This window comes from Phaenicophaeus curvirostris, chromosome Z (assembly GCF_032191515.1).
Source record: "Phaenicophaeus curvirostris isolate KB17595 chromosome Z, BPBGC_Pcur_1.0, whole genome shotgun sequence".
In the NCBI taxonomy this organism is placed as follows: Eukaryota; Metazoa; Chordata; class Aves; order Cuculiformes; family Cuculidae; genus Phaenicophaeus; species Phaenicophaeus curvirostris.
Window position 1 is genome coordinate 60,486,405 of NC_091431.1, and position 144,179 is coordinate 60,630,583.

At 39.5% G+C, this 144,179-nt stretch overlaps 5 protein-coding genes across 8 annotated transcripts; 4 read left to right on the forward strand and 1 right to left on the reverse strand.

Moving 5' to 3' along the window:
• Positions 1 to 6,928: 6,928 nt before the first annotated feature.
• On the reverse strand, positions 6,929 to 51,567 carry NNT (nicotinamide nucleotide transhydrogenase). Of its 2 annotated transcripts, none has more exons than XM_069881216.1 (22): positions 51,450 to 51,567; positions 50,445 to 50,642; positions 44,742 to 44,971; positions 43,406 to 43,623; positions 41,963 to 42,050; positions 41,171 to 41,259; positions 40,007 to 40,194; positions 39,153 to 39,286; positions 37,535 to 37,726; positions 36,241 to 36,394; positions 34,715 to 34,876; positions 33,820 to 33,930; positions 32,953 to 33,098; positions 30,826 to 31,021; positions 30,024 to 30,257; positions 27,796 to 27,956; positions 26,887 to 27,066; positions 22,650 to 22,809; positions 21,220 to 21,301; positions 11,879 to 11,997; positions 10,767 to 10,882; positions 6,929 to 9,265 (listed from the first exon to the last, which is right to left on the reverse strand). In XM_069881216.1, exons 2-22 carry the CDS (start codon positions 50,593 to 50,595, stop codon positions 9,116 to 9,118), a joined length of 3,261 nt encoding a protein of 1,086 aa, XP_069737317.1. In that variant the 5' UTR covers positions 50,596 to 50,642; positions 51,450 to 51,567; the 3' UTR covers positions 6,929 to 9,115. The 2 variants fall into 2 exon arrangements, with proteins under 2 accessions (XP_069737317.1, XP_069737318.1); XM_069881217.1 differs by having other exon boundaries at positions 50,445 to 50,639; positions 51,489 to 51,508.
• A 2,163-nt stretch (positions 51,568 to 53,730) lies between these two features.
• On the forward strand, positions 53,731 to 80,230 carry PAIP1 (poly(A) binding protein interacting protein 1). Of its 2 annotated transcripts, none has more exons than XM_069880119.1 (11): positions 53,731 to 53,842; positions 57,826 to 58,007; positions 63,849 to 64,028; positions 67,601 to 67,713; positions 70,193 to 70,304; positions 71,642 to 71,767; positions 74,266 to 74,372; positions 75,664 to 75,781; positions 75,916 to 75,970; positions 76,632 to 76,725; positions 78,864 to 80,230. In XM_069880119.1, exons 1-11 carry the CDS (start codon positions 53,812 to 53,814, stop codon positions 78,955 to 78,957), a joined length of 1,212 nt encoding a protein of 403 aa, XP_069736220.1. In that variant the 5' UTR covers positions 53,731 to 53,811; the 3' UTR covers positions 78,958 to 80,230. The 2 variants fall into 2 exon arrangements, with proteins under 2 accessions (XP_069736220.1, XP_069736219.1); XM_069880118.1 differs by lacking the exon at positions 53,731 to 53,842 and adding an exon at positions 56,745 to 56,979.
• A 4,899-nt stretch (positions 80,231 to 85,129) lies between these two features.
• On the forward strand, positions 85,130 to 99,903 carry CZH5orf34 (chromosome Z C5orf34 homolog). Its single transcript, XM_069880105.1, has 12 exons — positions 85,130 to 85,302; positions 87,461 to 87,550; positions 90,973 to 91,619; positions 92,210 to 92,305; positions 93,531 to 93,654; positions 94,438 to 94,529; positions 94,742 to 94,811; positions 95,116 to 95,286; positions 96,278 to 96,366; positions 97,114 to 97,206; positions 98,006 to 98,046; positions 99,276 to 99,903. The coding sequence occupies exons 1-12, from the start codon at positions 85,159 to 85,161 to the stop codon at positions 99,467 to 99,469; spliced, it is 1,851 nt and encodes a 616-aa protein (XP_069736206.1). The 5' UTR covers positions 85,130 to 85,158; the 3' UTR covers positions 99,470 to 99,903.
• Positions 99,904 to 102,811: 2,908 nt separating this feature from the next.
• Positions 102,812 to 116,471, forward strand: TMEM267 (transmembrane protein 267). 2 transcript variants are annotated; one of them, XM_069880133.1, is made up of 4 exons: positions 102,812 to 102,832; positions 105,392 to 105,595; positions 107,498 to 107,885; positions 115,201 to 116,471. In XM_069880133.1, the coding sequence occupies exons 3-4, from the start codon at positions 107,574 to 107,576 to the stop codon at positions 115,534 to 115,536; spliced, it is 648 nt and encodes a 215-aa protein (XP_069736234.1). In that variant the 5' UTR covers positions 102,812 to 102,832; positions 105,392 to 105,595; positions 107,498 to 107,573; the 3' UTR covers positions 115,537 to 116,471. The 2 variants fall into 2 exon arrangements, with proteins under 2 accessions (XP_069736234.1, XP_069736235.1); XM_069880134.1 differs by lacking the exon at positions 102,812 to 102,832 and adding an exon at positions 103,348 to 103,366 and having other exon boundaries at positions 105,388 to 105,595.
• A 14,247-nt stretch (positions 116,472 to 130,718) lies between these two features.
• Positions 130,719 to 140,387, forward strand: CCL28 (C-C motif chemokine ligand 28). The gene is made up of 3 exons (XM_069880139.1): positions 130,719 to 130,830; positions 139,310 to 139,436; positions 140,231 to 140,387. Exons 1-3 carry the CDS (start codon positions 130,767 to 130,769, stop codon positions 140,385 to 140,387), a joined length of 348 nt encoding a protein of 115 aa, XP_069736240.1. The 5' UTR covers positions 130,719 to 130,766.
• Positions 140,388 to 144,179: the final 3,792 nt, after the last annotated feature.

A 144,179-nucleotide genomic window follows, 5' to 3' on the forward strand; every position in this document is an offset into this window, starting at 1 on the left:
CTTCTCAGAGTATCAAACCTTGTCCCAGATGCAAAGGTCTGAATCGTACTGTTCTTTAAGGTTCTTTAAGGGGTTTTTTTTCAACCATCTCTTATTTTGGTAAAAAAAATATTTTCTACACAAGAAATACAATACAGTAAGGGGATAATGGTGTGGTTTATCGATACTTTAATCAGAAAGCATTACTTTCATATTTCAAAGATAAAAATCTTAACATTAAAATTCCTTAAACGCTTCTATTTTGACAGCTCGTGAATACTGACACAGATCACAAGTAATTCCTTTTAGGAGCATCAAAAGTTACGGATACAGTATCAGATACAGGCTGGACAAAAGATCTCCTTGACTCTTTATTTTGATGAAACTTCGATATACAAACCCTAGACTTTTCAACTCAAAAAAATAAAAGAGGTTTTGTAGATGCCTAGCTCCTCTTTGTCTCTGTTCTGTTCCTGTTGTATTGGTGTTCAACACAATTTAATGCTTGCACACCACGGTAATTCTTTTCCTTGTTTCCATTCCTATTGACTATGGCCACCTCATCCAACACAAAATTCAGAAAATTAAGAAAATAACCACAACTAATTTTCATTCACAAAATAAACCCAATAAAATTTATACTGCAATTTCATCAGAGTAATTCCCAAATCAATTACAACTATTCTTAAAAGAAAAAGTCATGAGGGAAGTAATTTTTTGAGCTAAATAGACAAAAGGGAGTTGATATTACCTCTGCTTGGAAATGGAAAAAATATTAATGAATTTAAACCCCGGCAGAATGCTTTGGTATTTCCTGCAAAGAACATAAGTCTTCAGGTATGGTAAACTCGACGTCAAACTGATCAAAACCTGAGCTACTCTGTTCTGACTTAATATATTATTGGGTAACTCTGGCTGCGAGTCAAATCAGTATATTTTGAAGATAAAATAAAAAATATACTAGTTGAAAACTAAGGCTCAAATACTGACTTTTGCACCTCACCAATATACTTCTTTGAGGGGACAAAAAAACCCATTGCCTGTGGGAACAATTCTACTGTAACTTATTTCTGAATTAAAGAGACAAGTAGGAAAACATGCTATTTGCAGCAAGAAGTTATCTTATTCATGAAAGACCTTGCTATGGGATTACTGAAAAACTAGTGGTAGAATACCACCTAAAAACCATGAAACCAACACAGAAGAAGTCTGGAAACTATACATGCACTGGTTTCCAGCTGGTTAAAGATCCAGTTTGCTTCTTTGTCTTTTTAAGAGCTGACACTTTTAAAGACAATTACTTTGAGAAGAATGCATACACAGAAACACTGTGTTGCTAAGGCTATTACTTATTTTATTTTAGAAATGATTGCTGTTTGTTAGCTGTGGTACATTTTCTGACATGGAAGGATATCACATCTGTTCAAACACCGAGATTTAACTACTCAGCCCAAAGCTCTGAATAGAATAGAGGAGAATTGATTGTTAACAAAAGTCATGCTTACTCCCTTTTGAAAATTCTCTCATTTGTCATTTCATAAAAAAAGGATATAAAACTTCAGACGGCTCTTTCTTCTCCAGAGGCATATACTGCAGTTCATGACGATGACTAACCGAGCACACATCTGCAGGACAATCAGCGCAAGTCTTTCTACCTTCAATGTTACACCATTTGCAAAAGGGTTCTTCAAACTGCATATTAGTCTTCACTGTTACCTCTGCTTTGTTCCATCATTGTTTTGCTCAATATTTTAATACAAAACATTTCAATAAATCTGAGGAATTGCAACGTGCATCTGATGTCAACATGATGGTAATCTCATATGTTTCTGAAGTAAAAGTGGAGTTTTTCATACATACTATCCCCTATTCAGGCCATATTCACTCTCTTCAGATCTTTAATGAACCTAAGGAATTTACTACTACCTTTAAAAGCAAATAATTGATAGAATGGTTTAGGTTGGGAGAGACCTTAAAGATCATCCAGTTCCAACCCCCCTGGACATCTCCCACTAAATCAGGTTCCTCAAAGGCTCATCCAACCTGACCTTGAACGTTCCAGGGACTGGGCATCCACAGGTTCTCCAGGCAACCTGTTCCAGTGCCTCACCGCCATCACAGTAAAGAAAAAGGAACAGAATCACAGAATCACAAAATCACAGAATCACTAGGTTGGAAAAGACCCACAGGATCGAGTCCAACCATTCCTAGTAATCACTAAACCATGCCCCTCAGCACCTAATCCACCTCCCTGGGCAGCCTGTTCCAGTGCCCAATCTCCCTTTCCCTGAAAAATTTTTTTCTGATGTCCAGCCTGAACCTCCCCTGGCGGAGCTTGAGGCCATCAACATTACATTTGAAATTACATTTGAAAATAAATGTTAAAGGAGTAGAGTAACATTTTAGGGCCAGTTGCAACGGTCAATCTGCAGCAGCAATGAGAAGCTACCTCACCTTTCTAGCCTGGCAACAGAGTCAAAGATACAAGAAAGTATGATAAGGCTCCTGTAGGGTTTCCTAGGATCAACTTCACAAAAATTGCAAAAGTGTCTGCCTCCTTCAGAGCACAACAGAAATTAGATCCCTCAGTAAGAGTCAGTGTTTAAATACAAAATGCCATAATGATTTCACACAAACCAAAAAAGAAACAAGTAGGTAAAAAGGCAGACACCTCTTGTTCCATCACCCTGCAGAAAAAAATGGTTCTGAGGTCTACAGACAAAATTTAACAGCCCCATGGCTAACGTTGCCACTGTTCATAGTCAGATATATTAGAAAGTGTGGTTTATGATATCTCTGAAAATTTAAGAAAAGAAGTCAATCTTACTTGAAAATGGAAGGTAACATGAAAATTATGCCAACACTTAGCACATTGCACTACACTGATCACACTTCCCTGTTATTAAAATCCAAAATAATTAGATGACTTCATATTCTATGGTTCACTACACTAACATTCAACGGATATGGGGGCAGAATGCTGACGAAAAATAAGGACTGCTGATCTGCCTGTAAATGAGAGAAGAGCTACTTTCCTGTGTTGTGTCCACACATAAACAAATCCACCATGAAACACTTGAAAATTTCAGTTCATTGTACCATGGCCTATGACAACAACGAAGTTCTGAGAATGTAAAATCAGGAAACCAAATGGGTTTCCCTATCCGCATCTGCAATATTTTAATAGGCAGAATGGGTAACTGCTAGTTATTACTGCATGAGACAGCTTTAACATCTGCTTGAGCTTTTTATGTTCACTAGCTGCTAGCTTCCATTCTGCTAGGGATTTTTTAAATTATGGGTTAGACTGACCATGTAATAGAATAACTTAATTTCACGCTGTGCTAGAGTTCAACGTCAAAGTTCTTTCAGACAACACTTCTTCCTGAGTGTGAAGGCCCCTCAGCCCTTTTGTCCTCTAGTTCCTTTGTTATTTCCTTCCTTTAATAGTTTCGTTAATAACCAGCTTTATGGGTTTTGTCAACAAGGGATGGGAAGAGAAGGTCGGGAGACACACAGGATCTTTTCCTGGTCTCACACCTAATTGCAAAACATCTCACTGTTCGTAAACACAGCAGATCTAACAGAACTGCATCATGCATTGCTTCATTTTCAAAACTATATTTACATGTAAAGTAAAGATCTGATCTTTGTAGCATGGTTTCTTTAGTTCTCTGACACACAATTTCTTCCCCATCTTGTTTGGCTCATTTTAACCCTATTTTCAAAACGTGCAACAGACATATTTTGTAACTCTTCTTCACACAATATTCCAAGGACAGCTGTAGTTGGTAAATAAGATTTAATAGTTATTTTCCACATCCTTGTCTAACTGAAACTGTTTTGCAGAGGTACAGAGTTCAAAAAAGCATCAAGGTATGAGTTTAAAAATCAGCAACATAGCATTCAGAGGGCCATTTCTCTAAAACAAACTTAAGTAAAACCAGGTATTAACTTATCATTTACATACGCTGTGCAGAAAACTGGCTGCCAAGTACCAGGTTTCAGAGTGATGCAAGGGCTACATTCAGTCTCGGAGTACATGGGGAAAAATAGAATTGATCAACTGTCATTAATGGAAGAACACAAACTACACTATGTATGTATATGCTCAGTTGAAAACCATGAGCCAGCGCTCAGCAAACACGAGCAGGACAACCACAGAATCAGGCCCAGCCAGCATGGGTTCATGAAAGGCAGGTCCTAGCTGACCAACATGATCTCCCTCTGTGAACAGGTCGATGAGTGAAAAGCTGTGGAATTTGTCTACCTGGACCCTTGCAAAGCCTTTGATGTAGTTTTTCACAGCATTCTCCTGGAGAAAATGGCTGATCAGGGCTTGGACAGGCATACTGTGAAAAACACTGGCTGGATGGATGGGCCCAAAGACTTGTAATGAATGGAGTTAAATCCGGTTGGCAGCTGGTCACATGCAGTGTTCCCCAGGGCTCAGTATTGGGGTCAGCTCCGTTTAATATCTTTATCAGTGATAAAGGGATGAGGGGACTTTGTGCACCCTTGGTAAGTCTGCAGACGACAGCAGGTCGGGTAGAGTGCTGATCTGTGTTGAGGGAGGAAGTCTCTACAGAGGGGTCTGGACAAGCTGGATCAATGGGCTGAGGCCAATTACATGAGGTTCAGCAAGGCTCAGTGTCCGATCCTGCACTTGAGTTCACAACAACCCCATGCAACGTCACAAGCTTTGGGAAGAGTGGCTAGAAAGCTGCCAGGGTTAAAGGAACTGGGGGTGTTGATCAAGAGGCGTCTGAACATGAGCCAACAGTGCAGACAGGCAGCAAAGAAGGCCAACAGCATCCTGGTTTGTAACAGAAATAGCGTGGCCAGCAGAAGTAGAGAAGGGATTGTCCCCCTGCACTCAGCACTGGTGAGGCCACACCTTGAATACTGTGCAGTTTCGGACCCCTCAGTACAAGGAGGACATTAAGATGATGGAACATGTAAAGAGAAGGGCAATGAAGCTGGTGAAGGACCTGGATCAGATGTCTTGTGAGGAACAGCTGAGAAAATTGGAGTCTGGAGAAAAGGAGGTTGAGGGGACACTTTATCACTCTCTACAGCCACTTGAAAAGAGTGGTGGATGTTGGTCTGTTCTCCTAAGTAACAAGTAAGGAGAGGAAATGTCCTCAAGTTACACCAGAGAAGGTGTTAATTGCATATTAGGCAAAATTCTTTACTGAAAGCGTGGTCAAGCATTGGAAGAGGATGACCAGGGAAGTGGTGGAATCACCGTCTCTGGAGAAGTTTAAAAAAAAAAGTGTTGACATAGTCCTTTGGAACATGTTTTGGTAGGCAGAGTGGTGTTGGGATGCCAGCTGGATATGGTGATCTTGAAGGTCTTTTCCAACCTTAACGATTCTATGGTTCCATTCCACTCATTCTCAGGAAAAATCTGCCTCCAGGCAAAACCAAACCACAAAGTAAAACAGGTAAATTACATTTACTCTAACACTTTTTCCATTCACTCTCTTACTAGCTAACAATTCTCATTTTCTTCAGTTCTGAAGATAAAGTTCTTTCTTTAGAAGCCATTACGATGTTCACACTGGAATAAGGACTATAAATTTGTCCCATAATTTCTCAAGTAGCACCTTAAGCTAATGTTGAAGTCTTTGCTACTTCAAAACATCACGTTTTGGGAACCTGGAGTTTCAAATATTAGTAAGCCCATTTATGAATATCACAGAATCACAGAATCACAGAATAACCAGGTTGGAAGAGACCCACCGGATCACCGAGTCCAACCGTTCCTACCAAACACTAAACCATATCCCTCAGCACCTCGTCCACCCGTGCCTTAAACACCTCCAGGGAAGGTGACTCAACCACCTCCCTGGGGTATGTGTAAGTACATGTCTTCTCCTCAGAAGGAACCATGTGTCACATTAATAGAGTTAACATAATATATCCTCTGGGCAGCTACAAAGCAGTTGCATTATGCAAGTCATTACCTTTTTTATACGCCATTCCACACTGTTGGAGAAATACTCAGCAAGTCTTATGACAACATGAACTCCACTGCTTAGCAACAGAACAGAATGCCCACATCTCCCAGTACTCAAATCCCTTCCCGTTACATTTTCCTGCAGGTTTTGAAACAGCAGCACAACCCCGCAGCCAAGACCTACTGCATAATAGGCTGCACCAGTAAGCATACAGCCAGCAAGTAAGGCAAGTGATAACTCCCAGCACCTGGTATCTGGGAGACTGTGTCTGGATTAGGGTGTCCAGTACAAGAAACCACTGACAAAGTGAGCAGATTCTTCCCATTTTCCATGAGATAGTGATGAAAACAGACTCTCCTCAGGGGGGCAGAGTAACAGGATTAGGCTAGCTAACGCTCAAGTTGCAGCAAAGGAAAATGCAATTAGATATTAAAAAAAAAAAAAAAAAGTTGTTCACAAGGGGAAGAATTAAACACTGGAATAAAGTAAGAACATGTAATCTCTGACCAGGAGATGTTTAAATCAAAGCCTGAAGGAATCTGATCAAACTCTCACAGTCAAAGGGACAGGACTTGTCTTGCACCCCAGCCAATGGAAATGAAGTGCTCAGTCAAGTAAGTTCTTACAGTTTTGGTGTTTTTTCATTTCCTTTTTCTTCTTTTTTTTTTTTTTTGAAGTAAAAAAAAGGCAGCACATAAGGGTATCAACTATGCTCATTAGTTGTCTAACCCTCTTCATTTAATAGAATAGCTCATAGTGAAGTTGCTACAGTCAGATGACATCAGTCATACCTAGAATTAATATTTTAATGAACCATTCAAATTAAAAATAGAAAAATGGTTATTTCACTACAATTCTTTTTCACTACATACTTCAACCTCAACTTCCCTTGACCTTCGCATCTTGTTCTAGCTTCCAGAAAAAATCTCAGACTGCTTACCTCCTCAGGAAACACAACAGGAGAGAAAAGAAACAGTAACAGGAAAGAAAAATAATTGACGTTTTATTAGCACTTCAACAATTACCTGGTGTTCCATGCTAAAGCACAGTCTTAAAGATTACACTGGTAACCTCTGACTCAACATAACAGTATTACATTTTTTCCAAATACAAAGGGAAAATAAAGTGTTCCCTCTCCACTTTGTGGTTTTTTTATTTTTTTTTTTTTTTTAAGAAAAGCCTTACATTTGCTACTTATAAGCAGAGACACATTGCATACCGCAGTCAGATACTTCAAGTTCAACAAGACAAATATCAATAGTTCGGGATGTTAAATCCCTTCAAATCCCCTTTATGCTTAGTTGCGACGTAATAGAGAGATAGAGGATTATTTCCTTGTCTTTCCTCTTCTCTTTCCTCTTCAAGACAAAATTTAATAGTTTGGGATGTTAAATCCCTTCAAATCCCCTTTATGCTTAGTTGGGAAATAGAGAGGATTATTTCCTTGCTTTTCCTCTTGTCCCATTTCCCTCCTAGTTTTTTGCAGGCCTAAAAGGAAAGTTGAATACAATGAAATCAAAACCGTATATGTTATGTTCATATATAGCTGCCACAATGTTTTAAATGAAAATTTCATTACAATTCTCTTCCTGCAGCATATAACACATCAATGCTTACATGATAATTTTTATTTCAAAAGAGATCCAAGCAATTTGAAGAAAAGGGTAGTTTCTTTCATACCTTGCTACATTTCTTAATGTATTAACTCTTCGATGTCTAGGGTTTAGGTGATCTTCATGTAAAAACAGAGGTAGCTAAGTAGAAATACTATATTTTATGAGGTCTCTATACATGGTGTAATTGTAATAAATGTTTGTTCTATCAATCTAGATAGACTACTTTCAAGACTTGTTTCATAAGAGTTTGTTTTCCTTTGATACGATTACTTTCTAACACAAGTACAGCTATTTCTGTTTAGCCTTTGTCACCATGGGCAGTTGCTACATCCTTATGGAAACAGGATAAATTCATTTTATTAGGCGAATACTTGAGTTCCACTCAAGTACACTTAACATAATTAAAAAACCCCAGAGATCTATGTCATAATTTAATTATTTGCTGAACTTATTATGGGAATTTAACAGTGCTTTTAATTTGATTAGGCAGAAAAATAATGAAAACACTGGATTTTAAGTCTGGTATGTTTCTGTCCAAACAATAGCTTGTTTATTTAGAAAAATTCTAATAAACTCCAGCATCTTAAAAATGTTTAAAAGTGCCTTTTCCAGCATCATAAAAACACTAATTAAGAACGCATCACTAAATTTGAAATTAGCAAATACAGTTCAAAGTCTAAGTGAACATCAACTGAAACAGTGTGGTCCAAATTCTGTGAATAGATCTGGTATGCAAGATGTTCTGTCTATGCAGAACTGGACCATATTTTTTCCTCACTTAAAAGGCAACGGCTGAAAAAGATGGATAATTGAGCAACTGCTTAAAACTGTTAAGCAGTGCCAGTATGCATACATTCCCTTATCAGGCTTGAAGATCACTTGGTAGGTGTCCGAAATCCTGTGTTGCATTTTACAAAACATAAGTGGACACTACAAAGAAGGGGAATTATATTTTGAAGAAAACTAACTTCCCTAAAATACTCCTGATCAGAGTATTTATACAATCCACGAAAAAAAAATTCAATTTTTCTGTAGAGATTTAACAGTATACTACGTTTAGACTCTCAAATCATGTAAGCATTTCTTTGCATTAGCTTGCATCCATTTGTAATTTTGATTACTATTTTGATGAAACAAATAGTTGTTTTTCCCATAATGGTCAAAGAATATATTTGATGATAGAAAATTATTTTTGGTATAGTATTTTTTAGCGAATTTCCATGACAGAAGTACAGATAGTTAGGAGAAGGAAGCCAATAATTACTTAAAATGACCAGGAGTTACTGGTTCCTGCGTATAACAGCTCAACCCTAACCTTAAAACACACATTTTCATTCTTTAACGCATTGCCTCATGGAAGATTTAGTTTGGAGGTTTAATGTGCCCATTCTTTCATAATAGTCCACATTGTGTGACTGAACTACATCTCCTAGGAGTCAATGCAGTCTTCTCCAAATGCCGGTTGCATTATGACAGTAAGTGATTCTTAACTCTTGTTTTCCACAAGTTCTGTGACAAAACCATAGTCACAATCATGAAAGGAATATAAATCAGTATTTAGCTTTGATACGATTCCCTGACTTTAGCCTGCAGAGCGTCACAAGTCTTCTTAGCATCTCCTAACAACATAGCAGTATTGGGTTTGTAGAAGATTGGATTGTCCACCGCTGCATAACCAACTCCCAAAGATCTCTTCATTACAATGACCTGCACATAAAGAGTACACATATGAAACAGCAAATACCAACCATCATTCCCTCTCAAAGAGGTGACACAAAATTAACTCCAAAAGTTAAGGGAGAGGAGATTCCTGTCCAAAACAGGGTGCCCACTGCCATAAAACTGTATTTTAAGTGTTAGTGTAGCAGACAAATTGATATCCTGACCAGTTTCAGAAACATTTTACTGATTAACACAATGTTATATGTCAGATAAATAGACCATGGACACTACACATGCATATGCTTTTACTTTATTCCATGTAATAAAGTCAAAGCAAGATAGGTACTTATGATTGTAACACATAAGGTTTGAAGTTCTCTTATTTCTGAACTATTTTAAGAACCCAGTTCCCTGACAGGAACACAATTCAGATGAGAATTCATAGCAATACTTGGTGCAACCCTTACTTCATACATGTGATTTAAAAAAAAATAAGTTAGAAGTTAAAACTAAAAATTAAAACTAAAAATAAGACACTAAAAATTAAAATAATGAAATAAATATATCAATACAAACTAAAATTACAAACAAAATTACAAATAAAATTAAAATAATAAATACTAAAAATAATAAAAATGGACATTAAAATAATAAAATTTAGCATTCAAGACTAAATATACAGTTCAGATTTTTTTACTTTAAATATCTAAATACAAATAAAATAAATTACAAGGTATACAGTACCACTAGTAATAAAAAATAAAAATCCTAAACTAAATTTCAGCCAGTTTTAGCTATTAAATTATTAAATGTCAAATTAGTTACCCACAGCACCTTCAGCACAGAAACTGCAAAGCTTTACTGACTCCATGTACATGTTTATTCCTCAAACTGCAATATACAGCTACACAGTCATAAATGCATGTAGGTATGACTGTGTACTTGAATGGCTAACCCACAGAAGAACTGAGGCTACAGTTGGGTTCCAAATAAGAGATCAAAGATTCCATAGCAAGGAAACTCAACTATATGTACTTTGGATCAGACAAAGTTGCTTTCAAAAAGCAAAAACTGGTGAAGTAACTGAACTATCAGTTCAATCCGGACATACTGAGCACTCTGTTCAGTCTAGTCACTCATAGTTTGGGGTCTTTTTGTTTAAGTCAATTATTCATTTTTGTATTTTCACCTCAATATTACAGTTGTCAATCAAATTTCCTATAAACGCAAAAAACATTTGTACAGAAATGTTTCAGGGTGCAAATCCGAATTGAACATAATTTATTCTGATTGTATTTTTTAGTAGAAGCACTTTCATTGGACTTTTCCACAGCAGTCACCATTAGTCTCACTAAAGCAATTCCTGATGACTATAAAATCACAGACGGCATCACACTTGCAAAGTACTGGCTGCTTTGTTGGACACTGCAGAAAAGTTTCTCATGGAAACCAGAGGAGTAGGGAACCTCCTTAGCTTATGCTATAAATCAGTTTTAAAAACATGCTATCAAAGATAGGTGCTAATGTTAAGTCTGTTACTTCTCACCTGTTTGGACTTCCAGACCTCAAGAACTGGCATTCCAGCTATAATAGAGTTTGGATCTTCCTGAGCTGCTGAATTAACTGTATCATTTGCACCAATCACAAGGACCAAGTCAGTATCTGCAGCAAGACAAAGAAAACAAAACTCAGCACTGAGGCTGATATACAAAGTCATCTGAGGCTGACGTGTAAAATCTGATTTTTAGAGGCAGAACCCCTCCTTATGGTAAGCACTCTTCAAATACTTACGGGCACTTTATTCACAAATAGTTCACAAGCTTATCAGGCAAGTTACATATAAGAGTCCAAGCGTGCTACCAACAACCTCCAGCAAATTGCAAGCATCCAATAACCCCATTCCAAGAGACTCCTTAGACCACTGCCACACAAAAGATAATCTTTTGAAATTCACATGCGGTTCCAAACACACGTAGTATCACCTTTGAGTTTCTTTGTGTCTGGCTCTTCCTTTGAATATTATTTCACAAACAATTTCTCAGCAACTTTGATTTTTAAATAAAGATGTAAGAAAGCAAGAAATTTTCTGTATCATGCTACACTGGTTTGCAAGACGTTACACGGTCAGGTCACTCACAACACCTGACCTAAAGAAGTAAACAGTAGTTTTCCCATACAGAGTAGGAACAGTGACAAGAGACAGCATTTGCCATTTATCTCACAGCTACAAGCACAAAACCAAACAAGCGCATAACCAAAGACCAAATAAAAACCCCCAAACAAAAACAATGAACTATTCTCTGGAGGAAAAAAGTTTCACAAGGCTATTTAACCACCCTTCAATATCTGCTCTCTTCTGTACTTCTGTATTCAATGCTTCTCTTTGCTTTACCTGTCTCTACTTTCTGTTTCTCCGTTTTCTGCTCAAGTCAGGCAATTTCTTACATTCAACTGTGCTCACTTGTCACCAGCTGGGACAGCACTCTGAGTACAAGAGAAAGATCTATACAGTAGTATCACAACAGGCACAAAGAAAAACATAATGGCCTGACTGAGATTTCCTATTTTTAAAATCCTTATGCAATGTGAAAACAGACCCAAATAAAAATTGACAAGACCAAATCCAACCTACTGGAAAGTTAAAATTTGTAAGCTAACCTGGAAAGTCTTCATTGATCTCATCCATTTCCAGTACAATATCATACGGAACACCAGCTTCTGCTAGGAGCACATTCAGCTGACCAGGCATACGGCCAGCCACAGGGTGAATACCAAACCTAACAGGAAAGAAAGTCCAAGTCCATTAATGAGCAGTGACCACCTTGATTTATACAGTAAAATTGCCACCTGTGACGTTAAAGGCTGAGAAGTTCTTAACTACAAGCACACACGAATTAATGAAAATATATGGTTTAACAGTATCATAATTACTCTGCCAGTGTTGCAGGGAACTGAGTGGGTAGGAAAAGGAACAAGATCCATAGATTTGACTCTTCACCTGGAGAGCAGCTGTTTCTTTTCTGTAAAGTTAAAAGTATGACTGACATAACAGGCATGCAAAAGAATATGCTCTTTTCCCAGTAAAACAAAAGCAGCAATTTTCAATCCTTCCATCACAAGAAGACTTTTTCAGAAAGTTGTTGCACCTGCGAACTGGCTTTGTAGAGCCTAGTGGAGACTTCCAGCAACAACACAGAAGGAATTTGTGGCCAGAAATGCCTAGGAAAACATCATTGCAAGACAGACCAACCAGAATTTTTCCACTCAGCCATCGCTTACATCAACAAACTTTTCTTCAATTACTTTTGAAAGTAATTGGACTATTTTACCATTTTGTCTGGATACAATCATCAGCCTGAGCCACTTCACACACAGCAAGCATTTGCCTCCACCTTCGAAGCAGGGCCATATTTAAAATCTTGTGACAGGTACCTTTGTTTTTCTATGAATAAGCCTTTTTACTGCAAAACCATCACCCACATTAATATGCTTTACGAGTCTCTCACATCATTGAAAAGTGAGAGTGCCACAAAGTAAATGAATGGGCCACAACAGAACACTCTTCATGAAAAGACAAAAAAAAAAACTATGTAGACTTCCTGACACAAAACAACTCTTAGACCTAGAAATGCCCTTGGCAAATGACCGTATTGACTCAGGAATCTCTAGAGTATGCGTGATCATCATAGTCTAACACTCCAAGGGAAAAATTAGCAGGGACTGTGGTCTAAAGCATAAGGCACTGCTTTGCTGGATTAGGTTAACATACCATTTTCTTCTCATGACTGGTCTTAGGAGGGAAAAAACGAAAAACCAATTAAAAATGGAAGTGCAAAGGTAGAGAGCTAAGAAGCCATACCAGTTTAAGCATAACAATTTTAAAAACGTTTTAGGAACAGCTCAAAACCAACTCGGAGGAAACACACTGCTTCTGAGTTACTAAAAATCCAAATAGACAGGGTGACAGTGGGGGGTTTTAAGGCATGCACGTAAGAGTAAAAATCAGACAACTTTCAGAATGGAGATGTTGAACTGGTTTAGCTGGGGTTCCCAAAGCCATATTTTTGTTAGAAACAAACCTATTCCTTGTGGGCAGATTGTACTCATTGCTCACCTACCAGCCCTCAATAAACTAGGCTGATCAATGTCTACTACTTTGTGCGTTTGTCTTTCTAGCTCTGGAGCTATAACCAACCGTAATGCTTGCTCAGGCACACCAGAAATGCCTCAGATGCACGTGGTATATAGCTAAAGTGTTTAATAAGGAAGCCTATATGTCCTTTGGAAGAGACAGAAAATACCCAAGAGAAACTGCAAATTCTTGGATTTCTGAATAGAAATTTTTTTAATCAGAAATTCAAGTCACTCACAAATTCAGACTTCTTCAAAAGAAGGGCAAGACTAATAAATCAACTTGCTGTGACAAAGGGATTGTCACATAATCCTATTTTCAGCTCCACTGTAATCGAAGTGGATAACACACTACTGACAGTCCACAAGTCACAGTCCAAGTAACATAGATCACTTGCGAATTTAACACTATACAAATACATCCTTAAAAGGGCAACTGAACTCTCTATCAGCACGACAACATTAACACAATCAGAACTCCAGAAACAAAATTAAGGACATAAGATTAATGCACATAATACTAGATACACCACAATTCTAAGCTCTAGGTCAAACAGCAGGATAAAAGCTGGCTTTAAAAGGAATGCTTTTAAAGAAACAAAGACAATAGACTGTATTCAGCTAGTAAACACTCCAGATCCTGTTGCAAGGGATAATACCTAGAGTCAGAAGGAGGACAGCAAATACACAGGATGAAACATTAACACCTTACTTTTCACACCACTCTAATATAAGCCAGTTGTAGTACTGCAGGAGTCCTGAAGTGTACCACATTCAAATCATTTACAGAACAGTAGGAGAACTCTTATTCTGAAGTACACTTGAGAAAATCCATCACTCCTCTGGCAGTGAAAATAAATTTTCCAACAAAATTTACTTTTGTTTCTAATAAAATTATTTGAGCGTCTTTGTAACCAAGCTGTTTGGCAATACACAAAACAAAATATTCGTGAGGTTTCTATTAAATAATATATACACATACAATCATATTTCAAGGGCTGGACAGCCAAAATTTAAGCTTCCAAGAGAATGAATTTCACCTTTGACTTCACTATTCCTGGCAAGAGGCAAAGAAAGGGACAAATTATCTTTGTTCAGGAAAAGCTACGGCATCAGCCATCAGTATTCAGAAATTTCTGACAGACTCTGCTTGAAACCACATACTGCGTATTAGCAAAGTTTGAGAAAGCTGTTCATACAAAAGCTTTTTGGACAAATATTAAAGTGACTCCCAGAAGTCTGCTTCTAAGAGCCTGTTAACCAAGCACAACAGTAGCCTGCCAATGCCTCTTGAAAATGGATGTGCAAGCGTGTCAAAAAGAATCATTAAAAATACATGCCTCTCAAAGGCTTTCATTATTTCACAAGATAAGATCTACATACATCTGGAGTGAAATCAGCCTGTTCAATTGAAAGCAGAATTCAGGTAAGCATGGAAAAGAGAGCACTAAAATCCTTGATAGTTCACATCTAACAAAAGCTGTGTATCTTGCTCCTGATTCACAACAGCAGTTCTTCAAAGATATGTGCATTACAGCAGAAACATTTTGTCACATATGCTCTCACAGATGTTACAAATATGAACCTCATTCGTTTTCAAAAATTCAAAACAAATTATTCTGAGAGACATGTTTTATGGTAAAAGTGTTTCAAATTGAAAAAATGTGAAGTTTCTTTGATACACTTTTAATATCAGTTATGCAAAAGGTCCCTTAGGATAGTTTGGTTTTAAATTGAGCAGAAATCTCACACTTTTCTGACTTTCTGTTCACATGATTAAGTTTTCCGTTTACATACACTTTACCCATAACAAAGATTCACAATCATGCTGTGACTGACTTGCGCATTATCCTTGTAGCTCACTGAAACAGACTTCGCCAGGAATATTTTTCTCTCAACCCTGCCCCTGACTGCGTAACACGGGGCTTGCTTATCATCATCTCCAACTGTCAGAAACACTGAAGCAAGTACACACCTCCTCGCTACTAAGATTCGCACCTACACAGTGAGTACCAGGCAAGGCTATTGAGTCTTCTTAATCAGCCCCTTTCAGATACTTTTTAGCTTTAGAAACACAGCACACGGATATGAGTTCATAAATTGAACATTTTCTCATAATAGAGTGCAACATTTTTGTTTAAATTTAGACTAAAAATCTGTAACTCCTGACATACGCCTTATACCTAGGTCAGCACTTTCAGCACTGAAACTTTTTAAACTTAAGGGGGAAAAAGCATTACCTGAAGTAGAAAGAAGTTAATTATAGTAGGGTGTACAAGATAACTACTGCATGAACAATTACTGAGAAGCCTCAGAATGGAAATTACTTTTTATATAGTTCATAAATTCTTAGCATCTATTCTTATTACAGCTGGCTAGATAACTGAAAGAACTAGCACCCAACCTGATTCAATGCACAAGTGTTCAAGATCACATCATCAATGTAAAGACAGGATTCCTGTCATTATGCCAAAGCTGGACAGTGATGTAAGTAAGTAACATCTGGCTGGTACCTAATTTAGCTTACCCAACACTTCAGAAGCTGTACATACACAGAATAATTCGTCCAATGATTTTACCTGACCTCCTCTTGACCCTGCCTCATTCACTTCATTTGTGCTTTGACACCTCTCCACCTCTGTTTCCAGGGCAGACAATCTGTTACTCAAGGTAATGGGAGGGTGAGGGAGTGCAGGGAGGAACTCTCAATAAACTGACAAGTGCATTATTCAGATACTCCGCAGCTTTAAACTTGCCATACAACAACAGTAGATGTAGATTATTAGCATTAAAGCACATAGATGAGGCAACAATATTCCCCTACAAACAGTGCTTCAGCACCAGCTAAGCTCAGTGACTCTGCTGGGGTCAGTCAGTTTAATTTGAACTGAATTAAATTAGCTAAATAAAGCATACTCAAGTGAGGGTTTGTACTGGCTCCCTACTTCCAGCCACTATGGCTTAGAACAGCACAGGCAAAATCCAAATACAAGGCATGGACCTCAGGCCAATGCAATAGCACTCCCAAGAACCCTGCTGCACGGAAGAAAGAAGAGCCTGCCTCCACAAAGCACCATGTATGGAACTAGTAAGGTCATCTGGAGCTGAGACAACATGTTATGGAACCAATTACATACCTACAATCCACCCCTAGGTGCACACAGCAGCAGTAGCTGCATCATTGCAGAAGCAGATCAGATACAGCAAGGTTTTCTCCCCAGTTACACCAATACAGCACCTGAGCTAAGAGATCAGTTGGACTCCATTTGTACCTTCATCTGCAGTAATTCAGAACCCAATCAGTTAATTTGACTGCAAGAAAAACTGAGAACCGACACGCTTGTACACTTCAGTGTCTTCCTAGTAAGCACACTCCGGCTTCCCAGAAACTTGCATCAATGCACTTTGTTTATATGCATCCATTTATCAGTGAGGGTAACGTTTACCTTACACACACCTGAGCTATGTAGTATGTTAAGACTGGTGGAGACAGCACCTTAACAGTTCACCCTTTAAAATTCTTCTGGATTTTCTTGTAAAGCAACAAACAATAATGACTGTAAATTTTTATAACTAAGCAATCAAAGTTAACTAGTTTCATTTATTAAGATGTAGATAAATGTGTAAGCAGTACCCCATCCACATGTTCTATTACTGACAAGTGATTACAACAATGGAGAAAAAAACACCAAACTCCTAAAAGCATTTGATTAGAGCTCAGCCACAGAGGTAACAATAAAAATCAAAAAAATGCAGGTCCAACACTAAATTCATGCTATTACATTTGTATTTCCAAGTGCTCAGAAGTAATTATATTCTCCAGCATCAGAAGACAGAAATCCAAGTCCTTCAAGGCAGGTTAAAATTAAGTTAAAAAACCCACACCAAAACACTAACATACCAGCAACTCATTTGAAAGGCTCTTTAAAAGTTAATCTGCATTTCTCTCAACTATGAGAGTTATCAGAAAACGATATTTAATTATGAGTTAGATTTAGGAAGTCTATACAAAGAACAGTTCTAGGAGTTCTTTAACCCTGCAATACACTTTTCTTATCAGAAATTTCTTACTATTCCAGAAAACAAAACATGTTAACAAGAGTCTTGGGAAAATCAAATGTGGCAAAAGCCAAAATAGTAAACTTGATGTGGACATAGACAGTATCACTTACCCATGCACACAGAAGAATGTATACTGTTTTGAACAGTATTATAATACTATGTAATTATTATAGAGACTTACTATAGAATATAATTTAATTGTACAGAAAAAAAAACCCCAGAATTTCCCAAACAAGGGCCTACAAACAACACATCAGGTGGCTGAAGAACTTTGGTAAGGCAAGAACTTCCAACAATTTAATCAATTTTAACTTTGCAGAAATTCAACACCAGTTGTAGATCAAGCATTTCCTCTCCAAGGCCAATGGATTCTAGGGACTATAGGATTTAGCCTGTGAAAACTTTTGTTGTTTTACCCATCCATAAGAAAGGAAGGCCATAATGAAGGCTCAGCAAGCTTCCTATGCAATCCTACTAATGCATTAAAGATGTCATCTGCTGCAAGACCATCTCAAGCAAGTGATGATGTTAGCTATGCAATTTAATAACCAAAACAGTCTGAAATTTCCAAACTCTCCCATATTTCTGAATTTAAAGCCTAGTCAAAGGTTATGCATCATGTTATATAACCTGCATTCTTCACCGACAATGTTATGGCTATAGGCAAAGTAAATGAAAACAACTACTCCTCTGGATTAGTGGTGAGCCATGAAGTAAAAAAGACCATATGACAGACACAATTTTTCTTGGCACGGTATGGGCATTACAAATTGATGACAATCGTATGTCCATGCTGGCACCCCTCCATGGTGGATGTGCGAGAGCGTCACTACAGCTGGATAGTGAGCATACAAGGGTCCTGAGGCACTGCAGGCCTACTGAAACCAGAGGGACAGCAGCTGCACTCAATGAACACCATGGGAGCTCCGCAAAGTGATGAAAGGCCTGAATTACCACAAATTGTAAATACAGATTTATTTCATTAAAACACTAGGTAACCACTGCAGTGATCCCTTCCTAAAATTATTTCAAGGATTCATTCATGTTTCTCCCCTGCAAAGCCAACATAATAGGCAAAACCTATAATCTTTTACATCACCAAGGTTGATAAAGCTCATCCCCACAGAAGCACTGCAAGAAAAGCCAAAAGCACACAACCCTGTCATCACATTAGCCAAGAAAGGTTCTTTTGTTGGACAACTAATGGGTCTTCAAAATTTTTAATCCAATTTGGACACACACAAAGCTTTTGCTAAAAACGAAGAAATAAGGTGTGAAGAGAACTGCTCCAGGAAGCACAAACATCAGCACACACTCGCATTCATGCATGAACAAATGCATCTATAAAGCAATTTTACATGCAAAATTGCAACATTCTGTGTAAACACCAATAAGCTGCTAAACACTAATAATTGTTGCTAAATCCTACAACAACCTTGCTGTTACCCATCACAATACGTGCTGTAAAACACTGCAAAATCTTATATGCAACTTTTCAATAAGCTTGGAAAAACAGTGGGAAAAGCAAATGGAAAACAAAACCAAAAAAAAAAACTAATTGCTAGAGTGCTGACATCAAATGAAGTCACCATTTAATCGAAATGAAAACATGGAAATCAGAGAATAAGTCTGACTAACCGGCATCTGTCCAAATATCTTGTTTCAAACGAAAGCAAAGCCTTGACTATTCTCAAAATACTTAGTTACCTTTCTGAGACCATCAGCAAGGGAGGCATGATGTTCTTTCCAGTACTTTTAATATCTATAATGTCTATGATATATTGAAGAAAAAAAAGACTTAGGGCCAATACGGGCCCCAATACACAAGTCTTACTGGCAGTAACAAAACCCTAAGTGAAGCCAGTAAGAGTAGGCCACGGTGCTTAATGGACTAGAGAGTCTATCACATGAGGAGGGTGTCAGAGCAGTGATTATTCAGCCTGCAGAAGAAAAGCCCCAAGGGAACGTAACCGCTGCATGTAAATACTGACGGAGGGGAATAAAGACAACAGAATGGAATTCTTCTCAGTTGTATCCAGTAAACAGGCAAGAAACAATGATCAGAAATTGAAATAAAAGAAAAACCTGTTTTACTCTAAGGGTGACTGAACAGAATGCCCAGAAAGGCAGTCAAATCTCTGTCTCTGGAGACTGCATATTCAAATCCAACCAGACACACCCCTAAGCAACCCGCTCCAGTTGACGCTGCTTTGAGCAAGGGGGCTGGCTGAACATCAACAATCTCCAGGGATCTCTTTAACTTCTGTGATCCTGTGAAGATTCAGGTTACATTAAAATAGTGACAGAAGCATACATCTTCAGACCTTCTCACGTTCACTGGCAGCCTTCTGAAAAAGTTAGACTGCAGAAACTTTCAAAGCATGGTGCAAGAAAAGATACCAAAGCCCTAATGCCTGGAAGAGGCAAAGAGAAATCAGGCAGTATATCCTGTGGAAGCTAAGTCCTGCTGCTAACATAAGAACACATGGATTAACCTATGAGTATTCTGAAGAACCTAACTTTTAACAGAAGTACTGTGGGCAGGCACATCACTCCAAAAACAGGAGTTTTCATGCATCTATAAGATGCTTTTCATCAATACACACTGTCTAACTATTCCAAAGAGCAGAATGGGTTAAAAGAGAAAAACAGCAAGGCAGACTATGGATTTTTAACCTAAGAAGGGCATCTAACATTATAAGGTGGCTAATTCTTTTCAGCACTGTTTCAAACATGTCAATCAGAATTGGATATTACTATCTTATTTTTTTTAAAATATACAAATTTTGCTGTGTAGTATTAAGTATTACTTCTATTAATGCAAGTCAGTTATCTCAGAAGTAAGTCCCATGTTCATGGTACAGAGGCTGCTACCTAAAGTACTCTTCTCACTCCATACCAGACTGACCCCAACAAACATTTCTCCATTCTGCAGGAGGATCTCATTTCCTGCCTAGAAGCCTCAGCTATTCCCACTGCACTCTTTTAACTACTCTCAGAGTAGAAGGACCCATTTCCTTAGGAAATCAGGACTTAGAAAAAAAATGTTAAAGCTATTTTAGCCCAGTAAATAACCACCCTTAATGGAGGTTTCTTTAGAAGGCAATTCAAGCCACTTATGTTAGACCTGTGCTCTCTCCCTGTTGCCTACATGTACAAAGAAAAGCTGTTCTTTCCACAATTAAATCAGCTGCTATGATTACTCCTCACAGTAACATAGTTCCACAAAGTGGTTGCTTTTACAGAGCTCTCCAATCTCCACCTTTAGAAAAGCCTGCCAACTCTTCCCTTGAACACAATACAAGATCTACCTTGAAGTTCTATTTTACAAAAAGCTTCACTGCTTGTTTTGTAGAGAAATACAACTATATCCAAAGGCAGAGCATTTGTATCCAAAGGATTTAACTTACCTTTCAAAAAAGTAAGGTTTTGTTGCTATAATGAAGAAGTGTTACATTTTAAAGCCATTCTTTTTAACTGAGTTTCAGTATGACACCAAACCAAAACAAAAAAAAAAACCCCAACCAAAAATTATCCAACTGCTGGGGCTACTTTCCAAAACTAAATTTAGGAAGAATGTAAGGGAGTAAGAGATCTTTTACACTAAAGCCTGAAAATGTCTAGATATTCTGCTGGAAGTTAATTACCCTAGAGCATTCTTCCAGCTAGGATTCCTGACAGAGATCAGCGTAACAATGACTGCTGAAAGAAAAATTAAAACAAAGCAAAGACTTGTAGTGGACCTTAAGGGAATAGGAAGCAAAATCAACCCAATTATAGTATTTTTCATCAAGGAAAGTACTCACCTGACATTTTTCCCTTGTTCTCGCAACATTTTCACCAGATCAGCTATTGGGTACTGAGCTTTTGCTGCACACAAACCATAACCTGAAAAAATTTCCAAGTTTTAAGCTATTTTTGTGTTTCAGTGCAGACAGAATAGTTACAGACAATAAGCACACCTTCTACACAAACAGAAGCTCTCATAATTAATTAAACAAAAAATTAAATACACACACACACACAGATACTCATACATTCCTAGACTGACCACTATAATTTCTCTTCTTGGTCTCCTGACCACTAATGGTATACTGTTTGATCAGTCAGTTAACACAAGTTACTTATATCAGCTTCATAAAGATACATGTTCCTTTTCGTATCAGAAAAGGATATTTCAGACAAGTACACTGAAAATTTGGTTAGAAGGTTATTATCAGGTTACTTCACTACCACTATCCTCAACAAAATTTTGCATTGGCATAATGTAAACCTAGTAGCTCAATGTGGATTTTAGCAGCAAATAATCTTTTCAGCCTTTCTGCATGAACTAATTCATCAGTGCCCAGAAGAAAAATGTAGAGTGTATGTTGTTAGTGGTACCCTCAAGGTCTGACCACAGGAGTAAGAAGCAAATTCCTTGAAGATGCCTGCAAGCTTTGTTGACCACCAAGATAACCTCACAAATTAGAGCCCTACCTGACTTTCCTTCAACTGAATGACATGACTATTGTGTTGAAATTATTTTAATAGTGGAATGAGAAGAATGCTAAAATCCAAAGCCTTGTTAATTTTCGTTCAGTTTAAATGAAAACACGTCTTGAGTTATGCCTTACCCGACTTCTCCTAACATGTAATGTGCTATTGAACCACACGAGCCTACAGCTAAACATAAAGCTTTCACATAACTCAGGGTTTTGGTTTTCATGGGGTTTTCTACTATAATTGCAGTATTTACTGTATACTAACTAAGTTTTAGATGGTTTTCTGCCCTTTTTTTTTTTTAACAACACAATCAAGAATTAAGCAAGTAGATGAGAAGCATAAACAAAACCCTTTCAGTACCTCAACAGACATTTCATTACTGGTACCAGTGGTATCATGGTAGTGCTTGGAAACTCACAAAACAGCTGCACACAGAATTAACTGTAAACACAATTTACAAAAGACAGTGTTTGTCCTGAAGAATTTAAAATCTAAATAAATAGGACTAAGTCTGAAGAGACACAAAAAAAAAAAAAAGTGGTATGCAGATGTCTACAGAGAGGAATAATGACTAACCTGGGAACAAAAACAGAACCCACAGACCCAGTCAACGCTTAAAAGGCTGCTGTTATGTTGCAACTGCAAAATAGCTGACCATTTTTTGTCTTCTTTCAGGTTTTTGTTTGTTTGGGGTCTTTTGTTAATAGTACATCCTCTAAACATCTTGCTGTATGAGTCAAGTGCATCTCACCTGGAGTAATAATAATACTATTGGCTTCTTTTATCATTTCAATTGCATTGTCCACATTGATTTCTGTGTGGGTTCCAGTAATTTCCATGGGCTTCCCACCAGCTGTTGACGTGGTGCCATAACCCCCTAGAATCACATTTGCAAGGGAACGGTTCATAGCCTGAAACACAAGAGGGGTTTAGGTCAGCTAAAGATGAAAGCCAAGAATAAGGAGAGAATTCCACAAACAAAACTTCTCAGAATACTGAAGCCTTCCCAACAACAGTCTTTAGCTGCTTATACCTCAAAACTTCTTAAAACAAAGACCCAGATTAACACACCAACAGCCAAACATCAGCTTCCAACACATTACATTACACATGGAATGAGAGAGCACCAGCATCTCCCCAAGACAAAGAACAAAACAAGACAAAGAACAAAACAACACAAACAGCAAATATTGGTTTCTTTTTTGTTCTTAAAAGGAAGAAAGAAAAGAAGTATATTTGATGACAGGATTTTTTTTTTTTACACACACATAAATGCACACAATTTTTGCAAGATATTCTCTCAAGTTCTTGAGCAATTCAACACAGAAGCACAAAACTGCTCTATGACAGCACAGAAACAACATAACTCTTACAGGTAGTACAGAAGCCAAGCTCCTGCAACATCAAGACAGTAAAAAACACAACAAAGCTAAGTAGCCACATAAAACTAACCAAATGCTAAATCAAAACAAATCGTAGTGAACTGAAGGGGGCCATTAACTTACTGGCTGAGCACCAAAAGGGAACAACAAATCTTAAACTAGGAGCTTTAAGAGGAGAACACATCCTAAGAATTCGGCTCTGTAGATAAACAGCCAGGAAAAGCCACTGGCTAAATGCTTTCACTGGCATGTCTCCTTGTGAGTGTTGTCCCAAAGCAATATCTGGAAGTAGGCAAAACTTCTAATTGCAGTAAGCAAAACTTTAGAAGCAGAAGAAGAACAGGATAGCTTCTTTAATTAAACATGTGTGTCATAAATCTGCTGTGCTAGCTCAGAAACCACTCTAAAATTTCAGAATGGATCTGGAGAGGCAGACATACAAGCAAGAGTAAACAGCCACACAAAAGTACACTTCCAAGTGTCCGATTCCCACTGACACTTCAAATCATGCAACTCCACAGGTTTGTTGGTACAGCCTGGAAAGATATGCCATTCTGTGAGATTCATCATCTAGCAAATAGGCACAACCAAGATGTTAGAAGAACTTCTGTTTACTCTGACAAATCATTACTGTTTGAGATACTGTGAAGAAGGAGCACAAATGCAGTGAAATCAGCATGTTTCTACAGTCTGCACTAGGCAGTAGTTCATATCCTGCAAGAATACAGTGTTTGACATGTCGCACAATATTAAACCATGAAACAGCAAAGTACTTCTTTCTAAGCAAAAGTGTTCTTTTCATCCTTTAGATGCCGCACACACTAAAATTACAAGAAGCAAAGCACTTTCTACGCATATCTAAACCAAAAGACCACAGTAAAACCAACCTAAAGGAAAAAGAACTTCAAATACTATTAGAAATGTTAGAATCCACACAGAGCATGCATGAGAGAGAAGCACCCTTGCCTGGCTCCACACCAGAAAGCCCAGGAAGGAAGGAATTCTGACAAAAAAAAGGGGATGATACAAATGCCTTCAAAATGCCTCAAGACCTCATCAAGAAAAAAATTAACCAATGTAGCTAAGACCTACTCACCCCAGGGGCAGTGTGGAAACTCCTCTAAAGCCTCTTTCGCCTTCTTTACCATCACAGACCACAAACATATATGAACAAAGTGCAGGCTTCACCATTCACAGACAATCCAACCACCAGCAAAAAGCCCCCTGTGCTGTGCCTACACAGGTGATACCGGCCAGGATCTTCCATCCAGAGAAAACCAAGCCCTTGATCCCTCAGATTTCTAAGTCCTGTCACCGTGCCCTCATGAACTGCATAACTACTACATGTGATGGATCAGCATACAATTTGCAAGGCTAACACAATTTGTCCCTTCTCTTGCTGTTTCATCATCCCAATTAATGGCTCCTCTTCCATCGGAAGCATTTTCCCAATACCCAAGTTTACCAATTCTAATGCTACACTTGCAATCATCAAGTAATCACTCTGAAGAACAAAAGTTAAAAAAAAACAAGGACACGCTAATTAAATCAAATGTTCTGGAGAAGACACATTGGCTTGGCATTTTGAAAGGAGTCACAATTCACAGGATGAGTGAACAGTACAGGCCCTTCTTTGCTCTGAGGTTAAATTCTTTGTCCTTAAGTAACCCTTCTAACAGACACAAATAGGGCATAGGTGGAAAATCAAGCAGATAGCAGTGCAAAAACTAAGGGGATATGAGAATACTTGTTGGCTAACTCAAGAGCTAAGAGATTATCTGGACAGGTTTTGGATTATTAGGCTGCAGCTTTATCACAAAAAGTAACTGCAAATACAAAAAGAGTTCAATCGTTAGGATGCTTCCACATTCTTATCTACACTAGATAAGCTTTCAATATGCTTTCTGTGGAAGAAGAGAGGCAGGGATAAAGGAAGGAGGGGAAAACTGCTGCTTCCTTAGCACAGGTTACAACAGCCTAAAGCAGAGTTTATTGAAACTCTTGCCAATTTTTCTCCTGAAATGCAGCTTCCAGACAATGACACTGAATCCCCTTGATAATTACTTAAAAAGCTTTGTTATAATTTCCACTGAAGTAAGGCAGAAAAGAAAAATGCTGAGGGAGAAATAAGTTATTCTACTTATTGTGCAGAAATTGAACAAAATATTTTTAAATTTTAGTAGCTGATTAACTCTAACCATCTCAGCTTACATGAAGCAGCACAAGATTTCTAGCTCAAAAAGTGAAAACTTCTTGAAATTTGAGAAATACATAGAGGAATGCCACTCTGTCACTGCATATTTGCTACTTAAATCTCCAGGATTCCTCTTTACCTATATTCCCCCAACCAACAGATCTCAATAGCTTAGAACTCTCAAAGTGCCTAGAGGAGCCACCAATATAACACAAAAAAAGGAAAGGAAGAGTAAAATATACTGGTAAACATGTACCCAAAAGATCATATTTTCATCAAGTCATACAAGAATTTTAAAGAATATATTTCTCATACTGGTGCTGCAGCAGAAATATTAACTTTCTACTGATATGGACTAAATTGCTGATTTTACACAAATGTATATGCATAACCGTATATAAAGATGCCCCATGTGCCACAATCTGACTTCCTTTTGATAAGGAGATACAAAATGCTCAAGAAAATGACTCTTTAAAATTCATACTTGGGTTTTTTCATTTGAACTCACCTCCACAATGCTGAACAAAAACAATTCTTTAAGCTTTTCTGAAATTATTCCTCAAGAGAGAGATGAAAATGAATGATACTGAACATTCCTAACATGGCAACATTATTTATCAGCAGAAGTGAAGTAAAAGACAGCAAGGGCTGACCAAAGGACAGAAGAGCAACACTGATCATACGAGAACACAAGAACAGAAATTAAACAGAATTACACAACAGACGAGGTTGGCAGCTGTTGCACTGCAAACAGTTTTCTTTAAGTCATCACCTTCCCATCTTCAAAAACAAAAAGGAGAGAGACAGAGACACAAAGGAAAACAAGAGACCTCTGCACAAACATTCCAGAAAAGGAGACTATTACTAACAATACAACGTGGTTACACGGAGTCAAAGCTCAAGTTTGCTCTGACACAGACATTAATACCAGCAATGCACTAATGCAAGCCTGCTGCCACCCCGTGGTAGTTCAAAGTAGCTCTGAGGAGAGTAGCATACTTTCCTACAAATGGACGAAAACAAACTAAACGATTCTCTCATCAAACCAAACATTTTCTTTTTAAAGGAACTCATTACTCTCCCGCTGATAAATTTTAAATTTAGCTAAAATTTAACAACACTGTAGAGTGATATGACTGAAAGCAGCAGTGGAGCACAAGTGACCAAACCTATGTGAGCCCAGACTCAAGCCCTCAATGCACAAGACAATGCAAAGGCTTTCCTCAGTTTTGGAGGTTGTGCCACCCCAAACCAAAGGAGAAAAGTAACACCTAGCCCAACAGTTTCAATCAAGAATTTTTTAGTCCGTAAAACTGCAGTTTGGTCTTCTGATTGCTTATCTTCCTAGTAAACATGTTGAGTAAGGTATTTCATGACTTGGAAAACAAGCACAATTTCTGCTGACTTCTTACCACACACATGATGTACGAGAGGATGGCCCCAGAGGAGCCAATGAGTGCACCAACAATGGTCAGCAAGTTGTTGTTCAGTAGGAAGCCCTCAGCACACAAAGCCCAGCCAGAATAACTGTTCAGGACAGTAATAACTACAGGCATGTCAGCACCTCCAATAGCTGCTGTTAAAGTGACACCCTGCAAAAGGAAAGAAAATATTTTAGTATAAGGTATGACTAAGGAGAACATGCAGAGAAGACGTTGTCTGCAGCGCTGAAAAATAACTATCAAGTTACTTAATAACGTATTCAACTATTTTCAATGTAAAAGACACCAAACTCTGGCCTGAAGACTGGATTTATCAATTCTGCATTCCAAGAGAGGACAGGAAGGCACCCCACTATCCTCATCCTGTGCTTAGTCACATATTTTCATTCACAGAAGTATCCTATCAGCTCCATGGAACTGTTCATAGCATTAAAGGATTCACACTTCGCAGTTTTTGCAAGACTCAGTTGACAGAATTGTAATTGTTTTGCAACAGGTGATGTGAGCGAATGAGATAAGTCACACGTGGTGATAATCTTTTTAAGTTATGATAACCTGTAAATCCAGCGCTCTTTTAAAGTATTTTAAGGATAAACTTCTTGAAAAGTCTTCTAAAATATCAGTTGGTCATGTAAAAGGCTCCACTAAGTCACAGCTCCAAAACTAAATATGAACATAAACATCTTTTCTCTGGAACATACCGGTTCCTAGTTTACAGCTAGATTTAGGAAAGTCAGTTACTACCTGCCTCTGCAGGTCAGCATACAGGCACTATGACGACTGTGGCTCAAAATGGTAAAAGACAATCATTAAGAAGTTTGCGGAGCTGAAGAACAAACTGCACATTTAATTTGTCTCACATACAATTCTCTAACTTACCATTATGGCTGAGAGAGCTGACACGGAACCTAGGCAAGTAATTCCTGTAGTGTAACTAGGGTCAATCATGTACGGAATCATTCCACCAGCGCTGGCAGCCAGCAATCCTGCATTCAACGCATGTCGACCAGGCAATAGCAGTGGTGCAGAATTCAGGATACCTGCAATCAAATGCATATTCAGATATTGACACATAGATGCAGGACAGTGTCTCTTTCCTCCAGAGAAGACTGAATACCTCAGCAAAAGAAAAATTTAAAAAATAAATAAATAAAAAAGGAGAGGGGCAGAAGATAAAACAAGTTAGCTGAAGCTGAGACCTTGTGTTGACTCAGCATTGCAACACATTCGGTCTTCTCTACATTTTCAAATACTCCTGTTCAAATTCTTATTTTACTTCCCAATCTCACTGAAGTGCTTCAGAATAATCCTAAATACCTCTTCCCCTCTAAAAGGCCCCAAGTCTCTACATGTTGTGTATGATGCTCTGTAACAGGAAGCTTTTAGCTGGAACTTCTTAGTAAAGGTATCTCAGTCTCTGAAAAGCTGGGTGCTCAGAAAAATATAACCACAAAGAAACCCAAGTATAAAACACTCCTGCTTTCTAATGCTTTAATTTCACCAGCACCCTAAGTCACACAGAATTCCCACACCTTGCCACACTGACAGAGACTTGAGGGGGAAAAGAAAGTTTGATTTCACAGAATCACTACACTGGAAAAGACCTCCAGCATCATCAAGTCCAACCATTCCTATCAACCACTAAACCATGTCCCTGAGCACCTCATCCACCCATCTTTTAAACACCTCCAGGGATGAGGACTCAAACACCTCCCTGGGCAGCCCGGTCCAGTGCCCAATGACCCTGTCTGTGAAAAATTTTTTTCTGATGTCCAGCCTGAACCTCCCTTGGTGGAGCTTGAAGCTATTTGAGTCTGTTGACTGAATCTGTTTGATCCAGTTTAGAAAGACATTTACATATTTATTTTCACCCTAGGTTTCTTTTTTAACCAAAAAACACAGCAAGAGTAAACAGTAACGCAAGTTTATCTATTACTTTTGGTGTTAGTAATTACTTATCAAGAACCTCATTTAAATTTAGCTAAATTCAAGGAAAGAACGAACTGATGGTCTCAGAACTAGGAGTCAAAGTTTGGTAATACAAACAAGCTTATGCTTTGATATGAAAAGTTTTGATATGAAAATGCAAAGGAGGCAGTATAAACAAACAGGAGAGTGAAACAGGCAGTGAATTTCACCAGGGACATGCGCACAAATCACTGAGGGGATGGAGAAGGGAAGATGAAGAAGAGAAAGGAAAATAAGAGAAATAAATAAGTAACAGCAGAAATACATCAGAAATACATACTACTGACAAATCCTTCAAAAGATTATAAGAGAAGACAGCTTTCCATCCATGTCATGCTTCCTCCTTCAATGACTGGTCTCAAACACTGAAGAAAGCAAACAGATGTTTCCCAAGGGAACTATTGCAAAGCTAGTAACAGGATTAGTAATAGGAAGTTCTGAGATGGAACTTCTTATTAGTACAGGTATTATCTCAGTCTCTCAAAAGCTGTGTGCTTACAAAAAATCAAAAATAAATGCAGTAAAGAAAACTTCAGGTGCATTAAGAACTAGGAATTAGTAAGTACTTAATTTAGAAGGCAAATTTACTAAAACAGTAAGTGGTATGGAGCATGGAATTCACAGAGTATGTAAATGGATAGTGAGCTGAATGATTTAAAGCGAGGCAGTCTCAACTAGTACTGCAAGCTACCCACCTAAACTATGCCTGCACTGTTAAGAACAAAACCCCATAAACAGTGGTGGCCACCAAGTCCAGCAACACCAAAGTTTCAACTAAAACATTTGCTCAGGCAAAGTTGCGATCATAAAGTTTCATTAAAATTGGAGAAACGGTGTCAGGTAGTGTCTTTGCATTACTAAGGCAACACATATTTCTACACAAGATGAACAGAGGGAAGCTTACAATACTTGGTAAATAATAGCAGTAGTTCTGTCCAAGCACTGAAGACAAAGCTTTCATAACTGAAGCTGTACAAAAATTACATAGAATTAGAAAAAAAATACACTCTGAAGAATTAAACATATAAACTTTTACCAAAATACAAGGCTTCTTTCCAAGAAGTCTAAAGGCAGCACTAAATCCTGGGGCTAAAAAAAAAGCCTTTAACAAATACTTAATTCTGAAAGGAAGGTCTCACCTTGTAGTTTTCCATACGCAACAAGAGAGCCACTGAAAGTCACTCCACCAATGTACGTGCCAAGGTATGCAACAACCTTGGTGAGGTTTGCAGCTGGATCACTGGCGAAGTGAGGATATTCAATCATGTATTCTGCTACACAGGTCAGCACAGCAGCCAAACCAACCAAACTATGGAAAGCAGCCACTAGCTGAGGCAGATCTGTAATCTGGATGCGTTTAGCAATTGTCAAACCTATTGAGAGTTAGAAGAGAGAAGGGAAGTCTTACAAAACAGAACCAACATGCACAGCTAGTAACTGAAGTACCATGGTTTAGCGCACAATAAATACACATACATACATGTCTGTTCCACCGGAAAAATTTATTCTGTGCTAGAAATTACTATGGCATTTAACTGAATGCTGCATGTATGCGTTTTCTGCAATGAGGATAAAATGAAAATTCAAGAGAAGATTCAAGTACATCATGATCTTAAAAGCTTCACTAAATATTGAGAAATTCAACATTTTCTGTTATGAAAGCACCGTAAAAAGGCAATTTGGCAGCATTCAGACAGAAACTGAACAGATACAAAATGGGGCAAATTCATTCAACGACAGCTGATGTGCCCCCATCTAGATGCATAATAAAAGCCCTGGGACTTAAAATTGTTTGTTCATGTATTTGCAAAGTGAAGTACCCAAGATATAAATGCAAGTTAGTCAACTCACCTTTGAGCTACACAATATTTTTTGTATATACAGCTTTCAAAAATGCATGTATAAAGCCTAGATTATTAGTTCACAGTATCATACACATACCTATGGTACCACCAAGTGCCATTGCACCTGACATCTGCGACAACAATTCAGGAGAGGGTTTAAGGGCTCCAAGAGTTGCTGCTAAGCCTCCTGCAACACCAATCATACCCAAAGCATTTCCAAGACGAGCTGTTCCTTGTGTGGATAGACCAGCCAGGGCACCAACACAGCATAAGCCTGACCCCAGATACATCATCTTTAAAGTAAAGAAAAACATTAATATACATACATGAAGACAAAGTGCACAGTAATCATAAAAAAAATTGTCGCTATTACTGACATATCCTCCCCACGCCAGACCCTCCCCCCCAAAGCTGCTGAAGAGGGCTGCTGCTCTGCTGAGCCACCAGGTGGAGAGGGGCCAGGCAGAGGTCTGGTGGCCACTCCATGTCAGTGACCATAACAGAGTCCATCCGTGCAGCAAGGATAAGTAGGGGAGAATGGGTGATTATGTCTCTGCCACTTGTTTGCCTGCCAGGATGACTAAACTGGCCCATGGTCACCCCCCCAATACCAACACAGGTATGTGGAGGTACATCATAACTCCGGAACAAACCCAAAGACTCAGAGGTGACCCTCAAAACAGAAGTATTAATAAGATTTGTGAATATAAATACTATGAGTTTCTTGTGATGGAAACATCCTGATCTGCAACCCTGCAGTTCTCTGGATTCCACTGTCCCCCCTACCATCGGCAGCATCGACAAAAGGTAAAGGAGATTGGGCCGACTAGCACCCCAGATGCTATCACTCCAGAAGGGACTGTAAGAGCATGAGAGGAGCAAGCACTAATCGGAGCTCCCTCTTAGCTGGCCTGAGACCCCCAACCGATGTCATCAAAATCCACGAGCACCATGCCGGAGCGTTTGCAGAAACTTCACTTGCAGCAGCTTCAAGGAAATATTTAAAGAATCTACCACTGAATTCAGTACAGGTCGTACAGTCCTTTTCAAACCCCTATAGGATGCTAATATTGGTCTAGACTTAAGCTTATATTATTGACTTAGAATTGTAACATTATAGGTAATAAACTAAATGTTTAAATACAATTCTGGGTTCTACTCTGTCTACCTTGGGGCGTGACAATTACACAAAAGGGCCGATTTCTCCAGAAAGTCTGTAAGTCAGTTATTAACTGATGTCAAAACTCCTGATGGTGAAAAACTGTTCTATAGGACATGATTTTGGCCAATTAAAATAGGGTATCTATTAAAACTTTTCCCCACCTTCTGACCTTGGTTTATCAGCAGTGTGAATACTATACTTGAGTAAATCTAATTTGCCTCATGAGTTCAGAAACAAGTTTTTCTTTACTACAAAACCCAAGACTTAACTGTCCCATTCATTATAGGAATTTTCAGAATTTGCTTATGGCACATCTAGAACTGGGGTTGTTTAGCCTGGAGAAGAGAAGGCTGAGGGGAGACCTTCTTGCTCTCTACAACTACCTGAACGGAGGTTGTAGAGAGCAGGAAGCTGGCCTCTTCTCCCAAGTGACAGGGGACAGGACAAGAGGGAAGGGTCTCAAGCTCCACCAGGGGAGATTTAGGCTTGACATCAGGAAAAATTATTTCACAGAAAGGGTCATTGGGCACTGGAACAGGCTGCCAGGGAGGTGGTTGAACGCCTTCCTTGGAGGCATTTAAAGACGGGTGGATGAGGTGCTCAGGGACATGGTTTAGTGATTGACAGGAATGGTTGGACTCAATGATCCAGTGGGTCCTTTCCAACCTAGTGATTCTATGAACCCCTGTTTTCAAAAAGTATAAACTTAAATGAACTGATCTGTACATTTCAAGATAACTGAAAAAACTCAAATCTATTAGAAGTTGCCGGCATAAAGGTATGTTTGGATTCACTTTTTTCCAAACACAGAGGCAATACACATTGATTTTTCTTACTCATACAACAAATGCAACCAAAAGTTTACCATTACAGGGGTTATAGGTACAGTTTTTGTACATCCCTCTGTGCTGAATTCTGATCCCATTCAGATCTCATACCTACTTCAACTGTCATGCCAACCTGAATGTCCAAAAACTTTTAAACCAAATACTCATTTTTTTTAGTCAATCTAATATTAAAGCTGTCAAAAGCGCACTAATAGCCACAAAGTTATCTTCCTACCTGTTCAATATTATAGCCACCATTGAGAGCAGCTGCATAACCTCCTACAAACACACCACCAGGAAGCAGGTACAAGTAGTTGTACTCAGGAGGATCCGTGGGACGTTTGAACATATCCAGCATTCTCTGTGTAACTAGAAACCCACCTGGCCAAAGTAAAAGAATACAGAAATAAAATCTGAAACTAACCATGTGTCAAGCTAAAAGAAAAATACTTCGTTTAAACCACATAACACAAAGTTAGCAACTGACACCAATAAAGCCTCTGATATGCTAGTAATCTGGAAAACCACCAAGTAAGAGAAGAGTAAATCATGGTGAGATCCTGTTGTCTTTTAACCTTTGGAGGAAGTTCATGAAAGGAGAAGATGGAAAGACTGGGAGACTTGCTCTCCATACTCTATACTGATTACAGCATACAGCTCAGCTTATGACTCTGTCCTTTTCCCTATCTACTCAAGCAGTATTCAAAACAGTCACGTTGCTCACTATCATATCTTTTTTTAATTCATGAAGCCAGGACTTCTGAAGCTTGAGCAAACAGAATTTTGTTCCATGTCTCTAGTAAAATTTTCAAGTAGGAAAAAGCATATGAGAACAAAGGTAGTCCCACCTTGGGATATACAGGAAAAGACATATAATCATCACCCAAATGATGCTGTAAAAGGAAAACGCACAAATGTGCAAAACCAGATACACCTACAATGGAAATTTCACCCGGGGGAGGTTTTCTTTATTGATGGATGCTCTCGGGTCCTACTCCCAGAACAGGATTTCTGGAATCTACACAATTAACAAGCTAGAACAAATAAAAGAATTACACAGGTGCTTTAAAGTCACCCTCAGGAGAAAACCTAACATTCATACCTGCAATATTGACTGAAGAGATAAAGGTCGAAAGCACTGCTAGACTCTGAGGAGTATTTTCAGGGAGATAGTGTCCTCCCATCAATACCAGCCCGCCAACTGCAGTTAGTCCTATTTAAAAGAGTTAAGAGTTACTTAACCTTAAAAGGCTCTATATGAAGTTTCTTTTCAGCTGTCAAACAGATACCATCAACTCAAATTCTGACCCTACTCTACACATTACTGTTTAATCAATGACTACTGTGGTCTTTTAGCAATATAAGCATGTTTCAAAAGCAGCAAAAAAGTATACGAATATAGTTTTGAACTACAGTTCTCTGAGCACAGAGGCAGCCTCCAATAAAAGAAACCTGTCTTCAACAGTTTAAAGCAGATAAGACTTCTGACCTGTCATATACATACACACATACATATATATATAAAGTCTTACATAGGGTTAAGAATTTTATGGGTGAATCAGGAATTCCAACCCCTGTCTTTCCCCAAAACACACAGATTGAGAAGAAAAAAAGAATGCAGGAAATGTGTAAGACAAGTTATATTCAGAGCAACATTTTCAAGAGATGCAAGGGAAAAGGTGTTCTATGAAAGGAGAGAATGCAGTACTTCAAGTAGAACAAGCTAAAAGCAAATATGTTAAGAGTGAAAAATTACTTACAAAAATTGAAAACACACAGCATCACATTTGCCCTTCTTTTGAAAAAGCATACTTTCTAGAAAGTGCATGTTTCAGCTGACCTTGCTACTTATGAAAGTAAACTCAGATATGCAAAGTAGTACTAGGCTCTTCAGCATTTCAAAAGGCATATCAGAAGGCACCTGTCTATAAAGTTTGAATAAAAGGAGCTGTGCTTGCTTCAAACAGAAAATAAACATTTGTTTGACAGCTGCTTACCTGAGATAGCATTAGTCACTGACATGAGCGGAGAGTGAAGAGCAGGAGTTACACCCCATACTGTATGGTACCCCACTATTCCAGCAAGGCCAAATGTTGTCACCATTTGCGTGAAAGCAGCATTAGGAGCTATAATACCCAGTCCTAACATGCTGGATAAACCTAGAAGAAAAGCACAGCAAAACTCTGCTATGAGTTTTCAATGGTTTCTTACATCTAAATTCTGTACGACAGGAATCAAGTATTAAACAAAAAGCAAAACGAAGTTTTGTGTGTGTGCTTGTTTCAGTACCTGTTGGATCATCTTCATCAACTACAAGGCTCTTTTGATGCTAGTGTTTATTTTAAAAACAGAAAATAAAAACATAAATAACACGCACATGTTCGTTATGTATGCAAAGCAGCAAAGAGCAGTTTGTACATCAATAATGACTCGCATCGCTCTCCTGTTCTACAGAAAAGGTGTAGAATAGTCACAATCATGCTGAGACTCAAAAGCGTGCACATGAGGAGCAGAGGCTAAAATTAAGACTGTTCAATTTATTATCATAGAATCATAGAATAACCAGGTTGGAAGAGACCCACCGGATCATTGAGTCCAACCATTCCTATCAAACACTAAACCATGCCCCACAGCATCTCGTCCACCCGTGCCTTAAACACCTCCAGGGAAGGTGACTCAACCACCTCCCTGGGTAGCCTGTTCCAGTGCCCAATGAACCTTTCCGTGAAAAATTTTTTCCTAATATCCAGCCTAAATCTCCCCTGGCGGAGCTTGAGGCCATTCCCTCTTGTCCTGTCCCCATCACTTGGGAGAAGAGGCCAGCACCCTGCTCTCTACAACCTCCTTTCAGGTACTTGTAGAGAGCAATGAGGTCTCCCCTCAGCCTTATCTTCTCAAGGCTAAACAACCCCAGCTCTCTCAGCCGTTCCTCATAAGGCCTGTTCTCCAGCCCCTTCACCAGCTTCGCTGCTCTTCTCTGGACTCGCTCCAGAGCCTCAACATCCTTCTTGTGGCGAGGGGCCCAGAACTGAATGCAGTATTCTGTGTTCGCAGAAGTTCTGATGCATACAGAATACCAAATTACAAGACTCAATATTTTTTTGTCAAGATAAACATCTTTTTCTCAGTCCTTCAGTAGACTGTGGCCATTTAAGATTCAAACAATGAAGTCTGAAAAAAAGCAATAGCATTGAATTGATTCTGCTGCGAAGTCAGGGCATTGTCTTTAGCAGGAGTCCTTCTGAACTTTAAGTACTTCACTGAATTTAATAGATTCATACATGCATGCAGCATGAGTCAGCATTGTTTTAAATGTTAACACTTTTGGTTAAATTTCTAAAATGTTATTTTCTCTCTTAAAAGCAATTATTACACTACACTGATATTGCACTAGAATACATCAGCCAATCAACTGCTCTTCCAACTAGTTATTAAATTGAATGAATAAGATGAGAAGTCACTTAAAAATTATTAGCCAAATGAAGAGCTCTACATTGATACTCCAGCTCTGGAAGTTGCCTACCTGCTGTGTATACAGATGCACTAGTCATAGTTTTCCTAAAAGGCGTAATAGTAGCTGCTTTTTCCGCTTCCAGCTCTGCTACAGTCTTCTGTTTCACAGGGGCTCCTTGAGGAATATTGTTTGGTGGAGGTGCTGGGAAAATCACCTTGCCGTCCTGACAAAAAGATATTTACAGTTAGTCCTAACATGGCAGATGCTTTACAGTTAGAGGAGCCTACTCTTCTTAATCCTGCAACTCTGATAAGCCTTAACATCCTACAGCCATGCCACAGGAATACCTTCCTTTTCTTCATCAGCAGAAGTTTGCAAGGCTGGATGATCAGTACAGCCCAATCAAATTAACCACACTGGTTCACACATTTTTCAGACAAGACTTAATATCCAAGTCCAAGACCACATGGCAGAAACAGCATAATGCTTGAAAGCAAGGAAGAACCAAAGCAAAGAGGTAAAGTTCCTTAAACGCATTTATGCAAAATAAAACAAGAGTCTTAGAAACAGCAAAACCTGCTACAGATGTGAACTGTTATCAGAGCCTACTCAGAAGTCAGCTAAGTACCAAGCATGAAGTCTCATATTTCTTGCTGTTCTCCAGGCCTCTTGAGCAACAAAAGTTGGAGCTGCTAGACCCAAGCTGTACACACCACTTCAGTGTCTGGCAGAGCTGGTCAGTGTAACACTCCTCCAGAATAGACATCACAAGCGTTGCAAAATGTTGGCAACATGATGCAGTAAAACTCTACAGAAATTAATACCTCTTACCTAAACCGCAAATTATTATTTCCTAATACTGCAGGAGGAGGGCTCACACTGGTCCGTGCCGTAAGTTCGTACTTTAGTATCTCCTAATAGGGTTTTAAGTACCTGCATACTCTAGTTCTACTAGTTTTTTCTGAAGTTACTCTTACAAGAACAGAAACATGCTTGAGTTTTTGTTTTTTTGTTTGTTTGTTTAAAAACAAAAAAGCAAGAAAGTTTTTCTGGTCCTGTAGTGTTTTTTTCAAACATGTTTTAAATAACTATGACTATCACACAAATGCGACACGCAAATTTGATTTTTTTTTCTTATTTTTCAATAGTAGGCATCAGGTATTTGTTTAACCACAACAAGATGACAAAAGCGAAGAGGTTTCTCTATGAAAAAATGGCACCAAGGAGTATTCTCCTGAATACAAACACACAATTGCCCACATTGTTTATCAAGCCACACACATTATCTTTGAATGCATTTAAAGAGACAACACTGACAAGTGTATGTTCTCACACATTAAGACAAGGATATTTACTGACTTACCTTCATTACAACAGTTCCTCTAATAACATGATCCAGAGTCCCATAATCAAATTCATCTTTTGGCTCAAAGTAGAAGTTCTCTTTGTCAGGACTGATAGCCTTTAGGAGCTTGATAATATTATTGGAATACAGAGAACTGGCCTGAGTAGCCATTCTGCTAGGTAGGTCTGTATAGCCAATGTGTGTAACACCCTGAAAAAAATTTCAAGTAAAATATTATGGATTAGTTCAATCTCTAAAGAAGCAGCACCTCTCATAGTATATCCTTCTGGAAATATACATCCAAACTGCTTCACTTATTTCTGCTTCACTCCCTAGTTAAAAGTCTTACCTGGAGCTCTAACCTTATTAAGTCGGGGGAGGATTACTCACAACTGTTACAGAATTCAATGTGATCAAGCCCAATACCTTAAAAGCTATTAGCAACAAGCCTACATAGAGGAAGATGTATTGGTGCAAGAGCTTGCCCTCTCCAAATCCTACTACTCTCTCCAAAGTTAGTTTCTTAAAGCAACTAGGTAACAGATTATCCTGCCTAATGCCTGGCACCTTCACTGTCCTCCTGGAGGGCACGCACTGGAGGTAACTTTCTGTATGAGAGGAGTGAAGTGAGCTTCACTCTAGCTAGCTGTGCAAGTAGTATGCCAGGATCACATTTAAGTAAAGACATAATGCAATATATCCACACTGTTTAAATAACAAATGTGAGTCTACCTGACTATCAGGCTTTTGAGGTTTTGGAAGGTATGGGAAGCTGAGGTCGGCATACTTTCTTCAAGTCCAAGCAGGCTTGTATTAAAACACTGCTCCTACAACTTCTATCTAAAATCTATGCAGGCTTCCAAGGACTCTAGCTGAATGCAGTGCTCCAGCACACTGCTAATGGTTCTGGCACTGCTGCTCTTTTCCACAGCTGAGTGCCAAGAGCTACATCTAGGGGTAATATTTCTTTGACCAAAAATGCTCCAGATAAATTCTTCATACAAGATTCTGCTCATTTATGTTCTACATACTCCAATTCCAGTTTTTCAGCAAGGACATCAAAAGCCTTAGAAAACCACAGAGCCAAATACAATGCACGACTCACAACCCTGCTTATATTAATGACAACCATGGCAGCAATATACCCTACAGGCTTCCCTAGTAACAGCGTTATGTCCTTACATTACCAATAATGGCTAGTAGATTTCTTACAAGTACCAAGAATAAAACCCGAAAAAGCAGAAAATGAAGCTCTCAACTGAGCCAATGAACTCTCGAACAAAACCAAAACAGTTATTTCAGTGCAGAGCAAAATTGCTTACTTTAATGAACCAATTCACACCACTACTAGTTTGAGTTAGGGCCTCAAGATGCACCAGGGAGGCTCAGGCTGGACAGGCTGCCCAAGGAAGTGGTGGCAACACCATCAGTGGAGTTGTTCAAGAAGCTTGTAGATGGGACACTTTGGGACATGGTTTAGTAGGCATGGTGGTGTTGGGGTGACTGTTGATCTTAAAAGGTCTTTTTCAACCTTAATCATTCTACAATTCCATTCTATTCTTGCTGTATGCATACAGTTTACAAAACACAATGTGAATTCACACAGACTTCAAAAGATCTGCAGATTAACGCTCACCTTATGAACATAGAGCTCTCCAGGCTTTGTAGTCTCAATGTTTCCCCCTGCTTCTGCAGCTAAATCCACAACAACTGAACCTTCCTTCATCGATTCAATCATATCTTTCTTAAACAAGACCGGAGCTTTTTTGCCTGACAAGACAAGGCATAGTGAGTTAAACACAGAATACAGCTTTGTATCTGTAGAGCTCAGGAGATAAATTCTTCCCTTTTTCCTTTCTCTAACATTTTTTTAACAAAAATTTTCACGTAATCAGTACCTAGAATGAAATGTCACTATGGTTTGTTTATACAGGCAGAAAGAAGAGACATTAGAACATCTTGTTCCCAAGCATTTAAAAACATGTATGCATAGGCAGTGTAATGATGCTAGCAAGCAATTTTGTACTCGGTAAACACACAACATCCAATCTTACAATACAATTCACAACAAAAAAAAGAAAACCAACAACCACCACAAAAACAATGCCACATCATAAGTTATCAAAAGACAGATGTCGTGCAATATAAAGCACTAAAACCTAAGGTCTACCTCACTATGTTTCAAACAACAGTACTACTTCAATTGGCCTTGTTGCAATACACAAGTTGGATAGCAGGAGTAGCAGTGATGCAATAAATACGCGAGAGTATTATGTGTTCTTACTTTACTACTACCTACTTCTATAAGAAAACATGATAATATTCAGTCAAAAACAGCTAGCTTCTGGAAAAAATGAAAAAAGCTACAATAGACTTTTGTCAGGGAAGGAGAAAGGTACATGCTTACACAGGCACACTGCACACACAGCTCCAAAACATGCCAGCCTACAGAAAATAAATGAAAATTAGCATCTTGTACATAAAACCTACCTGGAATAAGTGCTGTAGTGATGATAATATCAACATCTTGGCACTGCTTGGCAAAAAGTTTCATTTCAGCTTCAATAAATTCTTTGGACATTTCTTTAGCATAACCACCTTGTCCCTCTCCAGATTCCTTTACTTCTACTTCCAAAGGCTCAGCACCAAGAGACTTGAACTGCTCCAGAGCTGCAGCTCTAGGAAAGGAAAATTGCAGTGGAAGGAACAACCACTACTTAATAAATTGATTGCAACTTTTCTGGTCTTTTTGGTAGCAGCCTTCAGACAATAAATCTAAAACTTATTCTAAGATTAAGGAGACCATAACTGAAGTTCCCAGCTTTCTGTATTTAGTCAAAAAAAAAGTAATTCCATCACTAATTTTAGGTCTCTAATGAAGATATCTGGATAAGCAACGAAGGCTGCCTACAGTTTCTTGTATAGTTAGCAGAGATGCTCCAAGAAAAACCTCAAAGCTGTGAGCGTAACTGTTGACTAACTCTGCTCACCCATTCCTTTTGTCATGACCTGGTAGCTTTACAGACCGAACTTAGATGCGTAAGACAGGAGATAAATACACACCCCATGACTCTGTCTTTAATCTGTAAAATGGGAATACTACTAAGTCTGATTTTCACAGGGAAAATCAAGTTTGAGGAGGTTTGGAGGTTGGGGGTGATGGGTTTGCGTTTTGGTTTCTGCTGGATTTTTTTAGTTACACTGTTAATGTGTAATTATTTTGCACCATGTGATATCACAGCAAATAGTGACACTAAATTTCAGTTAGGTGAATATCCACAACATGTAAAGAAGTCAACACATTCTTGCACACCAAGATAAAAGTATACAGGATGCTCAAAAAAGGAATTTCAAAAATATGAAAAGCTTTAGGCAGATTTTGACCATGGTTTTAAGAAAAATAAACTCTTTCCAGCTTGTTTTAAGGCACATGCAGATTTTCTAAGAAACCAATTTTCCATATTACACATCATAAATCTGTTGATATCTTCATTTTCATTCTTTCAAAAATGAAGGGATAATTATGATGTGATAAAAATGGTTGGAAAAGAATCGTGATTCCATGTAGTACAAGTGCTTTGACTGTAATGCAGCTACAAGCTATTTAAATCTTACTATAATTTCAGATTACTACTACCGTTTTCACATGCCTACCTAGTATCAAATCCACGAACCACTGCACCCATTGATTTAGCTGCTCCTGCAGAAGCTAGGCCAGCAACTCCTCCTCCAATGATCAAGACCTAGAACAAAAACTTCATCATGCATGAAGCATAGACTAAAACTAGTTAGAAAAGCAGCAGCATTTTAATGCTTTCACAACTGTAGATACACCTCATTGACCAGTCATCATTTAACCAGGTACTTTAGGACACAGAACCTAAAATGACTTTGGTAAAGTTACCTCATAAATGTAAAAGCTTTAAAAACTGTAATCCATAACTTCACTTATCTGAAATCCAGCTCATCTGTAGCTAACAGTTTATGTAAGTACAGTTTTTCTCCTTAACTTCTTCTTTTTCCTTCCTTCCCTCATTCTACTTTCATATCTCTTCAATCCACCCAGAATTCCAAACAAGCAATCCTTTCAACACAGCCTTCAACACAGCAAAAATCCCAACATACCTGACTTTTCCTAAATGCTTCCTTGCCTCTCTGCACTTGGAAATAAAAAAAAAAAGGAAATACACCCACAAATAACTAGTCTGATGTTCAAACTAAACAAATTTAAATAAGGCTAGAAGTATGCTATTATTCCCCTCCAAAAAGTGACACTACTACACATAATGAACCAAAATTGCTATGGGAATAACTACAGGGATTCCTGAAGCCTCTAGAACTAGCCCCCAAGGCAGGAAAAAAGCCTTTTAACAGTTTCAGCAGTGGCTAGCTGTGCTCAGGAACTCACATATTCTTCAGCCATAACAATGGCTTAACTGCACATACCTTTGCTGGAGGAACTTTACCAGCAGCTGTGATCTGACCTGTGAAAAATCGACCAAAGTGATTTGCTGCCAGTACCACAGCCTTGTAACTGTCAATTAAAGACAAAAACACATCAGCATTTTTGCAGCCTCAGTACAATTCCATTCACAACAGTAATCAAAAGGATGAATGTCTGACCTTAGCATGTGTACAATAAAGCAAGTTCAACTATTTTACTATTGATCACAAGTTTGGTAATCTTTATTCATATGTCTTGGATATTTTTTAAATCATGGAACACATTTTCAGACAGAATTTTTGGACTGCAATATACTGGATGTCCACAACTATCCACCCTCTCAAATAAAATTTTATCTTAATAATAAATGCATAACTTGCCAAAAGTTAACTTTGTGATCTTTGGAGCTACCTTCAAAGGCTGTAATCTGAGGCTTGTTAGGGAAGGAAAAATGAACAAGTAATTTCAAAACAGAGGGGTTTTGCAATAAGTTCACCTAAACAAGCAAGCACATATTCAAAAAAGATACTCTGACCCTAACTCTGAAGAGCTGAATGGCTTAGGGCAAACAGCTTAACCTCACTACTACTTTTGCCCCATCGGCTTTGTAGCCACCCAACAATGGGTGGCTGGACACCAAGATAACATCAGTAAAGCTATCTGAAAACGTAGATTAACTTATAATTACATCTTTTCTTAATGACAGTGCACTTTTTTCCATTTTTCCTAACACTGCCGTGGTTCAACAGTCTCTTTTCACTCTTTCCTATCTCTAGCAGGGACACATGGCAGTCTATTCGCCATAAAATCTGTTCTGATTTGGAACCCTGCTTGTAGATTTTATATTTTTAAACTAATTGCCTATTTCTATACTTTAGTAAAATTACACAGAATTAAAACACAAAGAAACAATCAAACATCTATACTGCAGTGTTCACAAAAGAACCTAATAATAGTTAGCTTCACAATATTTTAATTGACTTCAATATCAGTTACAGAGGATGAAGATATCCGAGTATTCAGTCTTCTGCTTACATCTGCCACGGCAATTGCATTCATACTGAGTGCTGTTTGGGTTTGTTAGCTCCCAGCAACATCAAATCCCAATGACAGCTCATCTGGGTTCAGGCTGTCTTATGGATGCCTTTGAGCCTCCTATGCTCAGACCAAAAAGGTACAAGACAAAGTAGTCCAGGAAACAGAAGAACTGCCTTCAATTTGATTTATTTGTTTAGTTAAAGTCTTGCTCTGATTAGCTGCAAAGCCAGCCATAAAAAAACACTTAAGTAGTTGTCTGGCACCTCTGACAGCTTCATCCTGCTTCAAACATGAAAACAGAGATGCACAACTGTTTTGAACATACCTAATATCAAAGTACTCAGCTTTTAATCCATCTATACTTACTCAAGTTGAAGGAGTAAATAATAAAGTAGTAAGATTCATACCCAGCAATGTTGGCCATGGAGCTAAGTGCATCATATCCCTGAGCAATGGTGACCCGTGGAACCTGATCCATAGCCAAGACAGTAGTTTTTTTTTCTGCAAGTTTTTTCAGGAGGTCTGGATTTTGTGCTGGGTAGATAAAACTAACGAGGGTAGCCGCTGTCTTAAAAAGATCTGCCTCATGTACACCTAGAGCCGTGTTAAATATAGGAGCCCTCACCTGAAGAAAGAGAGAAGTTTCCAAATTAATTGGAGGAAATAAATCAGAATACACTCCACTTCCTTTCTCCCAGCTTGCAGTCTGTCCATATTCCCACCAATAAAGTACACAAGGAAGAGAGTATATCAAAGGCTGTTTACAAAACCGAACTGAGTAACCATACTTCTTAACTGCAGTCCACATATGGTGACTGGGCAGTAATAGTCAGCACACACCTTCAGAAAGATCCAGTGGCTTCTAACTAGCAGTTACTGGCTTTTATGACAGGCAGATGCCCCAAAACTGGCGATTTTTAAGTAAAATGATTACTGAACAAATGTGCCAATTAAGCTCCACAGGCTAAAAATCACTAATGAGGTAAAAATGCATAACTACATACAGGAATTTCAAGCATAAAGTCCAGCAGATACTCATTTTGACCTGTATTCACTTCTTTTGAGTTTCTCACTTTTCTTGGCAGTGAAACCTACTTAAAAGGGTTGTTCACAAACCAGCTCACAGAAATTCTATGTTCAATCCTGACAGGATAACTTCCAAGACAGCAGTTAAAGGAAGCCTCAACATCAAGCTTAAGGCCTTTTTCTTTCAGGACTGTAACACAACCTAACAGCTCTCAAGCAACTTCACTTCTAGCAGCCTTACTAGAACAGCTGCACCTTATCTAGTTACATACACTGTTCACACACACTGTTGCTGTGGAATTGTTGGATGTCTGATTGAGAAAAACTAGAAACGTGCATCTTCAACATTTCAGGTTTCCAAGAGTTGCATTGTATGTCATTAATTTTGTAGCAAAAATTTCTTAGAGCAGGAATCTCATCTGACTGAAGTCCAAAACTAGTCTACCTTGCTCTACAAAACAACTTCTCCAAGGTAGTTGAAAACCGCATAAGAAATTACCCTAATTTTTTTCAGTTCCAGTATTTACTGGTTTATTACTGCAGGTGCACATCTGAGTTAAAAAAAAAAGACAGACTAAAACTGAATCAGAACTTAGAATGGAAAACAGTAATTTAAAGCAGCTTACTTACTGAACTGCCAGTAGACTATTAGAAAAAAATGACCCCAATGTATCTCCAAAAGGAATACAATAGGAAATATATTAATAAAGCAATTACTTTGACAATCAAATCAGAAGCCAAAACTTCCTTGGTCCCCTGGATCTTTGCTCCAACTTCTCTGTAATGGTCATCAGAAAACTTGGAAGCTTCTCCAGCACCAGATTCCACCACAACATTGAAGCCTTGTTTAACCAAGGCTTGAACTCCAGCCGGTGATAGAGCCACTCTCTTCTCATTCTCAAATATCTCCTTGGGGACACCTACAGTCAGCTGTTTATAAGGAATTCCTATAACAGTGGCAGATAAGACAGCGTTAGTTGCACTCAAGATTAATTACATTAAAGGCAGCCTTCAGTTTTGTACAGATACATGCAGACATATCACACTTAGCAACCCTCCTTTCTAGGAGAAGAGGAAGCAGACTGGTATTTTCTAGCACTGCAGTTTAGTTTTCCTTATATTACACCATCTTGCTAGAGATCCCTGTTCTCTCAGCAGGTCAGCACCATCAGCCACACAAGCATTAACAAGTGTTTGAGGTAATTCACATCCATCTAAATTTACAGTTACGATTGTGTAATTGACGTTCTGATTATACAATACATGGTGTTCCAGAAATAAAACATTCTACCTGGGGTAAGAAAAACTTAAATTCCTCTCTATTCATTTTAATGTTACTGTGAGGGAATAAATGAACACGTGAACTGCCTTTAACAGAACATATTTATAATGTCTATCAAATTATAGTTGCCTCTGATCACTATTAATGAACGTAATTTACACACCACAAAGTACTCTGAAAGGCACAACTACATCAATAAGGTGCTCTAAGATTTGCTACAGAAATGAAAAATGTGAATTCAGGAGTAGTTGAATAATAGTAGAATATCCCTCTACTAGTTTGTTCAATTATAATTCTCTTCAATGTTACCTTCTTGCCTTAACTTGTTCAAAGCTTTACTAAATAACACCAGGAAATTGGTAAGGCTGCAATTTATCTGGTTTAGCTTAAGGTTTCAAATTACAAACATCTAACTTTGTTCATGTACAATCTGTGGGCTTCCAGTTTAATATCTGATTTAAAACTTCTCTGATACAATCGAGTGCTGAAACACACTATTTACAAATACACAGACTCAAGAGGAATAACTGCATGTTGAACTACCATACTCCTTCAATTACACTAGATAGCACGCTGTCCAGCATGCAGGCCCAGTTTTGCACCAGCTTTCCCTGTAAAGCTGAATTATGACATTTACACACAAGATACTTAAATCACATGTATATTAAAGAACTACAACTCAAGTAGCCTATGGAGTCACTCAAAGATCAAATAACAACAAAAAAAAAAAAAGAAAAACAGAACAAAAACAAGGAGGGGGAGGGCAGTGAAAGGTTTGAGAAAGGTTTGATTCAAATTGCAAATCTGCTTTTAATTTGGCCACCAAGACTATGTATTGTGCTACAAAAATTGTACCAGACTAGAAATGTGTTGTACATTTTAGAGAGACCTCCTGTTCACTTTCTTTCCCTTTGTTTTTCAAGATAGAAACAAGTAAAAAATAAACACATCCGACAAGACATAATAAAAAATTTCCAAAGTGCATTACTTCTAACTACTCTTACCTTTTTAATTTTAGCTTTCTCTTTGAAATTAAACTAATAAAATGATAACAAATAATTTGATGACACAAGTGTGTTGGTATTTTTCATGTTGGAGGACATTTAAAATTCTTTAGATCACAAGACAAAAAACAAATGCAGAAGTAACATGCTTTAAAGGAATGCAAGAATGCGCATCTAAAACAACAGACCCACAAAAGTAACAGTGCTTTGCAAAGATTTGCTTCATCAGCATACACCACATTTAAACATCACCATACAACTGGAGGCATCCCTATCACAGCAGGCCTAACTATCTGAAAGCTACTCATACAAATTACCCTTGTAATTTGAAGAGAACTTTCTCCCCATCTCTTCTCTTAATTACTACACAATAAAGTCCTGCTCCTGATTTTCACTAAATCAACTCAGTAGAAATGAGCTCTCTTGTCCTTTAGAAGCCGAAATGAAACCTAGAAGATTGAAATTTATTAGAATAACAGAGACCAATCATAATTTCAGAAAGGATTTAGCTCCAAGATAGGAGGAAACAAATGTCAGCTTGCTAGCCGTTCGCCAGAACAGGCATAGGACGTTTCTCAAGCAAACTACCCTGAACTATTCATTCAGCACCAAAAAGACGCTGATGTCTACAACTGCAAAGCAAAGATCTATGTTCAAACTTTAGGATAGCACACGAAAAATATAGTGTTCAAAGGAAGTTACAAGTATACTATGAACACGGATTTGGTTTGTTGAACTCGGCAATTTCATAGAAGGCATTAGCTTTGTAAAGTAAAAAGCTGGGATTATAAACTCAGGATCTTGACTTGGGTTTTATTTTGAGAAAGCGTATCTGCTATCCTCGCCATGGGTTTAAAACCCTACCTAAGTGTGAAGCTTCCAAGTTGCCTTTTTAAGTCTCCACATCAGACCATCTCCTCAAGTATGTTTTAGTAACTAACCTACCATTTTATGACATCAAGAAGTTTCCAAAACCAGACGAATAAACACGTACCTTGATCATCTTTTGAGTCACATGAGCATTTTGAATGCATTGTTCCTTGAGTAGGAGATGCTTAGTACTTTACTTTATACAAAGAATCAACACCAAAAGGATTTTGCCACTACCAAAAGCAGAGTCATTAATTTTACAGGCCTTAGAACCTTAGTATGGAATAGGAGAAGCCACTCTCTCATCCCTTAAAATCTGTACTGTTTAACAAGGACATATCCAAAGCACAGACTCAAACTTCAAGTAAGCAATGTTAGCAGGTAATCTACACTCAGAAGCTTCAAGAATCAAGGAACGAAAACTAACTATGAAAACAATTTTCTCCATTTAACTTTTGTCTATGAACTGAGTGTTTAAAGAAGATCCTAAGTTATAACTATCAAGAAAACTCAGAAAACACTACGTAGACAAATAGAGAAAAATACAGGGTTTTATCTCCTTAATCTGATTTCAGGAAGTAGTCTGTACCAAGGTGTCTATAAGTACTAGAGACTGACTAAGAAAGAAAAGAAAAGAAAGGAGAAGTTTTAACTGTAAATCAAATGTCCTGGGGTGGGAAAACATGATACGTAACCTGCCTAATTTCAAAGTTACTATCAGCTATAAACAAACAATCTCACCTGTTCTGAAGATGAGGACATATTCCGAAGAACAGCAATATGATGTTGGCAAAAAGGAAAAGGAAGAACAGAAAAAAAAACAATGGTACAAAAGATTAAACAAATACCTCATCTCTCTTCTCACACAAGCAAGGACATACAAAAAACCCAAGGGCACTAAAAGAAAACGTCTGCAGTTTATAAATAACATACAACTTATGTAGGTTACAAGTTTAAAAGTTCTGCAAGATTGAGAAAGAAAACCAGAAAATTTTAAGAAAGAAGTATCAAAATAAAGAAGACATTAATAACTCCATAATGCAGAGGGATAAAAGTCACAGAACTGTAGGACAAACCAATCTGGAAGTAGATCGGAAACCTCAGAGTCAGACGCTCTTCCCAAGGACTTGGGAAAGTTTTGCATCTGTTTCTGAAGCATCTGGTGCTAAGAACTGTTTGAGACAGGTTTCAGAAATACTTGTTTATTCCTGTACAAAAATTCTTCAGTTTCTAAGAAACAAAGAAATTAGCAGCAAAAAAGAATCAACAAGAAAGGTATCCATCTTCCAAGATTATTTTTTAACTGACTCTAATTCTCTTCAGTCCTCAAGCAGCTGTTGCTTTTGTACATAACACATCCTAGACTAAATGAAAGTTAGTCTGAAAACCATAATAACTACGGGCTTAAGAATTGCTTTGACACTGATCTTTTCTGAAAACGTAACTCTACTTAGAATAGCAGTGATTTTACCAGGCATCGCTATAATCAGATAATTTCTAGAAGTGAGGATAAAATTTATTTACTTCACATGCTGTTAAATTTTGTTTCAAGAGCACCTAAGTACTGCTGGCAATAGTCCTGCGACCAATTTGTTATTCAATGGCTGTTTCACCCTTGATTCGTCCTCTACTGAAGGACAATTCTCATGTTACTAAACCAAACTATAAGGACAGCTTAATTATCAACCAAAAGACTTATCAAACTCATAATTCTTAGTATTAAATAACTGTACTGCATGAATACCACTCGCCCTTAAACAAAAGCTTCCACGCAACACAGCTGAAGGGACAGCACTGAATGCTTAAACACATGACATTAAGCAGAGTCCTCTGTCCTTGTGGAAAAATTTCTGAAGAGTGATTCATAAAAACAAGGAAACACACATACAGAGACAAGATTACTGGTATCAGTAAAACTAAAGAGATTTTTCAGTTTCATGATCGAATTTGTGGTCAAAGTCAAATAAAAAGATTGATTCCAAGCTCAAACGGCAAGGACACATACCTGGGACATTTGAGAAAGAACTTTGAACCTAGTTTCCTACGTCCTAGGTTAATTCTCTCAACCAAGCGACAATTTGCCATATTAAGACAGACAGATATCTCCTTAATTCATTTCTTCAATATGGAAAAAATATTTGGATGCACAGGACAGCAAAACTATAACCCTATCAGTTCTGACAGACCCCAGGTCCCTGAGCTGCCAGTCAAAGCAAAAAAACTCAGGTTTCACCATGCAACTTCGGTAAAAAAACACACAGATTATCAGGAATCCTCAGAGTAAAGAAACTCGTCTCATCACATTTCCTCAGAAATTCCAAAACACTGTGTCACCAGTTTGCAAGAACCCAAAAAAGTACCAGGCTCTGTCAGTACTGCCAGAAATCCCATGCAATGAAGGCTTTTCACAAACAGCACTACTTTTCTAATACTGTAGAGTATCTAATGCAGTTATTGTCTATTTTTGGAAGAACCAAACATTATGTGCACTATTGATCTGTCGCAGATGCTAAATCTGCACTGAAGCAGAGTCTCTCTAAATTCTTTCAGGGAAACGTGACCCACACAGGATAATGGGCAAAAAAAAGTTATTAATCAAGTTTTATGTTTTCTCCAGTCTTCCAGCTGTCAGAATATGCACAGTACAACATAAAAAAAAAAAAAAATGCCAGTTCCAATTTTCACACATCAAGCTCAGATCATAAGCTGGAACCAAGGATTTTGCTCCTCCTTTTTTCCCCTGAAACAAGCATGTAATTAGCACAATGTATCAATAAACGTTACAAATGAAGATGCCAGCAAAAGTTCTTCAAGGAGGTAGGACACAAGAGTTTCCTAATCAAAGTTAAGAGATTTTTACATAGGGTAACCATATCTCCACGTAGCCATGCTTGCAGATGCTCTCTTTGTGAGGGCTGTATCTTCCCCTGCGTACAAAGAGTTGCACTTTCAAAACTCAGGAGGATCTTAGGCTTCTAAGTAACAAAAAGATTCATTTAAATACTTCTCTCATGTATCAGCAGAAGCTCAGACCTCCTTACCCATAAAAACTATGTGGATCCAAAGTATTCACAATAAAGGCAAAGAGTTTCTGTACAAGCCCTGTAAAAGCAGCACAAGAATTGTACAACTGACTGACTCAAGTATGCTGCTGGTATGATTTCAGTGTTCTTTTTTTAAGTACTTTCTGTATTAACATATATCAAAAAAAAAAATTAAGTGATCTTTGTATTTTAAAGTAAAACAAGAGTTTAATCAATTTACCTGGCTTTGGAGCTGCCTGAGATGTGAGCAGCCGGTGGGTTATAAACATTCGCAAACACGGCATCTTTGCAGAACACACCTTAGGTGAGAGCACATTGCCAAAAACAGGAGTGGAGCACCCACTAACAGCCACGCGCAGGAGGCTTGCCATTCTGCCCAGACCTCACGGCAGACTCCTTGCCACGTATGGAATCCCTGCTGCGTATGTAAAAACAAAGCCAGAATTATTAATGATATTAGACAGAAGGTATGTAAACTAAACAGTTTAAATCCGTTCAGTTGCTACTAGCCACGAGACAATCCCTTTTCCTCATCTCGTCTTTCTCACTAGAAAATAAAACTGACCTTTTTTTCAAACCGATTCAGACACAAACTGAAGCAACAAGGCCACAGGAGGAGTGACACTGCCAGCTGACCTAGAGATCGTATTTCTGTGACTCGAGACCATATTATCTTTACACCCTTGCCCTAAACAAACATCGCTGACAGGTGGAAGCGCCCTGCACCGCAAGGAACCGGGCAAACAATGCACACGCAGCTCCCAGCGCTCGGGATAACCCCGGGGGCGAGAATGGGAGCTGCTGCCAGAAGGGAGGGCTCTTCGCCCCAAATCTCAGCGCAACGACGCGCCGTCCCGTCTCCTGTCCCGTTCCCTCACGTCCCGTCCTCTCCCGTCCCGTCCCGGTCTCCCTCGCCCCGTCTCGGTCTCCCCCGCCCCGTCTCGGTCTCCCCCGTCGCGTCCCGGTCTCTCTCGCCGCGTCTCGGTCTCCCCCCTTCCGTCCCGTCCCGCTCTCTCCCGTCCCGTCCCGCTCCCCGCCGCTATTTACAGCCCGCGGTCGCCGCCTGACCTTGCGCGGGCGCCTCGCGCACCCCGCGAGCGCTCCCGCAGCCCTTCCCGCCCTTCTCTCCCTCCCCGCCGCTCCCGGGCGCCACCAAGGCGCGGGACGAGCGTCACCCCCCCCACACCCCCCCCCATCGGCGAGCGCGGCCGCCGCCCGCACCCACCGGCCGTGCCGCCGGCGCCGGCCCCGCCGCGGCACTGACCGACCTTGGGGCTCGCGGCTCGGCGGTGCCAGCGGGGGCGGGTCCGCCCGCCGACCCGGAAGGAGAGCGGGGGAGCGCGCGCCCGCGGGCGGGGGGTAGGGGGGGTGGCGGGGGCGGCGCGTCACGTGGTGCCCGCGGGCTCGTGACCGCGCCCGGGGGATGGTGGGGGGGGACGGGGTGGGGGGGACACGGGGACCTGGGGGCTCGGAGGAGGGAACACGGGGGTGAGAACCAATCGATAAGGTTCAGCGCAGCTGGTTTGTATGTTTTATTACCTTCTAATATAAATCCGTGTTGTATCGAGAGATAATATGCGGTCTCCAGGCGTGGATAAAGAACCCAAAGGAATTAAACGCTCTCTTAAGAGCCGCAAGAATTTATTGATGTGCTTAATGGCCTTGTAAGACGTAGTTGCCTTAGGTCGAGGGATAAGCTGTCTTAGGGCTGCGAGAATTTGTTGTTGTGCTGAATTGACTGGTGAGATGCAGTTGCCTTGTGTCAGGAGATAACCTGAAGGGACTCCGCAGACATGGCTGGATAACCTAAAAAAATAAAACACTCTTAGGGACTGACACGGTTCTTTGTCTAAAACTAGTATATATACCCTCTGCTTTTGTAAGATGGGATGCCTTATTTAGAAGGGCATCCGATTTAGTGCTGAATTGTAAAATAAAATATTATTGCCTTTCCTTCGAAGACTTTTGTCCTTTTCAATATTTTAACAGCGAATAAGCAGCGCTCACACAAGGACAGAACAGGGGACATAGGGACATCAGGACACAGGGATATGGAGGTGGGACACAGGGCAGGGTCACTGCCCCTTGCTGACAGTGCACGGAGCCCAGGCAGCTCAAACGCCTCCCAGTGCTCCCCCTGTCACAGCCTCCCTGTGCAGTGTCACCAGGTTTTGTCACCAGTTCACGTGGATGCAATACTGTCACTTCCCTGCGATGAAAATAATTGTGTATGTGTCTTTGAAAATAGCCCACGAAGATGATATTCCAGTGCTAGGACCTAAGGGGTCTAAGCACTCCTTCCCCTGCTCACCAGCCGCCTGCTCAGACTCGGCTGTGTGACCGGGACACGGCAGAGAAGGTTGAAGCAGCCCATCTGGAAGAGATGTTCCCGGAACGTGGTGTTCCATGTGGACAAATGCCAGGGCATACGGGTGGTATCGCCCTTGTTATTGTCATTCCGTCTTGCAGGGTGCAATAAAGCAGTGGTGTGGTGTGTGTTGGACACAGAGAAGTAGGGGCAGTGTGGGAGGATACAAGGAAAGAGGAAATCTGTCTGTAAATAAGACCTGGATAGACAAAGAGAATGTGCTGTTAAGAGTTTGCAGAGGACAGCTTGCTAAGTTGCCCACTGCCTGTACATGCTGTATTACATCACACTATCTGCAGCCTCTACATGTGAGTTAGGCTTCTTTTTGCTTATTTATTGCATCTCTGTAGCTGTTTATGCAGAGCAGGTGTTGCCAGATGCATCACATGGCTTCCAGATGAATGGCCACTGGAAGTGAAGTTAAGCCCTGAAAGCAGGAGTCCCAGAGAGTGATCAATAGGATACCCTGCCAGTGGATGCTCAGGACAGCACCATGCTTTTAAATAAATCCATGGGAAATATCCGCTAGGGCTCATGTGCTAATAAATCTGCTTTGTGTTTTGGACTTTGTAACCATTGGCTAACATGCCTCATGGGTGTGCTACCAATCAACGTAATTTCAATTACTAATAACATGCCATTTTAAAAGCTAGAACCAGCTTCCTCCATTTTTCTAATATGAAATATGCTGTCATCTTAAAAAAACCCTGACCTGCTAAACATGTAAAAATGTGTGCATTCTGAGCAGTGACAAAGTTGCAGTTTGTGGTTTCTCAGACAATGCAAGTGTATGCAGCATCGCTGCTGAATTGAGTTTTAGAGTCTTGGGTAACAGGCTTAGGACAAAACAGGTAACTCCTCTAGTGGATATTTATAAGTGGTCAGGACTGCATTTATTGAAAGTTGTAATCCAGTCACTGGGCGCATGGTCTGTGCTTTGCTGGTGTGGCTATCTCATATTTCCCACTTTCAGAGGACTTTAGTAATTGACAGACTTCAGCAACATGGGCTGGAACATTCTAATCGGAATGTTAGGCATTTTCTAAAGGAGTTGACTATTGTAGGTAGAATTTGGGGAATGTAATTTTGTATTTAACTGTCTGAAAGATTGGTTTTCTTCATTTTTGTTTTAGGTGTGTACATTTGGAAGGAAAATTGGGTTTCCAACCAGACACAACTGCTCTAATGCTAACTTCAGTAGTGCGTATGTAACGAAAAGATGGATCTGGGATCACAATCCAGTCTAAACAGTAAGTGGTTGCCAAACAGTTATTAAATTAAGATAACAGAGAACATCTGCTAAGTGAAAATAATTCACATTTATGACCAAAGCTGAAAAGCTGTCTGGTTCAGTAATGATAAGCTGAGGCATTGAATTCCTCATAGGCGTATATCTTAAAGGATGAGATTTGCTTTCTTGAAAGACTGACATATTAAAAAGTGATGCCAGTATATAATGATGATTTTCTTGAAGTCTCAGGATCCTGAGACTAGTGTTTGAGGATCTCGCATTCCTTTTTCATGTTAATGTAAGCTTTTCATTCTCCTCCTGGTAGATAAAGTCTACAGATGTGACTAGAGATCACAATATATAGCCTTTGAAACTGGAGCTTAAACCACACAAGAACATTTTCAATATGGCCATTTTAGTAGCTAATTTGTCATCTTTGAAGAATTGGCAATACTGCATAAATGCAGTTTTGACAATTGTTTACACAAGGCCACTTTTCCAATTTTTTTTGAATACTCATCAGAACCTACATTTGCTCTCATTTCAGTCGCAGAGTATAGTTAGTGAGTTTACCACTCTTCACATTCCGCAAGGGTTGCCTAGGAACAGTTTTCCCATGAGCCTAACTTATTTATTTTAACTGTGTCACCTCTGCTGTCTAGCCAACTTTTTCTCTCACCAAAAATAAATCTAATTAATGGCTTGGAGAAATAACTATTTTACACCCTACTTGTCCTCCCTTAATAATTAAAAATGGTAAAATGTAATAATAGAACAAAAAAAAGGAATGTAACTTCTAAAGTCACCATTTTGCAATACAATCAGATGTTCTTCTAAATGCAATACATCACTGTTCTCATTTTTTTTATAACATTTCATACAAACTTCCCTGTTTTTCATCCCCTCATGAGTGATGAACCAAGTTTGACCCAACATCACACCAGAAGTAACCATTGGCGAGGCCACTGTAGGCCATGCTGCTCAGGGAGAAAAAAATGCAAATATACCTGTCTGGGTCTGCTGAAGTGCCTGCAGGATGCCCCATACCTCAGTTACCTTCCTCATCCTGAGAGCAGTTTGTGATCCTGAGTTTGCAAAGCAAGTGGAGCAAGATGGGCTGAGGTGGAACTGAATGTAGGCAAAATAAATAGTGAATGGACATGTGAATGGAACCATTTGCAGTTAATGCGGCAATATTAGCAAAGTGCATTGCATGGAGAGACTCCATAGTTCCTGTTGGCATGCAGGTGTTATAAATGACGACCCTGCCAGGCCAATTCAGCAGCGAAGTATTTTATTATCTGGGGATGGGGAGCTGGGTAATACAGTGCTGGGTGCATGGGGAACTGCTGCTCTACCAACACGCCCCCTAAACCATGCTTGTCACACTTTTTAATATATTTGCATATTCATTTAGCCTCATTAATATTACAATCACCTTCAAGAATGTTCTTCCATGCATGTTCATTTAATTTCGAGAATGTTCCATCATGCATATTCATTTAGTCTCATGAATATTACAACCATTTTCAAGAATGTTTCTTCCCCTTAGTGCACCCCGGCCCCCCCCGGACCGCCCAGGGCCTCTCAAGAGCTGCTCCCCGAGGCTCTGCGAACACAGACACCCCACGCCATCCCAACACACCAGTCTGCACAATCCAATACAGATAAACCCCGCAAAAATGTTAAACCGTGAATTTTGTCAAATGCTTAAACCTGAATCCTGTGTTCAGTTCTGGGCCCCTCACCACAAGAAGAATGTTGAGCGAGTCCAGAGAAGAGCAACAAAGCTGGTGAGGGGGCTGGAGAACAGGCCTTATGAGGAATGGCTGAGAGAGCTGGGGTTGTTTAGCCTGGAGGAGGCTGAGGGGAGACCTCATTGCTCTCTATAACTACCTGAAAGGAGGTTGTAGAGAGGAGGGTGCTGGCCTCTTCTCACAGAATCACAGAACAACCAGGTTGGAAGAGACCCACCGGATCATCGAGTCCAACCGTTCCCATCAAACACTAAACCATATCCCTCAGCACCTCATCCACCCGTGCCTTAAACACCTCCAGGGAAGGTGACTCAACCACCTCCCTGGGCAGCCTGTTCCAGTGCCCAATGACCCTTTCTGTAAAGAATTTTTTCCTAACGTCTAGCCTAAACCTCCCCTGGCGGAGCTTGAGGCCATTCCCTCGTGTCCTGTCCCCTGTCACTTGGAAGAAGAGGCCAGCACCCTCCTCTCTACAACGTCCTTTCAGGTAGTTGTAGAGAGCAATGAGGTCTCCCCTCAGAAGTGACAGGGGACAGGACAAGAGGAAATGGCCTCAAGCTCCGCCAGGGGAGGTTTAGGCTAGACGTTAGGAAAAAAAATTTCATGGAAAGGGTCATTGGGCACTGGAACAGGCTGCCCAGGGAGGTGGTTGAGTCACCTTCCCTGGAGGTGTTTAAGGCACGGGTGGACGAGGTGCTGTGGGGCATGGTTTAGTGTTTGATAGGAATGGTTGGACTCGATCCAGTGGGTCTCTTCCAACCTGGTTATTCTATGATTCTATGATTCACAACTTCACAATTGCTGCCATTTCCCATCATGCTGACACGAATCTCCTTAATATCCATTCCCGCACAGGGGTTTAAAAATTAAATCATAAGAGCAGGTCATAGGTCATACAATCATTGAATGGTTTGAGTTGGACCTTAAAGTTCTTCCAGCTCTCGCTCCCCTGCCGTGGGCAGGGACGCTGGATGCCACGGCGACGGGCGCGCCCAATCCGCGAGGGGGCGCTGCGGGCCGGCACCATCGCGGCGGCGCGCGCGGGGGTGAAACTGAAAGTGAAGCGCTCCGGCCGCGGCGAGGCGGGACCCAGCGCCGCGCCGGCCCCCGGGGCCCGCCCCGCCCCGCCCCCGCCGCGGCCGCGCCGGCGCCGCCTCCCATCAGCGCTTGAGCCTCAGCATGTCGGAGAGCTTGGAGCGAGCTCTCGGCGCCGGCCGGGGCCGGGGCTGGGGCCGGGGCTGGGGCCGGGGCCGCGGCGGCGCTGGCGAGGGCGGCGGGGCCCGGCCCGGGCGCGGCGCGGGCGCGGCCGAGGAGCAGCGGCAGCGGTCGGGCGGCCTCATCCCGCAGCAGGAGCCGCTGCGGCCTCCCAAGACCGCGCCGCTGGGCGCCAGAATCGCAGGTACGGCCCGTCCCCCCCGCCTCGCCGCCTTCTCCCCTTTCTGCGCCCTCTGAGCGCGCGGGGGGGGGGTCTCGGCCTTCCCCTCCCCCTTGGGAGGGCTCCGGCCTTAAGCTTCGCCAGAAAGTAAACCCAGCCCCACAAAGCGTTTGTTATTGTTCGGCCTCTTCACGTAGTTACCGGGCTGGGTTTTCAAGCTGTGAAGGTGCGTTTGGAAAAGGTGGAAAATACGGTTTCAAAAGCTCTTTTTCGTTGGGATTTTTTTGGCACGTGGTGTACGAGAACAACAATAGCTAAGTGTCTTTGAGGATTATGCTAAAAATTAGTGATGTCTTCCATTGACTGGTCTTCGAAGGCTTGTGTTTATGTCTGAAATCTATGAAAAGCCCACGACGTGAGCAAGCATATGATGCTGTGAAAAGCCAAACTCGAAGCCAATTTGATTACCAATCAGGTATTCCTTTAATAAACGGCTCAAGGTAATTGATTCTTCTAACATAATGATGTATTTCTTCACGTATCATAAGGAGATTTACTTGTTTCTCAAGTTAGCTCTGTTAGAAAATATGTTTTCATGGTAGAGGAGAGAGCTTGTTCCCCCCTCCTTTTTTTTTGGTGACCTTCCATGAACATTTCGTTTACTTCGTCATGTAGAAAGTTTGCTAAAGTGAAAACTGTACCCATATTTAAGAACAAAAAAAGCCCCAATATGTTTGAAGCAAAATTGAAAGTATACCTTTGGTTAAAATATATCTCAGTTCCAAATAATTATGTATTCTAAGTGTATAGTGTATGAATGCGTACTAGTTAAGCCATTTCTAAGAAAAGCTGTTAACAAAAACTTTTCAGAACACCTTCAACAAAGGGGAATGCCATCTGGATCACAAGATAAAGTTTCAGGCCCTGATTCTGGACCAGAAATGGCTGAACCTCAGGTGTCTGTGGTTCCTGTGGTAACATCCAAGTTGTCGGCAAAAGCACCTGAGTTTTACCCATCAGGATACAATACAAACTTCGATCAGAACGTCGCAGTGAGTGTTTATTTTCTCTTACTAGTATATGACAATTTACTTACATTCAAATGAACAATATTTTCTTGAGGTCTTGTATGATAGATAACTTGAATGCTACATTTGTTGAAAAGATTAAAAGAAATGCTGAAGCTAACCTCCAGAGTTATAGTCTGAACGTTAGGTGGTAATGGGTGATTATTATGATGTACTTGAGAGCCTTTAGCATGGGAAATTTTGCTAAAGCTTGGTGCAGATAACCAGGTTGCTTCTTGATGACACCCATCATCAGAGTAAGCTGTGTTTTTGGCGATTGCCTCTGTTGTAGTTACATCCACACTGCATTTTAAGTAAAGGCTTGTCTGCACTTTTATGCTGTTTTCACAGGTTTTTGAAGCAAGTGATTTTTTTGAAGAAAGCTTGAACTTTAGCTTTTCTGAGCACAGGCTTTACCCTTCCTAAATTTACTTTGCCATTAGTTGCCTAACCCAGTGTACCATCATACGTCTTTTAATTCCTTCAATGATACTCTTATCACTAAAGGGCAGAAATGTAGGATTAAGCTCATTCCCAGCGGTTACCTACTTGCATACCTAATAAATACATCTGCAGCCAGATGAAAGGTGATTTTAGATCAATATTGTCGATGCAATATGTAATAGAAGTTGATACTTCTCATTTCCTACTCCAACGTCTTCCATGTTATTGCTTCAGTAGTTCTGCAGGGGAGATCCATGTGAAGCCAAACTTTGGTACTTATATATAGACAAAGGTGGGACTATTGCAGCATGGCCTGCAGGCTGAGGGAAGCGATTCTGCCCCTCTATTCCTCTCTTGTGAGACTTCATCTGGAGTACTGTGCCCAGTGCTGGAATCCTCAGCGTAAGAGGGATATGGAGCTGTTGGAATGGGTTCACAGGAGGGCTACAAAGATGATCCGAGGGCAGGAGCACCTTCCTTATGAGGACAGGCTGAGAGAGTTGGGCTTCTTCAGCCTGAAGAAGAAGGAAGGCTCCAAGGAGATCTTATAGTGACATTCCAGTACCTGAAAGATGCCTACAAGAAAGCTGGAGAGGGACTTTTTTCATAAAGGCTTGTGGTTATAGGACAAGGGGAAACAGATATAAACTGGAGAAAAGCAGATTTTTAGACTAGATATTAGGAAGAATTTCTTCACCATGAGAGTGGTGAGACGCTGGAACAGGTTGCCCAGGGAAGTTGTGGATGCCCCATACCTGGAGGTGTTCAAGGCCAGGTTGGATGGGGCCTTGGGTAACCTGATCTAGTGGAATGTGGCAGTGGGGCTGGAACTGGATGATCTTTTCGGGCCGTTCCAACCCAAACTATTCTGTGATTCAGTGGTTACTTTTACAAGTGAAATCAAGTGATGAAATACAATTACACTGAAACAAATAGATTTTTAATAACTTACAGGAAAATACTTGATTTGAATGCTAAATATGGTAGTCTAGTGTTTTGAACTCTTCTCTAAACTAGTAAAAGAGATCTGATCTTAATGTCATCAGCTTTGGCAGCTTACTGAATGAAATTACTGTTCTGGATAATGGAAGCCCATAGCCAATATACAACTGTTAACAAAATGCCAGCACAAATACGCTTCAGTGAATGGGTAACTTTGGGAAAAATAACTAATTTGCCCTTGTACCTTACGTAAGTTATATAAATTATTTCATTTTCCCTTCTAAAGGAAAAATCCATTTGGAATGGCATACATAATGTATACTTATAGCTACAAAGTTTCAAGGCCAGCAGTGTTGGTTTTCATCTGTTTTGCAAAAATACACAAGCACATGGGAGTTTGTGGTTGCACTGAATTTATGTGACTCATCTATTAATAAAAATACCTCTTCAAATGCAATCAAAACCTAAAGCATTTATTTTGAAGTATGTTACAGCGACCTTAGTCAGAGTGTACTAGGCCTAGAATAGTGGCATTTCAGACATCTGCCCTTCACAAAGTTTAGGGGTTTTTTACTTTAATGATTGAAATTATTTCATGAACTGGTCTCACTTGCAATAAAAAATAGGAAATTTAGCACACTTAAAAGAGATTTTGGCAGTGAGTTTTAACATTTTAATCAAAAAAAAGTTTTGAGAAACTTCAGGTTTTCTGACTTAAAGTTAATACTTTTTAGCTTTCGTTTATAATGTTGCATGGAATTCTTAGATCTGAAATTCACTTTTCCCTTATAAAAGACAACAGTGGTTCTGCTGTTAAGCACTTATTGCTTTAGAAATAATGTTGTTTTCTTGTTGGATTGTACATTTTTGTAATTACTATGTGTGTCAATATAACATTTGATTATTAGATTAGTTAAATTTCCAGTTCTGACACTCAAAACCACCAGTTACCTATGAAGGTAGTTTAAGGGATACAGCGTACAAGGCACACTAGAATTTTCAGAAAAACTTTACCAGGACTTTGTGAAAGAAAGAATTCTATGGAATTCTCTGTTAGCACACAATTGTCTGTACCATCAGAAGCTGTGGATGTCTGTGCTAGAATTGGTGACTAGGTTCATGTTTGAATTGTTAGTAGGAAATGTCAGACATGTTCTCTGATTTAGGTGTATGATAATAACATGGCTGTCGCTCCATCAGAAGAACATAATGATGTTCTCATTTCAAAGTTTTAGGACTGATACTTGTATTTTCTTGGATGCAATCCTTCCCACTCCTCTTTTTTTGTTTTTATTTTTTTTTAATTTCCAGAAGGAGGCTGAGCAGCCTCAGAATTGGTTTTATACATTTAGCCAAGCATGAGGGTGTCACTTCACCTCCTACAGCATGGATAGATGATTTTGTGTACGTAACAGTCTCTGTACTTAACTTTGAAGTAACTTTATTATAGACTTGTTAAGTGCATCTAATCTGAAGGGGGGAAAAAAACTTTCTCCTAAGAAGTCTGAAGAGAAATCAAGTCAGTAATAAATTATTAGTGGCAAAGTCCTTAAGTGGAAGTATGGTGAATACTTACCAGGTATAGGAAAGTGGTAATGAGCACATTTACAGCAGCGGAGGCCAAGAGCAGATTTGGCTCGTGGGCCTTTCCCGTAGGAAGGAAACATCTTTGTGTAAATTGAAGGAATTTGTGGAACCTGTTTAGCCTTTTTGTTGTTACCTCTTTAAATTCATGAACTGACCCTTAGGAGGGGCAAAATTATATCTTATAATCTTGAAATTGATAACTGTTGTCAATAATCCAGGTTGCCATCCTATAGCTATCCGACATAAAGGAGGAGGGCTAGGCGGTGTTGGGTTGTCTGAGAAATCATTGAAATTAATGCAAAATTTCTAGTTTACTTTTGTGGCTTTGAATCATAGATTTGTAATGAATGTGTAAACTTGTAGCCTCCTGCTAGCCAGCCTCTGTTTAAAGAGAGATTTACTTGCTTTTCCTTCAGCTGATACAGCATGTGATGCTGTCGTAAAATCTGCCTGTAAGTGATTTGTCTAGAAGTTACTGGCTTAATTTAATTAGTTTGTAAAGTGTCAGATGTTACTAGTTTAGTAATATACAACTTTTTAATAAGGATTGATTTGTTCATTTTTCTCTCCCATTTGTCCTGTTACCTAGTATAGTTATTAAACCTAGATTGCCTTTAGAATTGCATGTTTAGTACAGATAGATGCACATGGTACAGAGTTTAGCCTCTATTTTAGCGTCTTAATTGCAAAATGAGCAGAGGAGCATAAATACAAGAACACCTATATTCAAAATGGTATTGAGGCCCTGCCCAAAACAAGGATATTCTTCTCCAAGACTGATTTATTATGTAAAAGTGAGCATTCTCTGCTGAATGAGGATCTCATAACAACCTGATGGCTGTCAGAGCAGCTGCCTCTAACAGCTACGGCAATTGCATTCCCTGCAGCCTGGCTGGAGAATTTTGAAACAGGCTATTTGGAGGGATGCTAGTTCCACGCAGGAACGGTGCATCATCTTTCTGTAGAATCATATTAAGTTGATAATACAGAACTTTTATTAGTTTATTTTAAATGGCCTGGTAAAAGTAGATTACCTTTAGAGAAATAGAATATTTATCAAGTTACACATAGGGCTGTTAGCCTTTATTCTTTGACTTTGTAAGCTCCAAACCTTAGAATGGTAGAATACTTTAGGCTGGACAGGACCTGTGAAGTTCCCCTGCTCCAATTCCCTGCTCAAAACAAAACTGACTTGGACTAGGTTGTTGAAGTCTTTATCCTTATGAGTAATAACATTTTGCTGTCATTTCAGTAAACCCATATTTATTTCCTATTTCTAATGGGAAACATTAAGCAATTTTGTCTTTAGTATTATTCGCCAGGGAAGTATTCAACTTAATTAAACTTCATAGGAAATCCTTTTTCTTTTGTTATATTGGTGTATTCTCCATCAGCTTAAGTTGTATACCCTCATTACATTGGTCTTTGAAGAATTTTGGAAATTTTTTCCCCACACCTTCTTCACAGACGATGAAATTAATGTCAGTACTTGATTTTCAGCAGTGTGTATCTATCTTTCTCCACAGTTCATATCCAGCTGAAAATCCTGTACAGATCCATGTTGCTTCACAGTGGAGGGGAGACAGGCATTTTGAAGACGGAAAGTAAAGAACATCCCCTCATTAAGGGAGAGGTGTTAGGAAGAGGAAGAAATACAATTATAGGTCTTGCCAATGTAATTACGTCCACTAATCAGCAAAGTAAAAAAAAGAAACTGTTTTATCATTTTTAGCTCAATTTTTTTGTTACAGTAGATACATTTTAAACCTTTACATAGTAGATATTGAGAATTCTCATATAATTCGTTACTCTTACATTTTGAATTAGGAATTACAAGTAATTTCTTTAGCAGTCACTCTTCAGGCTCCTGCTTGCCTTTCTGCAATCTATATGAGATGCTTTTCAGAATCTTGTGTAGTGTGACGAAATGCGTTATTTGTACTGTTATTACTACCGAAATTACAAAGTACGGTGCTTCTTTTGCTATTCCCCTCATATACTAGCATTGTAATCATTCAGAACAGTGTTGACTCTAAGTACAATTACATACATTCATTTCTGAATGGACAAAATCAGCAGCCTTTTATTCCATCAGTGGGAGTATAAACATCGATAAAGCAGTATTGTGCTAGCTCACCTTTCTTTAGGGAGCAGGTGTGTTTATGGTCTGTTTTTTAACCTCAGTAGCTGAAAATTAGTGCAATACTCTTTGAATAGTTTTGTTTCATTCCTTGTAATCTTTCATACATTGCCAAAATATGCAAATTTGCTGACTTTAAGAGATCAGTTTTTGCTGGCTGTGTATTCTACATGGGAACATTATACTGTACTAATTGTAGTCGTGTGATTTCTCCTGCTTTTTTGTATTTTGGAGCACTGTAGACCCTATGTAATCCCAGAATGCTTTGTTAACAATTTTTTTTTTTTTTTTTCCTTCCACAGTTCGTATTTCTGCAGCACAGTTAGTGCGCACATCAGGAATGGGTGTCAAGCCTCAGTTTGATAGATTCATTCTTCACAGATGTATTCTTCTTACTAGTTTATTAGTTAATCTTGCACCAAACTTTGCAAACTTTTATTTCTTTTTAATCTATCTTTTTATATGTTTTGCCAGGAGAACCTAATCTCTGTAAAATCATTTTGTGTAATTCTTAAGATGCTAGGACTACTGGGAGCTTTCTCATGCATGAGGTCTGTGCTTTCTGAAATGTCAGATTGAACTGTCCAGTAAAGGTCATCAAGTATGCAGTGACTCAAGACTTAGGGCTGTATGGCTGCTTCTGGAGATAATAAGCATAACAACATTGGTTTAGGTTCCTTTTAAATAGTTGGTATATTCTTTCACTGCTCTAGGATTGTTCATTTGAAGATGGCTATCTGACCTTGGCAGAATATGTACAAGACTTCCTGAATCACCTCACCGAGCAACCAGGCTGTTTTGAAACTGAAATAGAGCAGTTTGCTGAAACACTGAATTGCTGGGTCACTACAGATGAAGCTTTGCGAGAACTGGTTGAACTCATCTATCAGCAGGTAGCCTGTGTGTCATGTCTTATAACATGGATATTGTGCCTCTGGTACCTGGTGTTCAAGATGTGCACACCATTAGTATTTGTTATATATTTGTATCTACATGATTGTGATGGTTTGAGTTCTTCTATTTAGACTGAATTATACAGGGAAAGATTTTGCTCCATCAATTGAAGTGGTAGCACAAGTGTGGGATATCTGGATGATTGATTAAATTGGGGAAATTTATCAGTTTCCTTTGTGTGCTTGGATTTCCTGGGTCATGTACTCGAGCTGAAATTGTGGCACTTAATTAAAGGAAGTTATATTTGAATTCCTGTATTGATATAATAGAGACTGAAGAAACTCCTAGGCAATGCCAGAGTTGTGCAGTTTTATTCTATCCTGCAAAAAAATTTCTTAATAATAGTCAGATACTTTTAATTCCTTGGTATTTTAAAAAGTTAAAATTACATCTACCATACACATCACCTTTTCGGAAATGCTCCTTTGTTGACAGGATTTCTTCATTTGGAACATACCTATTTCAGAATAGCATAACAGGAGGGAAGGAAAGCTTGTCTAATGGTAACTAGGTCCAGTCCCATTGATGGCAATGGAAATGAGGACAGAGACCTTGAGCTGAACCCTGTACTAATTGGAGGAGCCATTGGAAAAAAAAAACAGCTTAATATGTGTTGCTTAGCAAATGAGCTGCTGTTGCTGTCTTTTGGGCTTGCAGCAGAGAATGAAGTCACACTTGTGCTTGCTGTTCATTACATTAGGTGTCTCTTACTTTCCTGAGTTGGTTGCTTTAGAATTCTACATTGAAGAATACAAGTTCTTATTGACCTTTTAAGTGCAAATACTTGGAGATTATTTTTACTGTAAAATAATCTGGGGCATGTAGAGGTGCATGACTGGTTAGTCATTGTACAGACTGTAGAGACTAAAGTTTCTTATTACCATTCAAAACTGACGCACATGTAATTCAGCACATGTTAAGATTACCTGTACTGTGTGGTAGCGTAATTTTCCCATCTTGTATTTGAACACATGGAGGATAATTTTAAAAAGATTAACATATTCCATAGAACTTTACCAGAAGAAATAAAAAAATTATCCCAGTTCTAACTTCATATATGTTAAATAGATTGACTTATTTAATGTAAGCCTTTGATGTTGCCTCTTCCTCCCTCCATCTCTTGAAAAACAAGTCCAGTGAAAAGGTTGTGCCGTCCTCAGCTGAGAAGCACTGAGTGCTACCAGCCTGAAATTAAATGAAAAATAAAACCTGGCACAAAAAAAGTTGTTCTAGTATTCAAAAGCATTCAACTTCAGGTTTTCTTTAATGTCAGGATTGGATTGTGTTTGAGTGTAAGTCAACTGTACTTATTATTTCTCTGTCTTGAGCAGAGGCTCAAATATTTGTGTTTCCTGGCTTGTCACAAAAGAATTAAAATTGCTGAAGTGTAATTATAAGCATCCGCTTCAGTGATGTTAATTTAACCCCGTTGAGCAGACATGCAGGTGTTAGGTTTGTGAAGGAAAAAGACTAAAATAAAGGAAACCTAAGTTCTGTACGGTCTTCCCTTCATCTGTAGGTCAAGTATGTTAGCCTGTCTATGAAGATTAATGAGATATATGTATTACATCCCCCTGCTCTTCCTAATCTGTTTATGTCTCTAGAGACCGAAGGGATGTTTCTGGTGTTTTCCAAAATTGAAATGACTCTCACTTCATAGTTTAAGAGTCTTGACTGTGGTATAGTTAATAACAGCAGATGTTGCTGTTGCAGCCCTTAAAATTTCTCAAAGTAGTGTTGGTAGGGTAGCCTTCATGCTTAAATTGTGGATTTTTTTAGTTGGAAATAAACTGGGGATACCAACAACAATAATTGAAGGAAGGTGATACTGCACTAGAATGATTGATTATTAAGAAAATGCCAGGTGGGTTTTTTGGTCTCAGTGTGCTATGCCAGGTCAAATTACCTAAAATTTAATTGTTAATTTGATGCACTCGTGAATAATGTTTAAAAATACAGGTAAGGCTGAGAGAAAGCTCAAGCAAGCATCTGCATTCATGTTCATTTTGGGGGTCTGGGATGTTTGGTTTGGTTTGGATGTTTTTTGTTAGGAAAGAGAAGCATAATTCCAATGATGTGCTTTGCCTTATACAAAAGGAGGGCACCTCTTCTAGTTCAAGCAACTGATTGAACCAAAGTATGAAAAAGCTTGTTACCCTTTTCACATGCCTCTTGTGGAAACTAAATTCTATTCAACTGTCTTAATTACTTAAACCTCATGTATCTTCCAAAGGCACTTCAGTTCTTTCCAGCAGCTTTATAGACATGCTACAGTTACAACTAGTACAGTTTTTTCTCTGTAGAAGGTAACTAGCTGCCGTGCATTGACATTCAAACCTGTTAGAATCGGAAGTGTGCAAGCACATCTATAGTGCTGATATGTTAGTAAGATGTAAAAGGAATGTTCGAAGATGATAAAGCCATAGGAAGAATTTGAGTTTGCGATATCCCTAGTGGGTTTTTTTGGCAGAGCTGATGGAGTTATTTTTACATAAGAATCCCTTTTTCACCAAAGAAATAATCTCAAATTCAAGTGTTGTTAGAAAAGAGTTCAAAACAAGTCAACAGTAAAACATTGCGAAATATGGGTATGGTCTGCATTAAGTTAGTTAATAATGTCTGTACTGAACCTCTGAGAACCATAGAAAGCTTGAGGAAATGATCTCAACCTACTTTCAGACTTTCTGAGATTCTGTGAGAGTTTGAATGTAGACTTCATTGAATTGACAGTTACTTCCCCAACCCTCTTGAAATTTTGGATTATCAGATCAAAAGCAAAATATTTTTCAGACAGTTTACAAGTTACACTGTGGAATTTCATTGCTACCACCTGCTTTTAGATGATAAAAGTATTAATATTACGCAGTTACAGGCCTTGTTTTAGAAAAAAGGACCTGTCAAGGGCTGTTAACTGTGATGATACAATTTTAACCTCTGAATCTGAAGTTTGTTCTGCAGACTGCTGGAGTGTGTACAGGAGAAAGTATTTATCTCCAGTTGCCGTGTTCTTGTTCTCTTTCCTTGGGCATTCACTGTTTCCAAAAATAGATTCTGGGATAAATAGCTCTTAGACTGAATGAAGGAGACTTTTTGTTGTTGTCGTCGTTGTTATGATGTACTCATTGTTCCTTGAATGCATCTCCTTGGAAAGGCATCTTAATGCCCAGTGTTGATTATTTTTTATTATTTTTTTTAAATGTGAATGGTTTGTAAGTAACTTTCAGGCACTCTGGTGTTGGTCACAATGGAAAAACAGAATTGAAGACACGTGGCATATTGATGGTCTCACAAAATCACAGAATAGTGAACTTTTAAGTGTTGAAATGTGTGTGGCAAGTTGTTGATGAGTTAGTAGAATTGACATGACAAATAGTAATTATTTATCTTCTGCTCTTCAGTTGTCTAATCAACCATTGTTAAACACAGTTCTCAAAAAAGCTTTTAATGATACTTCCTGGTAGCCTAATCATGAGATTTATGAATAGTTTTTTTTCCATTTTTATTTTGGAAGGCCACATCTGTCCCAAATTTTTCCTACATGGGAGCACGGCTGTGTAACTATCTATCCCACCACCTAACCATTAGTCCACAAAGTGGGAACTTCCGGCAGTTGCTACTTCAAAGGTCAGTATCAGCATGTCTTTAAGCCTGTTCCTTTCTCGGGTTACATGTCTTCTTATTTTGTATGTAACTCAACATCACGTGCAAAGAGGTGTAAATAGAAGTTTAGATTGGGGATTATCAAAGCACAGGTACATACTGGATATCAAATAAATATATTTTTTAATATTTTAATAAACTAAAATATGAAAATAAGAATATGAAAATAAGGCTCCAAGTTGGAGTTCTGAAGGTTCTTTTGAACTGAGTATTTTAAACTGATGTGAAATTACAGCGTAAATTTTAAAGCTAGTCAACTTTCAAAGTATACTAACTGCCTGTGTATGTACTGTCCTTGTCTTTGACTCTTGCCAGGACTTACTATATCATGGGGTTGTTTTCTTTACTTTTCTGGCTGAAATCATGCATAAGGTTAATTCACTGGTGGACTAATTGATTTTATATCTATGAAGTAGATGCATAAAATCCAGAAGGCTAAACATCTTCAGTTTGCAGTTACAACAGAGTTCTGGGGTTTTTTGTGTTTTAGTAATGATTAGACATCTTGGGTGACAAATATGCTGCATTTTTTAAATGGATATGTTTCCTTTTAAATCTTACTGCATTACATTTGAAGGACTAGTACACTTTAATACTGAAATTCTTTAGGAGTTAGCCTTTTTTTCCTTAAGGACTTCTGACTTTCTAAGCTTCGGGCTTGGTTCTTATTTTAAAAGTTTCGTATAGTCCATCTATGTTTAGGAGCAAAAGATTGATAAACTAACAGCAATGAGCCATTTTGCCTTCAAAATTATCACTCTTCTGTTAATTACTTTTCACTTGAACATGAGGGAAAACCGTGTTAATGTTGATCTGATCCCTGTTTTTTAAAGCCAACCCAGTAGATAACATTTCTTTTAGCGTCCTGAAGCAGTGAGTTTAAAGCTGCTTATGTTTTTATTGCTAATATGAATGGAATTAGGGTTAGGAGGGATGAGCAACCTAATAGTATGACTACAGAGAGCTCCACTTCTGCTCTTAGCCCAAGTTTCTATTTTAAATTTTGTGTTTCAGCTTTTTATATTTTTCGGTTTATCTAATCTGTTGTATAACCAATGATAATACATGAGAACTTGTCTGGCTTTCCTTTATCTCAAATATTATTTTTAATTCTGTTTTTAAATTGCTACGTAAACTTGTATATTTTTGTTGAATACTAGAAAATTAACCTTACTGCCGTGTTATCTTAATCATCTGTATTTTTATCTAAATTAGAGAATCATAGACTTGGAATGGTTTAGATTGGAAGGGACCTTAAACATCATCCAGTTCCAACCCTCAGCCATAGGCAGGGACACCTTCCACCGGATCAGGTTTTTCAAAGCCACACCCAGCTTCAGCTTAAACCCGTTCCCCTTGTCCTATTACTGCACTCCCTGATAAAGAGTCCCTCTACAGTCCCCTTCAGCTGTCCTGAAGGCCCCCTTAAAGTACTGAAAGGCTGCTATAACGTCTCCCCAGAGCATTCTCTTCTGTAGGCTGAACAAAAACAACTCTCTCAGCCTGTCTTCATAGGGAAGATGCTCCATTTCTTTGATCATTCTTGTGGCCCTCCTCTGGACTCACTCCAACAGTTCATGCCCTTTTTATGTTGAGGGCCCCATAACTGGACACAGGACTCCAGGTTAGGTCTCATTAGAGTGGAACAGAGAGAGGCAATCACCTCCTTCAACCTGCTGGTCACACTTCTTTTGATGCAGCCCAGGATATGGTTGGCTCTCTGGGCTGCTAGCACTCATTGCCAACTCATACTTGGTTTGCCATCCACCAGTACCCCCAAGCAAGGCTGTCGTTAATCCACTCGCTGTCCAGCCTGTCTGTATCCATGTTTGGGATCGCCCAGCCCATGTGCGGGACCTTGCACTTGGCCTTGTTGAACTTCATGAGGTTTGCACAGGCCTACTTCTCAAGGCCCCTCTGAATGGCATCCATTCCCTTTAGAGTAATCAACTGCATCACTCTGCTTAGTGTCATGAATCATGCTTCGCTGTCACTTAAAATGGTGAGATAAAGAGTTTATTGGATAAGTCCAAAGGCATCTAAGAGTATGTGGGCAGCACCGTGACAGGGGAGAAAATGTATTTCAGACTGTATCTACTTTGTTTCTGTGGGCATTTGGTTGCCTGTGTTGAATTTCCTGGACCCATATTCCAGTATATAAACTGTGCAACTCTTTTACATCTTGGAATTTGCTCTGTTTCATTTTGCTGTCTCAGATAATCTCAGTGCTTGAAAACGAAATCACATGTATTCATCTAAAAGAACACAAATCCACCATGTCTTTGTGAAGTCATGTCCTTTCCTTCACAAGTCATACTTCCTAGTATTCAGCATTTAACAGTTTTAATGCATTTCAGAAGTTCTTAGCATTCTGTTAAATAAGCAACATGTTATATATGTTGGGATGTCTACAGATTATATGATTTTGGTTTAATGCTTGCAGGTGTCGAACAGAGTATGAAAACAGAAATCAAGCTACCAAAGGAGATGAGATTACTCGAAAACAATTTCATGCCTTTGTGCTGTTCTTAGCTGAACTTTACCTTAACTTAGAGGTAAGGAGGAAGTTGCATGTCAGGTGGTTCTTCATTAATTTTTTACCATATTCAGGTAAACACTGAAAATGGAATACAATTTGAGTTTTTTCTAAAGGTAAAGGGAAGTGATCCTTAACATCATGAAGGTCCCTTACAACCCAAACCATTCTATGATTCTTTGAATAAAGTAAAAGAACTTTAGTTTCATTATATTGTGAGTCAAAGAAACAGATAAACAAAAAAGGACAAGATCATTAGAAGAAAAGTGTATAAAGATTTTTAAAATAAAAAGAAGGTATAAGAATTCATGAAAAGAACCAACCATAAAACACCTTTGGAATGAAGCTTTTGGTGTTTTCTTTTGTCTGGCAAAACCCTCAGATCACTGCGATTTTCAAGGTAGGAAATTTTGTAACCTGGCAGCAGCAGATCGGGATCAATAACCCGTGTAATTCAGTGTTCAGCTACTAATATGAGCAGTTATCAAACACTTTAGGAAGCTGCAGAAATCCTCGAAATAAGCAGTTAAAAATGCAGGCCCCTAAAGATAGTTCTTCTGAAGATTGTGTCCTTATGCACAAAGCATGAAGTGTGTATCTAGTTTGGGGGTTTGTGTCTATGATATGTACCAAAGAGTATATGTACAGGTAAAACTTCTTTGACTTCTTCACCTGTGAGTTCAGTAAGTTCACTAACTGCTCTAAATGTAGTTAAAAGTATATTTTTGGCTGAATTATATCAGTGGTTTGATTTAAGAAGACACTGTAAAAATGTCCAGTAGGCATGAGGAAAGAAAATAATTCTGACTCCCATTTTTGTTCACAAGCAGGTCTTGAAACCTGCTTTTCACTTGCTAGAAGTGAAAAAGAAAGATTTGCAAGAGGTTTAGGGGCGGGAGAGTTCTCCAGTTCTGTATAGTAGAGCATTTATTCTTAGTTTTCTGTAATTTTTTAAATACGTGTAGAATGCCTTCTAGAAACAGGCCACTACAGCTGTAGAGAATATGTAATGTAGTATGGGAAGGAATGGGGGGTTGTGAGAATTTGGGATTTTGTGCTACATGTAAGACACACATGCACTGTTATGTATGTGCCACAGTTGTAAGGATACTACTGTTCTTCCAACTGAAAAACTCAACTGTGTTGATCACAAACCAAATCACGCTTTCACTCTTGAATACTTTTTGACTAAATTATTTCTGAAACTTTAGGAGTCCTTTAAGAGCTTTTTATATATCATCTAGTTTAGGATGTCCTTGCTAACAGCATAGGGGGTTGGACTAGATGGCCTTCATGATTCCTTCCAATCCAAACCATACTATGATTTTATAGGGTTTTTTTTACTTTTTTTTTCAGATTAAAGGAACGAAGGGACAAGTAACACGAGCAGAAATTCTTCAAGAAGGCCTTCGGGAATTACTGAATGCTCTGTTCTCTAATCCTGTGGACAGTAATTTGATATGTGCAGTGAAACTGCTGAAGGTGAGACAGTAGTTTTCAAAGAAAATGCAAATGAGGAAGTGTCTGTAGGGTTTTACATCATTAGCAGAGCAAGCTGTACTTTTTTTGTTGGCTCAATTCCATACTGGTACTAAGGAAAAATGAAAAAAAATTAAAGTACGCCTGTAAAAGTAAAAGGCAAGGCCATGGACTGAAGCCAAGATGCAAAGGAATAAGCAGTCCCGTAGGTCTCATTTTGCTGCTTCTGGTGTGGGAGAAAACCATAACCAGCTTGAATGAATTGTGGGGTCTGGGCTATGTTCTCTGTTCTGAAGGACACTCAGCAGTTAGGTTTTACCACTTCAAAGGTTCTTGATATCAGTTATTTCATAGAATCCTAGAATCACCAGGTTGGAAGAGACCCACCAGATCATCGAGTCCAACCATTCCTATCAAACACTAAACCATGTCCCTTAGCACCTCGTCCACCCGTGCCTTAAACACTTTCAGGGAAGGTGACTCAACCACCTCCCTGGGCAGCCTGTTCCAGTGCCCAGTGACCCTTTCTGTGAAGAATTTTTTCCTAATGTCCAGCCTAAACCTCCCCTGGCAGAGCTTGAGGCCATTCCCTCTTGTCCTGTCCCCTGTCACTTGGGAGAAGAGGCCAGCACCCTCCTCTCTACAACGTCCTTTCAGGTAGTTGTAGAGAGCAATGAGGTCTCCCCTCAGCCTCCTCTTCTCCAGGCTAAACAACCCCAGCTCTCTCAGCCGCTCCTCATAAGGCCTGTTCTCCAGCCCCCTCACCAGCTTCGTTGCTCTTCTCTGGACTCGTTCCAGAGCCTCAACATCCTTCTTGTGGTGAGGGGCCCAGAACTGAACACAGGATTCGAGGAGCGGTCTCACCAGTGCTGAGTACAGAGAGAGAATAACCTCCCTGGACCTGCTGGTCACACCGTCTCTGATACAAGCCAAGATGCCATTGGCCTTCGTGGCCACCTGGGCACACTGCTGGCTCATATTCAGTCGGCTGTCAACCAACACCCCCAGGTCTCTCTCCTCCAGGCAGCTTTCTAGACAGACTTCTGAGTTTCCTATATTCCAATTTAAACTCTTCATTTGAAGTTTGGATGTTTAAGCGGGTTGCTTCATACCAAGTGAGAGGTTGTATTCAATGAGTACATTCACACCTGCGGTCAGCCTTTATGCTGGCAGTGCCTCTGAGTCAAGGCCCACTGAAGGACCTTTAAAAATGTCCTCCGCAAATCAGGACTAAAAATCAGGAAGCAGTGACAGCTGTTTTTTGTAATCATTGTACATTAAAATGGAGATGTCACTATCTCTCTGGGTATTCTTGGAATATTTATTTGGCTTCACAGCATTCATTCTAAAATAAAAGACAGTAATTTAAATTATTTTATGACACATTGCTAAATCTAAAAGGTGTTACAGAACAGAGAAAATTTTTTTGAATGCAAATGTTTTGTGATGTCTTGCAGTATCTGCAAATGTTGGAGTATCTGTAGCTAGATTGGGTTTCCTCATGAACCTTTGGTTTCACTACAGGAACAGTAAATGTCTCCTGTTGTCTTTAAATAGTGATAGATACAGATAGTCTCCTGTTTAAATAGTGATAGATACAGGGGTTTTACCTGTTTGCTTTGCAATATGTTTATTTTTAATTAAACCTTCTTGGTGCTATTATCTAATTATCTAGGATGCAGGAAGTCCCACAGTAGAAAACTGGGAATACCAATGAATGTTGACTAAGACGTTTCGTCTGTGCAGTTTATTCCTTTGTGTCATCAGGTGCCATTCCAAGCATTTTGGATCATACAGTATTTGTGCTGAGTACATCAGGAGTTGTTACTAACTTTAGTCATAGTGGCAAACTAATTTTTTTCTGATTTAACTCCTGCTGTGCCTAATTATTGAGCAATGAAGTACCTATTCTTAATATATAGGCTTTCATCTGCAGCAGTTCTAAACTGTCTGCTGCTAAAGCTCGCTCTGCAGCAGCTTCAGCCTCACAGATTTTATGTATTAAAATTCAGGCTGGCTTAGTCAGGTAATTCTTGGCTTCTCTTATATGTACACCAGATGAAATTCTGTGGCATGTCTGATGTTGGCCAGTTGACTGAAATGTTTCTGAAGTTTATTAAACTTTATTATTCTCAAGTAAACTAGTGGCATGCATCATCTGCAAAAATAAAGTCTCCTGTTTTTATAGCATGTACTTAAATCAGGTAAGATCTGACAAGTCACTGAAGAGTTGTTTGAAAATCATATATGAAGACTTTAATAAGAGTGGCTGTGAACTTTTGGGTAGCAAAAACACTGGACAGAGCTACTGTACTGTCTGAAGTCTAAAATAAGCTATATATAAGGTCTGTTAATCTGTTTAGCAGGTAGGCAACTGGGAGCGCCAGCCCTCAGGTAGTCACACAATGCACCTAAACTTTATGAATTGTTACAGAACCTCAGTTTATTAAAGTTTTGTAATCTTCTTAAAAATAAAAAAAATGCTAATCCCTTGTCTTTAGTTGACAGGCTCAGTTTTAGAAGATGCATGGAAGGAAAAAGGGAAGAATGATATGGAGGAAATGATTCAGAGAATTGAAAATGTTGTGTTGGATGCAAACTGTAGCAGGTGAGAAGATAAATTTACATGCAGTGGTTTGTTCATATATTAAACAAAACACCTTAAAAATTTCAAAAAATTATGAAGATATCTAAAACGTTACCTTAAAAACTTTAATTTATGAAAAATAAGGTGATATTTGATATTTTTGCTTTTTTTTTTTGTTTTTTCATAGGGATGCATGGTCCACTCTACTGATTATTTTATAGTCTTTTACTTCTTGAAATCTTCCATAAGTGCTTTAGTTTCTAAGAGTACAAGAGACGATGGTGGTGCTATCTCATAGGTTTTTTGTGTTTTTTAAATCTGCAGTTAACAGTATTAATTATACACAAACAGCATTAAACATGTAACAGTATTAAATATAGACAAATCACTATAAACATAAAGGCAAAATGGAATATGCTTTGTGGTTTGGTGGTTTTTTTTTTTTTGGAGAGCACACCTTTTTTGGCAGGGTCTGACTGCAGTATGTAAAAATGTAGTTGGCTAATGTATTCTTCTCAGTTTGCAATCAGCTGCATGCGTGAGGTTATCTGATTCTGCTGTACATCATCCTAAGCTTCTTGCAGACTTACTAAAAACCTATAGAGGGTTCAGATGCTGTGGCCTGATCTCATGCCATATGGAGGGAGGCCAGCAGGTAGTTCGTAGCTTCTCTGGGTTGTAGTTTAGCTGCCCCCAGGTAGGATAAGGAAAATTTTGCTTCAAGAACCAAATCAAATTCATTGCATAAGCTGAGGCTTCAAGACACAGGAGCATAAACTTATTTTAATAGAGAAAACAACTGAAGTGGACTTGCTTAAAAGAAGAAAGCAATTTCTCTTAAGGGATGAAATGGGTAGTGGTATCCAATACATTGGAAATGGTACTTCTCACTGTTGACTGCAAAATTTCAGTGTGATTAAGAAGGCTAAAGTTAGGATCATAAGTTAAGTTATTAAAATACAATTTGAAGATCATCCCCCTGTTTTTCCCAGTACTGTCCTTTTATCAGAAAAGGATTTGTTGCTCAACTTGTGCTACAAGTTTGATATCTTTATAAAAAATTCAGTGATTTCTGTTTTACATGGACTCCTTTAACACAGAGGAAGTGGAGAGGATGAGTGTGTCATAATTGACATACAAACCATCTAGACTTGCAAGGAGAAAAGATAACTTAAAATTATCTGCAGACTGGACCAAATTTTGTCCTTTTGGAGGGCTTTAACTACCTAGTATTTGCACAGTAAAAGAAGCTAAATTTCTTTCTTAGCACTAACAAACTTTCTAACTTTTTTTGTGTTTCTCTTTATTTCAGAGATGTGAAACACATGCTTTTGAAACTAGTAGAATTGCGATCAAGTAACTGGGGTAGAGTTTATGGAACTTCTTCACATACAGAAGCTACCCCTGAAAATGACCCAAACTATTTTATGGTAAGAGTGTATGGACACTTCAGATCCTTAATTTGATGTGAATTTAACTTGATTCGTAGATGGTCACATTGCTGAAAACTTCAAAGAGCTGTCTCTCTGAGTGCGTATAACCTTCTGTATAACTTTATCCTTAGAATGAACCAACATTTTACACTCCTGATGGTGTTCCTTTCACGGCAGCAGATCCAGGTATGTCACAAGCTTAGTAGCCCTGTCTTCATCTTCTTTAAAAAAGTTGTAATTGAGTTGGCCCTGCTAAACTACAGAAGTTGCTTTTCAGATGTCTGAAACTCATACAAATTTAAAAGACAAAATTATGTCTGAATTCTGGCTTTCTGTAACACATGCCTTATTCTGCATTAAAAGAAGGTAAATATATGGTTGGACTCGATGATCCAGGGGGTCCTTTCCAACCTAGTGATTTTATGATTCTGTGATATGAAATTAAGAATATCTGTATAAGTTTATATAATCCTGAAGAATCTGTGCTATAGTCTTCAGCACTTGGTCTCTCCTAGAAGTCAGAAATCTTCAAGTCTTCTTTTGTTTTTCCATTGTTAATAGCAGAAAGGTTTGTTTCTTGCTCAGTGTCTTTGTCTTCGGTAATCTGAGCGCAATGTGACATCATTTCACCTAAAGACTGTGACTACCTTTACAGTTCTCTGTGGAGACAGGTGTCATGTTTGGAGATCAGTTGATGTCCTGAGAAAACGCTGTAGCAGGAGTTGTCTCTAATATGTTTCATGCCATTTATAGTTTCACAAAATAGGCTATTTTCAAACTGCATAGGTATATATTAATTTAGAGGACTGGTTTTATATATTATACAATCTCACTTTTATTTTGCCAGATTACCAAGAAAAATACCAAGAGTTGCTTGAAAGAGAAGATTTGTTTCCAGATTATGAAGAAAATGGAACAGATTTATCAGGACCGGGAGATCCGTATGTTTTTTTTTTGTGTCGTGTTTTTTTTAATGCTAGTTGTTTTTACTGCACACTTGGGAATACAGTCTTGACAAAATGAGACTAAATAGCATGATAATTATTAAGCTCCACAGTGGAAGTTGCATATTTGTTCAGGTGTAAATTGGCTTGTAATCACACAAATTTGAAGAAATGTTTATATTTATACAACTGTTAAATTCTGTTTCAGATATTTATGTACATATACAAACATAGTCGTTCACATTTAAAAAAAAATAAGTTTACAAGCAAAATGAAGCACCAGACCTCGAGTGCAGGTAGTGTGGCAATCTGAATTCATTTGACTGATGCATATACGCATCCCAACTAGAAATCATTACAAAATTTTCAGTCTTTCAAAGGGAGGAGGTTCTTAAACTTCTCTCCTCGAGGTAAGTAGTATTCCCTCAATTAAACAGCTGTTTAGTATTCCTGTAGAACAAGAAAAGCAAGGTAATGGCAAGGGGAGAAACAACAGATGGGAATGCAGTCAGACTTTCTGACGCTGGTTTGTAAGAATTTAATAGGAAACCGGTGAAAGAAATATGGTCTAAAGTTGTGTTGAGCTTTGAACTCAACTGGTTGAAGGAGGGCTTTCAGATAATTATTGATACCTAGGAACATTCTCAGTATTGTGTTCGTGTGATAAGAGGCTGATGACCTAGACTGATATTTTTGCTAGTGAATTAGAAAACTTACAGATGGTGTCTAGCTGAGGGGAGTGGCAGGAACTTTGGAAGATAAATTAGATGTGTCTTGAGAAATCAACAAGCTCATGCTGAGGGGGAAAAAATAGCCACTTTTACTGCTGCGCTTAGAAAAACAAATTAATGCAAAATGGAGACAGCAGTTTAACACAGCAAATCTGAAGAGTGACGTGTGGAAGACTGAGTCAACCTTCATGCAAGGCGACTGTGGTACCTTCTGTGTGAAAGGCTTAAGAAAAGCTTAGAGAAGTGTATCCTGATCCTCTTGTCGTCCTCCTGACTGAAGTTGGGGAGGAGGGTTCAATGTTGAGTCTCTTCTCGAGTCTACACTTGTATAAGAAAGGAGAAACAAATAAATATGTATACTGCTTTTTTATGCACAATGCTGAAGAAAAAATACTTTCCTTACATGTTTCTGTTGCATTTCCTGTGGTTTTACGTGAAACATAACCATCTATGGTTTCTGTGCAGATGAGATGTGCCGATTCCCTTGTTTGGAACTAAGGCACAGAAGATAAGAAACCAAGCACCTGAAATTAGTGCACACTTTTTGAGAGTCAGTAGCTGCTGACTGTTGTTTTTAAGGCTGTTTAAAATTATATATGCTATTATGTATAAGCTGCCACTGTACTGTCCTTTTTATGGTGATGAACACTCCAGTTGGACCTAGAGAAAATGAGGAACTATTATTAGTATTTCCCAGTAAATGTGGGGAGAAAGAAAGCCAAAGCGATTCCCATCACTTCCCAGCTTTCTTTTGAAACTCTGTGGTGATCTGCACTCTGAGATACTTATTATCATTAGTGGCATCCAGTCTTTTCTGTGACCTAAATAAGACAGGTATTTTCCAGAAGACTTGTTACCATATAATAGAAACTAATATAATGCAGATATAATAGGAAGGTAAACTAAGGTTGCTTTCTTCCATATATAAACAAATAGGAATGCAGGTTTTCTATACAAATATATTCTTTGACTACCATGCAACCAAGAGAGTTGATGCAGTGTTTGAAGTAGGATGCTGACTAACCAAAAGTTATGCTAATATCATGCTAATTGTGCTTTTTGCAAATAGTTAAATACAGATGCATTATTAACTTTTGGGAAACTTGGATTGCATTATTCCATTGTCTGTTATCTCGGGACCTATTTCTGTCTTTTAAACTGTGGACAGCATAAGTTGGTTTAAAATGCTGACAAACCCTGTAACTGTTTTAACATATCTATGCTGATTAGAGGTTTCTGTTTGTTTTCCTAGTACCCATTTTTTTTTTTCCATTTCATCCTCTTTAAGAAAATGTCATCATTAACTGCTGTTTATAAAGCTCTGTTTTATTATTGACATCTACAGCAATGTTTCTGAAAATCTGTATGTAAGCTTAACATCTTGGTGAATTTTTTTTTTTTTAGGTATTTTGATGACATTGATGATGAGATGGATCCGGAAATTGAGGAAGCATATGAAAAATTCTGTCTAGAATCCGAACATAGGGGGAAACAGTGAGATGTTACACATTAATGTTAGTTTATTAAGCCAGTTTAGGTACGGTTAGAATACAGGGGGACACAAAACATTTGTACCAAAATAAGGAACTTGAGTTTCTCCAAGTACTAAAGTTATACAATTTCCATTTTGTTTAACAGAGTCTGCCAAAAATTGTATACTTATGCCCTGTTGTGTATATATCATAGTTTATTTTATGTACAGGTATATGAACAATGTTTTGGCTGCAATAAAAATGGTTTAAAACTTATCATAATAGAAATTAAAATTTAATGTGGAACTGTCCTGTGAAATTTCCCGTGAGGGAGAAAGGGGATTAATAACTTTTTTCTAAATATAATTGCTTGCTTGCTTGTTTAGTGTATATTGGACTTACTCATCCTTCTTACCATATATATGGTATTTGGGGATATTGGGGCAAAGGGCGTTCCTAAGGAGAGTATGATCCAAATATTGGGTTTGGTTGTTTATTTTTCTGTAGATCACAGTCATGCAGTGGTTTGTGAAAGTTTTGTTTTGTGTGAGGTTTTTTTTGTTTTACTTCTTTTTTCATTTTCCAAAACCCTTACTAGTGAGGTCTCGCTTTTTTTTTCTCAACTAAACATTTTATATGTTATGTGAAAAAGCAAGCAGTATTTTTGAAGTTAGGTGCTTTTGAGATCTTTGATTCAGATAAGCTTCTTTTTAACTTTTACAAACAAAAACTATCCTGTAATTTGTTGTGTTCTTCAAGTCCATATAATTCAGTTTTAACCCATGCTTTTCAAGAGCATGTGCAGTGCTTGGTATTTTTTTCTTTTTAATGTATCTAACATGTCTAACCTTCCAGCAACCCTTGTAACTTTCTCCATTCTTCTAATTTTATGTAGTTTGATTTAATTTTCTAGTTGAAATGAACTCCTGTATTTCATAAATGTTAACATTCTGAAGCAAACTGTTCTTTTTTTGGCCCCATATAATCATATTTGTTTTTCTAGGATACTCCATTGTTGCCAAATTGAGTTATACTGCTCCCTGTTATGTTACTGGTTAGACTGAATAGAACCCTTTACCAAAACCAAACTTTAATATTTCCCAAAAGTTACCTACTGTAAAGAACACATGCTGTGAATATGCATGTAAATAATTCTGTTAATATTTCACTGTTATTTGATTGGTTAAAAAACTTGTGCATCTGCTAACAAGAGTGATCATTGACTGTTTTCTGAATGTTTATTTACCATGCTTATTAGGTTGAAGTTTTGGAAAAATAAAGTTTAACTAGCTTTGTTTCCTTTGGTGTAATTTCACTACTTTGTCTTTTTTGCTTTAATAAAAAATAATTGGGGAGGGCTGCTTCTGTCTCCCTGTCACCTAACGCTCCTTTTTTTCTTTGAAGAGAGCATTATCTTTTAAAATTCACTGGAAAACAAAATTTATCAAAGGGGAACATGGTCATAAGAACTACATTGGCATTTCAAAGTCCAGAAACTAGAAAACTGAAAGTTGGATTGGATTATTCTCATAGGCACATTTTTCATACAAAGCTTTTATTCTAAATATAGGTCAGGCTTCCTGCTGACTATACAAGCAGATATCTTGTGGAAAACCTGTTTACTGAAAACTCAAAGTGTGAAGGAACAAGCATTTATATGCATTATAGTAAACTAATAGTGCATGCACGCAATCCACTTCACATGTTTTAGTTTTGCATTTAGTAGTGTGTCTTTTCTTCTGTGAAGTCACTGTCAGACTCCAGGTGTGTACAGTGTCAGCTTGTGGAGAACTGTGTGTCTTAACATGCAAGTAAGAAATATGCAAGTCATCCTGTGCAAAAATATCAGGAAAAGGAATTGTATATATGAAGCAATTCAGATCAAGGTTTACCAAATAATATTTGTCTTGCACCGCAGAAACACTGAAAAGTGAGACTTTTTCAAAGTAGTGAAGAAGTTCGTGGTCTCTGTACATAGAAAAATGTGTTAGAGCTTTAATGTGGTAAAGGAAAGATTTTTAACTCTGTCTTACTCTATTAAGATAGGATAAACTTTGCCATCAACACTTCAACTATCTTTCCTACTTGTCTTTTGTGTGGAAGTCTAATACAAATTAGTGATGGTGGAATGAGATGTGAGCAAAAGTAGTAAGCACATTTTGCACTGCCATAATCAACGTTTACTGCTTGTGTGCCTGTTTTTAACCGCTCATAGTCCTGTGTATGATAGAGGTCAGAGAGGTCTAAAGATATTTCACCTGAATCTTAGCATTTACAAATTTCCAGAGCACTCTGTAAATGTGCTTCTCACCTACAAGTTTCTGAACAATATTTTGCAGGTAAGCAAGCATTTTAAAATATTTATTTTTTGTTTCTGGTCTAATGGCCAACCATTGAGGCGCAAGCATGGAAAGGAGACTGGGTGCATGGCATAGGGTTTGCGGTCAGTTCGTAATTGCTGCTCCTTTCTTTTCAGGAGGAGGACTCCTCACCCTCTTCTCCTGCTCCAGGGTGGGCTCTTCTCCCCAGGTCCTGCCAAAAGCCTGTTCCAGCATGGTCTTACCCTGGGGTCAGAGCCTCTTTCAAGCCCATCCACCTGCTCTGGCAGGGGGTCCTCCACCATTAACCTCCCAGGGCTGTGGGAGCACAGCCTGCCTCACCCATGTTCTTTACCATGGGAGGCAAGGGAATCTCTGCTCTGGTGTCTGGAGCTTCTCCCTCTCCTTTACTGTTGTCTGTAGAGTTTTTTTCTCTCACATGGTCTCACTTCTCACTTCAGCTGCAGTGGGTGGTGTTGTGCAGTTTGTTTTCCTCATTCTTAAATCTGTTATACCAGAGGCACTACCACCATCACAGATGGGCTCAGCCTTGACCACCTGTGGATCCATCTTGGGAGTTGGCTGGCACTGGCTCTATCAGGCATGGGCAAAGCTTGTAGCTGTTTCTTACAGAAGACACCCCTGCAGACTCCCTGCTACCTTGCTATGCCGATACTGAAAGTGCTGGCAAATAGTGCTCTCTAGGATTTGTTTTAAGAGTTTTAGAAAGCAAGGGTCCTTCACCGGGCCTGGGCAACATGAGGGAGTGATCTCCATCAATTGTGTGCAGGGAGACAAGATATGGGGACCAAATACTTACAGGCATATGTATAAATTTTCCCAGAAATCTTATGCAAGTTATATTACTTTGCAAGGTCTAATTTTAATGTTATGAAATATACCAATGTTATGAAATATACCAACCAGTCAAAACTCTTCGTAATTTGGAGATGGCTCCAGCTCTCTGCTTGACCTTGCCTTTTAAGATATATAGACACTCCAAACAGACATCTGTTCAGCACAGATCATACTGAACACAAGGCATTATAATCTTTAAAGAATGAATGGTCTCTGGAGAAAACACCATTTTAAAGAAAACATGCTATGAGAGGGACATTGTGCCCAATTTTTGAAGAACACAACTGCTTAGATTAAACTTAACTGTACTTTAGCCTAAATCAAAATATTCTACTTCGAAATATTCCACGTATTGGATCAATGCAAACCCAAAATACTGAATTATAGTTTCAATCATCCAGTTTTATGGCTGTGGATCCTAGCAGTTGATAGAGGAATAGAAAATCATATTCCAGCCAATTCTCAAGAAAGACACTGCACTGTTTGTGAATTGCTGATTTGCTACCTCTACTTCAGCCTATGTGTCCTACTTCCATAGTTCCTATGCTTTGGATTCCAACTGTAGCAGTGAAATTTCCAGCAAAATACAATGCATTGTATATAAATAATAAAAAGAAATAAAGCAAACGAGTAGCATTATTTGCATTTTTAATGCATAAAATGGAAATACTTCAAAACTAAACCAGGACTTAAATCTGCATTTCTAAACCCTAGTCCAGCCTTATAAAGATTTATACTTGCTTGCTTTTAAACCAAGTATGTGTATACAAGAGAAGTGATAAAAGGAGGGTTGATAATCTAAATATATAGTTTGAAACTTGCTTCAGGCAAGTACTATGCAGAAAAATATTAATTAAGAAAGGCATTGCAAATAGAACCAGATTTATTTGCTGAATCTGCAGCCACTTGACTAGATGTTGATCTGCTCTCTGCTTTGCTGAGAAAGCAGTTGTAGAGAATGGAAATTTGTACTGAAAGCACTTCTTCCGTGGTTATATACTGATCTGAAAAAACAGTACTTCATTAGGTAGGGAATAGTTGTTACAGATTGATGAGACTACATGACCTAGCACAGCCTGTATAGCAAAGGATCTTTAATTACAGTTGCTTAGTGCTTTAAGGAGGAATTGAGAATAAATTGTCACTTCACTTTAAACTGCATATCCACTTAAACCAGCTTGATTAAACTGTAAGGAGTGTGTTGGTGTGGGCCTGTGTGTGTATCTTTCCAAAAGGCAACCAGGCATAATTTTTAAATTGGCCTTTAGGAAATTAATCTATTCAGCTAAGGCCTGTGTGATGCAGTTCTAAGTAGAAGTATAACCTGTTAGATTAGATAGTTCGAAGTATAGAGATAGAGATATATTTTAGATAACTAGAAGTATATCCTGTTAGATTTCCCTGCCCCATGAATGCAAAGCAGCATTATTTATCTGTAATCTCTCTTTGGGGTATGTTGCAGATCAGCAAACTGCTTTCATGGTTCTGTCCCCTCAGCCTCCTCCTCGTTTTCCAGAGGTGCTGATGTGAGGAGACAGGGAACAAACACTTTCTCATGCAGCCGCAGGCATGCTTCTCCCAGCAAGTAATAGGGCAAGAAATGGCCACAGGTTGTGCCAGCGGAGATTTAGGCTGTATACTAGGAAATATTACATCACTGAAATGGTTGTCAAGCACTGGAACAGGCTGGTCAGGAAAGTGGTTGAGTCACTGTCCCTAGAGGTATTTAACAGGTAGGTAGATGTGGTGCTTAAGGACGTGGTTGAGATCTCGTGAGACCTCACCTGGAGACTGCTTTTAGTTCTGGACACGGATCTGTTAGAGCAAGTCCAGGGGAGGCCACGAAGATATGAGAGTGCTGGAACACCTCCCCTGTGAGGATCAGCTGAGAGAACTGGACTTGTTTAGCCTACAGAGAGACCTTACAGCAGCCTTTCAGTGCTTGAAAAGGGCCTACAGGAAAGCTGGGGATGGGGCTTTTTACGAGGGAGTGCAGAGACAGGACAAGGCTGGACAGGACAAACAGGAATGGGTTTACGCTGTAATAGAGGAGATCTAGATTAGATATTAGGAAGAAATTCTTTACTATGAGGGGCTGAGGCACTGCAACAGGTTGTCCAGAGAAGTCATGGATGCCACATTCCTGGAGGTGTGCAAGGTGAGGCTGGATGAGGCTTTGAGCACCCTGATCCAGTGGAAGGTGTCACAAGTCATGGCAAGGGAGTTGAAACTGGATGGTCTTTAAGGTCCCTTCTAACCCAAACCATTCCATGATTTTATGATTCTATGGTTTAGTGGTGAACTTGTCAGTGTTAGGTTAACGGTCAGAGCCAATGACCTTAGAGCTCTTTTCCAACCTAAACCATTCTTTGATTCTGGGAGGCGGGAAAGCATGCTAGGGCTGCAGCAGCTGCTTTTGAGGGACCCGTGCTTTCTGCCAGGCACCTGCTGAGAGAGGTATATCTTAAAGGAGCACAGCTGCAGGCAAACAGTGTTTTTTCCCCTGTGATATAAGCCTTTGTACTGCTAATTTTCCTTCCTGGAGCAGAAAAACACAGGCTGAGAGAGGTGGGGTTGTTCAGCCTGGAGAAGGCTTAGAGACCTTATAGCAACCTTCCAGTACCTGAAGGGGCTGCAAGAAAGCAGGGGAGGGACTGTTTGCAAAGGCTTATAGCGATAGGAATAGAAGCAATGGGTATAAATTGGAGAGGAGTAGATTCAGGCTAGACATAAGGAAGAATTTCTTCACTATGAGAGTGATGAGCCACTGGCATAGGTTCCCCTGGGAGGCTGTGGCTGCCGCATCCTTGGGGGTGTTCAAGGCCAGGCTGGATGGGGCCTCGGGGCAGCCTGATCTAGTGGGAGGTGTCCCTGCCCATGGCAGGGGGGCTGGAACTGGGTGACCGTTAACGTTCCTTCCAACCCAACCCATTCTGTAACTCTATGAAATACCAAAAATCCCTCCCGTTCCCGGCAGGCGCGCCGGAGCGGGCGGAAGGGGCGGTGCCGGGTGATGGCGGCGGTGCCGGGTGATGGCGGCGCTGCCGGGTGATGGCGGCGCTGCTGGGGGACGGCTCTGTGGAGCTGCTCGGGGCCGGGGTCGCCCCGCTGCGGCTTTGTCCCTGCGGCGCCGAGTACCTGCCGCGCGCCCCCCGCCCCGCCCGCCGCGTGCCCTTCGCGCCCCGCGCGCACCGGGTGTGTGAGGGGGGGTCCGGCTGGGGGGGGCGGCGGGGCCGGGGGCACAACAACCCTGTGCAGCTACAGGCTAGGGGAAAAGTGGCTGGAAAGCTGCCTGGAGGAGAGGGACTTGGGGGTGTTGTTTGACACCGACTGAACACGAGCCAGCAGTGTGCCCAGGTGGCCAAGAAGGCCAATGGCATCTTGGCGTGTATCAGAAATGGCGTGACCAGCAGGTCCAGGGAGGTTATTCTCCCTCTGTACTCGGCACTGGTGAGACCACACATCGAATCCTGTGTTCAGTTCTGGGCCCCTCACCACAAGAAGGATGTTGAGGCTCTGGAGCGAGTCCAGAGAAGGTGAAGGGGCTGGAGAACAAGTCTTACGAGGAGCGGCTGAGGGAACTGTGGTTGTTTAGCCTGGAGAAGAGGAGGCTGAGGGGAGACCTTATTGCTCTCTGCAACCCTGAAAGGAGGTTGTAGAGAGGAGGGTGATGGCCTCTTCTCCCAGGTGACAGGGAAATGGCCTTGAGCTGCTCCAGGGGCAGTTTAGATTGAACATAAGGAAAAATTCCTTCATGGAAAAGGTTATCAAGCACTGGCAGAGGCTGCCCAAGGAGGTGGTTTAGTCACCATCCCTGATGTTCAAAAGGTGGGTAGATGAGGTGCCTGGGGACATGACGTAGTATTGGACAGGTATGAGTGGAGTTGTTTGTCTCTAAGGTCTGTTCCAACTTAATGATTCTAAATGACTCTGCGGGCAGCTGTGATGGCAAGTACCCCTCACCACACCCTAGCCCCAGGAGAGCCCTATGTCCTCCTGCAGGCATAGAATGCCTCTTCTGCCACTAAGTGGAGGCAATTTCATAGCTCCAAAGAAGATGAAGATGATATAAAAGGTAGTTACTATTACAAGAAGTAGAATATTTTCCTTTAAGCTAGAGTTCATCCAAGTAACTGTATTGAAAGTTAGACAGAATATCCCTCTGATAGCATGTTTTTTTAATAGGGTGTTTTTTTCAAATTATGTTTTTCCAGACACTGTTATACTCCTAGTTCTTTTTGAAATTATAACGTCTTGTGTTAAGTATGATCTGTGCTGAACAGATGTCTGTTCTGTAATCACCTCTGTTTGCAGTGTTTCTCTTCCTCAGATGCAAGGTCAGACAGCTGGCTCCAAAGCTCCAAATTAGCAAGAGATTTGACTGTTGCGAAGTTCATTATAACATTAAAATTAGTCCTTGGAAAGTAATAGAATATGCATAAAAAGGCAAGATCGAGCAGAGAGCCGAAGGCAGCTCCAAATTAGCAAGAGTTTTGACTGTTGCTAAATTTCATAACATTAACATTAGACCTTGGGAGGTAATAGAATATGCATAAGATTTCTGGGAAAATATATACATATGCCTGTAAGTGGGAAACATATTCTGTAACCTGCTCTTGTCTTGTTGCACATGACTGAGACCGCTCCTCGAATACTGTGTTCAGTTCTGGGCCCCTCACCACAAGAAGGATGTTGAGGCTCTGGAGCGAGTCCAGAGAGGAGCAACAAGGCTGGTGAAGGGGCTGGAGAACAGGCCTTATGAGGAGCGGCTGAGAGAGCTGGGGGTGTTTAGCCTGGAGAAGAGTAGGCTGAGGGGAGACCTCATTGCTCTCTACAACTACCTGAAAGGAGGTTGTAGAGAGGAGGGTGCTGGCCTCTTCTTCCAAGTGTCAGGGGACAGGACAAGAGGGAATGGCCTCAAGCTCCGCCAGGGGAGGTTTAGGCTAGACGTTAGGAAAAAAAATTTCATGGAAGGGGTCATTGGGCACTGGAACAGGCTGCCCAGGGAGGTGGTTGAGTCACCTTCCCTGGAGGTGTTTAAGGCACGGGTGGATGAGGTGCTGAGGGATATGGTTTAGTGTTTGATGGGAACGGTTGGACTCGATGATCCGGTGGGTCTCTTCCAACCTGGTTATTCTGTGATTCTGTGACTGATGGGAGATCAGTCCCTCATGTTGTCCAGGCCTGATGAAGGCTGCTTGCTTTCTAAAACTCCAAAACGAGTCTTGGAGAGTTTATTTGAGGGTGTTTTCAGTATCGATGACATCAGCTTACAATATTATCACTGAACAGAAAAGCTCATGGTGTAATGACATTGTGATATTTTGGTTTACTTTTCTTTGCACTTCACTAGGAAGAGCTGCTGCAAGCTCTGGATTTCCGGAACACATTTTCATCTCGCCCGTACTTACCTTCGCACGTTATCCCTCCAGAAAGAAAAAAGGTGAGAGCTAATACATGAGGTGCTTTTGTAAAATAAAGTTTCTTACTCCCTGACAAAATGGACTTGCACAGCTGTACGTGGGTGTGTGTGAGTGCAGGCCTGGAAGGTCCACAAGGCACTTTCTGATGGATGCTTCAATCCATTTGATTAGCATAGTGCCATAGTAAATTACAGTTTTAGGTGTTACTTAGTCCTCTATTTATGCATGTCCTTTGTGGCAAAAAAACAGAGTTTGTTTGCACTTCGTAAGCCTAAAACCTAGGATTTTGTAGCTATGATAGAATGTGCTAGTTTATGTATTGTCACTTTTCTGCACTCCAGACCTTTCAGGGAAGGCTTGGTGAAACAGGACATTATTTTCCAAGAGGCTGTCAGGTTCAGAATTCCATTATTTCCACACTGAAGTACCTGTGTGAATCTGTTAGAGGGGCCTTCAAGAGGACTCGGGTGGAGTGTCACTCCAGGTCAAGCTGAAGGTCCATGCAGAGATCCCATTTACTGTTTCTAGAGCATTACTCCTCATCAGCATCCTTCTGATGTTCCCAATGAATGCATGCCAGCATGTAGGCACTGTGGTGGAAGTCCTAAGAGGACTGATAAATCATGCAAGTTGTAAGTTTTAAAACTTTTAGACCGACACCTCATCAGTAATGAACATCATACTACCGTTTGGCTGCTGTCCATCAGTGTCACTACACATTTATCAGGAGTTAGGTCACAGCAGTCACACTGTCCATCCACTGCAACTTACAGTGGCACAGAGCTGATGCTGTCTTTTAAGTCAGCACTAGTGGGTGACAGTCCATTCTCTTCCAGGCCAGGATCGTGTCCTGGGAGATGGCTAGGTTTCTACACAGATTCTAACCTAACTGCTTCCACTGTGACTAATTGCTAGCAGTGTTGAGGGATAACTTTCCCATTCCACAGCAAATGCCTTAACTGTGTTGCTTGCCTTTTCTTTTTGTTATCCTGGTGTCATGATCCCCGCCCATACGTACCCCACTTTATCCTTTGTAGCTCTCCAGATGGTACTTCTTCAGTATTTTACTACCAGTTTACTGTTCCACAGCCTCTGTTTTCAGCCACTGTCTGTGTTTTCAGCCACTGTCCGTGTTTTCAAGGCATTTGTTATGTCCCACACTTGAGCGGCCCATTATAAGGAGGTGGCAGTTATCAAGCTGTAGACCCCTGGGCATGCTTCATAACAGACTGGTAATGGGCCAGCCCGGGACAACACTTTTACTGGGCTGCTAGGTATGAAGACGCATCTGCAGTTACACTGTAGTACCTTAATTGTGCCTAAATTCCAGACAACCAGCACTGCAGTTTGCTTGGTTTGCAGAGGCTTTGGCCATATGAATTATCCACAGCTCAGCTGAGCTTGACGAGGGGTGGTGTGGTCTGTTCAGAACCACAAGTAGCATTCAAAATGCATGAATACATTCAGTAGTATGGCTGTATATCCTCTTTGTTCTTGTTCCTTCCCTAGAATTTTCGAACATTTGATAAGGTACTTAAACTTGGGCTGGACACAGAGTATGCTTTAAAGGTACTGTCAGTCTTAGCACCAAGATCTTATTCCTGGCAGGTGGTACTCCGTTCAGAGCTCATCCTTCTATATGTAAGGCTAGAATTGCTTTTCCCATTTATATCATATTACATTTATCTACGTTGAATTTTTATCTGCAGCTTTCATTTGTCTGGGCACTTCATTTCTTTTTTTAGGGTCCTTTTCCAATTCTTTATGGCAAATTTTCATCTTTTATAGCTAAAATACCTTCAGCAGACTTTCCTGCGATCCTAATAACCTAGTGCTGCCATATTTCATTTTTATTGGACTTAAAGGTTTTCAAATGCTAGGTTGAATTGTGATCAGAGCTGAAACATACCCAATTAAAGGGCAGCCACATGAGAGAAAGCTGTATGTGAGTCTCATGAGGTTCAACAAGGCCGAGTACAGGGTCCTACACCTGGATTGGGGCAATCCATGTTTTCAATACAGGGTGGGGGATGATGTGATTGAGAGCAGCCCTGCGGAAAAGGACTTGAGGGTGCTGGTTGATGAGAAGCTACAGATGAGCCAGCAATTTGCGCTCGTAGCCCAGAAAGCCAACCATATGCTGGGCTGCATCAAAAGAAGCGTGGCCAGCAGGTTGAGGGAGGTGATTCTGCCCCTTTATTCTGCTCTTGTGAGACCTCATCTGGAGTATTGTGTCCAGTTCTGGAATCCTCAACATAAGGAGATATGGAGCTGTTGGAACAGGTCCAGAGGAGGGCTACAAGGATGACTGGAGGGATGGAGCACCTCCCATATAAGGACAGGCTGAGAGAGTTGGGTTGTTCAGCCTGGAGAAGAGAAGGCTCCGAGGAGACCTTATAGCAACCTTCCAGTACCTGAAGGGGCTAAAAGAAAGCTGGAGAGGGACTTTTTACAAGGGCTTGTAGCGACAGTACTAGGGGCAATGGCGTTAATTGGAGAGGGGAAGATTTAGGCCAGACGTGGGGAGGAAATTCCTCACAATGAGAGTGATGAGGCACAGGGACAGGTTGCCCAGGGAAGCTGTGGATGCCCCCTCCCTGGAAGTGTTCAGTGCCAGGTTGAATGAGCAGCCTGGTATGGTGGAAGATGTCTGTGTGTAATTCAGGGGGGGGTTGGACAAGAACATATGCTGTGAAGATGTTTGTTGTTTGTTTTGAACAAAAGTGCTAATGGAAACAGCTATTTGTACTTGAATATCATGGCAGTAAGATGAGGCTATTATTTTGAGACTTTTTCAAATGTCTAATATCTTTATTATATTCTAAATTCATCTTCAGAAATATGTTTTATCCCCACCTAGCAATAGCTGTGTGACTTAATCTGTGGTGCTGAAGGATTAAGTAAGATTGGCTACCCACCTGCATAATCTTTTCAATAAATTTCCATTCTAGTAAGAACACATAAATAAATGCTGCATGCCACTTTACAGGCTTAATTTATTTCTAAAAATAAAGATAAGATTTCAGAGCATGTGCAGTTTTAATGTATACCATTTTAATGTGGGCTTTTCATGGAGTCTACTGATAACTGATACGATCAAGTTCATTTAGGCATTCTCTTCAGTCTTCTTAAGAAGCAGTTGGAAGCAGAAGTATCGACTGTGATGGGATGTGCCTGGTCAGTTGTCTATGTACCTTACCAGTTTATGAATACATATTAAATTGAAACGTCATTGCTAGAGACAACTCTGTTAGAACAGGAGGAAGTAGAGATGAAGGCTTCCTCTTGAGTTCAGTATGCAGATAAATACAGAGTAAAGTTTCTGGCCATACATCATGTTGCAGTAGGACTGAATTAATTTAAATGTGAATCATCCATTGTAATTACTCAGAAGTGGGTCATTTTTATCATGTGGCACATTCCAATAATTTTCTTGTGTTAGATTATTTTCAGTGATATCGTAGAAGTTAAATGGCCTGACCCTGCTACAGCTGATCTAACAAGATGTATAGAGAATGGCAATGTGAAGATCTCATCAGTAGATGGTTATGCTCACCTTTACCTGTCAGAATTACAGCAAGAATTTACAGTGGAGTTCTTATGCAAAGTCAGCCAGTCATCTGCAACATCCTTACGCTCCTCTCAAAATAACAGCAACTATAGAACTGCGGATCAGAATGGAAAATCAAATGAAAATTCAATTGAAGAAGTGTCATCGAAGCAAATGAGAATAGAAAATAAGACAAATGAACATGGTTATGCTGAAGGTCAGTACAGAGAACCAAACAAACCAAAGGAACAAAAAGACAGAGATGGAGTCCCTGCATTCTACACAAATTGTTCTTATGAATACACATGGGTTACACAGCGTTGGTCTGTTTCCTCCTACCCCGAAGAATGGAAATACCCTTTGTTGTTGGCACAAATATGCTATAACTTACATACTGCTGAGGATGTAATGAAGACGTGTGAGAAAGACAACGATACGTCTATAGGAGCTGATGTTTTACTTGACCTTGAAAAATATGAAACAGTTTCTCGTTTACCTACAGCTTTGCCACTCAGCTGCAGAGCCCCACATTTACACAGGTAATTTGTTTACCTCATAGAGGTTAACCTGTGTTTTACAATTCTGAAACTTGGAACTTCAGCCTCTAGCAAAATAACTGAACTCTAGCTATAAAAAAAACCCAAACTACTGTATTATCTTTTTTTTAGGAAATTCTTGAAAATTAAATCTGTGAAACCAACATGCTGTATCCTGCTGTAATGAATATATATAAATTAGTCCAGCAAAAAAAGCAAATTTATTTTCTGACATGCCATATAAATATATAAATGAAAAAGAGAATACTGAAGGAAGAAGGCAGTTTTTTAGTTGGATTGGGCTTTTTTAATTATTAAGAAGGACATACTACAAAGTAGCCAGTGGCTTACATTCTCTGTTAGCACCACTGAAAATAATAAAAAAAACCCAACCAACTTTACAGGCTTGAGAAAATTAATTTGGTAATGAGCATGGATAACTGAGGACTCTGGAAATATATGGCCTCTTTTCCTTTGAGTAGGTGTGTGTGTGTCTGTTCTGCTTACAGAAATGATTACCAACACAAAACACTCCCCCCGCTTCCCCCTCTCATCATCTGGACTGACTGAAGCCTTTATTGTATTTTATACAGGTGGACTTTCTGTGACTTCTTTCAGAATCGAGATACCGAAAACTACTCATGCCCTCAGCTAATTCAAATTGTATGGTGCCAGTGTGTTTTATATAGGTATGTAGGAGATGATACTTTTCATCTTTGGAAACTTCATTTCTGTGGTAATTAAGCTTTAAGATGAAAGGTTTTACTTCATCCCTTTCTCCCTCTTTGACAAATTGTACACAAGCTTTGTGTAAGAGTGTGTTCCTTTCTGCTGTTTCTTATTTGGTCTTCAAATTTTCTAATACAGTATGTTTTCAGGTCTCAGAGTGGGTATGTCTGAAACAAACAATCTGAAATCATCTTTAAGGCTTTCAGAGGAGTGATCTCATTATCTGATTTCTTAAAGGTTTACTGGACAGCTGGAGCTCCCACAGCCTTCACTGGCAATTATGGTTTCTTTGCAAATTACATTGCTCCTTTTGATGCTGAGGATTTCACCCTTTGTTTGTTTTGGTGACCTACATAATTTGCATGTTGCAAGGAACTAAACTGGATTTTCTTGGCAAATCACCATGTCCATATGGTTAAAAAAAATAAAAAAAAGACTTTTCAAAATTACCCTTTCATATCTTCAGATCTGTTATGCAAACTTTGGAACGCTACAGTTACTACAAGCATCAAAATGTTGTTGATAAAAGCATAATTGTTCCTTAAAGCTTTAAAGTTTTAATCTTTCTGTCCAGTGTTCTTAATTTTTCTCAGTGTGATTCTCAAATTTTCGTGTCATCTGAACAAAATGTTTAGCAGCTCTTCAGTACTATACCTCACTTCTTTGGAAGTACAGAGCATAGCCATTACTTAGTCTGACTTCTCATTACCAGAGTCCAGGCATGTGACCACAGAGTTGTAGAATTGGGTCATTAAACGGGTTTGAGGTTCCAAAATACCATATGATCCCAAGGAAAAGACCATTGATCTTAGTGAAAAACACACGTCTGAGTGGAAATCAAGACTTTCACTAGGAAAACGGGATTTTTCTCTTTAGAATCGTATTTTGGGGTCAATGGAATGAATAGTGCTTGTGAGAAGTTTACTGAAAAAAATCTTTCCTTAGCTTCTTTAGCTCCCACTTGTCATGCACACAGGCAAACAAAGAGCCTGATAATGCTAATATTCTGTGTTAAAAGAAATAATTGGTATGCTGTGCTGTTTGGGAAACAGTAGAATTTTTTTCATGTGAGAGTTGTATTAAAAATGTGTTTCTGCTTAGTGCTTTCTTCAAGCATACTGACCTGTTTTGCTTGTGTAGGGGCACAGCGTTTTAAATGCTTGTTAAAGATCTTATTTTTTGTAGATTTATCCATGGTAGGAGAAACATCGTGGAAATTTATCCTGGTGATGACTCATTCTTCAAGTCAGAGGGAGCATTATTGGGAAACTATTTCGTACATTATGCAATCCAAAAAGGAACAAGGAAGGTATAAAACTGTTTTAAAAGATGGTCCAAATTCCTTCAAGTTAGCATATGTTCTTAGTTATAACACATTTGGCTCTGCAGTCTGTAGTGAAGTCCTGACGTTGGTAATTACTATAATGACTGAATCAAGCAATCAATCATAGAAAAAATCAGATAATTCCTTCTGTGTCTGAACATATTTTTGTATGTGATAGACATAATAAGAAAAATCTTACTAATTGTAATGTTTATTTTACAATCTTAAGTATGTACTGTAGTTAGATTCTACAATAATAATTTCTTACTCATTTAGAAGAGAAGGTTAGTATTTAATATGTGGACTAGAGTTTAATCTTTAGGTACTTGGAAATGTTTTCTTTTTTACTATATGGAGACAGAACCTAGAAGATGCAGATTCTGTTCTGGCTTTGTAACAGACCAGCTGTTCCGTGCTGGAGAAAAGGTTTCGCCCCTTTATGTCTGTATTTTTAACTTCTAAAGCAGAATTAAGGGTCAGCTTTGTACCTTTCAAACCTAGCCTTTAAAACATAGTCAAACACAGTTACTCAGTAATGAACTGCAATTTCCTTGCTGATAGGAGAACTTATTGGTCTGTACTGAGCCCATGGAAGCTGAATGTTCTCCTCACAGAAGGATACATCTGCCATTTTTTTTACTCTCTGATATTTATCTGTGTTCTGAGGTGAATTTAAATGTGATTATAGTTGCTTTCTGGGGAGGTCAGAAATGTAATGTTTTGCAAGCTCCTGGTACTAACTTACCTCCTTTTTGATATTTACTGCAGAGAGAAGAAAAGATGTATTCAGTAAAGAGCCTACCTCCTAATGTACCAGGAAATCCATACTCTATATCCTCCATTATTACTCAGGCAATCAAGTAACTTTACTCTGCTTTATCTTTGTTACATTAATTCCTCTGACTTTGAAAGGACAGTAATTGCTCATCGTAATTATTATAGCATAAAGTATAAAAATTAAAGGAATTTATATTAGCACTGAGGATGACTATAAACTTACAGAACAAATGTTGCAACTGTTTAGAAGACTTAGTAAGTATGAAGTGTATAATATTTTGGTTTTTCTCTTCAGGATACTTCAGTACTGCTACAAGACTAAACTATTGTTATGCGATGACTATTATCTCTGTTGCTGGAAAATGGTATGTAGTTGAAGTTTTACAAATCTTTCAGCATTGTAAGGATGATTATACAGGCTGTAGGGAATAGAAAGTAATCTAAAGGGAAGAATTGTGAATGTGTCCTCAAATATCAGAAGGTCTAGATTTGGGAACCACACGTATGCAGTTTAAAGGTATATTTGTGAAGCAGAATGAAATTGCATGATAAAGAGAGCTGGCTATGGTCTAGAAAAACAAGTGAATTGAAAATTTTGGACAGATACAAATGGCTGTAATGATGTTAGTAACCTTTCCTAAACTTTTAAATGTATTGGTTTGGTGCTAGGTACCTGAGACAGATGGACGAGAAATGTTACCAGTTTTGCTGTACAAAAAGCTTTTTCCCAGCACAGGAAAACTCTTTGTGTACTCGGATCATAAAGTCCATGCTGCTTTTTGGGATGGAATAACCTTGAGTATGGTCTGGGAATTTGACTCTTCCTGTAATAAGATCCAGGTAACTCATGAATTAGAAGAATGACTATTCTTAAAACTCTTCACAAAAAGTTTTACCAGAAAGCTAATGAGGAAACAAAACACCTATAAAATGCAAATGGAAGTCTTTCCAGAGATTTGTAATTCACAGCAGTCTGCTGCCATTGCTCACTTTTGAGCTTAGTAGTCTAAGTGAAAATAGGAACTAGTGGAAGATGCCACCATAAATGTACTGTTAGTATTTCAACCAGAAATGAGGAAGAAAAGTATTGCAGTGTATTACTGGTGCCTAAAGAGGCGAATGTAACTTTCTTCTTTTCGGAAGTCACTCACATTGATCAAGGCAGAGAGTATGTGGGTTTCGTTTCAAGTTATCTACAACTGAGCAAACAGATAGTGAAAAGTTACTCAGAAATGTTACCTTGTGTATAGGATAACCCGCATACATTGTTAAATCTACTAAATAGAGAATTAAAGAGATAATGTTGATTTTTGCAAAATGGCAATACAGAGGAAATTATGTGAATGTGGGATTTGGGGTTGGCTGCTAAAACTTTTGGCTTCTGTGTCTTTGCTTCTTACCCTAAGGTGACAAGACAAAAAAGTTGTTAAAACTGTCTGAGGGTATCTCTATTATAAACAATATAAATATGATAGTGTGTCAAACCGTACAGTATAAACTTTGTGATATGAGCTAGCTCAAATCTGTTTACTCACTCACGATAAAAAGAGGAAGAACTGAAAATTCTGCAGGTTTGGGAACATTTGTGCACACTTTAGAAATAAATTATTCTTGAATAGCTCAAAACGGGTGTTTGGGCCATTCCAGATGTTTTTTTTTTCCTTCTGCATTTGTCTTAGCAGACTATGCCAAATTCTATCCTTAGCAAAACACAAACTTTCAACTGTTAAAGTGGAGTGTTCATAGATGCTTAATTGGTGTATTACACTTGCTTTTTTTTTCCTTCAGACTGAAGGAGAAAATTAATACTTGTTATTTTTTTTCTTCTAAGATTAATGAAGATATCAGCTGGTGTAAGTTAACTAGTCCTGATGGGATACAGCAGCTAATACAAATAAGTCATCCTGGAATCTATGAAAGGTATAAGTAATTTAAACAATTTAAATATAAAAGAATTCTGTACAAATCCTTTTTTTTATGAAGAATGTTTTTTTTTACTGAAAATATTCTGGGGAGGGGGAACCAAATATATGATAAAAGCTCCATCTTGCATCTGGCAAAGATTCAGGATCTGCATGACAGAGGACCACTGTATGCTCTCATTCTATTGTAATTGTTACAGTAATGTCTTTAAAAAAAAACAAACCCAAAACAACTAGAGCTGCAACTTGGCACTTACATCAGTGGATAAGAAAAACAAATCTTTGACCTATATAGAGCAGGTACATAGAACTGGATAGCACCTTATCCAGTTTGGCTTTATTACGGATAGCAATCTGCAGGCAGAGGTCAATTTCTCTAATCTGCTTGCTCTAATTACAGCCTCATTATGGGAATCATGAGAAACTTACTGTGCTGTGCTGTGCTGTGCTTTAGCAAGAAGATATTCACAAACAAAAATTAACATTTGTACTATTAATTACAAATCATACAGCTTTGTTGTAATTCTCCATAGCTGCATAGATTTAAATATGAAGGAGATTGTAGACAAAGAATGTGAATCAAAAAGTGGCAAGGAAACCTTGAGAAAAAGCTGGATTTCGAATCATCACTTTTTCTTCCAAATTCACGTGTATTGCCTAAAGCCTTTAGTTTTTTGTTTGAATTAATAGAGAGTATTTCACATATAAATAACTACTTTTTTTTTGAATTTTCATGTTCACATAGGTACATCAAAACAGCAATAGAATGGTGCAGAAGTTTGAATGAGGGGAAGGACATTTCTGAGTATACTGCACACTCTGTTACAGAAGAAAATTGGTATTCTTGTTTGTCCTAAATAATTTACTACAAATAATGCTGAAAATAGAAAAAAAATAGTATGAACTGTGAATTTTATAGACCATATTTCCCAAGCGTCAAAAATGAAAAATGTAAGGCCATTTATTTTAAGTGGTTTCATATTTTTCTTTCAGTGTTTAAAATGTTAGGTAAGTTGAGTTCTAGGTGAAGCTTTTTTATTGCTCCTCTGCCTGCCTTATTTAAAAATCGGGATTATGGTGACTATGCCAAGGGAGGATTGTTACAGAGATAGTATCTTGCAAGGTGAAAAAGAGAAGCTAGGCTAAGAAAAGCATCTTTTAACAGAACACCAAGCAGTTCAAAATACTACTTTAAAATGCTAAATAATGCTTCCACCTCTTGGTAATACATTTGTCCTTTTTAATAAATGCTACTGACCATACATCTACTGACATCACATTTGCATGTGATGGTACTAAAAATGGGTTCATTGAAATCAATTACACTTGCACTTGTTATTCAAGTTATAGCTGATTCAGTGGCTGATGAAATGAAAGTGATATTTATATTTATACATCCGTACAACAAAGAAATTATTCTTAGAGCAGAGTCCTGACTTTCCTTGGAAACACAAATGGCAGCCACTGGCTAGTGAGTGGTATGTAAGACAAAAATAAAGTTACTTTTTCTAATTTGCATTTTGCTCACCTAATTTTGAGTATTACTGGATTCTGTTAAAAATTAAAATCTGAAATAGAAAATGCATTTGAGAACTTCCTATGATACTAAACCATTTAATCTTTATTTTCTTGGACAGGTCTGCAGATGCTGAACTTGAAAAAATACAGAGGTTTAACTGTATCCTTTTGAAAGCTGTAAAGGTTTGGAGAATTTATGTTCTGATGTTCATCTGCATAATCAAATCTGCATTTTGGATCACTGGAGGCTCTGTTCTCACCTTCGTTTAATGCCTTACCCACTTCTTTAAATCACCTGTTTAAGACATTTTTTTGTTTTCTTAATTCTCAATTTTTATTTTATCACTTATCTTTTCCAACTTCTGCATCACAGCACCAGAAACAAAAACAGTGGCAGACTATACAACTAAAATAAAAAATCACCAAAAAGGGAAGCCCTGTGATGGATATTGCATTAGTTTTGCAAACACTCATCTGCTGATCTGTTCTTGAAATAGGGATGATGCAGTTGCCTTTGGGCTCATTGTTGCAGCTCAGTGCCTATTTACCAGCTACCTCAATATTCTTCCATTACATTCAGCCAGCTCAAAAAAGTGTGCTACACTGCATGTGCTTAAAGCTGCTCTGTAATTGTCTTCAAGCCATTGTTCAATTCTGTTAGTATGAAAAGTGCATGGTGTTGAACTGCAGTGGTACCCCCATTCCTGGAGGTGCTCAAGCCCAGGCTGGATGCGGCGTTGAGCAGCCTGATCCAGTGGAAGGCAGCTCTGCCCATGGCAAGGGCATTAGAACTGCATGATCTTCAACATCCCTCCCAACCCAAACCATTCTATGATTCCGTGACATCATTTAGTTTCCTTTTTAAAGTAACTTTTGGATAAATTGAAGTCTTCGATAAATACATTTTCTATAAACATTGTTGACATTTTAAGTAGTATAATATTTTTATGATTTTTATCTTTATGTAGTTATCATGCTATGAAATTATACAATCATAGAATAGTTTGAGTTGGAAGGAATCTTAAAGATCATCCAGTTCCAACACCCCTGCCATGGGCAGGGACATCCCACTGGATCAGGCTGCCCAAGGCCCCATCCAACCTGGCCTTGAACACCTCCAGGGATGGGGCAGCCACAGCTTCCCTGGGCAACCTGTGCCAGTGCCTCCCACCCTCATCATTAAGAAATTCTTCCTTATGTCTAGTCTAAGTCTGCCCTTCTCCAATTTATACCCATTTCCCCTAGTCCTATCACTACAAGTGTTTGTAAACAGTCCCTCCCCAGCTTTCTTGTAGGCCCCCAATGCAGAACAATGAATACAAATATGGAGTATTATTTTTCTCTTTAGGAAGAAAAATTTGATATTTCTTCTTAACAAAATAACACTAGTTTTATTGGATAGTAGCAATGTTCTGGAAAGGACAGCTGCTTCAAAAAACAATCCATCTGGTATTACTGTCAGAAAAACAGAAAATGGGAATGAGCTGGAAGAAAGTGGCGAAGTGCGCGTCTTGGAGGCTTTGGAAAAAACTTCTAAAGTCATTCAGGATATTGAATCTCTGCTTGCAGCTTTTAGGAAGTGAAGCTGTATGGACTGTGAAAAAGTGTTCTGTAACTTCACAGGAGCTGTTGTGATGTCTGAGGAGGCTTTGAGGTGCAAGAGAAATGAGGGCTGAGGGCAGCATGCCAAGTGGCCATTATAATAACACTACAGGCCAGCAGAGTTTGTCAGCTGCCATTCTGACATCACAGTTATATATTGTGGATAAGCAAAAAGACAGGTGAAATAAAGCACAGCTGCATAAATGCATCAAAGCTGACCTGACAGTGCGACTTCTAAATGTATAAATGTTTGAATTGTTCCATTTTATAGAGGATTGTGTGAACAAGCGCATTAGTTAACTGCTCAAGTGGCAAGGCTAGGGACACATGGTTTTAACTGTGAAAACGTGCCTTTATTCAGAAGCTTGTACCAAGTAGTACAATATTGAATAAAAAGCTTCCTAAATGCTGTCTATTCTACTGAATAAATACTTATTTCAAGTGTCTGTCACTCAGTAGTGCATCGAATCTCTACTGATCAAACAGAATCATAGAATGTCATGAGTTAGAAGGGACTTGCAAGGACAATCCCAGAATTCACACCATGTGTCTGAGGGTGTTGTCCAAATTCTTCTTGAGTATTGTCAAGCTTGGCACCATGACGGCTTCTCTGGGGAGTTGTTCCAGTACTCTGCCATCCTCTGGGTGAAGAAACTTTTTCTAATATACACCCTAAACCTCCCTGGCACATCATCCTGCCATTCCCTTGGGTCCTGTCATTGGTCACCAGAGAGCAGCATCTGCTCCTCCTCCCTTTGTGAGAAAGCTATAGATGGTGATGAAGTATCCCCTCAGTCTTCTCCAGGCTGAACAGACCAAGTGACTTCAGCCACTCCTCATGCATCTTCACCAACTCTGTGGCCCTCCTCTGGACACTTTTCAGTAGCTTGATAGGCTTTTTATCATGTGGCGCCTAAAACTGCACACAGTACTCTAGGTGGGAGTAGAGTAGGAGAGTCGCCTCCCTTGAATGGCTAGCAATGCCATGCTTGGTGCACCCCAGGACACTGTTAGCTCATGTTCAACTTGCTGTCAGCCAGAACCCCCAAATCCCTTTCTGCAGGTCTGTTCTCCAGACTCTTGCTCCCCAGTCCATATGGACGTCCAGCGTTGCCATGTCCTAGGTGCAAAACCTGGCACTTGCCCTTGTTAAACTTCATGTGTGGGTGATTGATCAACATGTCTGCATAGCAGAGGTGCTCCGTTCCTCTGATCATGTTCATGGTCTTCCTCTGGACCTGTTACAACACTTCCACATCCTTCTTAAGTTGGGGATTTTGGAAGTGGACACAGTACTCAAGGTGGGGTCTCATGACAGCAAAGTAGAGGGGGAGAATCACCTTGACTGCCGTGCTGGCCACATTTCTTCTGATGTAGCCCAGGATACAGTTGGCTTTCTGGGCTGTGAGCACACACTGCTGGCTCATGTTGAGCTTCCCATGAACAAGCAGCCCCAAGCCCTTCTCTGCAGGGCTGCTCTCAATCACATTGTCCCCAGGCCTGTATTGAAACTGTACCTTCCTTCAACCCAGGTGTAGGATCTTGCACTTGGACTTGTTGAACCTCATGAGGTTCATACAGGCCCATCTCTCCAGCTTCTTTATACTGCTAATGCTAAAATCTCACAGGTATCTTCCTGAGACTAGGGAACCTGGGGACTCTCTGCTGCTGCTCAACAAAATTGATGGTCCTGTTGTCTTTCCTTTTCCTTCGGGAAGCTGTCAACAGTACCAATTTCATTATGCACCTGTGGTTTAAGGGAATATTTCATTCACTAGATGTATCAAAGATGATTGAGTCTGGGTTGTTTTCAGGTTGTCTACTTATGTAAATGTGTATGTGTACATGTACTTACACAAATATAGTAAAATTATGGCAAAAATACAGAAACTGCAGTTTTAATCTTCTACATCCTTGTGATGCAGGTAGTTACTGTTACAAAAAGTGGAATATTTTTTGTTTAAGCTGAAGTAAAATTTCATCAAAGTAACTGGGTTTTTTTTCTGATAGCATGTTTTCTTTCAGGCAGTGTTTTTCCAGACACTGTTCATTTTCTGAAGATAATGACTTGTGTGAAGTACGACCTGTGCTAAACAGATGTCTCTTCTATAATCACTTTTCTTTTGAGCCTTTCCCTATCTCAAAGGGAAGGTCAAGCAGAGAGCTGGAGCCAAAGCTCCAAATTAGCAAGAGTATTGACTGTTGTGAAGTTCACAACAACGTTAAAATGAGTCCTTGGAAAGTAACAGAATATGCATAAGATTTGTGGGAAAGTGTATACATATGCCTGTAAGTGAGAAATATATTCTGTAACCTGCTCTTGTCTCGTTGCCCATGACTGATGGAGATCAGTCCCTCATGTTGCCTAGGCCTGATGAAGGCTGCTTGCTTTCTGAAACTGCAAAATGAGTCTTGGAGAGTTTATTTGATGGGGGTTTCAGTATCAATGACATCAGCTTAAAATGTTAGCACAGCACAGAAACAGAATCATAGAATGGTTTGGCTTGGAAGGGACCTTAAAGATCATCCAGTTCCAACCTCCCTGCCATGGGCAGGGACATCCCACCGCATCAGGCTGGCCAAGGATGCCTGGCCTTGAACACCTCCAGGGATGGGGCAGCCACAGCTTCCCTGGGCAACCTGTGCCACTGCCTCACCACTCTCATAGAGAACAAATTCTTCCTTATGCCTAGTCTAAACCTGTCCCTCTCCAATTTAAAGCCATTCCCCCTCATCCCAGCACAACATGCCTTCACATAAAGTCCATCCCCAGCTTTCCTGCAGCCCCTTCAGGTACTGGAAGGTCGCTATAAGGTCTCGGAGCCTTCTCTTCTCCAGGCTGAAGCGCCCCGTCCGTCTGTCCTCACGGCAGAGATGCTCCAGCCCCCGGCTCATCCCTACAGCCTCCCCTATTCCCAGCTTTAGTCTCGCCGCACGGGATTGATGGAGATCAGCAGCCCTGACTGAGGACGCTCGCTTCCCAGCACTCCGAAACGAATCCCGCACAGTTGATTCGCAGCCGGTTTCGGTCCCACTCGCTCTACTGCGCACCAGCCCGGGACGGGAACGCAGCGCCAGCAAAGAAGCTTCAGAAGCGTCTGAAACCCGCCCGATCAGCCCTGCGGCAGGCACGGCTACTTCGGGTCCCTCTTTTACGGCGGTTTTCTCTTTCACACCTTTTATTTAACCCCGTCGCGCCCACCCAGCCCCGCCTCGCCGCCTCCCGCAGGCCTCCCCCCCGGGCCCAGCCCCAGCCCCGCCCCCGCCGCTCCCGGCGTGCTCCGCCGCGCGCAGGCGCCGTGCTGCCCTCCCGCTCCCGGTCAGTAGCCCCGCGTGCCTGCTCGGTAGCCCCCCTATGCCCGGTCGGCAGCCCCCGCCATGACCATTCAGTAGACCCCTATGCCCGGTCGGTAGGCCCCCCCAATGCCCGTTTGCTGGCCCCGTGTGCCCATTCGGTAGCCCCCCTATATTCATTCAGTAGCCCCCACCAATGCCCGTTCGGTAGCCCCTCTATGCCCGTTCGGTAGCCCCTCTATGCCCGTTCGGTAGCCGCTCTATGCCCGGTCGGTAGCCCCCTATGCCTGTTCGGTAGCCCTGCTATGTCTATTCAGTAGCCCCTCTATGCCTGTTCGGTAGACCCGCTATATCCATTCAGTAGCTCCCTTATGCCCGGTCGGTAGCCCCCTGTGCCCATTCGGTAGCCCCCTATATCGATTCAGTAGCCCCCCATGCCCGTTCGGTAGCCCCCCACCCATGCCCGTGTGGTAGCCCCCCGCCCCCATACCTGTTTGGTAGCCCCCCATGCCTGTTTGATAGTCCCCCACTCCCACGCCTGTTTGGTAGCCCCCCCACGCCCGTTCAGTAGCCCCCTATGCCTGGTCACTTGCCCCGCGTTACTCGGGTTGCGCTGCGAGCGAGCATCAGGGCAAACATTTGGGCGAGCGATATTTCTAAAGGAAAATTGTGGCCATTGTGGTTTTGTTTTGCTCTTACACCTCTAGTGCAGACACCTCTTAAGGTCAGCTGTTTCCAAAAATGCATACTGGGGGCTTCCATCTAAATATCTTGTTTTGTCAGTGATTTACAATGTTAACTGTGTGTTTGTTAAAATGTTTTTTGTTATTTTCTTAAATGAAAGTAAATATACCAGCAAAATTGCATTTGTTTCTAGGTAGAGTCCTGCAGATTTCTTGTTTGCTTTTGTCCTCTTTTCACGCTCCTTCCATCCTCCAAACCTAGTAAAATGCGTTATAGTTATCCGACCTAAAAATATTTGTGTTATCGCTTCTTCTCAGATTGTTTTAGGCTCAGATCTGCTTTTCCATGTGAAAATAGATTAAAGGTTGGAGCCTGTACCTGAAATCATAGTTGGGCATTATGGAGTTATTCATAATGGGTATAAACTGGAGATGGACAGATTTAGACTAGACATAAGGAAGAATTTCTTCACCGTGAGAGTGGTGAGGCACTGGCACAGGTTGCCCAGGGAGGTTGTGGCTGCTCCATCCCTGGAGATGTTTAAGGCCAGGTAGGATGGAGTCTTTGAGCAGCCCGATCCAGTGGGAGGTGTCCCTGCCCATGACAAGGGGTTGGAGCTGGATGATCTTTAACATCCCTTCCATGCCAAAATAATCTATGATTACGTTTTGTGGGTATAGGTGGAGATTATGCATAATGCCGCCTCTCTATAAAAATGTCATGAGAAATCACAACTCTAAGCAGTGTGACTGTGTCAGCTGTTGTGTGCGTGTGTTTTATATAAACCCAACCTAAATATTAACTTCAGCATCTTAACTGAACTGACCACACACAGGTGTCTAAGCATTCTTGTGTAATACATCTGTTTCCCACTGTTCTGTTTTAACAAAAGTATAAGCTCCAAAACTGTGCTTTCTGAGACTCATAGGATAGAAAATCCTATGAAATTTCATGATGATATTTTGTAAACAGTCTGAAAATCATTATTTTTCAGACAAAAAAAAGGGTACCATTCCTATTTTTATTTTAAAAGTTATAATTTTGCTGATTATTTTGGTTAAACAGTGTTTTGCTTTTTCTAATCTGATTTCAGTCTTGATGCACATAATGTATGCACTTAACAGTGTTGTACCTGGGAATGTGCCTTGATTTTTACACAGACAGCAGGCAGTCATTTTTGTCTATGAAAGATGACAGAGACTTGGTAAAACAAACTCTTATGCCATGGACTTGGCTTTTAGTCTGAAGCCACATTTTTGCTTTCCATTCTTCACTCTGGCTCACAGACGTCCATTAACATATTGTCTTTGTTTTCCAGTTGGCGTTGTTATATTTATTTGGTGATACTTAATTCTCAAATTGTACTAATTTTGGATTGTCTTAAGTCTGTGGCGATACATTTCCCATGTGCTTTGTGCACATGTTAATAATATCCATAGCAAAGCAGCATAAGCCTACAGCAGAACTGACACCAACCTCTGCTGCTGTTTGGATTTATAGATCTCTGTTTATCTGTTCCAAAATCACTAATTGATGGGATGAAATTAAAGAGATCCTTGGACGTGACTCGAATTTTAGTTTAATTAAGTGAGAATCTTTCTGGCACACAGCTACAGGGAAAAATCTGTTAAAATAGATCTCTGTATTACAATTTTGAAATGCAATTACATAAAACAGAAGGCTGGAAGTGCCATTTTCTGGTTTTATGACATGGAGTTCTATTATCTTCTGGTTATTGTCTTGTTCCAACTTTATTTATGCTGTCTCTTGTTTTATGGTCTTTTTCCCCTGGTTTCTTTAACAGAGGTTCTAAGTTATAGCTGAAGTTGCTTTGAGCTCAGTTATATTTGTTCTGGAATTCATTAAAAAGGTGTTGCTGTTTTCTGTATTTTTGACTGTTGTTTTCATGTATGCTTTGTAGGGAGTTCGAAGGGCTTTGTGTAGTATGGGTGCTTCCTACAGCCTAGTTCGATTCATTTAGGATGAAGCAAACGATGTTTGGTCTTCCCTGCACTGGACTGAGTAGACTGGATTCAGAAAGTGCAAAGGCTCAACACTGCTGCTTGGACCACAGTTGCAACTGGCATAAAGCAACTGCAATGGAAATATTACGTTCTCCTCGTCTCAGGGTGAGTTTGATTCTGAAATCTGGTGTACTTTTAAATTGAAAGTATGTTGCTGCATCAGCTCCTCACAGATTGAATTCTTATTCAGATTCTATGGTGGTTTTAAGTAAAACCCAATCCGTCGTTGGTAGTTACATAGTAGAAACATTTGTGAGGCGATTGCCATTTGCTCCTTAAAATGCAGTTTATTCAGAAATGTGCTGTGTATTGTAAAGTCACTCACCAGAAAATGGCAGTTCTAGTGTTTCAGGGTATACTTTGTGTCGATGTATTCATTCAGAAAAGGCACAGTCATGGTTAACAGACTCTAAACATGACCCACTTTTTCTCATCTGTGTGCAAAGTGCATGTATTATTCATGCTTTCTTCACATTTTTAAAAATGTTTTCCAAATAAATAATCCAGTGGGCTTATTTTCTATAAAAATCAATGCCAATAGTCATGTCTTGAAGATAACTACAATAAAGAGGCATGTAAATAATATGAGAGAAACATTTTATATTTTCTGGGGCTTACAATCATTAACATGTTCAAAATCATAAAATGTTTTGTTTCAATATTTTAAAGTCATTTTAAAGGAAGTCTAGTACACTCACAAAAAGCCCATTCAGAATAAAAATTCCCTTGACGGAACTGTGTGAAGGATTATCAAGGTTTAATGTATTGCACAGAAATAGCAACCTCTTGAGAAGAACCCATTTTTAGGTTGGATGTAGGCTTTGAAACTGCCATCTGTCTCCATGGCTCCCCAGAAAGACAGAAGAGCAGCTGGGACAGCTAGAATTGATACAGTCCTTAAAGACTGCTTCTCGATACATTTAATGTAATGAAGCTAAAAAATGCATCATTTTATATGAGTATTTTATTTCAAAGCACTTCTTTTTAATGTTGTCACAGAAGTGAGTACTCTGTCTCTGTAATCCAAATATCCTGCAATTACTTCTTGGGAGTGGGAGTGTTTTAAAGATCTCGAATTATTTTTGAAATTTGTTTTGAGGTATCAAGCAGTTATTTAAGGACAGAGATTATTCACAAGAAATCACCTTGTACAAAGAGGTTTCATAACAATTACAGAACACGAAAAAGTTTTAAAGACTTTTATTAATGCCTTCATTATTTAACAGTGCTTTTATTTTCAAATTACAGCGGTCAACTTTTGAAAAATAAAATGTCTGGGATTAATTTCTTTTTTTTTTTTTTCCTGCAAAAAGGGCTGGTTTTTAACATGAAAGACAACAGACAAGGCCTAGAAGTAGCAGTAGTAGAATTTGTTGCTGGAGCACATACTGAGGATATGCATATGTAGTTTTGGAGTTAGTTTTGGTTACTTCTGCTTCACTGAATGGTGGTTGTCTTTATAATGAACAGTAAAGATATTTAAGTGGTTCTATCTTTCTTATTGCGTGTTTGTATGCAAAAGAAGTAAGTGTTTTGGATTGTAGATAAGAAACTCAGTTTTAACCATTGTACCATAGAGGGATTTGAGATTTTTGAGCATCAGTCCTATGAATCCTCCAGATTTAATCTTGTTTTGTTGTTACAGTGTAAAGGGTTTAGTTTGATGAATAACATGTATTTAAACCCAGGAGGAATCTTAAAGCGTATTCACGCTGTTATCATAGACATGTTTCATAATATTTTGTAAAATTTAAGGTTCTAGAAAGTGGAGTTGAAGCTTTCCATGTTAAAGAGGTGCTTGTTCTTATTAAAACAGGGCAAGTGTTTTGATTCAGAGCTGTAGTGTTCAAGTGAACAAATTAAATGAAATAAAAAATTCCCCAGGAATATTATGTGCAGACATAGAATTTGGGGGGTTTATGCTCAGTAGTAGCTGTGATAACAGATACTTTATGCTAATGTATTTTTTCCTTTAATAATTTTCTTTCTGTTCTCTGCCTTTTGTAGAACAACTGACGATACAAAGGACGATGCACAGTGTTTACCCTGGTGACATTTTGTGTGCTGTGACTTTGTTTTTGCCATGGCATCTGAGACTGAAAAGGCCCACGCTCTCCTCCAAACTTTCAGCACTGCTTCAGTTATTTCTAGTCTAGGTTTGGGAGTATTCTGCTTTGTAGCAGACAGACTTATGCAGTTTCCCTTCATTCAGCAAAATGACTGGCTCCGAGCCCTCTCTGATAATGCAGTGCATGGCATACTAGGGATGTGGTCCTGGGCAATAGTGATTGGACTCAGGAAGAAAAGTGACTTCACTGAGGTCACTCTGGCTGGCTTCCTCGCCTCCATCATTGATGTGGACCACTTCTTCCTTGCTGGCTCCCTGTCATTAAAGGTAAGTCAATAGATCAGTGATTGTTTATTTTCTTTCTTCATCACTGTTTATTTTTCTTCTGCCATATCCTAAACAAAGAAGTTCCAATGACACTTTAATTAGATCATTTTTAATAGATACATGGGCATTATCTTTGTATGCAAGTGTCATTGAAGTGTCATGAAAAAAAAAGTAAAATGGTGAACTGGCTCTTGTTAAAGTATATATGTGATCATTGTCCATTTGCAGAACTGCTCGTTAGAACAGGCTTTCTCAACAGTATTAGTACTACCAGGTTATAGCGCTCTTTTTCAGCTGTTCTCCAGTGATTTAGTTGTGACCTGTTCCTGCTTCCCCATTCACACATGTACGTATATATAAATATATCCCTGTCCTCTTGTCTGCTCCAAAACATATATATATGCAGTTTTCACTGACCACAAGAGTCTCTTCTGTATTTTGTACCTCAGGCAGACATTCCTTACCTCTAGGTAGCTCCTGGTCCCCATACCCAGAGCCGTGCCACTCTGGTTGTTATCAAGAATTTGCTCTGCTCAGCAACACGGGTCCTCACAGTTGGTTTATGCTGTCATTGCTAGTGTAGGTATGCATACATGCTACTTAATCCTCCTTCCCCAGAAATGTACACCTGCGCCTACATATGTACTTGTACAGGATAAGGGGATGATGCCAACCTTTATCCATTCAGTCAGAACATAACATAGTTGTTTGACCTCTCACCTTCATTCCCTGCTCCAGTTTGCTCATATAGTGTTACTTTTCTCGTATGAATGTCAGAGGAAGTAGCTCCTAGGAAGCAGAGGAAGGAAGGAGGTGGAGGGAAAATTGCAGCTTGTTGTAATCCTTTAATTAATTAAAGAAGGTCAATGCAAAATGTTTTACCAATTTTTTAATGTTGGGAGACAGCTTAGTGCAAGAAGCATTTAGAGTTGAATTGTAAAAATCAGATTTCCAATGGGAAAATAGCTTTTGTTTGCGTACAATATCATTATTTGTTGTAGAGAAAAGAAGTCTTCCTATCTGCACATATAGTCGGTTTCCTCCTTGTACTTCTCTTCAGCAAAGAGGGCATTTTCACAGAATTACAAAATGGTTGTGGTTGGAAGGGTCTTCTGGAGGTCATCTTCCAAAATTCCACTGCTGAAGCAGGCTCACCCGGAGCCAGTTGCTCAGGACCACGTACAGACAACTTGAATATCTCCATTGATGTACACTCCACCACCTTTTTGGGCAGCAGTCATGGTCGCAGTGGTGGAAAAAAGCCACGTTTTCTTACATTTAGGAGGAACCTCCTATGTTTCCATTTGTGCCCACTGCCTCTTTCCCTCTTAGTGGGCACCTTGATGACATCTCCCCTGAGCCTTCTCCTCTCCAGGCTGCACAGTCCCAGCTCTCGTCCTTCCCTCCTATATGAGGTGTTCAAGTCTCTTCATGATCTTAGTGGCCCTTTTCTGGACTCGATTTCCACTAACACCGTGTCTGTCTTGAAGTGTCAGGACCAGACTCAGCACTCCAGAGGTGGCCTTACCAGTGGTGAAGAGAAAGGGAAGGATCAGCTCACTATACCTGCTGGCAGCCTTCCTAATGCAAGCCCAGCATACTGCGGGCTGCCTTTGCCACAAGGTCACATTGCCAGCTCAGATTCAACTTGTTATTCAACAAGTTGAATTTCCTCCAGACAACTTTCCAGCCAGTCAGGCTCCAGTATGTACTGGCACCTGGCATTCTTCCTCCCTAGGCAGTCCCTTGCTCTCTCCTTTTCTGTACTTTTTGCGTATGGAAATACTGTAAAATTAAAAAAATGTGTAGAGGAGAGCTAGTTTGATTGATTAATCACAGAATAACAGAGTGGTTTTGGTTGGAAAAGACCTTTATCAAGTCCAACCATTGATCCAGCCCTGCTAATCCGCCACTAGGCCATGTCCTCAAGTACAGCATCTACTTGCCTTTTAAACACCTGCAGGGTTGATGGCTCAACTGCCTCCCTGGGCAGCCTGTTCCAATGCATTTCAACCCTTTCAGTAAAAAAATTCCTTCTGATATCCAACCTAAATCTCCCCTGGCACGTCTTGAGGCCTTTTCCCCTTGTCCTGTCACTAGCTACGAAGGAGAAGAGACCAACTCTCACCTTGCTACAACCTCCTAATGGGTCCTAGAATATTAACATTTTGGTTAAGCATTTAAATCTGTTTTTATTATAATGTATATTTTCTTATTTTAAAATCAGTAATTGCAAGTAATGAATGGCTAGTTATTAGAAGGTATTGTTGAAGTCTTATTGCTACTTTTTCTTGCAGTTGAGGCTGTCACCACCGTTTTTATGTAATTGTGACCACTAGGTGACACTCTTAACCAGTATCTGTTCAGAAAGTTGAGGATTGTAGCGTCTCACAGAACTGGGAGGTGACCTGTCTCTTTACTGCCTGCTTTGAGACAAGGTTAAATGTGCTTACGCTTTCCACGATGGAGAATGTTTTGTAGGCTATTCCTGGTATCCCAAGCAATTAAATCATTGCAATTTCAAGATTTAATCTGTTCTGATGCTATTTCAGTTCCCAAGCAGCTAGCAATGGGTTTTCTAATATTCAGCCTAAAGTATTGTAGTCAGATCCTGTTTTCTTATTCTTCAGGGTCTCTCTAGGAAAGGCAAGTAATGGGTATGCTCTCCCCAAAACATGTTTTTTCGTACCAGGAGTACAAGATGCTGCAGGTAAAGGAATAGCCTTTTAGTATCCAAGCTACTTAGCTGAGGTCAGGATGTTCAAAGGCTTTTTCATAGTCACTTGCCTACAAACTCCTTCCCCTTCCATATGATAACTGGGCTAATAAAAGATATTTACCTGTAAACCATATCCTGTGCAGGTCTCTTGACCCTTACAGCAGTGGCAACATTACTTTTATGACTTGCAAAACCATTATGCTTTACAAAAAGTCTCTTCTTGATTAAATAATTTGTAAAAAAATCTGAAGGGTCTGGATTTATGTTTTCTAAGCCACTTACTATTTTTCTCATGTCCTTTGGATAGCCTTTCGCCTAAGTTTTCTGTAAGGGGTTGAGTCCCAACCTGTATTTGTTATTTTAGGTGAGACTTCATCTGAGCCAAAGAGTATAGATTAAATTCTTTTGTGTCACATGCATACCACAATTCTGTCTTTTTAAAAAGAAAAAAAAAACCAAAACTGTTGTAGCTTTTATATCTTCTTGCAATGCCATCAGAGTCTTTTTAGTTTAGCAATAAAATATAATCCCCATAAACTTTTCTGCTGTGTTGCTGCCTGGCTAGCTAGGCCTGATTTTAATTTCCTCAGCGCAATATGATGGGCCTTCAAGTTCACGTCCTACTTTCAGGCTGTTGCCTATGTAATGTATTACTTTATAGGATACTTTTTAACTACATATTTATTAGTTCCAGTCCCATTCTTCCTCTCTGGATTGCAGAATTCAGAGTAACTGATTTAAGAGATGACAGTGTTTATAGAATCATAGAATCATAGAATAACCAGGTTGGAAGAGACCCACCGGATCATCGAGTCCAACCATTCCTATCAAACACTAAACCATGCCCCTTAGCACCTCATCCCCCCCGTGCCTTAAACACCTCCAGGGAAGGTGACTCAACCACCTCCCTGGGCAGCCTGTTCCAGTGCCCAATGACCCTTTCTGTGAAAAATTTTTTCCTAATGTCCAGCCTAAACCTCCCCTGCCAGAGCTTGAGGCCATTCCCTCTTGTCCTGTCCCCTATCACTTGGGAGAAGAGGCCAGCTCCCTCCTCTCTACAACCTCCTTTCAGGCAGTTATAGAAAGCAATGAGGTCTCCCCTCAGCCTCCTCTTCTCCAGGCTAAACAACCTGGAGTAATGTGTTATGCAACACATTACTGAGTAACTAATAAATTAAATGTAATTAGCTAACCACACCACTGTTACTAATTTGTAACAATAGCACGTTCATTACACAGTTATCTATAAAGCTCATCATCACTCATAAATGTGCTGACGGGTTACTTCTATGAATTAACCCTTCTGTGCAGCACAAGGCAGTATTGCCTTCTACCTCCAACTGCTACCTTCACGCTACTCCAGCCGTCTACTCTTGTTCCTGCTGACACAGCTTGCTGCTTGGATTATTTGACTGAGTATCATCCTTATTTTTCTGGTGTATTCAGGGTAAATGGTTACCTGTGGTATTTATGTGTTTACTCTGATAAATACGTGTGTACCAAGTAGCACGTGATCTGCCCTTTTGCCCGCATTATTTTTGCAACAACTAAAAAGTCTACAAGGACTTTGCTACTTAGAATTAGTAGTTCTTTGTATTCCATGTACTTTTTACTGTGTATTGTATACACACAAGAGTAGAAGCATCTGAGAATCGGTATTTGAAGAATCTGTCATTGACTAGCTGTGAAGCTGAAAGTTATTGCAGCCAGTCATCATCCTCAGCATTGGTAATAAACATCAGTATGATGGGCTGCTCCCAGGGCTCCCCAGGACTGTAGCCCAAACACTCAAGTTGCAGAATAGATGTGGAGAAATTGGTAACTTGCAGCTTAAGACTCACCAGCTTCTGAAAGTGTAGGGCATGCAGTCAGTGTCGAGCAAGATTGTGCCAGCAAACATGCATAACACAGGTTCTTGATGTGCCATTGCTGACCAACCTGGGCTGCACGGGAGCATTTCTGGAGTTGGAGAATAAGTTTTGCACACATGTACAATTACTTTAACGTTGAATTTATAGATCAGCCTTAAAACTAAGGACATAAGGATTATGAAGCATCATAGAATATGAATGAGGGATCCTGTGCTGTTGCATAAATTTTGCGGTGTCGCTTTGAGCGTTGAAGCAAAGAATTTGCTTGGGTTTCCCTGCATGCAATTGTCATCTCCTGTCTTCAGCTGCTCATTGTAGTGTATGAGAGAGACTGGAAGATCAGGAGCTTCAAGAAGGTCGTGCACCTGATTGAACATGTAGGCAAATGAAAAAGTAATTTGTGTCATGAATAATTATGTTTCCATCTATAGCCTGACCACTCTCGTGGTCAATGTCCCCATAAATCTACCCAAACTATGAACATCTCTTTCCAAGAGGTTTAAAGCAGAAAAGTGTTGTACTGTTATTTGTTTTCTTTATTCTTTTTTAAGATCTGGTGATTTCTAAGGCAAACAAATTTGCCTGTTAGGAGAAAGAGTGTAAAAGCTTATATTGCCAAGTAGAACTATGTGTCTGTCTCTTGGGCTTGGCAGCTCAAGGATGTAAATGTTCCTCTAGTTACAGAATGTGAAACGTGAAACAGACTTTTTCCTTTCTGAGAACTCGGGTAATAGCATTTCAGAAGCCAAATAACTGTACTACAATTACAAAATAGGGTTTTCTTTTGCTAAAATTGAGCGCTTGGGCTTGCTGTATGAGCAACCCTCGCATCATAAGTTGTGTATGAAAACAATTGAAGCATCACTTCCCCGAACTTGGATAAAGATTGGCCCTAAGACTGATAAACTGTATATGTAATTAACATTCAGATTCTCCTTACTGTGTTGCTGTTAGCACCTAGCCTCTATAGGACAAAGGGAAGAGACTAGTAGAGACTTCGCAACTGTTTTTCTCAAAATGCAGAAATAGTGACTAGTCAGTAGAATGTCTGCCAAAATGTATCACTAGCTGGTGTGGTTTTTCAAAATTAGACTAGTATGGACTTTTTAGGCTCTTGCTGACAGCAACAGAAATCTGACTATCTTTTTAGAGTACATGATAGACAATAGCACCATCACAAGACTTTTCTACTTTAGTCTGTGAACTATCTGCTTGTATGAAACAGAAATGAGATTGTAGAAAACATACCCTTTGCACCAACTTCAGTGAGTTGGGTCCATACCGTTACAGTTAAAAGTTGTTGAGACGGTTTATGAGCTTTGTAAACCTGTAACCTGACTGAGAGTCATGAACAAGCATGTGGTGGAAGCTGATTGAGAAAAGCTTTCTGTAAGCCTTTTAACATTGGCATTTTTTTAAAGCACAGGCTACGTAAGTTTCCATCTCTATATTTCTTGGCTAAAGCTACATGAAAGTTTAGGTATAGAGAAGGGTTTCAAGCAGTTCTCTAAATTATCCACAGACACTTGATGAAGCTATTCCAGAGTCCCACTGTCAGGTACTGTGGCTGTTGAATTGTGCAACAATTAACACAACCGAAGTTTTAACGAGAGTTCCTGGCTGCTGTCTTTTAGTGATGTTTTGTTTGCTTTCTGCAGTAGGTGCAGTGAGGGATGCGTTCAACATACCAATCAGATACACTATCATGTACAAGGAGTATGTCTCTGGTGCCTGTTTCAGTCTTTCTGAGTATTCACCTGTATCTGAATTAAGCCAGTTAATATTACACCAACCCTTGTGTAGTAATGTGTTGTCATTTCTTCTGGGCTTAGATGACAAGAATCTACTTATTTATTGCTTAGAAATACAATATATTTATATATCTGTTTTACTGTCTTCTGTGGAGATAGTTATAGCTGCTGCCAGTAAGTACATCCAGAATATTTTCTCAAGTATGTGTATTAAGTTGATAATTATGACTTTTTAAAAAGGGTAAATTTAACCTCACTAGCTAGACATTCACCTTGATTAAAACCAATAGCAGACTTTCAACTGAGTTAATGTTAAACAAGTTCTTGATATAAAAACCCTAGTCACAAACGATTCAGATGTTGGCTTCTACACTTGTCTTTTGCCTGTGCTTAAAGAATACTGTTGTGTGATCAAAATACGCATAACTTAGATCATATTTTTGTTGTGTTGGAAATCACTGTTCTGGTTTAGATATTGTCCAACTAAAACAACTTTATGGCTGCTAAGTGTAGTATAATACAGGATGCATTCTTGAAAATAAATGCCATTAGAGCATATGAAGTATTTCAAGTAAAGCATATTTAATATTTCTTCTGTATTGTATGGTTGTTTTCCTTTTAGTTATCTTGAAATTAAATGCATATAATCAGTGTGGCAGGCTAAGAATTCCTTGTATACTGTCATTTGACTATGGAAAATAGCATACCTTGTCGCTCTCCCTCCATGTTTTGCAGCTGATAGTGCTTAGCAGGATGCATGATTCGTGTCACACAACAGAGACAGGGCAGCATGCAGCTGTCATACATCTCAACAGTCAGACTGTTGATTTTGATCAGCTACAGTGGAAAGAAACAGTATGCTTTTCTTTGCACTTCCACCTAGCCACTTACCAGTACACCTTTAAACACCCCTGAAACATTTATTTTCTTGTCATGGCTGTAGTCATTGCCATTTATGTTTTTCTTTTCTGCAGGCTGCTCTGACTCTTCCACAGAGACCACTTCTTCATTGTTCTACTGTGATTCCTGTTGCGGCTTTGACATTAAAGTTTATTATGCACCTTTTCAGGCTTAAGGATTCATGGTGCTTTCTTCCCTGGATGTTGTTCATATCCTGGACTTCTCATCATGTCCGTGACGGGATTCGTCATGGCCTCTGGATCTGCCCATTTGGAAAAACTCCTCCTTTGCCATACTGGCTGTATGTGGCAATTACAGCATCTTTACCTCATTTATGTTCATTTATCATGTATCTAACAGGCACTAGAGAATTAATGTCTATAAAGCATGGAGTCCGCATTGATGTATAAGAATGATGGCTCTTAGCACTTGTTCGTATTAGCACTTGAAATAAGCTGTCTCTGTCACTGAAGTGGATTCCTTGATTCCTATGACTCCTGAGTTAGACGACTGCGGAGCCAGTTGCAGGTCCTGTGGCAATTCCTTGTTATAGAAACCTATTTAAGGAATGGTAATAATTTTATATCTATATATTCCCCTTGTAAAATATGTGATCTTTGATTATAGTTCATGTATAGCTAGTTGATTTATAAAGTAGTCTCTCTCTGTATTAATTACATTACACTTTTCTGTCATGATGCCATTCATCTGATCACCATTCACTTTGGATTTGTATTCCACCTTTGGATAATATGTTTCTTCTAGATAGCATTTGTATAGCACCTTAAACATTTAAAATACTATATAAATGCTAAGTATCAATGGGGATATAGTAGTGTATGGCACTTCTAATAAACACTGGTTAGCCTTTTGAATTTATTTGTTTTCCTGCTGAACTCTGGTGTTCAACTGTTTTAAAAGAAATGCTGCTTGTATTTCACAACACACAACTGCATATTTGCACCTCTTTGAACACTGCTGTCACACTGTGTTTCTACTGAATTCTCTTCCTCTATAGCTGCTTGGTACTCAATTTGCAGATCATTACTAGGTGGTATTTGTGGTTAGAAAGGAGGAGACACACTGATTACAGTATTGCATGTGTTGGCCAAATTTTTTGGTTTAAAAAATATGCTAATTATTAATATTATTTATTTTGCAATTAAGGAATTTAGTAAATATTTACGGATTATATAAAGGTGAACTTATTTATTACAGTAAGCCATAAGCTTTAGGGAAGATTCAGGAAGACAGAAGAAAACAAAAAATTACTCCAAATATGAGTTTGCTTAAACACCTGACTGCTATACTCATAAACAGCATTTTTCATTAAGAGCAACATGATCCTTATAAAGTAGAATGCAGTATTATTATGTGGCAGTAGGAATTTCCTTATAAATAAGTTCCTTAAGGAAAAATGTTTTTATGTTGCAGATTCATAATGGAGTCATTTGTACTGTTGACTGCTCAAAATAACAGTTTTCATTTACAGAAATTTCTCAGAAAAAGTCCCAGAGTAAAGATTAAGCTCATGTGTAGTTTACAGTGTACAAGCTGAGAAATGTCTACTAATAAATTATTTGTTCAATTTTTATTCATTGAACTCCATTGCCCATTAAGGATAAGGGGCCTTAATTATTCCAGTTTGTGATGAATAGCTGTCAAAAGGCATTATTTTTATGGAAAGGCATATACAGGGGTAGCACATGCTGAACTTTAGGTCTCGAAGAGTGCAAAGATTAGGCAATGTGTTCATACCAAATTTACACTAGTAAATGTATGTTACTGTAAAGTACCAAAAACCACAGAAAGTACTTCCTGGGATGGCTGGCTTGATGGGTAGCAGAGACGTGCTGTGGCTGTGAAGCCATCCAGCGCACTGAGCTGAGTAGAGAATCCCACTTATTCCTATTGGGAATGTATGCTTATGGGAACTTGTCTGACTGTGCAGTGGGCCTGTTTAGCCTTTATTATACAACTAATAAAAGTGGGGGGTTTTTTCTTGGAAAGAGGATTGAAAAAGTAGAACTTTCCTTGAAGGATTGTCCTCTTACCGTGGATTTCTGGGTTTTTATCATATGCAAAAGTTTCCCAGAGACAACATCAGAAATGCTTTGGTTTAGAGCCCTTGAGGCAGGACCTGTCTTTTGTTCAAAGGCATGATGGTTTAGTAGTGGAGGAGTGTGGCTTGTTCATTTACTTCCAACCTATATTTTAAAGTATAGGCTGAAATGCTCGTAATGAATACATTTTGTGCAAGAAGTGAACATTTGCAAATGTGTGTAGAGAATCTTCTGTATTCGTATTTCATGGTATAGTATTTGTATAATTTTGTGCTTTATCCAGATTTGTTGCAAAGGGAAGTATATATAGGAACAAAGTGGAGAATTACACTTACTTATTTTCAGATGTAGCTGTAGCATTTTTGGTAACTGTAGGTCTACCAGCAGCCCTTAAGGTTGATACTGTACTGTTTTGGCTAAGTTTAAGGAGCAGTTAATGGGTACATCTTTGGTAGTTTAAAAACATGTATTTTCATTCTCTGTATTTCTAGCAATTCTTTAGAGCTGCAAAGATTTTCAGCTGTACTTCAAAATGTAAATTTTCCTGATCATGTTCTTATACCAGTTCTACCACAACAGAGTTAGAAATTTATTAAGGAAAGCAGCAAGCACTTGTGACACGTGACTTCTTTCTCTCTCCCTCCAAACAGATATGACACCTCCTTCTGACATTTAGGCAACTTGAGCTCAAGCCACTGACAGCTTTAAAGGCAAACTGACACAGTGTGTTTAATGCTGTAATTTATGAGTAGCCAGATTAGAGAACAAAGGGGAAGGTATATATTTGTTTCAGGCCATGTCACCTAGGAGTAGCGCCTGCCTATTGTGAATTCATTGCCTAACAATTCCTTACCAGTATTTTGTGTACATTTCAAATTAATTGGTATTTCCAGCTGTGCATTGATACCTGCCACACGCAGCAAAAACGTGGCAAAAAACCAAGATAAAAACATAATGAATTTGTGCTTTACTGCATGCATTACAATAAGGAGTAAATGTGAATTACACCAAAAATTAATGGAAAGCTCAAGCTAATAATTTAATGCACACTGTATGATATGCATAGCTAAAATACTAGTTATTTCAGTGGTACATTTACTGTGCTAATGTGGACTTTTCTATGTATTTTTGAGCTGTACTTACAAAGTTGAAGAAAGCATGGGGAGTTTATGACTTTCTCTTTGTTAGGACTGGGCTGCTTCTTTTCCTGCTTTAAGGGATTGCTCCTGTAACAAGTAGGTCCTAATAATTGCAAAGTTAAAAGGAAAATCTTAGAATGTTTCTTCTCTCCAGTCCTCTAGAAATAAGATAAAATTTCTCCTAGTTCCCTAGTGGCCTTAGCAGAAAGAGTAAACACATCTCCTGTCAGTTTATATTCTAGTTCAAAATACAATCTATATTTTCACATGACTACTGATACCACTTTTTTCCTACAGTGAAGTAAATTGTATGATGTGCCTTTAATTTCTTATTGATAAGAGAATTATTTATAATTGATGATGTGCTCTGAGGAAAATGCTAGCAAGTTTGAATTAAACTGAAATAAAAATTTTAACAGCCATGCCATTGGTAATAGCTTTTTATCTGAAGAACATTTTCTTTGCTGATAGAAATAAAGTTCCAGAAAGAGAAGGAAGCAGTTAAAATTCAGCCTAAAGGCAATGTTAATACATAGTTAATTTATTAGTGTATATATTTTTTCCATCAGCTGCTGTCAATGCGAAGATGAATGATGAAATGGATCAGATTAGTACACTTCTGTTTAAATAACTGAGCCAAGCTAAATTCTGTCGATTATGCAAATCTATTCAGGACAGAAGAAATTTTGTCTTGTGTTACACAGCGTGGGCTTTGATCAGCTGGTGATTTGGAGTCTGCAAGCTTGGTTTTGCTTCCCTGCTACAGGCAGACCTTGCATTGAAGCAAAAGAAGAGCTGTCAGGTTAAAGTACTCTTTGCATTCATTGCAAAAAAACAGTAATAACACTTTTCCTTAGAATAATAAATTGTTGCTTTTGATTATTTTTTAAAGTTCCCCGAATTTTACATCCTCTACATTGAATTATAAATTTCAGTGCTGTAATGTGGAGCTGTTTTCTGTTACTTGTAACATAAACCCACTGTTAAAGAAAAATAGTGCTTGTATTTATATATAATGTATATCACACTCTGATCTTTCCTTCTGTGTCCATATAATCATTCTTCATTTGCTTAATCTGATATTGTGTTGAATTTTCCTGAGCTAAGGAGGAGTATTTGTCTCAAAAAGTAGGAAATACAACTGTGCCACTACTCAGCAAAAATGTTTTAATGCCATGTTAAGAAAATCTTCAGCATATTAAAAGCCAGAAAGAAAATTATACTGTTCCTTTTAATGGAAATGTTGAGTAGATTTCTAGGCAGTTTGTAAAAACAGATTTGTTTAATCAAAACTAATTGACTGAAAACGTTTGTTCACCCATATTTACTAATACAATATGTGTGAAAATGGATTTGTGTACTGAAACTGTTGCAGGGGTAATTGACCAAGTCTAACTGTGTGCTGTTGCCATATCCACCACAGAAACAATTCATTTGTCCAGGGAATGTTACTAGCGTCCCTGGAACCTTATGTTGCCAAAGGAATTCAGTCTTACTTGGATCTTAGTCGATTTTCCCCTAAAAATTGCGTAACATTGAGTAAGTGTTCCTGGACTGATGTGGGGCAGTTTGCTCGATCTGCTGTTCACTGCTTCACAACAGTTTTTATAGATGAGCCAAAGAAGCTAGGAGCTACGTGTTCTGGTACAGGCACTATGGTAAAATAGTAAAACCAAAGACAGCAGACATAACAATTGCGTGAGGAATTCTCAAGGTTATAATGCTGCTAGTTTCGCTTTTACATTTCAGTATAAATTGCTGATAGTCAAACAAAACCAACTTCTTTTTATATATTGCTGCCAACAATTTAGAAGCATATTTTCTCATAACTGTGCTAGAAATATGAGGTGTTTCTGGGCCAAATGAATACTGTAAGGTTCTGATAACAGGGCTTTATCAATATATTTTCAACAAAATCATCTTGTCATTTTGTGCATTTAATTGTATGTGATGTACAGACACAAGCACTCAGTTATTACATTTCCTAGTCTTAGTGTAGAAGTGTAGCTGGGGCTTGGCGAGTTTTGATACAGAATACTTTAGATAGCAAAACATTGTAACCCAAGTCGGTTTTGTTTCATACTCCTTGGAGAGAGAGATATTCCCTTCTTCTAGATAAGTTTTGTTAATGTGAAAGTTTGAGTGATTTGCCAGCATCTTCTGGGTGACTGTTTTGTATGCCTTGTATGCCAAACATAAATAGGCAAACCAAATGCACTTAAAACTTCATACCATACAAATGTATGAACATGGTTTATTGATAAAGTTTTCCTGAAAGGAAAAATGATATAATGTAGTCTTGCATCTTGCATCATGTGTTCTGCATTTACGTGTCTATGTAAATGTTGACTGAGTGGTATTTTTAGTAATTTTAGTAATATATTTAGTAATATAATTTAGTAATTTTATATGACTGTAGAGGCAGCAGGTATTTCATACACCTTCCTGGTGCTTGACTCACTTTGGATTGGATGATAAGTATGCTTCTGCTTCATGGTACCTGACCCAGGTAACTCAGCTGGGTTAAGCAGTTTACATGGCAGACATCTACCTTGTAGTAATTCATCATAGAGTCCCCTGGATTTGGTGTGTAGTTTGTCAGGCTGTTTGGTGTGTTTAAGACATGATTTATCTTTTCCTAAGTAAGATGTCTACTTCTGGTGTACTGAATTGCATTCTAGTCACCACAGGTTGTACTAACTAGGTTGTGGCTGACTAAAATTGGGATTGTGGATTGGGCTTCTCTTTCTGTTCTTCACCATGATTTCCTGTTGATGGAAAAGGAGACCATCTCTTCTGTGCCAGATGTCCTTGACCTGTGGTGAAATGTGAGAAAGTGAGACAACTAAAAGAAATTCTGAAGAGGCATTTAGCATCACTTCTGGGCTGACATATTTCAGTAGGGGGATGATCACATTTAAAAAAATTAACTGTAGCTTTAAAATTGCAGAACAAATTTTTATTGTAAAATTGGGCAACTAACTTTCTCAAAATCGAAATCTGTCCAAAGACAGGAGTTTATCTTAAAAAGATTTAACACTTGCAGTTAGTATATTTACTGTGGCTGAAATTTTCAGTGCTAAGTCTTTACTTAAGTTTATATTTCCCAATGAATTTCTGCCACTGGAATTCTTGTTGAATGATCATATTTCTTGACAAGTCCTTTCAGATAAGGAAACCAATTTGATTGTGGCTTGATTTACAAGAAAGTATATTTTTCCTGTGTGTTTCAAAGGGGTGAACATTGGCACATTTATTTCTTTCTGTTGTCTGGATTAGCTTTGCAAAAAAGGCAGTGTCTTCTTGGTCATCAAAAGTGTGACCATTTTCCCTCTATAGTGAACAGATGCGAAGATTTGGAAATGTCGAATGCAACTGTTTTGCTTTTGGCATATGTTCACTTGTCACGGTTATAAAAGGTGTTCAATAGAGATGAAAAAGGGTTTGGACTAGACATACACCAAGTGTTTCATTAGAACCTGTCCAAATTGCTTACACAACAGGCTGTAGATACATCTCTGGAAAAAAAAGTAGCTGATACCATAAAATAGGCTATTGAAAAACAAAGCATTGAAGACATAATTGCTTTGCTCTAGCTTTTTTCTTCATCCAGTTGTTCTACCTCCCTAGCATGCAAAAGGACTGGCCTTGCAATGAGTTTATTCACTTTGCCACGTAGGGTACACATACTCTGAGCTTACCTGAAAGATGAAAGGTTTCAAGTGCACAGGGGAAGGTGAGTTGCATAATTATAGCAGATTTTATGCTCTGTTCTGAGTTGTTGCTGGCGTGCAATACTAACAAAGGGGAGAAGCATCTCTCAGAAGAAGTAGTATTGATTGAAGTTAGAGAACACATTATTTCCCCAGAGCTGGTGATACTTCCTTATGCCAGTGTATCACTCCAGTTTCCATGGCAGGAGTTACTTTATTGATGGAGATAAAAGCTGTAGTTTTCAGTTGAGACTGCAGCTGATTTGGCACACTGACATAAACATTGATTTTCTCTATGTAATGAGAACAGCTTCTACTAAAATTTTCCAAGTTTGTACTATATCCATACTTGAAAAAAAATACTTTGTGTTGAAGACTCTTGAAAACACTCTCATGTTTACAAAGGGTACTTGCTATTTCCGCTTACTTTCTATCCCAAAGTAACCCATGCTTGCAAGCCCTTAGTAATTATTGGATAATCTACTTTATGGAGAAGGAAAGGACTTACAAGGGTACATGCAGAAGAAAATGGTTTACCATTACCAGGAGGTAATAGCTACACTTTCAAAAATCAAAACGTTGAACATACAAACTCTGTGACATACATAGAATGCATTTTAATGCTATTGAATGTTACATCCCTTCATAATTTATTAAAAGTAAACTTCTTAACTGACACTCGTTTCCTTCCCTCTAGTATTCCTATCTCCACGCTTCTCCTGGTGGAAGCATTTTACATTTATCTCCAAAGTGCTTTAGAAGCATTACCCAGACTCAGTAGTTAGTCAGTCCCTGGTTAGTTTACAAGGTGGAGGCGAGCTTAATATCTTATGTGAACACGTCAGGAAGTTGAGCCTGATAAGCATGCCCAAAGATAAACTCTTCAAAGGTGAAGAAGTAGAGCTGACTGGGGAATATTAGGATGAAACATAGTTTCTCAAGAAAAAGACAGCTCTAGAGACCAGCTGAAACTGTAACTTCTCTGAAACTTTCAAACTCTGTAGTTACTACCTTGGAGTTTGGTGCTTAAATGATACATATCATTGATAGGAATGGTTGGACTCAATGATCCGGTGGGTCTCTTCCAACCTGGTTATTCTATATCAGTCAGTTCCTGCTAGCTGACTCGAAGTGATGAAATAACTTTGTGTTTTAAAACTACAGAACTAGAGCAAGTTATTGCAAACAACTTTCCAATGCCAGGAAAGAAAGCTTTGGAATAGTGATGAGGAACTAAGATACCAAATTCACTTGCCAAAGTAAATCACCTCCCTGCCCAAAGTTATTTGATAAATGCAAATCTGCAGGGCTGTTCTTCCATCCAAGTATCTGATGGACTGGAAACCATTGGAGAATATGAAATAAAAAGGCAGTGAAAGAGATGACAGGGAGAGGCTGTGTGTAATATCCTCTGAAGGGTACGGATGTGCCCCTGGGAAGGGCAGTCGCAGTCAGCATTTACTGGAATTACCTGTCTCTTATTCCTGTTGGGGTTTTATTGCAACCTGAAGACTGGATCCCTGAAGGAATGAATGAGTCAGGATGGTTCATCTTTGACTGACAATATAGATTCAGTGGTACCTGAGTGTAAGTAAGATGAAAAAAAGGGAATAATTATTTGCCCAACTTCAAGTTGTTAACATAACCTAAAAGAGATTTAAGTGCAAATCTTTCCTGTGTATTTTCCTGGATCAAATTTGACTCAGTTAACATCTGTGCAGCGTTCATCTGTTAGCTGAGAAATTAGCTTGGTTCACTGTGCAAGTTTCATTGTGTCACCTTTACAGCAAATGAGGAATAGTTGGTGATGACAATACTTTAAGGGGAACTCAAAAGAAAAGCAGACCAAATCCAGCAACCAAAGCCCTTCCTGCTATTAGTAAGTGAGAACTGCAGAAGCAGGCATACAGTTGACATCATTCTTATTAATAATTTATTTATTTGGGTAGTGCAGGAAAGTTTCAGTCACTTGTTATGTTAGCTATTGTGTAACAGTACGATAGTCCCTTCCCAAGCAGTCTTGCAATATGAATAATCTGTTTTATATCATGTAGATAGCAGTTATCTATAAAAATACAGAAGTAGAGGAAGTGATTCTGATCTTGTTTAGCTTCAAGTGACTGACTTTATAAATGCAAATTAGAACTAATGAGTGCAAATTAGTATTTACTTTTTCAAAATGTTGGCTTTTCCCATACCCCTTGGGTTTGTGGAACTCATGTGTCTGGTGTTCCAAAAAGAGAGCTGCCAAGAATAGCCCTTCACCCCCTTCTTTAAAATCTCTCTTAAAAAGTTCTTAAGTAGATTTTCCACAATGATATCATGGAGAAGGATGGGGAGGATCTATATCTGACTCATGCATCGTTTTACTCTTCAGAAACGTACTATGTATGTCTCCCATAGTTGGTAAAATTTGGCCTTTTTCAAAAGTAGGATATATTGCATTTCCTACAAAGAGTCAGTAGAAATTAACCCAGCTGCAGTCCTGCCTACTGTGTTTCATCATTATACATGACTGAGTTGTATACTGAAGTTCTTTTGCACTCTTCTGTAAAAAAAGGAACTCAAAAATCAAAAAGATGTGGGGAAGAAGTTCCTTTGGGTTAATGCTCCTCGCCTGTCGAGTTTCCCCACTTCTGCCAAGCTAGCTGGTAGCTCCTGAAACAGGATGGACATAGAAAGGAGATTGATAAAAGGACCCAGGCTGAAAAGTGACCTTGTTGCATGAATACTGGGCATGGGGCCCTTCAGAAAGAACAAATCCTTCATTAGAACCACCCTCTTATTTCCTAGCCCAGGCTATGAGAAAAATAAAGTCTTGAAGCTCTTTTTTCCTCTTCCCCAGCTTCCAGACCTACACTGGGCATGAAGAAAACATGAATTGAACTCTGCGAATGAGAAACTGATACGAGACTAGAGAGTACATCATAGCCTCAGGGCTGTGAAGGGACTGCCTCTTATCTGGCAAACGTGAGATCACGTGAAATTGTGTAAAAACCTCAGTGCTAGCTAAATAATAAAAATGTAATGTGGATATGATGGTTTGTAATACAAAAATCAATTTCTTACTATAAACAAGGGCTGCAAGAGATCATAGTTCAGGGTTAATAATGACTTCACAGGCCACTGTAACATATGGGTCAGGAAAGGGGGAGAATCGCATTTGTTCCCTGTGTAATGGGTACAAGGCTGTTGATCCTCATGTACTGATGTAATGTGCTGCCTGTACTTACACTGTCTTGTGTTAGTATAACCTCGTGCAGTGGTTATGTTTGCACTCATCCCTGCGTAAGTCTCTGTGACCGTAAACATGTTATCAGCAGAAATGTAAGACCAGAACATTTGAGTATTTATTTATGTTGGTAGAAAAGACCACCAACCTTTTTTAAAAACTTGATTTAACAAGTTCCCATTGATCATTCATTGCTTTTTGTTATTCCCCTATACGCACAAGTTATTTAAAAGATAGGGAAGTCAGAATATATGTCTAGAACACATATTGTCCTGACAGCAAACACTGAGCTTTTTAGGACTCAAGAGAAGCAGGATGGAAACAAATCATCACTCTGAATCAGACCACTGATCTTTGTGATCTGATATTGACTCTGTAGAGCATGAGCTTTCACTGATTATGTCTGTACCTGTCCATCCTCCACTTCGCTTTTTGCCTTTTGGAATCAAAATAACAGACACTCTTCTCATCCAAAATTTCAGTTAAGATATATGACAAAATGAGCTATCCGAAACTTAGGGAAACTTGGCCTCTGGCACCATCTTTGTCATCAGGAATCTTTGAGGAGGAAGAGTTGGGAAGACACTGTGTGGACAACTAATGTAAACATAAGATTTTTTACTTGTTTTGTGAGAATGACTAAGCTACATGGTGAAGAAAATATTTTTATAATTAAAAAGCATGCTGAATAATTGGTCTTTGTTCTGTTGAGAAACACAAATCCCAATGTACTTGTTTCTTACTTGTGTATCTCAGCATCAAGTTTTCTCTGGAGCCAGCCAATCATAGAAAAACATTTGGACTTGATGATCCGATGAGTCTTTTCCAACCTGGTGATTCTATGATCTGCCATTCTTCGCCACCTGCAGATGCTCTCAGCATCCTGTGGTCATCCTCTAAATGATGATTATTTTTTTTTAAATAGAGATTGAGAAGGGAAGGCTCTTCAGTTTCTCCATTTGCTCATTTCCCCAGTGAGTTAGGTCCCTTTTCTAAAGCTGCATAATAGTGTGTCAACTTCTAAATGTCATATTGGTGATACAGAAAGAGTTACAAATCAGCTGTCCCAAATGATGGGAATATGCCATATGGAAAACAAGCTTTCCAGTTCACTAGGAATCATGCACTTCTTGGCAGTCTCGAAGAAAGCTCTTGAGGTGAATCCTAGGGCTCTGCTCAGGGGTGACTTCTCAGAATTATTCGACAATTGCAATATGATGCTAACACAGCTTTTTGTCAAGTGGTACTCCTCACTTTTTCAGTAATGGATTTCTGTATGTCTGCCTCTCATTCTTTAGCCTGCAGCATTTTAATGACCGTCTTCCCTGCAATCTCTGTTTCTTGCCTTCACAGAGGAATGGAGTCACAGAACTTCTTCAGCCTCAGTTTTCCTCTTAGTTCTTATTTCAGGGAGATTTTCACTTCTCTTTTGAATGCCAGTGAGCTGCTTCTCTCTGTTAGCACTTGTCTTGCAGCATTCCCTCCTCCTTTTGTGGTCTGGCCTTCAAAGCACTGCCTTGTGAGAAACGATCCCTTTTGCTGTGTGCTGGAGGTACGGGCTTTCCCTGTGCTACTTCCACTGGTGATAATAGCAACTACCACAGTAAAAGCTAAAATCCAGTAAAGGCACCTCCAGGTAAAATTTCTTGCTCTTAGGTAGTGTGTGTGTGTCTGTGGAGTCAGCTGCTTCAGATGGAACTAAAAAAACTTGTAACTAAAATTTTATTGAAATGACCAGTAGGAAATATTAGGTATTTCTCTGCAATTTGGGCACTGCAGGCAGAGCTGCCACCTTTGTCTTCTTGGTGTGTAAAGCCCAAAGCCTCTTCTTCATGACGAAACCCTGCGTTCTTCCAAAAATTCAGCTTTGATTCTATTTTACCATACTTTAATGACCAGGGAGTGGGAAGTCCATGCCCTAAGTGCCAAGCAAAAGCACAGACTGGGACAAGCCTTTCAGCTTCTCCTGCGAGGGCAGAGGACTGAATCTCTGAATCTGGCTGGCTTCTTAGCAAGTGCATCAACCATTCAAAATGTTCACAGCTCATTTTTTATTTCTGTACAGTTTTGTTTTGTTTTGTTTTTTACCCCAAAGGAGCTACCCACAGATAAATTTCTGATATGTAGAAGGCTGAATGAGAATTATGCAGAGAATTTAAGTTCAGAGGGTTTGTGGTAGGCACAGGTTCAGCTGAGGCAGTCTAGAATCGGGGACATGTGAGGAGGTCACAGTTTGGGATTTTGATACCCACACAAACAATTGGAGACATTTCTAGGAAGTCCAAAGTTTAATTGTGATTTATGTCCTCTGCTTATTCATAATTTAAGCCAGTTTAGGAAAAAAATAAATGTATTATTTTGAGTTAATTACTGTGATCATTTACAGAGTGATAGGAAACACTGAAGTAACAGATAAGGCTATTGTATCTATCAGTATGAAAGAAGCCTTTGTCAAATTAAATCTTGATGGAGACACCAGTGATCCAAAGTTGTTTCAACATGAATTATCTTGCTTTAACAAACTCAGTCAGAGGTTTTAGTCTTCTTCAGTAATCAGCACTCCTGTTGTAAAAGTGGATTGTCTCTAGGCAAGGAGTCAGTTAAAGAAGGACAGCTTGCTCTTGTCTCTGCTTGAGTTACTGGGGAAAGGTATATCTAACTGAAGGCATTCTATTACAATGTGCTTTAACACAGAAGAAGCTCCTGTCATTAACCTCTGCTCAAAAATTAAAGGCTCAGATTAAAAGAACTGTCAGTTTTAGCCTTTCCAGCTACATTCACAAATGAGAAGGAGACCTTAAAAAAGGATTAAAACAGGGATTTGCTGTGTTTCTCAGGATGGAAGAATGACTACCTTCTCATTTGCAACACTTTCTGCCTGCAGGTTTACACTTTAATTTGAGCTTTGAGTGCAGTCCAAGTCAATATGTCCATAAAACCTCACTTTCCTTTAGCTGCACTTGTAACTACTGCCACTGTCAGCTATGTCAGTGCATTTCTTGGGAAAGAATTTCTGGCTAACTTGTTCTTTCTTTATAAGCTGGAGGGCTGCCTGTGCATTTGTGTGAAGCCATAGCACAATATTTGCTATTGTTTCCTGGCTTTATTTTTATTTTTAATACCTGAGTCCCATAAGACAGAGTTGTTTCCTCAGTTTACATTTTGTCCTGTTCTAAGAGCTTTAGCATTTTAAGTTGTTGACACACTATATAGCCTCATAAAGTGGAAAGCATGTTCCGGGTCTGACATAATCGTAGTTTCCTTGCTGTACTTCCCCATTGAAGTAATTAAGCATTTGCTTTGTTTTGGACCTATAAGTGAAACCATGAACTCTGCAGGAACATAACATGTGATACTTCAGCTCAAACTGATTAATGTATCTGAAGATGTAAGTTTTATTCAGCGTGCTGTAGTTTGTTGCCAGCAGCAGAAAAACGAGTACTTGCAGATAGCTGTATTTTCTCTGCATTTTTGATAACATACTATGTGTCTGAGCAACGACCTGGGAACACTTTGGATTTGTCACTGCAGGAACAGGTCTTAAAAACATGGAGTGCATTCCTTCTTTCCTCATCCCCATCACTGCTACAGCTCCCCATACTCCATTCTCTTACTGTGGTGAGAGTTTTGTAATCTGTACCAGGCCGTTAAAACTGTATCTGGTGATCCTATGTGAAGCATTTTTCAGAACAAACTGCTTATCTGCAAGGACATAAAGCAACCTGTTTTGCAGTGTCAGGCAGACACTAGGATACAAAATCTAATACTGACTGAAATTGTTCCTTTAATCTGTTACCGCAGTAAACGTGTCACTGTATTTCTTTTGGTCCAGTTTGTTCCTCTTTCTGTTACTTTGAAGGTCCTTAATGCTACAAATAGTCTTGTCCTTATCTAAGCTCATGTTAATAAAGGTGTGAGCTGTCTTAGCTTCACCGGTGTTGGTTTAGCTTTTATAACACAGATTTTTCACTGTCATTAAATGGTGACAACAAATCAGCTTGTTGATTTCAACATAAATGACTTCCCTGAAATCATACTTTAAACAAGCACACATCATTATCTACTACTCTTTCTCCTCTTAACAGTAGACTTTCATTGGAAAGTGTGCTACTCTGCATTTGTCCCATTCTCTTATCCTAGCAGATAACAGCGTCAAGTAGAAACCAAGGCCCATGAAGTAAAACAGTGATAGCTGGAAAGTTTGATTGCACTATATTAAGTGATTGTTAGATCAAATTGCAAAACTGGTGTTGGGACAGTGTAAGTGTAGATTAAATTCCCTGAGGTTAGCAATTTCTTCTGTCTTGTGTTCTGGACATACAGGAATGGTTAAGAATAGCTGTGATGAGCCAGAGCAAAGGTGAGCTTGGTTGAACAGTCTAGGGCCTTCCCAGACTCATTTTGCTACTTCATCCCTGGAAGAGTTTGAAGCAGTTTGCCTGTACTCCAGGGCCAGTGCTGGAATACAGCAAAATATGATAACTGCTTGCTAACCCATTCAGCTGTCATTTTCAGTTTAGACAGAGACTCACACAGCAATCCTCTTGGGGTTTAGAAGATTTGAACCCATGAGGTATGCCAGCTTTGGCAGTAACTTCAGAAGTTATTTTCTCTGGAGACAGTTTACCCTATCAGCAGAGTGGGACAGAAAAAGAACTTTTTTGATGCCACTCACAGAAGCGTTACAGAAATAATCAGCCTCCAAATATGCACATTTTTATTTTTATTCCCTCAGTGAAAGCTACATGTTTGTTCAGAATGAGTGTTCCTCTGGTATCACAGGAAATTATTGAAATGGGCTGCAGAAACAAGAATCAGGGAAAAAATGGAGGGAGATAGAGCAGCTGCATTTCTCTCCAGCTTTCTTTCACCAGAAACATTGCAGTCTCTTTCCTGAACAAGCTGCTGTATGACCAGTGGGCAAAAAGGCAGTAAGTCTAAGATGTGCTGAATAACACAGCCCTTGCTCGAGGTCCTTGCAGGCTGAACATGCAGAGGTGAAACGCAAAACTTGTGCAAGGGTAGGGTCTTTTTGAGGCTGTGCCTGTTCACATGGCAGCAGGTTTGGTCCACAACATCACAGGTTTAGCATTCACAGAGATGATATCTGATAGCAGGGGTTTTTTTCTGTCTTAATCCTGCATATACTTGTTCCTGAAGTGTTTCTGGCTTCTGTGTTTCTATTGTTGAAGAGCCCCATCAGTGAGGAGTGATATGGAGATCTAACCACAAGGCAGTGTGATCTTGGGAGTACTCCATGAAAAATAGCCTGGTTTCCCAACTGGCAAAACACTTAAGCCTCACACCTACAGGTGAGAAGTAGATCTCTGCTGAGGTCCGTAGTGCCACACGGGATGGAGCGACGTCGAGCTGCTGCTCAGGGTGGGGCTTTGAGTCACGCTTATTCCCAGCAACCAGCAGGTAGGGTCGGGCATTAGTTCCTGCAGCTCAGCACCGGCTCTGTGACTGTGCTTCCCTCAGCTCCCAGGAGGAATGGATGTGAACTCGGTCACTGTTTTTGTCATTCTAGCAGTCACGGTTAGTCAGACGTCTGAGAGTAAGTATAATTGTACATTATCTATTTCCATGCTTCTGTCTCCTGAAAATTAAACTTAAAAAGACCAGCAGGTATCTACTCAGAATTGTGTCTGCTTGAGCCTTTGTGGCTGTGTACGGGACCACAGATGATAGCTTAAATATCTATGCTGCAGCATGGAAGATTAAAAAAGTTAAACCTGTCTGTCTTAAACTGTACCGAACACAACAATTGGCTTTTTTTTTTCCAGTGGAGCCAGAGCTTCACCTGAGAATTTCCTCAATGTTTCCGCAACAGTTGTGAGGACTTTGTGATTCTGTAAAATGGCTTAAGCAAGGAAAAGCCAAGTGGGTCATTTGTCATAGCAAACATTATCGAGAACGTTGTAGCTGAGATATTTATATGCTGAAGGTATAAGACCTTTAAGGCAGTGTTCCTGAGGGAACACCTAATAAAATTTCACTGTTTGTTTAAAGGGATATCTCTAGTCCATCTGTAGTTTCCTCCTTTCCACGCTTCTTGAAAGGGAATATGCTTAGAAAATAATTTGGTCTTTTTCCTTCAAAGTTAAATTTGTCCTGGATGGCAAAGATCTCAGAAAAATTTTTATGAAAAACTTTACGTAACTGATTTCTCTCTGCAGAAACGCAGTTTTGCATGCAGGTGTCTCTAATTTGGTGGAGTATGTCTCATGGATTTGGGAGGTGTAATGAGACTTGGGTTTTTTTCTGCTTGCATTTTCATCAGAATTAAAAAGTTTTCAAAACAGATTAGCCATTGCTGTGCTTGAATTCTTAGTTTTTGTTTGTCATTTTCTACAGTAAAATAAGCTTTATTCGCAGAGAATACAACATAAATTTTGGACGACTGCAGCCTCTGAGATGCTCCTTTCTTAAGCCACACAGGATTCAGTAGGAGTAGGAACTGTGGAGTTCCTTGAGAATTTAGACAACAGGTGAACAAAATCTGCCTTAAAACTTTATGCTGTTAAGATGGCCACTGCACCTGCTGGCATAGGAAGGCTCTGTAAATGCTCTTCTATTAGATTTATGATCTGGCCACTCATCAAGGTCTTGCACAACAGGACTGGCACGTATACACACAGGTCAAAGTAAAGGTTCTCTTAGAACACTTTCTTTTATTCTGAACCATCTGGCATGGGGCAAATACTTTTGCTACCTAACTTTCCTCATGCAAACACGCCTCATACTTAGCAACAACATTCAAACAGCAGAACCCTCAATAAAAAATGGGCAGAACTGAGTGCGCCCATCTAACTACAGGCAGACATTACACTGATCTGAACTAGATTAAATGTTAACCCTAACTAGCATTAGGCTTCTTAGGCTGACCATTATGCATCCGTTTATTTCAGGGTCACAGTATAGACATACAATTAAGATTTGGGCTGATACATGCAAAATTGCCAAAGTTTCCATTGCTCGTGGATGTGGATTGGTAGCTGTTGACGGAAGCTGGAAAAGCCATCTGACAGCCAGAATTACACCCAGCCAGAGGCAGGAGCACAGCTCTGCCTGGCAGCAGAACGGGACAGCTCTGCACAGCCAATTCTCCATGGCCAGCTCTCCATGGCAGGCGACTTTTCTCGAGAACATTCTCTGTGGAACAACTCTCTGTGGGACGGCTCTACATGGCTTACTCTGCAAGGCCGACTCCTCACACGAAGGGCTGGGGTTTGAGGTTCACCATGGAGGGTTGTCCTCATGGAGAGTTGGCCGTGGAGGCTTGGTCAGGGAGACTTGTCTGACAGAGAGTGGCCACAGAGGATTGGCAATAGAGACTTGTCCTAGACCTGCCCAACAGTGCTGAAAAATGAAGAGATCAAGAGTGTTTTGTAGAGTGTAATGGGGATGCTGGATTTTTCTTGTCTTTTTATTTTGTGTGTGTGTGTTTGTTGTTCTTAATATAATTCCAAAGAAGTTTTTGTAATTTAACTTGAAAAAATCCACTGCTGGTCTTCCATCATCCCATCGCAGTGCCAGGGATTTACAGAGCATCAGATGCTGCCACACCTGCAGTGAAGTGGGGCAGAACTACATGGCAGAGCATGCAGCAGGTTGAACAAGAGCACTTATTTCCAAGTTGGTTGGTTTGAACTTCAATTTAAGAAGACAGAAGTTCTTTCAGAAGCTCCTATGTGTGTTTCATCTTGACATGAAGAGAGAAATCTGGTAATCCCTACACAGTGAAAACATTAAAAATAAGTTATAAAAGCTACACTGACAATGAAATAAAACTGTCCAGGTCTTCCCAAAAGAGTTAGTTGGAGTTATTCTAGTGAAATTATTCAAGTAATACTGGTCTGGTCAGAGTGGGAGTGATCTGTGCAGTGTGGGAAACGGGTTCCCACTTATCAAATTACATTGTTTATAGAAAAAAATAGGTGTATATTCACACAACAGCTTCTTTTTGCATCTTCATCTGCAAGATATTATGTGGCTTGATTTTTTGCTAGGAGTAGCAGAAATTTCACCTTCCAATAAGGCACTGGAAACTACTGTTTATTTGACCACATTAATATTACATGCTGTTTTGCCAGTTTTCACCCTGTCTTTCCCTGATGCTCTGTGGCCCAGAGTACTGAGGATGTTGTAGGAGAGCAGACTTCTTGCAAACTATTAGTGATTTGTTGGAGAAAGACCTATTTGTAAATCATGAACTATACAATATACCTATCTGTCCATCACCAGTCAGCCTTCCAGCCTTGAAATTGTTAATATTAATAGCAGTACTCATAGCAGAGCAGGAAAAGCATTGCTGCATAACTTAATTTGTATTTATTCTTGGCCAGAAAAAAATTATATAGTATGATTTACATATTTATAATTACGATTTATACTTTATTAACCATTATTTCCACTACTACAGCAGGTATCACTTAGAAACTCTCCTATCTTCTGTTTTTCTCTCTCTCAGAATTATGCTTTAACTGTGTGTATTACCATGCAGTCAAAACAGTAGGATGCATTTTTCAGCATTTGAGTTCCCTCTCATCTCTAGTTATTAAGCAACGTCCTTGTTTTTACAGAGTACAGCTACATGACATTTGCTGAGGATTATAGCATCCTGCTTTGTTCACCTGCCAATCAAGATCAGAGCCTTCTGCATAATGAAATAGTTACTGATTTGCTTTAGGTTAAGCTGAAAAGACTTGCTTTGAGGTATTGAACCCTTAACATAGTCTGAAGTTTGTTTCAAAGGAAAGGAACATATTCCGGCAGCTTCATGAGCAAATGAGTACTAAATGAGCTGCCTTACAGTGATTAATGCAAAGTGTAGATGATGTGGTAGTAAATTCCTTTCCAAACAGAGAGCCTGGGTTCTGCAACCCTAAGCCAACAACTATGGAATTGGCTGTATTAAGACCAGAGCATTTCAGTACATATCATGTTCTGACTGAACAAGATGTTAATCCAATTAATTGATGCAAAGGGTTTTTTTTTCTCCAGGTGTACAAAGCCTTCTTTATAAACACAAAAGAATTCCATCAGGAAACACTCTTGCCTTCTGCGAATGGCCCCAGGTGTACCAAAGTTGTGCAATCAGTGCTGAGCTGCATCAGTTCACGGTGAACTTGAGGCACTTTAGCAGCAGGTCTCACATTTCAGTGTAGATACAAAAACTGCCTCGGGTTTATGGGTCTCATGGTGCAACAGAAGCTGCCCCTCAGACCACACATTATACTGGGGGAACTGTTCTGCTTAATAACTCTGTGCATCTTTGCTGGGCTCCCTTAGTTTGTGTAGTGCAAGAACTATCTGGGGTTTTTGTTACACAGAGGCATGTCTACAGCATGGCCTTTCATTCAGCAGTACATAGGTCACATCCAGTTCACGGAGTCAAGTGCTCTACCAGCAGTACTGACAGGCTCCGCTCTGCTGCCAGCAGGATTCAGGAGGGACCAGGAAAAACTTGGCCAAAACACTAAATTCTGGCCAAAATAAAACCATGCGTAGTTATAAGCAAGCACAGGGATAGGGAACACAATAGCTCCATCACTCACCATCTATTTCCATATAGCTTTGTCTCCTCTTTTTTCTCTATCTGCCTCCCACCCCTCTTTCAGTTCAAATATGAGGCAAAGGTCTGTCCTGCTGCCTGAAATTTTCTACAGAACAGCCCAGCTGAAACAATCCAACTTTGCTTCTCCTTGCCCATGGTCTGCTTTGCCCATGTTGAGACATTAATCCAGTCCTACCTGCCTCAACACCACAGCCACAGAGCAGCAGAACAGCCACTCTGTGCTGTAGGAGGGGTCTTCATCAGGCACTACATTTTCACAAAATGGGCAGGCAAATCTAAGAATATCAGCCCAAAATTGAAGAAGGAGGGAAATGTTCTTTGTTGCCCTAGAGACTGAGCAGGCAACAACAATCGCTTTTAATATTTCTTGCCTGAACCCTAGATAACATGGTCTTCCTCAGCTGTTTAACATGTAGCTCTCAAGTTTTGAGAATGATGATGAAAACCACAAAGCATTAAGTATGAGAAAACTCTCGGTGGACTGAATTTGGCCACGTATCAGATAGGAAACAGAAAAAGAAAGCTTTGGCAGTCAAAGTGGCTTGATACTGATCAACAGAAGTGTGAAGACATCTATAATTATCAGTATTCACAAAGGTCTTGTTCCATCAGAGCCATTTTCTCTGTGCTTCATTCTGCAGTGCTTCACTGTTATCACATCAATTCAAACTCACCAAGTCTCAAAGAGTTTAGGAATCTTTTCCATTTAGGAGCAACATTTTATTAAAGGAGCTTCTAACAGGTTTAGCTGAATGCAGGTGAAAACAGTAACCTCTAGCTGCCAATTGCTTTTGATCATTTCAGCCCTAAGAAAGTGACTTAATGCTATGCCACCAAGATTTGATAGGCTTCCAAGGAAACAAAGCATTGTAAGAAGTTTAAGTTAAATTCTTGGACTATGTTCCTTGAACAACAAGTACTGTTTCAAAATAATTCAGAACTTCAGGGTTTTTCTTTTTATATATATATATATATATTTAAGAAAAACTCAAGTGGATTTTATTCAAATATGCCAAACACCTTATTCCTGCTAGAAAGGCAAAGCTTTCTTTCTCTCTACTTCTTTTGAAATTGGTAAAGCTATATATAGCATATTAAATCAATGTAAATGTTAAATGTAATGAAAAGTTCAGCATTATTGTATTCCACAAACCATGTATTTGAAAATGATATCTTTCATGGGCATCCTTGGGACAGAATGTGGCATGAGTGAAGGTATTTTTCCAGTCAACATCTTGCTTGCTTTCTGCAAGGGTGCTTAACTTGCTCCAGTGGACTCTTCTGCAAGATTGAAGTATTCAGATGCCACTGAAAAATATGAAACAAAACCTCCTGATTCTTTCCCAGTTGTGGGATTAGAGCACAGTTATGGTAATAATGGACTGGCCAACAGAGCTGTAGAGCAGCACCCCATCTCCTGAGACTCAGGAAAAAAAAATTAAACTTAGTGGTTTAATTGAGCCGAATTGCTATTTGCAAACCTCAACTAATTGGCTTCACAAGCAGTGTGCTGTCAGAGAAAAGCAAAGGACAACAAGGAAAGCAGACAGGTAACATTCAACACTTAATTAATCCTTCTACACTGATTATTTATAGTCCTCCTCTCTGGGTTGCTGAGGAGGCAACTGCTAAGCCAGCTGCTCTCTTTCACCCTCCCTTCGATCTGTGAAACCCCAGGGCTTTGTCATCAACCCCACCAGTACAAAAGTTCCCTGCAAGCTCCAGTGCACAGTGTGGTCTTTGGCAACTCCTGCTACTCTGCCAGCTGCACAAGATCACTGCTGCAGCTTTCCTGGTATCTTCCATTACTCCAGCACTCAGTGAACACTCTTGTAAGGGACAGAGCACACAATCTTCTTGCTAACATGAGAACTTTTGAGCAGACTTCTTCTCTCCTGCTTACAGGAACTAAAATTGATTCTCTTCCTTCTTTATTCTTGCTTTATGGCTTACAATCCAAGGCTAAATGATTACTTAAGGAACAGTACAATCTATAGGCTAGGAAAAAAAATTAACCAAAACAAACAGGAAGAAGACTCTGTCCCCACTTCTCCCAGATTAGTTGATGGACTGTGACACAAGAGTCCTTGCTGTGCTCACTTTGAGGCAGGGGCTTGATCCTGAGACCCTCACATCCTAGATAAATCACTGAGCCACTTAGGTTTGCTTATCCTTGAGCTGATGGAGGGAATCCCTTTTAGAAGATTTGTTTCTGTGCTAGAGCAGAAAAAACTCAAACACCAAAAGGCTAGGTTTTGACATTAAAAAAATCTCAACTTATGATCTGCTTTTTAATGTTCAGCGACGTTTTATTTCCAAGATGGTATTAGCAGCTGCGGATGATTCCCCAGCGGAGACATGTTCAGCCACAGGGGCCCTTAGGGTAAAAGAAAACACAAAACCCAGCAAGAGCGCTAGTAGACGAAAGATAATGGGCTTGATTCAGCTTCAAAAGGCAGAGCTTTTAAATTATACTTCTGACACTTCCTGTGTCATTAGCGTTGGTGATCTTCTTCCAGGAATACAACATCTGAATCTCTTCTTTTAATTTTTATTTCGCTGTAACAAGCCTTTGCATATGTGTGCGCAAGCAGAGGTGTAGGAAACTTCTTCAAACAACAAAACCAGCCACCTATCTTGTGGGAGAAGCTGAGAAAGTGATATCTAACTAAGTTAACTAACCCTTGACATTTCTTTGAAATGCCCTTCCACTAGTTGGTGCAGCAGGGGGAACAAACAGGAGGAGTCAGAAGTCTGTCTTCTGTTACAGGGCTAGCACTGGGGTCACAGATGCGGTGGAATGGGTTACACGACTGCTGTGCTGCAGTAAAAGGATGTGGACAAAACAGACTGAAAGGAGAGGAGAGGAAGTTGCCCTTTATGCAAGAGGGTGACAGGAATGCGGGGAGCTGCACCTGTGGATAGATGATGAGCCAACTGAAAGTTTATGGGTTAGGATTAGCAGGCAGAACAACATGGGTGGCATTGTAGTTGGTGTCTGTTATAGACCTCCTCACCAAAATTAGATGAAGTTTTCTTCAAAGAGATGGGGAAAGCCTCACTTTCATAGGCCCTGGTCCTCATGGGGCACTTTAACCAGCCTGGAATCTGCTGGAAGGACAATACAGCAGTGCTCATGCAATCTACAAGATTGCTCCAATGCACTGTTGATGCCTTCCAGCAAAAGTAACCAGGGCATTAACAAGGAAAAGCAGTCAGTTGGACCAGATACTCGCAAACAGGGAAGGACTGGTCAGGGATGTGAAAGTCAGAGGCAACATTGGCTGCAGTGTCCATGAGATGGTTAAGTTCAAGATCCTAGGAGAAGGGAGCAAGGCAAAACAAAGACCACAGCCCTTGATTTCAGGAGAGCAGGTTTACAAAAACTTTTAGGCCTACTTGGAAGAATCCCATGGAATATGACCATGGAGAAAAAAATGGTTAAGGAGATCTGGCTGATAATCAAGGATCACCTCCTCTAAGCTGTGGACTTCAACAGGCTGTAGAAATGGGCAGAAAAGTATCTCATGATATCCAACAAGGGGACAAGAGAAGTCCCATATGAGAGAAGGAATAACACCAGGCAGCAGCACATGCCGAAAGCCAGTAGGAAAGGGAAGAAAAAAACCTGTTTGGTCTGTCTACGTGGTTCACAAGACCTTCAGGGCCTGATAATGAGGGAAAGGGAATGCATAGGTGACTTGCTTGGCCACAGAGAATGGCTGCTTGCCTTATAAAATGACATTAGTTATGCTATTCACATTACCAGGTGTCAGAGCAAGGGGCATTGGTCACAGGGTCAAGCAAATTGATCCTTCCCTTTACTCAGCACAAGTGAGGCCACATCTGGAATGCTGAGTCCAGTGCTGGGCTCTCTGGGCAAGAGAGACATGGAGCTACTGGTTAGACTCCATCTGAAGGCCACAAAGACGCTGAGGGGACTGAGGTGTCTTGCATATGAGGAAAGGCTGAGAGGACTGAGGAAAGGCTGAGAGGGCTGAGACTGTTTAGCCTAGAGAAGGCTCAAGGGAGTTCTCATCAAGGCATTGAAACCATCATACCCATACCTGATGGGAATGAAAGAAGAGGGAGCTCTTTGCAGTATTGACAGGACATTTTGCCCATTAACAGGATAAAAGGCAATAGTCACTATTTAAAACACATTAAATTCAACTTGAACATGGGAAAACACTTTTGTTGTTGTGTGGGTGGTCAAACACCGGAGCAGGCTTCTCAGATTTGCTGTGGAGTCTTCATCCTTGGAGATATTAAAAAGATGTCTGGACATGGTTCTGAGCAAGCTGGTCTGGGTGGCCCTCCTTGAGCAGGGAGTTTGGACCAGATGACTTCTAGAGGTCCCTTCCAACCTCAACCATTCAGTGTTTCTGTGAAGTCAAGCTGTGATTTGTCCCCTTCATACCTATGTTGTTTCTAACATTGTTATTATTATTTTTAGCTTTGTTCCCTGGGGCCTTTAACTGTTGCATGAAAATTTCGGATGAAATCCCCAAAGGAATTCTCCGAAGAGTGGAGAGGTTTGAACTGCAGAAAGCGGATGGCCTGTGTCACCTAGAAGCTGTTATGTAAGACATGTTTTGGGTCTTCACTGTGAGGATATTGTCAAGTTAAAACCTATTAGGAATGGTTTAAATAAGAAGAATCTTAGAATGCTAAATTCAATGAAAAACAAAATTGTGTCTTTCCTTGTGCTATGTACACTTCTGACTGCTAAAACTGAATCCCCCTTTTCAGTAGTAATACTGATTGCTATTCAGCCTGCACTAACTTTGACACTTGCTTTGTTTTCAGAACTGAAGGACTCATGCACCTTAGGACTTCTCTGGTTTTTTTTCCAACTATTGATCCTCTACAAACCCTGCCTAAACTCATTAAATCAATTTTACTTTTTTAATTCACCTATTTCTTTTTCTTTTTTTTTGGCTGGCACACTATCACACTGTTTGGCTTCAATTAATAAATTTCAAACAAATCTTGGACTTTCCTATTTCTAGATGTTTGTATGATTATTGTGACAATAACAATAGCAGCAACAACAACAACAATAATAGTAGTGATCTATCTATTCGTCAGCCATAGAAATGTACTGCTTTGCACTCTGGTTCTTTTCAGACCACTGAAATAGTAAAGTTTTTTTCAGACTTTGGAAGACCAGTGTAATCATGTAAACACTAGATCCTAACATTTACATATCTGAAACCAGACAAAAATGAAGACATACTATAAGTTATAATTTAAGATTAACCAGTTCTAACTTTGTGGTCTTCATATGTGAGTGATTAGTATGATATTTTTTAAAGGGGAGGGGGAAGTGTTACAGTTTTTCTTTGAAACTGACAACTAATTTTTGCTCTGGCAGTCTTTACATAGAAAGCAGAAAGTTCTGCGTGAGCCCACGGATTAAAAAAGTTAAAAAATGGATGAAGAAGAATAAGCACAAGATTCCCAGAAAAAAAACTCATAGTAGAAAGCAGAGAAGAATGAAAATTATTAAAAAGAAAGAAAAGAAACAGTAACGGGTAAAACAAGCCCCATCTTTGCCGTATGACACCGTGAACTGATAACATACAACATCAGTGATGGATGACTGTAGCGTTTATATGACTTTGCAAATATCTATGTGCTAGAGAAAGCTGTAGCAGAAAACACTACCTGTACATAAGAAACCTGATGGTCAGATTACTAACCAAGTGACAAAGTGTTCCTGACAATGTCTTGCTGTATCTCCTACACCTAGTGGTAGACTTAAATCCTTCTCTCTCCCACTCTGCTTTCATGGCAACCTCCCTACTGATTTCTGTTTTAACAAGCCAGTATGCAGCTCCTTCTCACTGCTCCATTTTCCCAGTCCCATTCTTGTCCTTACTCTTCCTTATCTGTGATCATCTTTGTGCTGTTGCCTTTCATATTCCTACTTTTCCAGTCATTAATCTTTTTTTTCTTCTTACATAATTTTACAGATATCTTCCCAGATTCTAGTTCAGCTTAAGTTTACCAAACCACGTACCTTTTACCTTTTCCAAACAATCTCTGCTCCTAGCTGTTATTATCATGAAATATCATTCCTGTGATAATAACTGAGCCCGTTCATCAGGCTCAAAGCATGGCATCTGAAGCTATGCAATAAAGACAGCCTTGATTGCTATTGTTCATTCAGTCCCTTATTCAAATCTTCCAGCTGGGTCTTTCCTACTCCCTTCGCTGAATTTCTTGGATTGCACATGTACATCAAGGCTTTTCTTTGAAGACTAAGGATGATGCCATTCTATCTACCCACCTCATAGCCTCCCTCCTACTATATGGCACTGCCTTCTCCCTTGTGGCACAGCCTCCAATTCCCTCCCTCCTTCCTTGGAAACTTCAGACTGATTTAATATTTCCATAGACCCACCTCAGTCAAAGGTGTTTTTCCTCAGAGAGACATACAGAGAAAGCAGCAAATGAGGGAGAACAGAAGTCTTAAAAAGAGTAAGTGTCGTAGAATGCAAACTTAAAATATTTACCTACAGAGCCAAAAATACTTAACACAACAGCATAATTCTGTTCTTCCTCCTCTTCCACTGCTAGTTACTGTTTGTTTTCATTCACTGCATTTGACCTAACTTAGCTCCTCAGAGGTGCGTCTTTGTATTTGTTTTGTAATTGTTATGTCTAACAAGATACTGCCAACATGGGAGAAAGTAGGGCAGATTACAGTAGAAGCAGATGCTGATAGGTTCCCTAAATAAAACAAAGATGAACATCTGTAGCAAAGTCACTGGAGGATAGGTAGCATACTCCCACAGACGCATAGCTGATGAAAGAAACTGCCTCATTCCAAAATATATAAGAGAATACAAGACAGTTTTCTTCTCTGATAAGCCAACAGCCTCCTAAAAGGGATGAGGCAACTCATCTAACTCTTCTTCCAGTTTCTAGGGAACACTGTGTACCTCATGTACACAGGCATAGCTCTATCCTCTGTCTGAAGAACTGGCAAGTAGGAAGGCTTCTGCAGGGGCAGGATCTGTGATTGCTGTCTAACTCTGAACACACACAGGTCTTCCTCCTAAACACCATGCTCTGCGTGCCGGGGATGCAGAGGATGTGGCCCTGGCTAATGCCAGCTGAAATGGCACACGTTTTCCACCATTTCATTTGCACTCTGATGTTACACTGCCAGGATGCCACATGAATACAGTGAATAGGTATTAGACAGAATCCAGTCCTCCTGGACCCAGGTCGGCAGAGCACCAGGGACGGTGAATTGCTGAAAAACACTACACTACAGTATCAGGATTTTACTGGTTCCCTCCTCATGTTCTGCTCTGGATTCCAGATTTTTCCTTCACACTTCCCTCTGGGGTCACAGATTTCTAGATGGGTTTAAGATAGTTTCTTAACTCCTCATAGCTTTTCCGTCAATGCAACTGGTGGCCTTTTGAGAGTATGGAGTGTACCCTAAGTATCTGCTGAAGTATGTAGTGTACGCTAATTTCCATGCCTGTTCTGTTGGGGATATTCAGCATTTCGCAGGACTAGAGCATGCAACTAACTTTCCAGGCATGTCTGAGGCCCCCATGAACGACCTGACAGTTTCACTTACAAAATCATTAAATAGTGCCACTTGGCAAAATCAAACAAGGAAAGTTTGGAAGACTGGAGAAAGAACGGAATGAAATCAAGCCAACAGTTTGGATAAGAAAAAGTGAATCTGTGGCTCAAGATGAAACCACAGCAGTGTTGCCATCAGGAGTGGGAACTCCTGAGTACTCAGTCTATCACGGGAAAGGGAAGAAAGCGAAGTCCCTGTTGGTTTAGGCACAGGCTGCTGGGAAACTCCATACAGTCCTAGTTTGCATATCTGTCCTCTGCCGGCTGTAAAGATGCAGTGCAGGTGTGGTTCTCTCTGGTTTAGAGCCAATCATATGCTTCCTAGTGGTGACCTCTTACTGTATTGTCAGCTTTCCTGGCCCCCAAATCTTGCATTCTTTTCTGTTCAACATAATAATACTTTGTGTAATATTTGAAATTATACAAATTTCAAATTCCTCTGCAGTTCCTCCTCTTACAAATACTGTTTACAAGCAGAAAAGTGCAACCTAAATGCATTTTTATAGCTATTAATAACTGGAATTGTTACAATGTCACAAATATTTTAAGACCCAGCCAGATATTCAACTCAACCACTATTGAAATATTTGCATTTACTGGCCCCAGTTCAAAAGACAGGCTTTGACAATCTTATTTACATCTCCTAGTTCTTCAGTGTGTGCATTACTTGGATTAAGTAGACCAAATGGAGAGATTATGAGATGACATAAGTTGTCTCCCAGATGCCAACTATGTTTCAAGTTTGGGTTCCTGGGCATTCTTTTGAGAATTGAATTAATTTCTACAAGTCATTCAGTCTAAAAAAACCTTCTTTCCTGATATTGGTATGCGAAGTGTCAAAGCAGTGCTATAAAGATCTGCTATCTAGTACTGTTTCATTTATCCTTGAACCCTGACACACAAATGTAGAACCTGACACATAAATAAAGAAAAACCTTCCAGGTTCCAAACCTTCACTTGGGTGAACTCACACTCTCTGTACCTGACCATTGGTTTTGACCTTTGCTATTTTGTACTTGGCAACACAATAAAATCAATACTTTTTTCAGTAAAGTCATCCCAGCATCTTCTTTTGTGGAAGAGATTATTGCAGCACATGATTTTGTTTTCCCTGAAAATGCTGGCTGAATCTCCCTTTTCAGTGGGTTTTGGCATCTAAAGATGTAGTTGTCTGCATTTGAAAACCCCAGCGAGTATTTTAGTGACTTAGAAGCCTAGATTCCACTGCATTAAATCCAAATTAGGCCTGTAATTAGCATCCTTGAAAATGCTAATAAATTCACTCTTAAACAATTCTAAGAAAAAGCTTTGATCATCTGGCTGTTTCGTTTATTTTAAGAGTTACTAACTTAACCTGGCAGTCTCTGTCTCTCACTTAGAAAAAAAAGTCACAGATAGGATTGCTTGAGTATTACTAAACTGGAGAAAAGAACCTGTTGGGTCTATTGATACAAAACCAGTGCCCTAGATTTGATACTCAAGCTTAAACTAGTAGTAAAGGTGAGTCATCAGAGAACAAACACTTTTCTTTCAAAATAGGATGGGATTAGGAGACGGCACAGACTTTTACATGCTGAAAAATGGTGAAACTCCAAACTCCTTTTTTAACAAAATGGAGTTGATTTGAATGGACGAAGAAGCATGTTTGTCATCTCACTAGCATCATCTGAGCACATTTCTGCTCCAAGGTTATTCTGAGTTATGCTGAGTTTCTT

Coding starts and splice junctions, on each gene's coding strand:
- NNT (XM_069881216.1), bottom strand. CDS start 50,595: ATGGCAAGCCTCCTGCGCGTGGCTGTTAGTGGGTGCTCCACTCCTGTT. Junction 36,395..37,534: donor GAGGAACTGTTGTAATGAAG/GTAAGTCAGTAA, acceptor TCTTTTTGTCAG/GACGGCAAGGTGATTTTCCC. Junction 30,258..30,825: donor GGCACTTGGTGGTACCATAG/GTATGTGTATGA, acceptor AACTCTCAATAG/GTTTGACAATTGCTAAACGC.
- CZH5orf34 (XM_069880105.1), top strand. CDS start 85,159: ATGGCGGCGCTGCTGGGGGACGGCTCTGTGGAGCTGCTCGGGGCCGGG. Junction 92,306..93,530: donor TGCCAGTGTGTTTTATATAG/GTATGTAGGAGA, acceptor TATTTTTTGTAG/ATTTATCCATGGTAGGAGAA. Junction 94,530..94,741: donor ATTATTACTCAGGCAATCAA/GTAACTTTACTC, acceptor TTTTCTCTTCAG/GATACTTCAGTACTGCTACA.
- PAIP1 (XM_069880118.1), top strand. CDS start 56,760: ATGTCGGAGAGCTTGGAGCGAGCTCTCGGCGCCGGCCGGGGCCGGGGC. Junction 64,029..67,600: donor TTGAACTCATCTATCAGCAG/GTAGCCTGTGTG, acceptor TTATTTTGGAAG/GCCACATCTGTCCCAAATTT. Junction 71,768..74,265: donor GTGCAGTGAAACTGCTGAAG/GTGAGACAGTAG, acceptor CCTTGTCTTTAG/TTGACAGGCTCAGTTTTAGA.
- CCL28 (XM_069880139.1), top strand. CDS start 130,767: ATGGATGTGAACTCGGTCACTGTTTTTGTCATTCTAGCAGTCACGGTT. Junction 130,831..139,309: donor GGTTAGTCAGACGTCTGAGA/GTAAGTATAATT, acceptor TATTATTTTTAG/CTTTGTTCCCTGGGGCCTTT. Junction 139,437..140,230: donor TGTCACCTAGAAGCTGTTAT/GTAAGACATGTT, acceptor TTGCTCTGGCAG/TCTTTACATAGAAAGCAGAA.
- TMEM267 (XM_069880133.1), top strand. CDS start 107,574: ATGGCATCTGAGACTGAAAAGGCCCACGCTCTCCTCCAAACTTTCAGC. Junction 107,886..115,200: donor CTGGCTCCCTGTCATTAAAG/GTAAGTCAATAG, acceptor TCTTTTCTGCAG/GCTGCTCTGACTCTTCCACA.